The sequence below is a fragment of the Brachyistius frenatus genome, unplaced genomic scaffold (genome assembly GCF_029030835.1).
Source record: "Brachyistius frenatus isolate BFR_SWC_R1_liver_20210118 unplaced genomic scaffold, ASM2903083v1 Contig_56, whole genome shotgun sequence".
Lineage (NCBI taxonomy): Eukaryota > Metazoa > Chordata > Actinopteri > Embiotocidae > Brachyistius > Brachyistius frenatus.
Genome location: NW_027210655.1, coordinates 1,507,715 through 1,651,893, shown reverse-complemented (window position 1 = coordinate 1,651,893; position 144,179 = coordinate 1,507,715). Strand labels below are relative to the sequence as shown.

General features: G+C 42.3%; 3 protein-coding genes across 4 annotated transcripts; all 3 read left to right on the top strand.

Annotated features, from left to right (window-relative positions):
- The first annotated feature begins 47,807 nt into the window (after nt 1-47,807).
- Nucleotides 47,808-49,338, top strand: LOC138624888 (guanylyl cyclase-activating protein 2-like). The gene is made up of 4 exons (XM_069705462.1): nt 47,808-48,005; nt 48,097-48,246; nt 48,973-49,081; nt 49,211-49,338. Exons 1-4 carry the CDS (start codon nt 47,808-47,810, stop codon nt 49,336-49,338), a joined length of 585 nt encoding a protein of 194 aa, XP_069561563.1.
- A 7,178-nt stretch (nt 49,339-56,516) lies between these two features.
- Nucleotides 56,517-104,268, top strand: mapk8ip1b (mitogen-activated protein kinase 8 interacting protein 1b). 2 transcript variants are annotated; one of them, XM_069705432.1, is made up of 12 exons: nt 56,517-56,647; nt 72,927-73,038; nt 84,423-84,680; nt 89,768-89,849; nt 91,793-92,929; nt 95,794-95,869; nt 97,588-97,760; nt 98,579-98,682; nt 98,920-99,036; nt 99,721-99,791; nt 100,074-100,172; nt 100,726-104,268. In XM_069705432.1, exons 1-12 carry the CDS (start codon nt 56,565-56,567, stop codon nt 100,796-100,798), a joined length of 2,385 nt encoding a protein of 794 aa, XP_069561533.1. In that variant the 5' UTR covers nt 56,517-56,564; the 3' UTR covers nt 100,799-104,268. The 2 variants fall into 2 exon arrangements, with proteins under 2 accessions (XP_069561533.1, XP_069561534.1); XM_069705433.1 differs by lacking the exon at nt 56,517-56,647 and adding an exon at nt 63,490-63,836.
- Nucleotides 104,269-111,695: 7,427 nt separating this feature from the next.
- On the top strand, nt 111,696-117,417 carry LOC138624885 (N-acetyllactosaminide alpha-1,3-galactosyltransferase-like). Its single transcript, XM_069705458.1, has 3 exons — nt 111,696-111,796; nt 115,481-115,618; nt 116,232-117,417. Exons 1-3 carry the CDS (start codon nt 111,711-111,713, stop codon nt 116,917-116,919), a joined length of 912 nt encoding a protein of 303 aa, XP_069561559.1. The 5' UTR covers nt 111,696-111,710; the 3' UTR covers nt 116,920-117,417.
- The last annotated feature ends 26,762 nt before the right edge of the window (nt 117,418-144,179 follow it).

The following is a 144,179-nucleotide window of genomic DNA, read 5'->3' as shown; positions in this document are numbered from 1 at the left end:
CAAAGAAAAACAACATCCTCTTGTATAACGTGTCAGCTTTGGCAAGCTGAAAGAAAATCCGAGGACATCAACATATCATGCAACCTGAGCCTGTCCGGACGGACATATAGTGCCACATGCTGCTGCCAACACACCCACCTGCTGTTGTCGATGGCTGCAGAAAAAGCTTTGGGCATTAAGAAGTGCACAAAATGTTTTGTCAATACTCACCATCTTCCATCTTCAATGTCACTTTTAGGGATTCAGTGTGAAGAACACGTAACTAAAATGTAAAATCAAGCGCTTTGTGCTTCTTGTACACATTTCCGAGTGTAACAGATAGAAGTCAGAATGTAATTGCCAAGGCTTCCTTCCCCTCACAGATTTGACTGATGTTGCACAGTCAGACTTGGTACTCTGCTATTTCCATCTTCCAAGACACCACAGCAGAGATATTTTTAAAGAAAAGAGGGTGTTACTCTTGCCGTCTGGAAATGAACTATTATTTTATTTATATACTTTGGGGACCATCAAAATTCATAGTATAAAAGCAGAAGAGGCAAGTTGAGGTAAAGTAAAACATAAAAGGCCTTTTGTCGGACACCTGGGATGCGCGTATCGTGCATACTGACAACAAATCAGTTTAAGCATTTGAAGATGTGTTCTAACAGCTAAGCAAATGTACTCATTTGGTTAGAATTAGATTCATCCTCACTATTAATAGTGACAGCAGTGTGGTCTTTTTGCTGGCAACCTTTTTCCCTTTTCTCCTTGTCTCTCGCAAGTGGCAGCCAGCAGCGACGTCACCCGTTGGTTTGTGACCTCGAGTTTGGATTTTTCCCGGCGTCATCTCGCTCGATCGGAGCGGTTTGGAGCAGGAAGTGACCATATTTGGGCGAGCGGGGAGGGGGGGGGGGGGGCGGGTGGATCTGACTGGAAACTCCACGATACCACGTCCCGCCCACCGATAGCCGTAACCTGACTGCACCACAGGCCTGTCAGTCAAACAGACACACCCCCAAAAACACGTCCAGAAAACGAATAAGAGGGAGCGACTTTCGCCAGCAAGACCGCAAAGAACTCGTGGAAAAAAATGTATTGACTTCCGCGCGAGAAATTGAATGGGAGTCTATAGAGACAAACTCTAGTGGCACTCGGCGGTATTGCACCTTAAGACACTTCCGCATCGGCCTAATTTTTTCAGAGCCAGAAGCTACGTCCGCTTTTATAAACACTCTGCGGTCGCTCATCGGGGCTGCTGTTGTTTTTCTCTCTGGGTTGGAGCAGAAAACTGACCAATGACTCATTGAGCTGAGAGGCAGAGTGCATGCCAGACCTCAGTCCATCACAAATATCTGCTGTTTGCTCAGGGAAAAAAAAGACAATAATGCAACAAACAAACTGCAAATAGTGACAGTATTATTCCTAAGAAACGGCGTTGTATTGGCAGACACTGATAAAAAAAAAAAATGCGATGCTTTGTGATTTGAATTCTTTGCGGCTCGGTTCTTCAATGTACTTGACCTAATTGCATATTGTACGTTACGCATTTTCCTTTTCCATACACTCACTAAATGTTTGTTTTTCACATTAAATAATTTACATAGAAGGCATTTCATCTTTTACGGAGTATCCGCTTTGATGTTGTAGTTCCCATGAATAACTGAACCAAATCACACTGTCATATACACCCCCCCCACACACACACACACACACACACACACACACCCTCTCAGCTTCATATTGTACCTCCTTTCAGAATCACTCGGGAGAAGATGAAGGGAGAGAAAAAGAAGAGAGACCATTATGGTCTGGGTAACATTATAAGGTTGTCCTCTGTGTGTGTGTGTGTGTGTGTGTGTGTGTGTGTGTGTGTGTGTGTGTGTGTGTGTGTGTGTGTGTGTGTGTGCGTGTGTGTGAGACACAGTTGAGGAGGCTAGGGGTTTGGACATAGCGTATTTATGCCTGGGAAAAGGCTGCATGAAAGATAGAAAATGAAAATGGCTCCTCAATAAGTGCATCCAAGCCCGAGTCTGTCTGACTGGGCTGCTTATTCATACGCAGAACTATCTTAACCCCCTCATATGAACCTTGAAATAAATTGCTCCCCCAAGTGTAACCAATGTGCTCTCAACTTTCAGAGCGGTTATGACTGCTGTGGAAAGAAAAAAAAAAAAAAAAGGGCACAGCCGAAAGAGTTGAAGCTTGTTCGTCTCTGCAGACGAGCAACTTTGGTTTAATATAAAAGCTTAAAAGGCAACATATTCTCAGAGGATTATGTAGCCGTATGTACAGTGGGTACGCACTTCGGGCTAAAGTAACTGACCTTGTGCTCGGCTGTGCTCTGCTGCCTTTGACAATTTTAAAGCGATAACGTGGTTCGGGATTTTAGGACGGCGACTATCTGTGGCCGTTGGGTATCCTTTCAATGTAATTGGTAGTGCTTAGATTATATAACGCATTACAATTGGTAGCACTGCTATTGGGTGACATTGCGATTGCTGAGAGAGTGAAACCTAACGGCAGTTTCAAAAGTACAAACACATTGATGCGGAATAACACCGCAAGGGTCAACTGAGTCAATGCTACTACCCCGTCTTCACCTATCAAACGCCTCACTAATTTATAGGACGCCACGCTAACACTGCGCAAGACACGACACAACGAGGTCGTCAAGCGGGCACCTCCCGTCACCGGTGTTTCACAGCGAGATCCACGACACCTCGGGAACGCTCGCCCCCCCCCCGCTCGACCTGCTTTCGATCTAAACGAGTATGACTTGCGCCTTTACCTTGACATTATCTTCGCTCAAAGCCAAAGGTTGGTACCTGCCACGGTACACGTGACCGTCACTAACAACCTCTCAGAAAAAAAAAGCACTGCTGGTGCGACTGGTGCCTTTTCTTTGGCAACGTATTCTTTGCTCAAAGCCACAAGATCACACATGCTATGTCAAAATAACTGTTAAAAATCATGCAATCATTTTTTTTGTTTTTTTTCAAACTTTTCCACATCCCAGTGTAGCACTGTTTCTATAACGCGATAAATCCTCTGAAAGAAATAAACAGTTTACGAGGAAGAGGGATTTGACAGATCCTCTCTGTTGATTGGTTGTCACGTCATGTTTCATATCCACGAGCATCCAGCGGCTCCTGTTCATTTTCTGGCTACATAGTTAACTGGTGCTATGATGGATGAAGGCATGGTGAGAAAAAAAACAACAACAACCATAATAGGAGCATATGCAGGCCTACCTGATCATAATACATTTTAAGTGCTCATTATCTGGGACATTGTGTTTGGTTCTGCGCGAGCACCTTCAACATCGGTGAAACGCTTGGAACGGTGGCGGATGGAGGAATGAAGGTGGGGTAAACCGCACCTTGTTGTCAAGTGACTCAATGTACTTCGAACATGAAAAAGGTTGCTACTACTACTACTCCACCTCGACTCACAACCGCTGGTTTGTTTGGTGTAACTGTCCACGTTAACGGATGATAACTGTGATAACTGATTATTATTCCATTTTTTTTTTTACAACGGGTCAAATACCTTTAGGGTGTCGACTATATGTTAGAAAGACAACTATCTCGTTTAATGATTAAATGAGTTTTATTTTAAAATGAATAAGCTGTTTTTAAATGTGCCTGTATGGGTGAAAAGCTAAAACACTACAATATCTGTACTCTGCTATTGAGAAATGACATCTTTTAGAAAGCTAAAATGAACAGATGATAACATTGTTTTGCAATGCTGCTGGTGAATACGCGTCTACTTTGTTACTGATACAACTGACATATTTTTCACGTTAAAAAAAACATTGTCTTTCAAACAGAACAAACGCTACACGCTTTTATACCCACAAAGCACAAAGCCATTGGACAAAGAAACGCCCCGTTGCCATCAATAATTGATGTGCCATGATCCAGACATGAAGAATGTATTTACTGAGAGAGTCATTTGAGCTGAAATTTCACGTTTTTCTTCTTGATGGATCACAGAGACTCTGGCCATATCTGGCAAACAGCTCAGTGCTGAGCAACTATTTCCAACAAACGCCTTCCTATCAAACACACGTTTCATCATGTCTTCAACAAGCCTCTTTTCTGCCACTCTTTTTAAAACAATATTTTGCTCCATTTTAGTCTTTGTGCTTCTAATCCTACGCTTTGTTCACACTCTTATGAGGACTCACTTACTCTTCTGATCAGTCCTCCCTCCTTTCTCTTCCCCTCTCCCTCTCCGTTCACTAAGCTTTTAGAATGAGGGGGCGAGAAACCCCAAAGCATGAATCATTAAAAGATGGGAAGAGAAAAATAGATCACTGCAGATGCACCTGAAAAAAATAACAGTGTGCGATGAAGGGGGAGGGAGATGGGCACAGGAGAAGAGGTGGGGGGGGGGAGGGGAGCTCTTCCCCCGTCATAAGACAAAGGATCTGGTTTTGATCATTAAATTAACAGTTTAAGAGGCATTTGAACAGTGTTTATTTAATTGTATTTCTGTAAAAAAAAAATTAAGCCATCTAGACCGAAGCATGTGCTACAATAGTTTAGAGGTTTAGAGCACAAATGCTACAAGTTAATCAATAACAGAAGTATTCAGTGATCCTGCATGCTCTTCTGCCTTTTCCGTCTTATACATAGTAACTAAGAGGACTCTGCTACCATCTTATGTTTTAAAAGAATAGCTGTAATTTAAACCACAGAGGTGCCAATTAGAAATGGGTCATGATTTCCAAATAGTCATTCAAAAAAAACAACCAAAACTCTAATCTAATCTAATAGTTTATGCGACTATGGTCTTTTCCTGTTTCCCTTGTGTTACCCGGCACCTGGTAGTAATACGTCACTACTGCCAGAAGGTGGCGGTAATGCACCTCAAAGCTGTTGACCAACCGCCATTAAACAACATAAAAAGAAGAAAAACACATTTGTAGTGAACTCGAGTCGCCTTTTATATTATACAGCCCGCGTTTTGTCGTTATACAGGTTTTAGTGACCAAAACACAGCTGATTTTGTGTCAAACTAGTGAAATTGGCAACGGAGACCCTTGAAATTGCTTCAGAAAAACAACGAAAACGACGCAATAAGGCTAAAAGAAGCAAAATATGCACGTACTCATAGAACTGGAGTTACTTACAGTAACTACTTATTTACTTAGTTGTCGACGATCTATCCCGCCTTCTCAGGGCTGTGTGCCGAGGGGAAACAGTGCACGTTAATATTCAAACTTGTCAATCCCTGAAGGCTCCTCACAGGGCTAATTAAAAAGAAAACATGCAGGTTATTAATCATTGCATAAGAGCCAAAAGGTATGAAAACCTCGTCATGAGTTTTATATCCCTCTCAGGATTTCTGTCGTTCTTTCTGCCTCCACAGTTTCACCTTTTCTCTGGGCATTTTCAAAAAGTCACTTTAAAATCAAAGCAGGTAAGAGATGAAAAGGCGGACTGAGGAAAAAGCTGCAGATACAAATACGCCATCAGAAATAACTCCTAATGATATAAAATATAATTTGCCAGTTTAATTTAATGCTTATACACGAAGCCCACATTCACAATGTTTTCATTATTTTTTTAATTTTTTTATTATAGCAGGGCAGTTTTAAGGCTTTCGGATTTCAGAGAAACAGGTTAAATCACCTGCCATTAAACCACCTCTACTTCCAACTGCGAAGGAGTGACCTCTGGGTAATTATTCTCTCGGTTCCCGCGGCGCATCAGACAGTCGTTTTATAGCTTCATGTGGATGGTCTACCTCTGGGCATGCCATCATTAGATTTCGGTGCAATTAGACCTGCAGACCAACTGATGGGACTTTGTTAAGAACAGATTTGGAATAAATTATAATTTGTAATAAAGTTGAAGGAACTTTTTCTCTCCGCCGTTGTATCTTTTATAGCCACAATTTCAGTTGTCAAACAATTTTAGAACAAATTCGAAATAGACTTCCGTCACAGTTTTTCAGGTGGTACCGACACTCATCGATTGTAATTTTTACTTATAGACAGATTACTAGATCTATTACCATAGATTACCCAATGATTTCCTGACTATAATGCATCCGAATGGACATTTAAGGCTGATGAAATTTGAGTTAAAACAGCAAATTGGGCAACTTATTTTGCCTGTGGTGCAATCAGGTTATAGGTGGGCGGTCAAAGTGTGTCAGGTTCTCAGTCTGATCCTCCCCTGTCTTCTCCCCAGCTCGTTAAAATACGGTAACCTCTGGCTCCAGGGAAAAAAAGAAAAAAACAGCCAAAATGCCAGACTCCAGGCTTCAAAACAGCAGTTCACGAACGTCAGGGTGGGTTGCCGCTTATAGGGTGACCGAAACGGATCATCCATCTCCATCACTTCCTGTCCTCTGGACCTTCCTCTGTCACACAAATTGCCTGCATGTCCTCCCACCTCACATCCTCGCCTCTGGTCTTCATGCCATATAGCTCAACCGCAGCATAACCATCATTTCTCCCCCGCACATATACAAACAATCTCAATCCCGCCTCTCGAACTTTTCAATCTTGCCTTTAAACAAATCGAGTTGATACCTTTCAAGGTCACGTTCATTTTCAGGATAAAAAAAATTCTTTTGACACCTTGAAAGATGCTGATTTAATTTTGAATGCATTTTTTGCACAGTAAGGGGTTGCGAGTTTTATCCACATTTAACCTGCTTTAAGTAGTGATCTCTTTCTAGAAAGCATGAAAAATCAAAGCAGCCGATGGTGATTAAAATATAGACATTTACTGGTTGTTTGTTTATTCATTATGTTGCGGCAGTTATCTATTTATGTAACAAAATGGTGAAAATGTTTCGTCACATGGTGCTTTGTAGTTTACTGAAATTTATACCATTAACAATGAATGAGGAATAATACATTTATTTATTTTTTTACATGTATTCCTTAACTGTCGTGTTGAATTGGAAGAAAAATGGATTTTTGAAGTGCGACATATTTACACTCAGACATGGCGGTCGTATATGCTCTAATTTCTAACTTTGAACTATCACTGCCCATCCAAGATTGGTAAAAAAAAAAAAAAAAAAAAAGTGTTATGAAAGACTCATAAATGTCATTCTCATTAGGCTACTTTATAAAATACAGACATTCAATCTCATTTAAAATAAATTCCTCCTCTATCACACATCTCGGCCTTGTTGACTCTGAACGATTGCAGATATGTCCATAAGCGAGGCCGTCCGCTGCCGTCCGCTGCCCCCGCAGCTCGACGAGGCAGAACGATCCTCCCCCTCAGAATTAAAAACATTACAGCAATTGGCCCGCTTCATGTAATTAAAAGCCAAAGAAGGCCTGCCTTGAGACGAAAATACTCGGCGAAAAAGTAATTAAAAGTAAGGCCGTTTGTTTGAAGTTCCGCGACTCGAGAGAACCCGAGCGGCAAAAAAAAAAAAAAAAAAAACACACACACACACAAAAAAAAAAAAACGCCTCAGTTGATAAAGATCAGCACAATTATTGAAAAGGGATTTTGAATCATGAATATACATCACGCAGCCTGGACTCTCTTCTGTACAAGTAGGTGACAAGAGTGTTTTAGCACTCACAAACTTCAAAGCGCTTCTGTTCCGCATGCGCTCCGTCTATTTCCTGCGTGTTTCATCAGATAAAGTCTTCAGGTTTCTCTTCATCAAGTTTTTGGGGCCTGCTGTTTTTTTTTTTTTTTGCCGCACACTGTACGTCAGCATCTTTCAGGCGCTCTTCAGACTGTCTCCTTTGAACCGGGCACAAAAACACGCTCATCACATTTAGCTCGCGTGGGCTACAAAACACTGCTGGCTGGCTGGCTGGCTGCGTTATCCCGCCGTTGCATCACCTTGACTCCCCCCACTTTAGACTGCTTAATTGCTGCTCGTGCCTCGACTGTGAATAAGTGGGGTGGGCATCCATCATTGCTCTACCATTTTACTCTTGAGTACCGCTGAACGCTGGCATGTTCGTGCATTACTGTCAGAAAGAGATGAAGGCTCTCAGGCTTATTCTGTGGAGTGTATATATAAATTTAACTTCTGGAGGCTTCAATGATAACGGCAAATATTTCTGACAAGTGCTTGATCTTCTGGGGGCCGGTAAGCCGTTGCAGCAAACATCCCGAGGTAAAGTTGAAAGAGCGTCTACTTTTGGATCATCTCCCCCGTCGCCCCGGCAGTGCTTGTGCACTTGCGTTGCCGTCCTGCGCGTGCCGTCGCGGCTATCGACTGCAGTGAAATGGCCTTTGACTAGAAGGTGCCGCTGAACCAGCAGCGCATCGGTACTCCGTATCGATCGCCGTCCCTTGCTCTACAGAACCTTTCCAACGCTTGTTTATTTGAGGGCCTCTGGTGTGTTGATAGAGGAAGGCAATAACTGGCCAAGGCACACAGTAAAAGCATGTCAAGTCCAGTGGAGGGAGCCCGGAGACCCCGCGGGTGATTAAATGTGATTCGTTCACTCTTGTCAGGTATCGATTGCTCATGAGGATGGAAGGGGATAATATCATAAATAAGTAGCCGTGAGATGAATAAATAAATGATGTGAAATCGTTGAGGTGCAAGGGATCGAACCCGTTTTTTGCATTGGCGGGCATTTTCTAGGCACGCATACTTTTTAGAAAGTCTACATCTAACTAGGGCCATCTTTATATATATATATATATATATATATATATATAAAAAAAAAAGGTTGACGTAGTTTCCGGGTTTGAAAAATGAGGCAGATGCCGAAGTGCCTTAAGCTGCAATACCACGAGTAAAATTCAAAATCCCCAAAATTGAAAAGGTTCTCAGCAAAAGTCGCTCCGTTTTAAAATAATCCCGTCATTAATTTGAAAATTACCTTAAAAAAAAGACGTGTTTTTGGAGGCGTGTCTGTTCGATTGACAGGCCTGTGGTGCAGTCAGGTTTCCGTGCTCGGTGGGCGGGACGTAGTATCTTTCGGTCTCTCGGTCAGCTGGTGTTTTCTTGCTCGTGAAGGGGAGCGTTGGAAATTCTTCATCAGCGGCATCTACTCAAGTCACATACTATCTCGTGTCAGGCGTTCCCTTATTAATTCATTACCTTCACTTAACAAAGCACTTTCAACCGTACTCTCAGGGCAACTGCTTTCCAGGGAGTCCTTGACACATACATTACACTGTGATGTCCATACCGACACTTTGTACGCTGAACGGCTGCACGTCTCAATCTTTACATTTGATAAATAATAGATGCTCTGACCTACTTAAGATATAACGACGTGACCGGTCCTAACAACTTGATTTAAAGTATGTTTTACTCTCCGCGCAGTTTGTTTGTTTTTCCACTTCAGAAGGTGACATCCGTGTGTTTGGACATGGATTTACCGCCTAACACCTCAACCTGACAGGGATTGTCTGACTCAACCCGAAACGCTCTGTGTGCTTTCCGTTCACTCTCGCATGTCCTCATTTCGAGACGTGTCTCACCAGCAGGTGCTTTTCCAAGTTGTCACTCGGCCTGTCAGCTTTTGTGACATTCAATTACTTCCTTCAGGGCCCGGCCGTCACGAAAGTGCCTCGACTCGGGGCGTAAGAGGTCACTCCGTCCGCTCATTGGCTAATTTGGCCTGGTCCAAGAGCGCACGTTTTGCAGCCTGAAATGAGACGTTAAGCGCATGTGACAGGGATCACGAGTCTGGTGCGACAGGACTTGGTCTTTCTGATGTTTTTTCAGGTTTGCAGTGAATTCTGTTTGTACATGTGTCCAGGTATCTGTGTGTGTGTGTGTGTGTGGTACATTGAGTATTCACAGATCCTCAAGGTTCCCAGGAGTCAGCCGTGGTCATTGTTGTGGAAGTAAACAACTCACACAAAGAGCTCTCACTACATCTTGAATATTTGAAATAGAATCTCATTTACAATCAGACTTCTGTGTCAAAGAAACATCAGTGTGTCTCCGTTGTTGACTTGACCTTCGCCTGTAGACCTTGTGCACTCAAACCTGCTGCATTTCATTCTCGCTGAAAATGGCTCTACGGTGTTTGTGGCCAACGACGTCTCGTACATTAAATATGTGCGCAAGCGTTACTGTTTCTCACAGATCTGCTGCCTTAAGACTCTTGATATAAATAGACATATTAATGTTCCTTTTCTACATATTTGTTTTATCATGTCATAACATTTCTGTACCATTCGGGGGGAAAAAATGGAAGTGTTTGCCTGGTTGAGTTGCCACCTGCTAGGGATGTAAAGATGTAAACGTTCGTTCAAACGTAATTAACATTCAAACTGCAATGTCACGTTCGAATTCAGAATTTCCAGGCTGCACGCACAGCAGACCGTTTGAAGTAGTTTACCTCGTCGTCCAGTAGAGGGCGCTCGAACAAATCACCTTCAGTTTGACCCTATATGATGAATAGTTGTTGACCAGACGAAGGTAAAATGCGAGAAAAGTCACGATACTAAAACACGCGAGAAGCAGCGCGTGTAAGTATTTTGGTTTCTACGCCGTCGATGGCAAAGTACCTGACAAAGATGTTGCTGTGACGTCGCCACCTAGAGGAGGCAGCGGAGACACGTCAAACCAGCAGAGCAACGTTGAGCGAACAGCTCCGTCAGGAGGCTTCGACCATGTCTCTGTATGGCATAAATGTGCGGTATGAAAGTGTTATTTTAATATGATAATGAAACTGTTCAAAATCGGACCGCTGAGAGAATGTCACATTGAAGTAAAATTAAAAATCAAACGTTGAAATGAATGTATTTGAGGTTTGAATTCATCCGAACGAATTACTTGTCATTCGATATTCGTTCAAATGTAATTTTGGGGGAAAAGTGACAGCCCTACTACCTGTTAATTTGTTTTTTTCTGAAAGACCAGAAAATCATACAGAAATGCAAATCAGCAGACCAGCAGCATATCATCATATCAAATTATATGGAAAGCATGTCGTCAGCAAACAAATTAAAAGCCGACATAGAATAAACTGAAGTTGTTTCGCTACACCAACAAGACCTCTGAATCCTGCTACAGAGAAATATTTATACCAAATTTAAACTCTTTTTTTTTTAGGGTAATTTCCTTTTTTTGGGGGGGCGATTTCATGAACATCAGTTTGAGGTTCAGACTTTGCTCAAATCCTCTCAGCTCTGTAATGGATCTTGACGAGGCGTGTCCTGGCCAATGCATTTTTCCTTGGGGATTTGTTTTTGTTTCTGAAATCCATTATATCTGTGACACTATCACTATCGCGTTGCCATCGATTGTGGAAAACTCAGCATTGTTTTTATAAATTCTTAAAATTACGAGTCAACAATGTTGTTTGCAGCTTCTTATTTCATAGGTTTCGGGTAAATACAATACAGTCGTGTGTGTGTGTTTGCGAGAGCCAATTTATTCATGATGGAAACGGTTTGTTCTCTCGTGGTGTTTAAAATCACAGTTCAATGTGTTTTCTTTCGTGGTGCTTTCAACATGCTAATTGTTAAAGCTGGTTTTGGTTACAAGCAGTAAAATGCCCATGTTGGGTAGCCAACAAATATTTAATGTGTGAAACTCTGGCTTTGTACTGGTGAAACTCACGGCTTTCCCAGTTTCTGACCTTTGCAAATGTCTCTCCATTGCACTGTGTTTGTGTGCTCACTAGATTAATGTGAGAGTCATGCAAAAGTGGTCCTCGGAAGTATTTCAGGGTCATCTATTAATACAAACTTGGCTGCGTGTGTGTTTGTGTATGTTTGTTACTTATGTACACATAAACATTGCCCTTACCGCATCCCTTTTTCCTGTGCATGTTTAATTATGTTTGATGCAAGTAATTCTGAACCAGTGCTGCACTAATGCACCAAAGTCATTACAAGCAAAAAAAAATGATATTTCCTTTGATGCACATACTTTCCAATAATAAAATCATGGTTATGGTCTCTTGTTTCCCTTAACACTAAAACCTTAATCTACAACATACCTGGGAATAGATGGAAGAAAGGCCCGACAACCCATAATCATAAACCAGACCTGACCTATGGTACAGCTAGTAAACAATATGCTCCCCTTATGTTATTCCCTGAGTTAGATTTGTATTATTCCTTTTGATGATTGTTGCTTAGTGCCTGTTTTGACATTTGGAGAATTTGATGTGTCCATTTTGAATTATTTTTTTTACGGTAAATTGCGTGAATTTGCAAAAATTGCAAGACGAGTGAATAAATAGTTGTTGTTTTTTTAACCACTACCTGATTAAAAAAAAAGTCATATGTTATCACTTATAATATATAAAATAAGCATGCTGCATATCACAGAAATTGCTTGAACCTTTTTTATTATTATTTTCTGCACTTAACAAACCATAAGCTCCAAGTAGCTGCATCTTTGGTAAAAAATAAATAAATAAATAAGTTCTTTAAATTCTGTTTCCATAATATTAAATTAAGTCAATCAAACAATGTTTTCATCTCAGGGCACTTTACAAAAGTAAACTTTGTAAATATTAATATCCTTAACTTTGGCAAACTATGATTGCAACACATACTGTGTGCAGTCTCTCACAACTATAAGAGTGTATGAAATGAATGCAGTTTAACAAATATTCTATAATTAGACTGACGCGGGGATTTCCTCTAACTCTCACAATAAGACCGAACTTCCAATGAAACCCGTCACTTTCGGTTTTGTCGGTCAATTGGAACGTGGCTTGTTTTGATGATAATGAGAGAAGTTAGGGAGCCTTTCTTTACTGGAAAGGAGAAGGTTGTTTTTTTTTGTTGATTTGCAAGTTTTGCTTAGAAAGGGTTACTTTGGGTTGTAGTTCCCTCAGCAGACCTCCTACGTTTTATTGTGACCAATTAACTGCAAAGTTTCAAGGTCCTGCAAATTTGTGGAAACTGGCTGAATTTGCATTCATTTTTGTGAACGCAAAATATTTCTTGCTCTTTTATTTGCAACATTTTAAGGGGAATATTACTGTTATCTGTGCTATATATAGTTTCTAGGATAAACTGGCCATGAAACGAACAGGTTTGGTGAGTTGTCAGGATTCCAATATTATGACACATGTCAGGGTGTTTTACTTTTTTAAATATTTATATTACCACAGTGTGAGATGCTCAATTTGTTAATGACTTAGGACTACCATTGCCAGTCGTATCCGGCTCCAGGTATCAAACCCTAGCATGACGTGGCGGCGTGACACTTTTGGTTCGATCACAAAGCACACATTTGATGCCCGAATCAGAACTAATTAGCTGGATATGCGGGCTGAGTTCTGTCACTTACTGTCTTCAATCAAACCAAAAATAGAGTTAGAGCTGTTGTCACATGGCATGCAATGCTTGTCAACGGCTGACGGATTCAGAGGGACCCCGGCTTTCTGATAACTTAGCATGAAAGGCTGCCGTTTGTCACCTCGGGCATGCAGTTGTCATTCAGTATTCACTTCTTTTTCTTTTTTTTTTTTCTCCAACTGCCTCATTGTAAAATAAGATGTCCATCTACGTGGATAAAACAAAACAAAAACAAAAAAAAATTGCTCATAAGGGGCCAGAACTCAAATCAAATCACCAGTGAGAGTTTAAAGTTTGGCTGAATTTCAGATCAGAAAAAGGATGCTCCCCCAAAGGGACGATTTCTCAACTCTGAGTTGAAAGGGTGAAGACGATGTCCTAAGTAAAGAAGATGAATGTGTGGTTTTGGGGTATTTTTATTTAATTTCCTGTCTGGCTCCCCTAACGAAAGCAGATCAAATGGCATGTCACCGCCACCTCTACCAAGTGAGTTTTTTTTTTTTTTTAAAGAACTATCAATAATTGGGTAATTGTCAGGATGTCCCAGTGGCTCTCTGAAAAGCCTCAAACTGATTCAGCAGTGCTGACTGGACCTGGCAAGAGATGAGCATATTTCTCCCATTGTAGCTTCCCAATACCTGCTAAACCAAGAATGGAATTTAATATTCTTCTTTCTAGCATACAAAGCCTTTTATAATCAAGCTCCAGCTCATATTAAAGATTTCTAAGCACTTTATTATCCTAACTGAATGCTTCGCTCTCAGAGCGCAGGCTTGCTTCAGGTTGTGAGAGGTTCCAGTTGTGTTCCCTTCAATGGAACCAGCTTTGAGTTCGGGAGGCGGACAGCATCTGAACTTTTTGATATTAGGCTTAAAACGTATAGTATAGTTAGGGCTGGCTCAGGTGACCTTGCGTCATCCCTTAGCAATGCTGTTATAGGCCTCGGCTGCTGTCGGACCTCCCACGATGCACCGAGCTCCTCTCCTCTCCTTTCACTCTCCATGCTTTTATGCGCCACCACTGTATTCCACCTTCTCTCTTCCGTAGTTATGTGTTGTTGTTGTTGTTTTTTTAGGGTATTTGTGGTTCTGCATAGTTCTGACCTGTGGTTACTGACCTTACCAACCTACCTTTTGTTTAATGTTTCTTGTATTTCTATGCCATTCTTTTCTTTCTCTGCTCTCCCCTCACCCCAACTGGTTGAGACATATTTTGTCGGAGGTTTCGTACAGATAAAAGGGAGATTTCTTTTCAGCTTTCTCTCACGTGGCAATTGTTGAATTGTTGGTTTCTGTTGGAAGGACTTTACTGCGCTGAGATAACTTGTGTTGTAATTCGTTGCTTTATAAATACGATTATAGGGGGCGGGGGGTAAATGAATAAATGTGATTTTTGTGGTAATAGGTCCTGAGGCATTTCACCTTAAACCACAAATATGAACCCAACAATGGTGTTCCTCAAGGAATCGTGAATGTCGATACAACATTTTGTGCCAATGCATCCTAAAAATGTTTAGATATTTCCCTGGATATGTGAAAAGTTTGACCTGCTGGTGGTACAAGAGGAAGTCCAATCATGAGCAATGGGGGACAAAAGGTTTTCTTTCTATTCGACTACCACAAGATTTGATTTACTACTTGCTCCCTCTTCTTCTTGCGCTAACCCAGTGATTATCCTCCCAGAGCTTCCTGGAGACTGATTTATATGTTGGATACCAAGTGAATGTTTGCCCATATTAGAAACTTGCCAGAGCACAAAACCCATCGCAGCTTTGCACAGAGACAAGGCTGCTAGCAAAAGGGTCAAGAACCACAGTTGCCAAGTGTTTGATAAAGTCCTCAGTGTTGACGCTTTGAGAAAACTGCACAGTCAAGCACTTAGCATCCTAATTATCTCCATTTTGAGATAGCTTCTTTAAAAGTTTAGCTCCAAACTTATTTCAGACTTGTGATTAGCTGTACCACATGGCCCACTGTCACAGTTTAATTTTGTCAATTTAATTGGTTTTTCTTTGGCAAGGTTACCTCTCATGTTGGAATAAAAAGATTGATTCTTTAAGCTGTTATTACAGCGATGCCTGAAAAACCATAATCCCACCCTACCCCCCGTAAAGTTGCAGACACTCTGCCACTGTTCCGCTGTATCTGTGAAACACAGACAGTCGAGCGTGAGCAAAATAAGTGCATCTATTGCAAATTTGTGCACTAAAAGTCTCTTGACATTACAAGGTTCAAAGAAGTAATTTCTACTTTAGCCCTTATAGAGACTCTCCAGCCGGCACAGGATAATAAGACAACAACTCTCATCCAAATACAATTTTTCACTCTCTCAAATGGACAGTATACGCTTCAGTCTAATTTCTGCGCGTAGGTGATGCTTATGGAGCTCTTCCACAGCACTTTTGGAGGCCGAGTGTTGCTTATTTTAGACGCGGCTGCTTTAAGCTCCACGTTACAGTGGGATGTTCCAAGAACTGAAGTTATGTTAACAACATTGTGGATGCAAAGTGAGGGAAAACATTTAGATTTGTATTCCTCTTTAACGTAGATTACCTTATAACTTTACAGGTAGGTTTGTTATCTAAAGTTTTTTGTTTGTTTGTTTGTTTTTTAAATATAGTTTTGAGGTGTTGTGGTTGTTGAATGTATTCTTTAAAGCTCTTTGGATGTCAAGCGGCAGGTGTCCTCTTTGGGATCGGTGGGTTCGGCCTGACGAATGGAGACTGCTGATTGGTGCAGTGAACGACCCCCTGCTGTTTAACGCCAACAGTCCAGCAGCAGCGGGTTGACGGCATCATCTGCTCTGTGATAGCGATTATGTAACTGTGATTTTGGTAGGACTACAGTGCTATAATGTTTACTTCAACTTAATAAATCGTGCAAATGGAATGATAATTAGCATTTTGTAATATAGCATAGAAGCTGCCGTTTTCTATTGAGCATCGTTTTCTCTTGTTTTTCTGTAGTTGGGTTTAGAGACTCTTTTGTTTCTTGGTTTCATCTCTGATTAGTCTCGCTTCCTGGGGAAATAGGTTATTTTTGTTTTTTTGTTTTGGACTTCGCTCACACCGAATTTTATTGCTTCGGTTTCTGTTCCACTTTTCACTCCGCAGAGTTGCAACACTTTGTTCCGTTTTAACAGTAAAACTGTGTGGTCAGTCTTATGGCGCCTGTGTATTGGATTTAACTAAATAAGAGCGTATCTATTTCAACGAATGCCTGAGACAGACGACTGAAAACCGCGACTGAAACTATTTCCATGTAAAAACACCTTTAATTAGCAGAAGTGACTCTTCCTTATTTTATGGCAAACTATTTGCGATTTGTATCTTGAAGAACAACTCCCATTTTTCCTGGACTAGATCTCTGATGCCTGAAATTCCCTTGTGAAAGTATATATATATTTGTTTTACAGTTGACAAAATAGCTTTTTAACTTTGCACTTCTACAGACTCAAGACCCACCAAGGGTGCTTTCCATTCTGCTAACCTATGCTTCCTTTGATTCTGACTCCCCCTTTAACCTCGAAATAATTCCCCCGCCGCATCATTGGAGTCTATCTTACGTTTTTATTTTTTACTAAAAACCCATACCCCTTTAATCATAATAGAGTTATTGATTTTTGTTGCCGAGACTTGATATATTGTCATAAAATAGCACCATTTTTATTACTCTTGGTAGAATATTTGTAGAAAATAGTACCAACATCAGGACAAAAGTCATTCATGTTGATTCATAAAATGTGAAGCGTAAAAGATTCACAAATTTGAATACTGATTGAAACTTTAAAACATTTCCATTTCAAGTTGTTGCTTTTATCATTGTTACTCTGCCAGAAGTTGGCTGACAGATGTCAGAATTATCTACCTGTGGTGTTTCACAAAATATTTCAGCTTTATATTTCATTCGGGGCATTTATTGCTCTTCCTATCGCTCCCTATTCTGTGTCACGATTCCTTCGCCAGTTGTGTTTATTCTGCCCGTTCTGCCTCTCAGTCCGCATATAACAACCCGACGCGCTTTCATCTTCGTCATCACCTGTTTTAAAGCAGTCAAGCTTAAAATATAGTTGTTCTAATTTACATCCGTGTCTGACAGAGTGAATCAAAACACAGTATCTGTGTCGTTGTGACATTTATATAAGTGACGACAGCCGCCGTTCCCCATCTGCCGAGCAGCGACCGGTCGTCTATCGGTAATCTCTGGTAACGTATGTGATATACAACATGATGGTACATACAAGACAACTGTCTGACCTCATTGGATTGGCCTACTTTATCCTCCTACACAGAAACTGTTGTGACATCTGCTGACACACCTGGATACGCGAACGTAGGTCAGATGATATTAGCCAGTCACAATTGCTTTTTAGCAATTGCTTTTTTTACGCAAAGTTAAGTCACCTTCGGGGGTTCCAAAAATTCCTAATAATTATATGATAATAATATATCTGCAATTGCTGCACACTGAAAAACAAGCAAAGAAATCAGCGTTGGAGAAACAGCTTAATTGTGTTGAAACGGTGCCTTTTTTTTTGTTGGTCACAGACAGAATAAAGCTGACAAAGTGTTTTGCACATTATTTGTCCCCTCGACACAGACAGGCAAGGCTGTTTGAGGGAACAGTACAATCCAGCACACACCTGCGTGCAATTGAAGGATGCCTCGGGAAATTTCAGAGGGGGTGTGAAAAACATTACAGAAAATGTTACACAGACAGGAAATCGCCTTTAGCTTTTATACAGTGAAGAGAGAAGTTGTGAACCTGTTGGGGTCAGAAAGCACAAATAGATGTATTGAAGGTGTTATTTAAACCCTATCTGTTATATCAGTCCTAGTAAATAACAATGCCGATGACCTTGTGAGGTAAAACTCAAGAGCGACTGAGCTGGAATCAAAACAATTCAATGGCATACGTGACACATCAGGATATTGCTTTCTTTTCTTTCGAACCGAGCAGGCTACTGGAAACATTGATGTTGATATAAATGATGTATATCTCCGCTCAAAGGACAAAGAAAAAATGACTTTCAAAGCTCTGAGCTGCGTTTTGTGTTTCGCTACTTTTCTGTATCACTACAACATGGGAAGTCGCGTACAGCGTATGCTCGGCGTTCGAGTGGTTAAGTTGTAAAATCACCGGTGATAGGCGGCGGCAACGTGGGCGGCGTCTAGAAGCCACAGAGGCTAACACTTATTGCGTAATGCAGGAAATGCAAAGGCACAGAGGGAAAAGACGAGGCCGTTGGGGAGATCAACGTTTTCCGCAGACGTGGGCTATGATTTTAGTTATGAAGACAAACTCTACATGACTAAAATTACAATAACGGACAATGATCTGCCACGGCCTCTGATGTTTCCGTAAACGTCAGCAAACACGTCACAACTCGTGAACTCGTGGCTCATAGAAAATTTCGAGTTCCAACATGGTGAATAGCACAAGAGGGCGCCGTTGACATGGACTCCTCTAGTGTGCACGATAAATACCATCCCATTTGAACGCAGCATTTGTTTCGCTCCTGTACACACGGTTGATCTCGATTCTTGAAATCCCGGTTCCTGTTACCCGCATGTTTGTCTACCAACCTGACAACCAGCTTGTAGGACTATTTTTACATTTCAAAATAAAGCACCATGCCCGTTCCCTGCCTGCCTTTTTTGTCTGAATGTCACAAAAGTCGCGGGGGGAAAAAAAGAAAAATGTCCGTTCCTCAGAAATGCCATTCAGCGTTGTTTCCAGGCGGCAGACTGCTGACTCAGCGCCCTCCTCCTCCTTCTCCTTGGCTTTGCGTCAATGACACTGGCATCTTAGGCATAGAGAACTTGGCTAAATTAGACCTTTAATCATATTTAAGCTTAAATGTTGGCTCATGAGTAATTCATGCCTTCTCAGGCTTGCAAATGTCATAAATGCCCATCTGAAGGGTTCCTTACTGGCTTCTATATACATTTCATGTCACTTTAACCACAATGGTCTGCGTGACATGAATCACATCACATTGCCCGTGACTGCGAAGGTCTGCGTGCCCGTGTGTGAACACATCCATGTATGCAGGGTAGCGGGCACCCTATAATAGTTCAGTGTGCTTCAAAGACAGTAATGGTTTGGGTGAATAATGTCTCCCTCCATAATTCCAATGTCAACTCTCCGTAGTGTTCCTAACAAACACAACAGCGCGTCCACGACAGTATACCGTGCGCAGAGACTGGCCAGGCGTGCAGAGTCGGGCAAATATGAAGGATTTGTAATTTTCAACCTAAGCTTTTGTTATGTTTCACATAACAGTCGCCTATAGCTTGTACAATCAAAAGCAGCATTATGAAGGCCTATCGGCTCTCACCATGCACTGAATGTGTGCTCGTCTTTAATGACAGCAGGATTTCCAACTCACTTTTGACTTTGGCCATTCAGGTAAGGTAAATGTTTTTTTTTTCCTCAAGGCCACAATTCATTCAAATTGGTTCGTTTGAATCCTTTACGGTTTGAAGTGGCCGATCTGATGTTAACATACACTTGTTTATATATGACAAGAGATATGTGGGTAAACTAAGACTCAAGCATACTTAAGCAAAGTTTTTTTTTTTTTTTTTTTTTTATATAAGTTACTGTGACAACTACTGTTGTCCTCCAAGTGAGGTAATAAAATGTTCACGGTTCTCTTGATCCTTGATTTACTTAAGTTCTTGAAAAATCCAATCATCTTTCAAACATATATCATGCAAGAGAGCAAATAAGATCAACTGAATGGTCAAAGTTGTCATTTACATTTAAGGTGTCTTGAGTGATTCACTCAACGCAAAGCCTCGTTTTGATCCGCTACCGTTTTCTCTGTTAAAGTTACTGCGTTGCACCTTAATGAAAACACTTCCTGTATCTGTTTCAAACTAAAATACTTCTAGTGTTTTCAGGATACAGGAACCCTTCATTTCTTCACCAGGCTTTTATTGTGAAACATTTGCAGGAATCTTCTATGATTAAAATGGGACAACATATTAACATAGATATTTCCCATATCTCATACGTATTTGTAAATTTGTTCTTATTGTGTGCACCTTTTTGTCTTTTCTATGCTGCTATGACAACAAAATTTCCACACTGCGGGATTAACGTCAAATCAATCTAATCTAAATTTATCTCACAAAACCGTAGTTGATTATTCCAAAGCAACCGTTGAAAATAGCAGGATTAGACTAAATTAAAGCTGTAGAAATATACATTGTTGATATTATAGATATGTAACCTTGCTTGCAGAGTGGTGACACAACCTTAGAAACGCACCCGCACGAGTGCGCTCGAGCACTTGAACAAATAGCACCACAGCCCTGCTTCTAAGTGACGGGAAATCCACGCTAAAACTTCTCTTACCAGCAGAAAAGAAAAATGTAATGACCACCTTTTATTGTGTACAAGGGATCAGCAAAAGGAGCATTACTACAAGGGTTGTAATTTTTGGTCTGTTTTCACTGCTGAAGTGCACATTACCACAATTTTTGGGTAAAACTTACTCTACCTTTACATCTGACATTGGTGTTCACTGTGTGAAGTTTGCACACACACACACACACACACACACACACACAAAAAAGCAGGTGTACAGAAGTTACAACTTGTTTGGAGAGTTGTAATTAGAGGCTCATGAAATATGGATCATCTGGATTGTAAATGTGGAACAAGCTACGCCAGGTGCCATTAATTTGTCCTGACGAAACGATCAACAGCAACAGCAGCTGCAGCAACGACTCCCCTCAGCTTTCCATAGTATCCCCGTTATCTAAAATGCAGAACATGGAACATGGAGAAATGATTGGAAATGATGTTGACATCATGAGAGATATTGCCATGTCACGTATTGTATATTTCAGGAGTATAACAAAAAATAAATACTTGTAGAAATATTACTTATTAAAAAAAAATATATATATATATATATTTTTTTTTTTTTTTTTTTTAAAGAGTTTTGTTGGAGCCTGCTTTGGAAAAGTTTTTTTTTTTTACCCTTTTTTTTTTTTTTTTTTGCTCATATAAAAAAAAATTTAATCTTTTACATGACTGCTGCTTCTTCGCCTTCCCGGTCATGTAATTAATAATTGATGTAAACCCTCATTTTTATCTGTCCGCCAACATCTGCTGCCATTTCAGCCCTTGCTATTCCTCTCCTGCAGACCAGTTGTCCACAGTGTGTCCCCAGCATTGTAAATCACCTGAATACCAGTTAAAAAAAAATAAACAATATACTTCGGCTATTTTCTAGCACATATTGATGAATCCACCGAGACACTCTAATCAAAAGTCCAGCTTTGCTACACACCCAGTTATTACTCTGCCGCTTTAGATATACAACAGCATGTGTAATTAAAAGATAAGTGTGAGGCTCTGTTCCTAATAAATCAAATTCATCAATTTCCATATTGGTCTCCCTTAGTTTAATGCCCCATCATTGGCACACCCATAAATGTATGCACATTACTGTAACATGGGTGCAGTATGCAATCGAGCCACTCGAAACAACACACACCGTTTACTGTAGATTAATACGGCCAGAATTACAGAAAATAACAAAGGAACACGGGGTTCATAAACATTCATTATATCTGCTGTTGACACACGCATTAATAGAAAGGGGGCTATTTTTCTCACTTAAAAATTAATGTCGAAAGCATGACATCATTCTTCTGCTGGTGTCATTAACACCTTCACGGACATGCATTTCCCAGAATTCACTGGGAGCAGCAGAGTGCAGCTTGCATGAGGGTTCATCAGGTTTATGCCTTATTTAAGCCATCTACTATCTCGCCATGGCTTCTTATGAATTTTGCAACAGTCACATATTGTCTCCGTAGGTGCACACACTCCAACACAATCCGTCTTCCTGCTTCTGTCACGCCGACGAGGTTGAAACAGGCTCGTTTTAAATTATAATTTATCCTCCACTCCCTCTGCTTGGCACAAATCTATACAATTTCGTGAAAGACTCTTGGAGATGCCTGACGCTGTACACAACGACATTTAGTTCCAATATCAAAAGGTAATCTGTATAAAGTGAAGTGAGATGGGTGAAAGCTTGACACCGAACATCTTTGTAATAATAACAAACTGAACAATAAAATCAGATGGCTTTTCTGCCAAAAACGTTGTCATGTTATCAGGGTGTCCCGCAAAGCAACCCTGTATCACGGCAAAGCGTGAAATAGACACGCTGGTCCACCGCAGCAAAACGTGAGATAAGCGTGAATTTACACGCACTTAATCCAGGAGTTGACAACATAGTTCTTTGGTTGTTGTGTTTTTTCCTAACCCCAAACATGTTTTTTTTGTCCTGAATGCAAAACGTGTTTTTTGGGGGGGGTTTCTTTGCAAACATTCTCTTTTTCCTGTAAATCGCATGGTTCAAAGCATGTAGTAGATTTCCTTTTCGTCCGCTACGGGAAAACGTGCCACTGTCACGTCTAGACATCGCCACGCGCCGAATTGGCAGATGCTGGCAGTACATTCATCCTCTTTTCTTTATTGTTTGAAATCAAAGTTTGGATTCGTAGACGGGAAGATGTTTGTTTGCGAGTGAGGCGTGGCCCTGCTCAGCAGGCGCTAGAGGGTGAGGGAGATTACATTGCAGGTGGAAATCAAAACCAATTACATCTTTTGGGTATTGGGTTTTTAGGTTGTTTGTTTTTTTTACAGGTGGCAGCAGCAAGTGGGGGGGAAAAAAAAGAGGGAGCTGGTGATGATATAGATGACAGAGGAGGGAGTGAGCTCCTAGAAACGCCTGTGAAAATCAGCAGCCCCCTGGGAGACCAGCTGAGCTCAATTACCAGGAGAATACAGTTGCAAGGGGAAGCCGAAAGGATACAGCATCGATCTGTCACACACTGACAGCGGGGAAGAGAGTGCAGGCGGAGTGGGAGGGGTGGGCGGCAGACTAGAAACAGAGTGAGAAAAATAAATGAAATTGGAAAAGGGAACGAGGCAGAATAAATAGTGAGGTAAAGGAAGGCATGAGGAAGTGTAAGACAAACATATTCTGCAGTTTAAAGGCGGATTGTACCTCGAGTATGTATTTACGCCAAATTTATGAAGTAAGACAACAGTTCACTGTGAAAAAAACAAAAACCTGAATCTTCTGAAAAAGGAAAAAAAAATATGCATCTGTTTAATGTGTTATGCCAAAAAAAAAAAGAAGAAAAAAAGGCAGCATTCTTTATTTCAAGCAACAGATTGTTGTTCAGAAATTACACACCAATTAGCATCTGTCACAGCTTTCGGTTGATTTTAAGCCTTTTGGACACCTCTAAGGACAGACTTGAAAAAACACTCTTGATTGAATGTCCAAATGGGTCGGGACGCTGCAGAGCAAATGAGCGATCGTGTGAATGAAAGTGCACGCGAGAGCAGGTGCATTAAGCGAACAATAAAAAGAAAATCAAATTAAACTCAGATGCATTGCATCAAAAAACACAATATGTGGATCAAGTGTTCAAAATAACATTTTATTGCCCTTACAAAAAAAAAAAGAAAGAATAAGCCTAAAGCGAAACAATCTTGATTGCGGGCGGATGAAAAACAATTTCTTCTCGAGGTCGTCTCTCCACACACCTGTGTCTCTTCCAATTTATAATGTTAATGGATGCCAGGGTGATTGTGTCACTTTACTCCAACTGCAGCACCGTGTAGTTTTTAATGAAACAAACAAAAAAATGACACCTACGCTATCCATCAGAAAAATGTACCAGACCCGGTACCAGATAAATTGCACACGAGGCGTTTAGGGGACATCTGTTAATTTTAGCTGAAAAATGTCGCTGGGGAGAAGGAGGTCTGGGCTAACTTCCATTTTCTTAATAAATGGAAGAAAATGGACGGATGGATGTTGTAATGTGGCTACAGTAAAGGTCAAGGTATCAGTACTGGTATCAAAAACTTTTGGGTTAAGGGTGTAACTGTAGGCCAACCCACTTCTTTAAACCGCAAGTTTAAAAAAAACAACAAAAAAAAACAGGCATTAATACCAAATTATAGACTTCAATGTAAAAAAAAAAAAAAATCATTAAAAATGAGAACACTGGCATTTCTTAAGTTTTTAAGGGTTTCACTGTTAAAGCAAAATAACTTTGATCCTGTCTACTAAAATTGATTCATAATTTCCACTGATGTAAAGAAATCTTAAAAAAAAAAAAAAAGTGTACCACAGCACAGCAATAACATACTTCAAAGCGGAAAGCTCGGGGTATTTCCCTTTGCAGATCTTATATGAATTATTAAAGCCTAACACTTAATCATGAAATGTACAGTTTATTTTCCTATTTACCTTCAAATTTAATCTTCCCATCTAATTAGCCGCTTCTCGCTCGCAGCTCTGCTCCTTCATTAATCCCACGGCACCAATCAACTCAAGACCACGTCTTTTTAAATTAAAAAAAAAAAAACAGCCCAAAAGAGAGCGTTCTGTTTCATGAACTTATAACTTTGCACCTGTCTATGCAGATGTCTCATATGTACTAACGAGGCCGTGAAGACTTCAGTTTTCTGGGACTCATTCACCCTTGAAACTTCAAAGACGAAACATTCCTGATAATTGAACCAATCATCTGAATAGAACACGCAGCAGGTTTTTGCCATATTGAGAGTAAAATGAAACAATGGGGTGTTGCAGAAAACACAAGACACATAACAGTCTTCTCTTTTCTTTTTTTATTCAAACGTTTACCTCGTCTGTTACTGACTTTCTGTCGCTCTTAAGGTCGAAAACCTGATGTACACAACTCGGCGTGAGAGTGTCAGGCAAATAAAACACATTTAAGGTAATAAACCCGGCTGGAGTGCGTGTTATTGTGTGTGGGGGGGGGGGGATAGTTTGGCAAGATGGAGCTCTGCTGGAAGCTGGCTCGGGTACAATAAATGGATATAAACAAAGACATCGAGTACATTTAGTTAGATTTACTTTAGAAGCTAGGAATTTTATAACCAGATCGTGAGCTGATAATTTGGGACATCTGATCTGCAAAACATTTAAAAAAAAAAAAATTAAAAATTAAAGGGGGGAGGAAATTGGTGGAGATAATTGTCAAGTGGGAAGTGGAGGACAAAATATATGAAACGGGGATTTTCATGGATGATGTAAGAAGACGTTAAAGCACGCCCGATGCAGAAACTACGAGACTGCAAAGAGAAGGCACGAGGATACCACGAGCAACAGTTCTGCAAACACAAATGCATTGATTAGGAAGAGCAAGTCATGTTGGAATCCACACAATTACATTTAGTCCAAAAAAAAAAGTTTTATTCGAACAAGCCGTTTAGTCGCAGGAAGAAAAAGAAACCTCAAACTGGTGATTTAAAAATAACATTTGATCAACTTTGGGGCTTCTTTTTTTTTTTTTTTTAGAAAGGTGGCCTTGTGGGTAACCTGGAGGTCATGTAGGTCCTCGTTGTGGGAAGTGAGCGACACCAGCGTGGGCGAAGTAACGTTAGCAGGACATAGCCGCAGCCGTCGTTTAATCGCATGCCGAGATGGGTGATCATGTTCCTGCCATCAGACATAATGCGTCCAGATGAACCCGAGTTTAAGTATTTAAGCTTTCCAATTGTTGTGCACTGCTTCTACTCATCACTGCAGAGTTGTTTCAAAACCGCGAAAGGCTAATTACTAAACACACACACACAAAATCAGTAATCTGTTGGTAGCTGATACCCTGACAGTATTAAGATGAAAAAAAAATACTGTATTTGTATTTGTGTTTCATGTAGCACAGTGTTTGTAATGTTGCTCATCCCATTCTTTGTCAGCTTTAAACCTGATGCTCCAACTAAATATACATTTAAATCATTTCCTTTCATAAACGACCAGTATTCTGTTCACTTATATTAAAAGCTGTTAGTCAGGGATGAGACCCTCGAGCCGAGGACGTGGAGATCCATTTAAATCCGCGTAGCACCGAGCAGAAACGAGACCCAGCTCAGCCAAACAGGTATTTTGTCTCCAGTCAGCAATACTAAAACAAAAGACGAGGGACCTTTTCTTTTCTTTTTTTTTTTGTCCCCCGCAGGCGCGGTGACGAGTGCAAAGCGGTTATTCTCGGATGCGCAGACCGTGTGGGCGTCTCCAGGCGCACCTGCTATTTTGGTTTCCTGTAAGAACGTACAAGAGGTTTGGCTGAAGTTGGATACGGTGGTGATCAATTAATGTCATCGCTGTGAAGTGTGATTATTTACCTGCGTCAAGCTGGCCGATTTCAGTTTTATTTCCACTCTGCGACATAAATGACGACATCATCAAATTTGACCGCAGCGTTTTAAGAATAACGAATAGTGAAATGCAATTTTCTTTTTCTTTTTTGACGAAAAATAAAAAAAGTTGGAAAGGAGACAGTGGCACACAGGACTGACAATCCACTGCAATCCTCCATCCCTGAATCCCGAGTCTTAACGGACCCAACTAGAACATATTGAACAAATCAATCAACATACAATCATATATATATATACATGCATATATATCATTCTTAATGGGACATGAATGTGTGCACCACGTGTCATGGCCGTCCATCCTGTAGTTAGTTTAGTGCTGGGCGATGTGGTCCTTCAATAATTTCACGCTATATCTAGGTGTTTTTTGCGATAACGATATTCTCTACGATACGGCAAAATGTAGAAAAATATTTGATTGTTCATTTTGATAACATCCATTTTCGACGAAGTGTTGAAGTCGCTCCTTCGTTTTCTGGCCGTCCATCTGAAAATAATCTCGTCATTAATTAGAAAATAAGCTTCGACAAGCCGTGTTTTTGGGGGCGTGTCTGTTTGACTGACAGGCCCGTGGTGCAGTCACGTTACGGCTATCGGTGGGCGGCACGCAGTGTCGCCGGGTTTCCAATCAGATCGAGTCAGATCCCCCCGCTCGCCCAAATATGGTCACTTCCTGCGCCGGACCGCTCCGAACTTGCAAAGATGGCGCCGGCCAAAATCCGAACCGGAGGCTTCATAGCGGCCGTTCAACAAACCCGACGGCTGACGTCACTGCTGGTTGCCGCTTGGTCATAATATTAGCTTCATCGTATGAAAAACTATACCGGCATTATCGTGAAAGATATGACACGGCACATCTCTACTGTAGATGCTGAAACATTTCACAGAACAAGATGTCAGAAGATCATCACAGACACAAAATTTCTCAACCAATAATATCTGAATTTGTATAAAAGATGCTTCGAAGCAATCCATCCAATATTTGTCTAAAACAGAGCATCGCCAAACGCCCTGAGACTCATTATATGGGTTTAATGACGATCTACAAAATCCCATTGCAGTCCCAACTGTTACTAATATATTTAATTTGGACCAAAGTGGCGAACACATCAGCATCTCCATCCAGAGAACCGTGCAGCCGGCGTGGCCAAACATATTAACAATATTATATTAACATATAAACACAAGAAGTGTTTGTCGTCCATGCTGGAGAATTCATAAAGCGAACCATCTCCAACTGCAAACAAATCAGTGACTTTTATACAGATTTTATGAAAACATTATGCAGCTCTCTGGTTCAGCCTTCGCTCCATTGCTGGGATCGGTGTTTATGAACCAGAGCGTCGTGACTTTTCCTGTCGGCCCCGAGGCGAGGGAACCGCTGCTCGCCAAGGACGATGCCCGGCCATCTATGCGTCTGCTCGGTGGCCTCCAACAACTACGGGACGCCTCCGTTCAACCGGTGTGAACGTTCCCTTTCGAAGCCTTCACTCAAGCGGTTTCCGGGAGACGTGCGAGTCACCGCGTCTCGGCTGCTTCGCCTGTCCTTTTCACTCACGGGGATTAGAGCGGACGTCGACATTCTATAGAAATTAATTTCGCTCCTATCTTTCTTTTTTATTTTTTTTAACAAACGAATGGAAGTGTTACAGCCACGTGTCTCATTTTCAGATGCAATTATTAGATTGGATCAGGAAGGTTCGTGAGTAATCATTTGTGGATAATCTGATTTCACAGGGGTGTTGACGGCACCCACCGTCTCAGCGGGCTAAAGCAGCACATATTCAAATGTTGACTGGTGTGTTCGAGGAGGAGACAGTCACACTTGATTGGTGACTGATCCCCCTGCAGCACGTTTTTTTTCTGGCTCTTAATGAGGTTGTCTTTTATGCAGGAAATTGTCAAAACTGTCTCTATTTTTCAAGGTTTTTAAAGTTATAGAAATACACGCCTCCAGTCAAAGGATCAGCAATAAAATACATTATTGAAAACAGGAGAGGAAATTGCCCACGCTGCTCTCCTTGCCTAGAAATTTAGAAACAAAAACACAGAGGAAAAACCACCACTTACTACCGGCGTTGGGGCCGATCTAATCCGTAGGCTGATTATTTAAGGGGTTTTCCTTCCGTGATGGACGCGGTGGTGATTTTACACTTTGAGGCATGTTGAGACTAAGAATCGACACTATGCGATCACCCCTTGTTTTCCCCGGATATCTACAACAGAGGTAGAGAGTGCAAAGTCATCCTCACCCACGGCGCCACAGTGGCCACAGCAATCGGAAATATGACAGGTTACAATAAATCTGAGATTATCGTGTAAGGGTTTGGCTATAATTCGCAGGTGGCAGTTGGTAGTCACTCGCAAATTGTTAGAGTGCTTATTTTGGCCATTTTGTTTTGTGTAGGCAGCGTTTCCCCTGGCATTGTCTCGGGAGAAAGACAGAAATAAAATACGAACGTACTCGTAGAACTCCAGTTGTGTCCAGTAACTACTGTTTACTTACTTTGTTCCTTTGCACCCGTTGCATTTCAAGTAAGTATCGCTCAAAGTCGCAAAAAAATGTTTTTGATTAAATGAAATTACAGCCGCTATTACTGGTATGCTATCAATTCAGGTCACATTCTATAGTAACAAAGCACTCCATCCATCATCTAAACCCACTTTATCCTGAGCAAGGTCACAGGGGGGGGGGGGGGCTATCCCAGCTGACTTTGAGCGGTACATCCTGGAGTCCATCACAGGGCCAAAAATAATCTACAAAAATGATATATGGAAATAGCATTTTTCCTGTTTTACCCATGTTTTTACCAGCGCCTGGTTGTAAATATTTGAATATTTGATTAAAAATGTAATATTTTTGAGCGAATGTCGAATAGTACAACCTACAATTAACCTAACGTGGACATTTTTGGATGGCGGGAGGAAGCCGTCGTACCCGCAGAGAACCCATAGGGAGAACTTGCGGACTCCAAGGCCCTCGCCCCAGTTAAGGTTTGAACCAAGCCCCAGCCGAGGCTCGACAGTGCTAACCACTGCACCACCATGCAAGTGTCCAGTAACAAAGCACTTATTGTTCAAAAAAAACATAGTGACCAAGTCCTCTTCAGTATACCCCCGGACTAAGAGGCCAAATTGTCCCACCTGGGAAGCCACGCAGACAGCAGAAACACTCACGATCAACAGTGTGGACAGAATGGAAGGTTTACGTTGTTGATTCATGGCAGGGTTGAATTTGCTCACGATTAATAAAACTGGCACTTCTTATGAGATTTTTTTTTTTTTTTTGTTTTTTAATTTTAAGCTTTTGGAAGACTTACTTGAATTTGGCCTTTTAAATCTTTAGACCTAGTTCAGCTGCAAAAATGTGTAATTTCTGTTATAGACGAGTATCACTTCTTACTGCATAACTTCCCTCCAGCCAACTCCTCGAATGTTTTTCATGTAGTAACCAGAACGATGGGCTGTTGTAATTTTTATGAGGTATAATCAAAAAGCACTTGAATCCAAATGTGTTTGATTAAGAGTGCAATTTCTCTTTCCGACTTGCTTTTTGATGTCGAATATAATAAAATAACTTTTAATATACACCACCTTCGCGAAGATAATGATCAGCGTGACTATTTTCAGACTTCACATACAATCTTCTCTGCATGCTCAAAGCTCGTCCTGGATATCTTTACTTTCTTCGAGATCAAAAAAAGAAATCGAAGTCCATCAAAATTGCCTTTTGTGATTGGAGAACAGTCGTACCATCCATGCGGGGCAGGTTGCTCCCGGGTGTGTACATTTATCAGCTCCCGTTACGAGTGTTTTTTTTAAAGTGCTCTGCGGCCTTCTTCGGCGACTCCTCGGCATCCTGCAGTGAAGTCGGATTAAACGTCGTGCGGGGAAGCGATGTGGCACTATGGTATTCATTTTTCTTTTGAGAGCTGTTAAAGTCTCGAGTGTTAAATATTGTGAAGGTGTTCCCTACGATGATATGCCTCAAAGGCAGCTCTGAATGTGTGGACATCACATTTGTTACCGGCTCTGTATGCTAGCCGGCACCTTGTTAGGACTGGGATGTGCTTGTTTTTCCTGCTGCCGACTTCTCAGACTTTGACAATGATCCTGATTGCCCATGAAAACAGGCAGGTCTGTTTCAAAGACGTCGAGATTCGTTTTCCTTACGATTTGTTTCGATGTGACAACTTTGACATCCTTTCTCACTCCACCGTATCGCTGGAGAAAATCCTCCACGCTTGTTATTTTCCGAAACCTCTGCCGAGGCAACTCCGGGCCCTCTTCGAGCACTTGTGTTTCTTGACATGGTAATTTTTATAAGGCATATGTATTGTCATGACCAATTATTTTAACGTGGACAAATATAGTCAAAGGTTATTTTGGACTAGTCCAACAGCAGCTGAGCACTAATTGCAAGGACAAATGGAGCTTTTAACTTAATTGCTCATTAAAGGGCTACTCCCTGTTGCATATTAAAATTACATTGCACTTGTATAACTTCTTTGTGCCGAGATAGGGGGAGCTGTCAGAGCACCGAGGCGCAGTCACACACAGCCACACACACTACAATAGATCTTCCCACAAGCAGACGGAGCTGAATACCTCATCTTGAAATGCAAATTACATCGAATTTGGCCTTCAACCTTTAAAATCCGACATCGTGACACACCCATCTCCCAGCCCAGGACTGCTTCAATGGCTCGGATCATCTACAAGCCTAATGCGACATTAAGCAGCAACTCGCAGTGACAAACCAGTCTGCCTTTCATTATAGTGTCCTCGGGACAGAAGAGATTATGCATGGAAGTAATATGACATCTTCAAAAAAATAAAAAGGGGGCTGCAAGACTTTGAAGAACGGCGTGTGGTTACGCATGAATGGAATAAATGAACTTTAGATGTTACAAAAGAACCCAAGCTTATGCTGACAACAAAGCCAGCAGTAAATGGGAGGGAGGTACATCATATCAGTGTAATTTAAAAGAAAAAAAAAAAAAAAAAAGCAGCCTATCCAGGTTTATGTAAACAGAATTTGTCATTAACCATCACAATACCTGAATATCCTGAATCCTGCCGCAGGATTCTCCAAAGGGGATGTTTACCCGATCGGTCTGTCTGTGCACCGCGAGAGGCGTGACGCCGCGAGTGCACGTGAACATCCAGGGCCGGCGCGCCTCCTCAGACCGAGTGTGCACATATACAGTACATCCATGTGTGCAATGCTTAGTCACCGAGTGTGTCCGAGCTCGTCACATTGCAGAGGGGCCCAGACATCAGGTGGTGTTTTGGTTGAATAGAGTGCCGGATAGAAAATGTCAGGGATGGCAGAGCACTGCACATCACCCACAGAGGAGAAATAACCCTGACCAGGGACACTTTTGACTTTGGATTGTAGACTACTTCAAAAAAAAAAAAAAAAAAAAAAAAAAGTACTATTTGATGCATGTGGGGCTTCAAACAGATTTAAAGAAAGAGGGGGGGGGGGGATGGACAGAAACATTCATAGCCGATTAGAAAACACAGGACGATGGTAAATGGAATCAAAAAGGATGTAATGATCATATTTCATCGGTAGCCATGTAAGCGTCAAGGATTATACGGACCGTTTGATCAGTGTCAGCGATTTCCCTGCGGACCTGAAAACGTTACCGGCGAGCGCACGTCATATTTTAGTGTGAAACGCCGGAGAAATACTTCAGGAAGCCTCCGAAAATGAAGCGATGAAGCAAGCTGAGGTGTTTCGAGTCACCGCCAAAGATCGAGGAAGGTGCGTCAGTTTCAGGGGCGCAACTGAGAGCCCGCAGGCGGGTTTTCTTTGAGATAACACCAACATTCGATGCAAACGACCAGAACTGTGGCACCACGGCACTTTGGTTTTCCATCACGACAACGCGCGTTAAAAACGTACGAGTTGTGTCCTATTCGACAGATTTGCTTTTTTTCCAACCGCTTTCTGTTCCCAAAAAAGAAAGTTTAACATGAAAAGTTGCAGTTTTGACACTGCGGAGAAAATCCGGCGCCATTTCGAATATGTGGTGCTTGACGTGCTTCGGGGATCCCGAGAGGCGTTCCAGTCGTGCAAGGGACGCTGAATCGCTGCACAAGGGACACTACTTTGAAGGGGAAGGTGGCCAGATTTAAATTAGGTACGTTTTTTGATATATTTTTTTTTTTCTGAACTTTTTGATTGAGTGAGTTTTAAACTGAAGTTCACACTGGTAATGAGGGAATACAGTGGAAACAAAGTGAAGTTTGAAGCAGCACGGCACAACGGATGCATAAATTGCCGTGAAGTTTTGTGCAGACATTCATCATTAGGGGATCAGTCCTACTAACCTCGGTGATCCGTTGACCTTTCTTACAACATCACCGGGAGGTCGTGAAGCATTTTGACAACACCGGTAATTGGACTCAAATCTGAGTTTCTTAGACAAAGGCAGGTAAAAGTCAAAAGGCTCTTTGCTTAATTCAGGCAGGTTCTCTTGAAGGCGGGCAATCAACAACGGCAGACTAAGCTGACACGGAGCAGGCAGGAAAATGAGGTTAAGTGGGGGGGGGTCACTATTAGGCAGGAGTGCAAAGACAATCTGCCAAATGGCTACTGTAAAAGGTCATTCACTAAGGAAGTGATGAGTCCTAATGACTTCAGAGAACTTCTCGACTTCTCTTCCAGTGCCACCGACACGTCGAGGTTTTCATTTATCTTCATCCTTTGGGAATCCGTCGAGTTTTTCTCGTTTCGTTTTGAGCAAAGTATCTCAACAACTATTGAACGGACGGCCGTGAAAATTTGGTAAAAAAAAAAAAAATCCTCAAGAACTATAATGACGTTTGTGATCCCTTACTTCCCCTGCACACATCATCTAGCTAAAAAAAAAGTTTGGTTCAATGCTATGATTACCAAATACCCTCCGAGCCGATGCTGTTTCGACCTCAGCTGTCCCTTGCGTTTAGGTCTGACGAGCAAATTTAGGCACGCGAACTTACACGTGCTAAACATCGGCATGTCGGCACGTGTCATGGTGTCCCCGTTAGCACGGTGCTGGTACCATTTCGCTCGAAGCGACACCGTGCACAGTGAAGCCGTCGACTCTTTTCCGCCCGGGAATTTCTCTCAAGATGTGAACTAAAGCCAATTTTTCCACTCTTGCAGCCAACAGAAGAAGAACAAATCTGGAAATCCAAAGTAAAATGCAGTTGTCGACCTTATTTTCAGCTATGAACGGGGGCAGTAGTGCAAGTGAAACTTACTCGATGCATTTGTGATACGCTCCCTGTAGTTCGTACAAAGGTCACGTGTGCATTGTAATAACCTATCATTTAATACAGGTCTTTTCTGATGTCTCTGTTGCGAGAGAACAGAGGACATGTTTGTTTTTTTCCCCTTCTTACAGGCTCAGGCAAACAAAAGAAAAAGGAAATTTGAAGTCAGTGTGAGTTCTTCCCATTTTGATTCACTTTCTTAATCCCTCCTCCACACAAATAAAATCTGCCATTGTTTGGTATTCTGTTTTGTAAAGAGAAAAGTTGGTGCAATGAAAGAGCCATTTTCATCTCTGGATGTGATAACACCAGCCCTCTAGCCTCTCTGCTCTTTGTTACTTTTTTTTATTATGTTTTTATTATTTTTTTTATCCTACTCTCCTCAGCTATTTCACATGGCTGCAATTACAAAACATAATGTTTTTGTAGCCACTAAGCTTCTGGACAGCTGCTGATAACAGACTGCATAATGGTCAGGATTAACCTCCCGAATACCCCGACTTTTCCACCAAAAAAAAAAAGCAGGGTAACTGGCAGGAATATAGTGACTTCCATTAACACTACACCACAAATACCATTCAGACTCAATATTAAATCATAAAAATGGTCTTCCTTGAAGCCTAAATATCATCAAGTCAGACACCTGGACATTTATGCTGCTTCATAAATCAAATTTATGAACCGTAAACTGCAGTTGGCAAAAAGAGGCCAACAAAGTTAATGTATATGATTATTAAGTCTCACCGAATCAGAGACAGTTTCTGTTTGAGTGATGGGCAAAGAGTTTGTGGAAAGCTTTGCGAAAAACTATTACAAATACGAAATTAAGTGAAAAATTTAAAGAAAATCACGCAAAACATTTGCAATGTCAATGTCATATTATTCAATTCAAGTTAAAAACAAATGAATGTAAAATTCTAAATGATTCTGCAAAATTTGAAAACAATTCATAAGATATTTGAAAAAATAACCCAACCAATATGGGCAAAATATTCAAAAACTGTGTAGGTTATACAATAAATAACATATTAACACAATTTTCTGAACAAAAACAGTTTTTTTACAAACACACAAAGTGCCATAATAATGCGCAATAACACCGCAAACGTCGACTGACTCAAGAAAATGATTTCTGGTGATGGTAGTTATTTCTTGATATTAGTTCATGTTCTTGTATGACACCACAATCCCTTGACATTCACAAAAGCACCAAAACTACTCGGCGTGTCCCGCACAACGAGAAAACATGTGACCCAAGTGGAAACCGCCGAGACAAGCGTTAAATCAATCTAACGAATGTTCATACGTGCACAGAAGTTACCTCTGTTAATAACAGTGCTCAGACACTGTGACCGTTCAACCCCGTTTCCCCTCGGGTTTTGTTTTTAAGGGCAAATTTCACTGTGGAGTTGAACGGTCACAATTTCCAGGAAACAGAAACAGGACTGTCTGTGACCTTGATCGTTGACCCAGACGCTGTTTCTAGAGACAAAGAACATGATTTACAGATAACCACCATGTGCACACGCGCGCACACACACACACACACACACAGAAACATACTGCCCTCCCTAGCTGCTTAGCCATGTGGTCGATATTCACCGGTGCATGTCACTGTGTCTGGGGAAGGAAGACAAAGGTTAATGATGGGGTAAAAGGGCAAAACCTCCCTCCCCCGCCGGCCGTTTGTGCCCATTACGACCGGAGCAAAAAAAAAAACAGGCGACACGCCGCAGACGGCTAAACAAGGGACAATAATTGATGTGTACACAGCGTGTGTGTGGATTTTCCTACAACGCGCTGTAATAAAGCGCAGCTCGGGCCATCTCATTTCTAAACAGGCACGCGGTGTCTGGGGTGTTTCGCTTCGATTGTCCTCCGTCTTGTCTGAAACGCGGACGCATGACGCAAAAATCTGTTCGGGCCCACAATGATGTTCCTCGACCCTAAAGAGTTTGTGTTGTTCTTTAAAAAAAAAAAAAATTGATATCAGAAATGTAAACACGCCAATCACGAATATATATTCTCTGAAAAGTCAGAGTTGATAAGATCAGATGAGATCAGATAAGATAACGGACCATAAAATAAGGAATACAAAATGAAGCATGTGGGCTATTTATGTACAGAAAGTTCAACTTCAGCCAACTTTTTTCCGGTTGCTAAGCACAAGCAGAAATTGCAAGTTTCTAATCATCTTTATTAGCTGTGTAAGTGCTGAAAAGGTGCTAAATAGTTATACATTTTCTAAAAAAAACATCTACGTATGGTTTTCTGACATATCTTCCTACGTTTACGACTTCAGGACGACAGGGAAAGGAAGCCTCGATTCCTCAAATCCTCTTTAACTGCACCCTGCCTCGCTCACCGGAGAGAAACCAGCAGTAGGAAATCGTTTTTTCTCCTCTGTAGCCCATCCACAAAGGCTTACATTTGGCTCAGGGCTTTTGCACCGTTTTCTCATGGAGGGGCGTGAATTACCGAAATAGTGTCAGAGGAGTGAAAATAACATCAACAGCTGGATTAAAAAAAAAAAAAAATCTTCCATCCTATGCGAGTCTGTTTTTCAATTGGCGGTTTATTTGCTGATCTTAAGATCTTTTGAGTGCGACTTGATGAAAAAAGTAATTGTGTCCGTTTTCTGAACTCCCAACTGCGAGAGATATCTTAAGATTGAAGTAAAAGGTTATTTCAATAGAAATTCATCTGACCTTTTTTTAAGAGGTTTTTTTTTTTTTTTAAATAACTTGTCTACCAAAAATACCCATCTTCTACACATTTTATCCTTCATTGGCAAAGACAGGCTCATTGTTCTTCCAGGGCAACCCTGCATTTTTACACTGAGAATTTAGCCCGCTGCATGAACACAGAGGCTTCATTGAAACAAATGAGTGAACGCAGTCTAAGGGAGTTCAGCCTGCAGTGTTCGGAAGTGAAGGGATCCCTATTAGGGTTGAGGAATTTCCCATGATTTTTACAAGAATGAGTGCCCGGGAAACAAATCCCTCTTTTTTTCCAAGGTTTCTCAGAATTCCTCACCATTATTTAAATGGTGTTTTGTGGATCACCAATTACAGTTCAATAAAAACCACAGTACTATATCTTTGAGCAGGAAACATACACTGCCAGGCTACTCTGACATTTGAGATTGACAGAATCGAGTTATCAGTGGTTCATCCTGTTACATTCAGGGAAAAATATGATAATTATTAGTGAGACCTAAAACTCGCATTGTACATTTTGATAGATGGAAAAGGAATGAATCTAAGCTCAACATACTTGGAGCATTTTGCTTTTATGCTTCTGTAAAAGCATTATGTACGGACAACAATCACACTTTAACTTTTTTTACAACTTTACGATTTTCTCATTGGTTTCTGAGTGAAGTTTTAAACTTCCAGAGGATTGTTTTATCACAATCCTACAATATCAGAGCTAAGATTTACTTCACGTAAGGAAGTTATGCCGCTACCAATTTAACTAGTCGATATAATATCTCCAAAACACATTTTATCTTGTTGTGATTGATGTTAATCTGGTAGTTCTGACATTTTACCAAAAAAAAAAAACATATTTACAACTATGGGTGACGAACACAGATCAATATATGATTCTAAATCCTGAAAGGTGCATTTCAGGAGATCAAATCAATTTAACTCAATTGCAGCAGCATGTCGGGATGCCGTGTGGCACTGGCCAGTGTTTCTGCTGCAGTGTGTCTTAGTAGGATTTGTCTCCCTGTAGCTTTTTCCACATACCTATGGGTGTTGCTGTTGTTGTTTTTTTCCATCTTTAGCTCGGCAGTGCTGCTGGGATCAAACTGTATAAATGATTCAGGATTTCCTATAGCTCTCAACCCAAACCATATTCCCTCAGCACCCCTTTGCACACACACACACACACAAACAAAAACCAGCCAGATAAAAAAAAAAACAACAACACACAAAAACACACTCTCGGGCACTCGTGAGAACACTACACCACCCCAAAAATAACTGCATTCACTATTTAGAGGGTATCAAATGTGCTTGAAGGCCAGAAGCACTGTGTCAAAATGGGAAGTAGCTGTAAAGTAAGAATGCGCAGTAAACTTTATTATTTCAATCTTTTTTATTGTTGTTGTTGTTCTTGACTCCTATTGTGGTCAGCACATCATTTTGTCATGTGGAGAATCGAAAAGCTTGACAAAGTCTGCCATGCCTGGGTACTGCTGCTAGATTATGATTGTATGATCACTGACTGGGAGCGACTATCTTTTACCTAAACTCAGGGGTGTTTTTCTTTTTGTATGTGGACATGCAACAAAGCGCACTTTTAAGTTGTGGTTCTTTTCTAAGGCTGTGTAGCTGCTATGGAGACGAGTTTAAATAGAATACTCAAAAATGTATATTTCCGTCGCTTTCATTTAATAAATTCAACAGTATAATCCTAGTATTTACGACAATTGTTCTGCATTACTTATTCCTCTAAATGTTTCACAATAAAAGCCTGGCTAGTAAATGAGGGGTTTCTATCTGCTGAAACACTATCATTAATTTGAAATGGATACAGGAAGTGTTGAGTTTGTATTAAAGGCTAATGCAGTAACTTCAACAGGGCAAACGGTAGCGGATCAAAACGAGCCTTTGAGTTGACATTGTGAATCAATCACTACAGCTTAAATATCAAAACATCTCTTTTTGTATGATCTCAAACCACTTAAAATAATATGTAACTGAATTCCAATCGGATGAAGTGAGCTGTGAACACTTTCTCTCTCTATAGGAGAGAAACAAAACTGGCAGAACGTCGATCTGATGCTCCACAACAGCACTACACTTCGCCCTAAACGCAATGCTTTTTAACCAAAATCTATGATGACCTTATGTTTTCGCCCACCAACTGTTTTCCAATGAAAATCTCCCGGCTCCATTACTCATAAAGACACAAACCATTCTGTGCACATTCATTCTCCCTTTCGAAAGAAACCCTTTCAACTATCACACCGCAATTTGACTCTCTTTGTATAACTGTTCTGTTACATGCCACCTTTGACACACACACACACACACACACACACACACACACACACACACACACACACACACACAGTGAACCTATCATTTTTGGTTTTGGTAGCCAATTACCCAAACTATCTCCATAACGTGTGGAGTTTTTGAAGTATATTTTTCATTTGAACTACTTTTCATTGCACCTGAGAAATCGTGAAGAACCAAAGGACTTCTGTTGCGAAACGAGTGAGACACCTGCCCTGTCCTTGGGATACTTTCCATTGGTGTGTGTGTGTGTGTGTACCACTGAAAAAGAAGTAAAAAGAAGGAAAGGAAGGAAGCGTTAGGACCGTATGTTGACAGAGAGTTGTGCAGAGAGAAATTAAAAATCAATGTGTTCTCCTATCATCCGAGATATTCTTCTTTTTCCATCACAAGCCGCGGTGACCGTCGACCTCCACCGATTGTTCATCACGAGACGTCAGAAAAAAAAAAAAAAAAAAAAGTCTCGAAAAAACGCGGCTTCGACCTTGATTCTTTTTCATTAGACGATTGATGGAACTGGCCATTAACTGAGAAGTCAACATTAATCTCTATTGAAACCCAACCATAAAAATCAACAGTCCACCCCTCTCAAGTTTGAAGCGGGGAGATTTAAACACCTGTTCATTGTCATTTCAGGATGTCCGTTTTCAAGGACGGTTATTAGAAAAGGGATTATAGCTCTCTTCTATGCAGTTACATAATACAGAGGAGGGTCTGGGTTGTCCTTTTCCCACAGTGGGAAGAAAAAAATGTAAACTCTCTGACAATACTGCGTGATAATGGAGCCCCGCAGATGAACTCCACAATAGACCAACAGTGATAAAAGATAACAAATTTCATTCTTTAGCATGAACAGAAGCAATGCAACAATGACGGGTCTCGTTCAGTCGGTGTTCCTTTATGGGAACCAAGATAATGGCAGACTATCAGCATCGAGCAATCGATGTTGTCCAGCTCTCCACGTAACTAGGACAGTCCATTTTACATATATATCAGCTTACATTCAAACCAATGCAATCAATTGAACACATCTAGTGGAACAACAATGGTGGTATTCATTGCATCTACTGTTTGCAATGTGATGGTGCCAGATGGAAAGTGTTACACTAAAGTATAACTTTAACCAGAATCTGCTTCTTTACCAGCAAAGTATTGTGTCTTTCCCTTTTACATTAGATTGCATGCATTTTGATTTTATTCTAAGAAGTAAAATCTTTCCTGAGTCAATATGTCCATAAACCTGGATTTGAAGTCACTTGGGATCTACTTTCAATGTTAAATGAGTTCCTCAGGTGACAAAATATGTTAAAACTGTTGTATTTACTGTTTATGCAACTCGTAGCTTGTGAGTGGGCTGGACTGAGAGACTTGACAGAGATGTTAGGGCAAGGTTGGACTATTGGTCATCCTGGGCAAAGACCAACATCTTCGCAAAGCATTTGAACACTTTTAAGTCTCCAAATTCTTCTCTTAAGACAGTATTTGCCAATTCAGAAAACAAGGCATTCATCGATTTTGCGTTCTGCTTATGTAGTTCCACAGAAAAGTTTGCCTCATTTTTTATCTTTCATCTCTGTTTTGACATGCTCATCTTTGAGTTACATGCTGTTTACCTGCTGTTTGTTGTTGACTACGGTGCTTAAAGAAATTTTTGAAAGTTTTCTTGCACTGTGCAAAATGTAAAAAGCCTTATGAACTCAACAAATAAACCTCCCAAAAACAGCGGTGACCCTGACAATTTTACAACCTTCCGAGCACTGCTAGTTGAAATGAGAAAAATTGAACAGATATATAAATAATTGTCCTGCTCCCAGGCAGACAAGATCCTTTCTCAGAGGGTTCAGAGGTGAATGTGTGCTGACGTTTGCTGCTAGACTTTTCACTGATAATTGGTAGAGTATCATCTTATTTCTTCAACTCCACAAAGACATATCTTAGTCATCTTTTTCAACCCAAAAGTTGCAACAAAATACCCCAGGCAATACCATGATATGCAATATTAAGCTGAATGTACCGCAAAGAGACAACAAATTAAACTCAGGAAGTTTATAGCGTGTGTGCTGTACTCAGATTGAAGTCATATATTTTTAGGATTTTACAGGATGCAAAGTGAATCTGTCTCTATAACATATTGAAGGCTTACTTGAATAAGAATTAAGCCCGCTATTCGTCATCTGAACCTCTGGGAAGTCAAAAAGAAAAGAGCTTCACCCTATATTGGCAGATGGTAACAGATGGAGGAAGTAAGCAAACACAGAAAGCTCCTATACGATATGAGTGATGAATTTTAAAAAAAAATAAAAAAATTAAAAGTGTGATTTATTGCACTTTGGTGCTGCCTTTGATGTGATCCTTTGTTGCCACCCAATGGACATTCAGGTGCAGGCAACGTGAAACTGTAGGAAACTATTGACCAGCACTGTGATTTCGTTTTGTGGTCCCGGTCTGGAATTTACCAAACGCATTATGTAAGAAACCATTCACATGTTACAGCTATGTCCAACTCATAAGTAAGTCTGCATTTTGATTTGGTCTTTTGAATTACTTCTTTCATAGGTCTGTCAAATATCATTAATATCATAGGATTGAAGTTACATAGGATGGAAACTGAGCAATCGCTATACGGGCTGAAAAGCTTCAGTTCAAGCTGCCAAGTTAGTTAACAGAAAGGTATCATTTTAGTATATATTTCAAAACGATTCATACTTTATGGTTGATACAGTAACACATATAGTGTCATAAAAATGTAGTATGATCAGCACTTAACACAAATCTCATTTGTGCAAATAGAAGGACATAAATAATACACTATTGTTTTTACACTCCTTGATACCATAGACAAAAGGGCATCTGCATTTTTCTTTTTCAAAAACAGCATCACAATGTATATATCCATTTGGGATTGTGATAATGTTATTATACTAAATTATATGTAAATATGTCAAGAAACAAGTTCACGACAACATGCTGCAATATGTCCTATGAGCATGTTGATCTCCTCCCTCGTCTGAGAGTCATCCAGTTCTTTAGAAACAATTACATTTAAGTTGAATTTTATACACCCTTACATTATTAATGAAAAATTATATCTTTAAAGTTGTTAAGTCTTGGGATTCTTGTATTATTGATATTGTATTGATGGGTGGTCGTGATTTATTAATGTGTTTTTTTTATATATATATATATTTTACCAGTAGTTGGTATCATGTCAATCAAACTGCACCAACAGTGTGCAGCCCAATACATCCAACAGTGAACCAATGTCACCATCTGGTGGACAAAGATGAACAAGGTCAATATACTGGCCCAACAAAAATCACCATTTCTTCAAGAATACGATTTTTGGGGAAAGAAAACGCAGTGAGGACATGAGAAATAAGAATTAAAAAGACAAACGAATCTCAAGCCCTGTGATTGACTGCGAACGTGGACCCAATGTCCGTTGAGACAGGCTCTATTTTCTAGTAACGTAAAAATGTTCTATTTCTTAATTTATGTCTTTACATTTTCTCGTTTATTTTGCATCAATCACTGTAAGGCATGCAACCCACAATTATAAAACATTCAGATAAACGTCTTATAATATGTAAAGGTGAAATTGCATCATGAATGAATGGACAGATAGAAGTGTTCAACGAACCGAGGAGGAAGTAGCGGTAAAACTCTTGAGAGGGGAATCCTTTCGCTAAGAGCCTAATCTCATTACAGACTTGTTTGACTTTGTTGACTTAAATATAATTTTGGTGTACCGACAAAAAAATAGACGTACACACAGATCTAACTGACCTTAACAAGCTTGAACAAATCTTCTATTCTTTTTTGTTTCTTTTGACAGTAACACTTATTTCATTAATAATACATTTACTTTTGTCCAGGACAAAGTTCATTTCCATATTTACACCTTGTTTGTTGAATTTAGCACAGAAGGACGGATTTCAGGTCGTACCTGATGTACACAAATCACAGTTTGTCTGATCGAATAAATGAAATCCTGTCGTTTGAGTGCATTTTGAATTTTAGAAGTGTGAAGTAACGGCATTACACAAGTCTATACAAGCCTGTATATGAATGTTGCAAAGTAGCTTAGGTTGTAAATGTTGTTATGTTACACACACATGCAATGTACTTGAATTAGAATTGCCTGCCCGATAACATTAAGCTACAGAGTGATGCATTATAATATTATACAACATTATAATCAACTAATCTAATGTCAAATGTTTCTTATTTTTGGCAACTTCAAGACATGAATAGAATATCCCACGAAGCCCGACATAAAATCCTCTTAGAGACACACCGACTATAACCTTCTCTATACCTCAGCCAATACAGGATAAACGTTGACGTTTTTGGTGAAAGACTGCGGAGACTGCGGGGTTGTTGGTTAAATAATTTGAATGAGGATTGTGAGTGACTTTATTTAATGTCAGACTTATATCAGGTTTTAAAGTTTAAAACTCAGCGGGACAAGGAGTGCATGTTTTAAATGGTTTTAATTTGTTCAAGTAGGAAAAGCTACAAAAACCTTAATTCACAGGCAATACAATGCAGACGACAACATGTACACATACAGCACAGTAGTTACACATTAAGAGGAACTATTAAGAGAATCTCCAAACAACTGAGAGACTTTAAATGTTTTTGTAACTCGATGCTTTTGTATAGTCTTTACAACCAATCTTTCCAAGTTATTGGATAAAGTTAAAAATGCCAAATGTCCTCGAATGTCCTAACCTTAAAACGAATCTAATTAGATGCGATAGCCGTAAAAATAGCATCAAAAATAGTTTCTGTTGGACAAACTTTTTTGTCACGTAATTAGCACTCGAGCACTCGCCAGATTAAGAGAAGTGATAACTACATGTAAGATTGTATTAGTAGAACTGGCAAGTTCGACACTGGAATGAAAAATGTGGCACACAAAATTTGTTGCCACATGGTTTAACAACTCTGTCTGTTTTTCTACGACTAGCTGAGCCACCCGTCAGCCTGTCTCATCAATAACTAGTTATGTATGTTATGTTAAATAACAATATAAATGTAACTGTATTTTGCTACTAAGTGGAAAATATGTAATTACAAAAGTACTATTCAATATTTTGGTTATCAAAGTGTATTGTATATTTGGGAATCTGTATCAATAAAAATAAAACAATATTATTATTATTTTTTTATGAATCCACATGTCCCTTTAATAGCACAGGTATAATGCTCTTAAACCAGAGTCTGTTTCTGCTGCACTTTGAGAGGGACACTAATCTCCGTGCAAAAAAAGGTTGACACATCAAGCCTGACGGAGCCACATAAACAGATCAACAACAAAAAAAAGGTTGCATGGTTTCAGCATCGAAAAGTTGTTAGCTGAATATATAATGTATAAAAGGAAGAGGATGTTAAATTGTAAAGGGTTAGCTACCCCCCTTTTAACCTTCTGAATGAACATTCTGCCAAAAAGACAAAAGCAACTAAATGTTTTTCCTTAATTACAAGATACAGGATATATAAATATCAAATATATGCATGGGAAAAATTGAAATTCCCTAACGAGAGACTGGAAATTCAATTATAGGTAGTTTGAATGCATGGTACAGCATGGTACACGCATCCCTCTTAGGGGCCTCCTGTTGTGTGACTACCTAGAGTAACCTCCAATCACCTCTCGGGGATTTAAGGATGGATCACACTGTTAATACAGAACCCACTAACCAATGAGACATCAGCAGGAAAGGAGTCCTAAACAATACATCTGGGATTATTTGAACACTTCAGATTTTCAGATTTGTGTCGCAGCAGCTCATCCTAATTAAATCACAGGTTGGAAACATTGCTTACCAATGCGATAGGTCGAAGACCACTTTACACTTTGCAACTATACAGAAAACAAAAATACAGAAAGTTTCTTGTGTAAAATGGAGGGTCATTGGCTTTTAACGTGCTGGACCATAGTATCATCATTGATAAATCGAGATATGTTGGGTTGGTATCTCCGCAGCAGCTCTACAGCGGCTCTCGACATTTTCAAACAGCAAACCAGTGGTGTCTGCTGATGGCTTTACTTCCCCTCAAGTGCTGTCTACATATGGGGTACCGCAGGGCTCCATTCTAGGACCAATTTTATTTATTCTGTATCTGCTCTCCTTTGGTCAAATCATGATACAGCAAGATATTTGCCTTCATTTCCACGCTGACAATACTCGGCTTTACTTGTAGCGTAAACCGTCTGACTAAAGCCAAGTTCACACTGTCCAGATTGTATCAAGATTGTTTTTTTAAAGTCCGGAAAGGAAAAAAAAAAAACACTGAAAATGCAATTTTAGTAAACCGGATCCAAATCACATTTGGAAGAGATTAGAAATGCAGTTTGAATCAGATTCCTACAGATCCAGATGCTCTCGTGACAAATTCTGTGTTGGAGAGCCGCATCATCAGCAAATCCGCGCGTATCGTTACCACGGCAACCCACGCAGATAGGTTGCTGATGTGTGGACGCAACAAATCTGATCTGCTTACTGGCAAATAACAGTGTGGACACAGTCTGTCCTAAAGAACTGATTTGAGAAACAAATACGATTCAGCCGCAGTCTGAACAACGCAGAGAATATGTTTCCTGCCTAACCGCCTCGCTGTGGTTAAGGATTGGACGGCAGAAACTTCTCTTCAGCGAAACCCCTCCAAAACGCAAATCCTTGTTTTTGCCGGTGACACACTTCTGGCCATCTTTTGCCTCAGCTCAGCATTCGGTGCCCACTTTCACACAATCTCACTCTCGTGTTCAATTTTAAAAAGTCAGCTTGATGGTATTTTTTTCCTCTGCAGGAATATTTCCAGATTTAGGTTTTGTATGACTTTTAATGTTCTCCAAAGAGTTATTTATGCTTTTATTTAATCTCGTCTGGATTATTGTAATTCTGTGTTTACTTATAGCCAAAAAAATCAACGCAAGGATTCACAGTGTTCACAATGGCAGCCGCCAGATGTCTAACCAAATCACAAACGCAAGCTCACACCACTCCTTGTTTGGCTTCATCAGCTCACAGTCTCTTAAGACTTACTTTTAAAGTGTAGCATTTTCTTAATTATTACTTATTTTTTTTAGTTCCTTTATGTGTTTATATTTCATTGTCTTACCTTGACTTATAACTTTGAGTTTGTATTGGATTGTTTTCAAGTTCTCTTTCATTGTCTTTGTTGGCGAATGATTTTGTAACAATAGTGCTGAAAAAGGTTTTATTATCATTAAATTATTTTCATTTATTTCCATTATCATCATCAGTATGAGTCTTAGTTGTCAAACAAAAAATACACACTAAGCAGTTAGTGAGATCCCTCAGCATTACGTTTCATCGAATCGTCAGAAAGTGATGTATAATGTAAAGCTGGCTCTTTATTTGAAAGACCACAGCTGACAGTGAGCTGCTGTTCTTCTGTTCTGCAGCTTAAGCTGACTGACAGGCTGCAAACTCATCAACCGGGTGCTTAACAAGAGATCTTTATATTGTCCGGGCCTACTTTAAGGTTTGGAACGTCACTTCTTCCCGCTAAAATCAAGTGAACAACATAAATTGCAAAATGTTTTAAAATCTCAGATACACACACACAAAAAAAAAAATCTACTTAAAACCTTAGTAACATACAGAGAATGAGTATAAATTACTAACTAGGATGCTGAGTAGTTATCTAATTAGTAAAATGGTGAAGCATCAAACAAGCAACTATAAATTATTCTTAAAACATTGTTGGACACGGTTTGAATGCATTCAGAGATCCTCTCCCTCCAAAGCACTTGTCTCTGTAGCATAACAACAGCACTAATCTCAAGTGCAATCTAATTAAAAGAGACTGATACACCAAGTCCGTGTTAGCACGGCCTCAAGCATGTAAGTGTCTTAGCTTCTTTTTTTCTAAATAGGAAAATAACACGGAGCCTGATTAACGACAGCAACGGATTTGGACAGCGGCCATCCAGAGCATGTCGATTCACGGAGCCACGTGTCTCCATAGGAGCTCTGAAAACTCAACTCAGGATTCTGGTAGCCAAGGCTTCAGGGACTGTTATTCATTTTCCAGGTGTTTCATCATAAACCCCAAAAATGGGTTAACAAGTTCACGAACAGCTCATCTTGACAGGGACATGTTTTTTGACAAGCCTTACTGAAAACCATGAATGTTACACTGCCTCTGGCACAAGAGAAAAAGGGTGTCACAACTCATGCCACATCAAACCCAACTCTGTCGCTCATGCAGCTTTTTAGACTCTTTTATCTCTTTGTTTTGTTGTTTCGCTAAATCAAAGTGAAGAAGTGCTCGAGCTGTACACTTACCGGACCAAATCCAAACAACGGACGGTCACATTTTGCAAACAGTGGGTTAAGAAAGAGGAACATAAAGAGACAGACATTTATTTAAGTATAGTGTGCAAAAGTTCTGGGCACTAAAAGTAAAGTAAATATGCTTTCAAAAAAATAATAGCGTTACGACTACCTTTTCTTGTCAGTTAATTTTACACAAAGTGCAGGAAAGACAAAACGGGTATATAACCAGTGTTTTCATTCTCAGGAGGGACGTTGTTCCAGGCATCGTGGTCAACTCGCCACAGTTTGGAGAATTTAGACTTGTCTCCATTGATTTAGCGTCGGCAGCTAATCCCAGACTGAATGGCGTCCGTTCTCTTACATACTGTATGTTTATATTGCCTTACTTAAATGTATTGTATGGCATCAATGGAAATGCCAACACCGTTGATTTATTTTTTTTTCAAGTTAGAATGATTCATATACATGTTCTATTTCAACCACTCGAGACTTTGGCCGCGACCCAGATTTAGACGCACAACCTAATTAAGGTGGCGAGAGGAAAAACCCTCCCGTAATCCCACAGTAATCCCGAGGCCACTCTAATCACCTCGCTCCTACGAGCTCTGGGGATCCCGCGGGGCTTTATAACAAACACCTACGTCTGAGAGAGATCTAATCCAGGTGTGGCTGCTCCGTCGCCGAGACTAAACCCCGAAAGGCTGCAGGACGATGGACGGCTGAATTACACTTTCAGCTATGGGGCAGTCGCAGCAAACAGAGAGCTGCGAGAAGATTGATGTCAAAGCCCTCCAGGACATGTATAAAAAGTTCGTCGTGGAGTGTCCGAGTGGATTACTCTTCCTGCACGAGTTCAAGCGCTTCTTCGGCGTGGACCCGACGGGAGAGGCGTCTGAATACGCGGAGAACATGTTTCGGGCTTTTGACAAAAATGGGGTGAGATGAGTGAAAGCGGTTGCAGCCTGACTTCCCGTGCGTCGTCCAGTACGGTCAAAATGTAACCCCGACTTTTTTTCTCATCTTTTAGGACAATACGATTGATTTCCTCGAGTTTGTGGCGGCGCTGAATCTCGTTTTCCGGGGAGAGCTGGAGCATAAACTGCGCTGGTCGTTCAAGGTGTACGACAAAGACAACAACGGCTACATAGACAGGGATGAACTACGGTCAATAATTGATGTGAGTCCTACGAAGTCGACGAAATGTCTTGCGGGTGTTGGACGCGAGTAAAATATTGAGCTTTATTAAGAAGAGAGATTAGCAGTTATTTTTTAAAAGCCAAGGAGCAAATATCGCAGCTCAGCGTTTCTGAGATGACGTCAATCTCCAAAGTAGTGAAAGTAAGAATTAGGGGAGTATACTGGCGAGAGTTTGAGTATATAAAGTGATTATTTTATCACATATAAATAAACCGGTCCAGAAAGCACGAAGGACTTCTCGTCATCATGCTGCAGTGAATGTAAATGCATCTTCTGGTGTTTCTGTTGTTTATTAATGACCACAATATCTCTAATTAAAGTCTGAATAGAATATTTTTTTTCTGCTGAATTCCAAATCTTTACTTCACTTAAAAAAAACTAAACAATGCTATTGTGGTTTTTTTTGTGTTTTTTTTTTTTTAAATCAATTCCCCAAAACCAAATTATGATTGTGAATTTGAACTATTAATCTGTATCTTTCCCCTTTTTCATTTTTAGAGAAGTGGTCATATTTAAAAAAAAAAAAAAAAAAAAAGTGTTCAAGATATATTCTGGATTCATGCTCAAAGAAAAAGTCAACATTGATGCTGGGGTATAAAAATGCTGAGTTATCTCTCAATGTATTTCAATCCTGGGCAGTTATTGAGTGCATCATTACTACGGCAGCAGTGTTATTAAAATAAAATCTCCCCCCTCCCCCATCTAGAGTATCTACCGGGTTAAGAAAAGCTCAAAGCCCAACTCGGGGGAATCACAGATGTCAGTAAACGAGGTCGTGGAACGAATATTACAGGCCGTCGACACCGATGGAGACGGTAAGCATTTAGTCACATTTAGAGTGCAGTCATTGAAGCACGGTGGGACGAGGAGATGTCCTATATTACCAGTAAAAATAATTATCCTGGAATGCCTTTTCTTTTTTCTTTTTTTTTTTGGTTCTTCAGGTAATATCACAATGGAGGAGTTCATTCGAGGTGCGCAGCAGGACCCCTGGGTGCTCAACATGTTGAAGCTGGAAATGAACCCGGCCGGGTGGGTGCTGGAGCAGAGGAGGAAGAGTGCGCACTTCTGAAGTGTCGAATGCACTTTTGGGCATTTAAAAGGAAGAACAATCACGGATAAGATCACGGCTTTTAATCATATCTGTGAAGTGTATTAAACCGACACAACACGTGCAGTATAACGTTCACAGGCTGTGAATGAAGTTGTCTACTTTGCCATTTAGATTTTAGTTAAGGGACAATAGTACTTGCAAATGAGTTTGAATATACTGAAAAATGTATCATTTTTTATAACACTTATCATTATTTTGTGCTTTTGTTATTACATATACAATAACAGCTCGAGTTTATCTTCATGTACTCTTCAAACACCAATGTCCCGTCATTTTTAAACAAGTACATACACAGTGTATTAAACGCTCACTCAAGTTACAGCCTTATTTTTAAGTGTCATTGTGTAAATGATGATTCATTTTAATGCTTCTTTTTTTTTATTATTGTTTATGTGCTTTTTCACTTGTTATTTTTTTGCTTTATTTTTAAGCAAAAGGTAAATTTACTGGGACACTATTATATTATTACTATGCAAACTAAATGAAAGTACTGTAAAGTAATATTGTTTCGCTTTACTGCTTAATAAAAAAAAATTTAAAAAAACTTGTCAACACCATTGTCATGTTCTGCATCCCAGATATACAAATACAACATAAGGGCTACTGTCAAAATTTATAATGAAGAGCTGAGCATGCATTTTAGGTCTATGTCAGTAGAAATAGACTTAAAATGCATGCTCAGCTCTTTATTAGAATTTATTTTCCATCTCCCCATCAACAACATGACTAATGGAGACCTCAACCTCTGGGACTTATTGTAGTTCTACTTCAGTCAGTCGCTATAGATTTTGTGGTAAAGCTCATTGTAACCTCATCTAAAGGCAAACTGCTCTATAATGCAGGCCGTACTATGCAGAGTAATTCTGTATTGATGAAACAGGGACCAACAACACTTATAAAAGATGAATTCTTCTTCCATTTTTACTCTTCCATTACACAGTAATGACAACATTAATTGTAATACAAACTTAAACCTGTAGGGGTCAGGGTTGCAATGAGTGATTACAAAGGATGGACATTTCAAGCAAAAATACTATTTGAAATTCCCTCTGAACTATTTGATTATTTGTCGACTATTTGCATTACCCGTGAAGCTCTGGAGTAGGACAGCAACATATTCTTATTCTTTTAATGTTGTTTGATGGTAGAGGGCAAACAGCTTTTAGGCGCATTACTGTCACGTTTTGACGGGATCAACGATGGGATTTACAACCAGGTGTGTAATTGCTACTTTTAGACCTGACATTTAATTTATAAAGCATCTGACAAAAAAAAGGTCAAGAAAATGAAAGATTTTAAGGTGTAGAAGTAAATTAAATCGAATCTACACAAGTAAATTGACAACCTGAACAGCTACAGAACCATTTACTCTCAGATATTTAATAATAGTACACATAATAATTGTGCATTTTGCTTCCAAGTGTCTTTCTAGGCACTCAAGGACACCATACAAATATGCAGTAAAAATATAAGCAAACAGCAAAGTATTAGGACATAAATAAATAAAACAAAACAGCACTATATACAATAATAAGTTAACATAAAATATATATATATATATATATATAGGTTTAAAACTCCAAATCAAAAAGGAAAACTTAATTTGAGTGTAGTCAGGATGAGATGGAAAAGGTTTGTTTCGGGGCAGGATTTTAAGTGAGGAGGATGACGGTGGAGGATTAGAGAGTACGGGAGGGTGAGTAGGTGTGAAGGAGGTTTGAAAAATACGGAGGTGCTCGGGTATGAAGACCCTTGAAGGTGGGATTCAAAATCTTGAAATCGATACGTTATTTAACAAAAAGCCAGTGAAGCTGATGGAGGACAGGGGTGATGTGTTCTTTGGAAGCGTTTCGGGTAAAAAAAATACAAGCAGCTGAATTTAAGACCAGTTGAAGTTTATGGAGAAGCTTGAGAGTACGACCGGAGCGGGTAGAGTTATAATAATCGATATGAGATTTGAGCATGTGTGAGAATGGCAGCGTTGCTGGTTGAGTGATATTACTGACGTGTGCTTCAAAAGATAATGTGCCGTCAGGGATTGCACTCTTAACCTGGGGGGAAAGGAGGAACTATGGGATTGTCAATACTTAGCTAATACTGAGCTAAAGTCAAATCCTTTCTCTCCGCGAAAGACCTGGAGAAAGTTATTTATGCTTTTATCTCCTCTACGTTGGACTATTGTAATTCTTTGTATGCTGGAATCGGCAAAAATCTTTTCTCACGCCATCAGTTGGTGGAGAGCGCTGCAGCGAGAATATTAACTGGTACACGCAGGCGTGAACACATTTCACAGATCTTAAAATCCATTCATTGGCCACCAGTCCAGTACAGAATTGATTTTAAAATTTGAATGTTTCTATTTAAGTGTCTAAATGGATCCGCCACTACCTATCTGTCCGACCTGCTGCAGCCCAAACCCCACCTAGCTCACTCATGTCTCTCGAACAACAGTTTTTAGTTGTTCCTAAAACAAAAATGACGACCCGTGCCGACGGTGCCTTCTCTGCTGCAGCCCCCTAAGATCTGGAACAACCTTCCCCTTCAAATTAGGTTGTCGTCCACCTTACCAAAGTTTAAAAGCCGTTCAAAAACCTATTTATTTTCCACTGGCCTATCCGCTTTGATCTTAACTTAGCACTTTTGTGTGATATGTTAGTTTGTCTTGATTTTAACGTTACTTATTTTTATTAATCCAGTCTTTTCGAATGTATGACTGTTTGTTTATGTGCAGCACTTTGGGAAACCTTTGTTGTGTTTTAAAATGTGCTATACAAATACATTTTGATTGATTGATTGATTGATTGATTGATTGATTGATTGATTGATTGATTGATTGATTGATTGATTGATTGATTGATTGATTGATTGAACGAATATTAGCAAATAAAAAACTGTCAAGTCTGGCCAACGTGGATTTCGTGTCTGAGGAAAACCTCTGTTTTATCGCGACAAAGTTTGGGAATGTTATGAGAAAACTAGACTTGAATTTCCAGCAGGCAGTTGGAAATAAAAGAGAGTCATCTTGATAGAAAGGTAGAGCTGGGTGTCATCTGCATGGTGGTGAAACTGAATATCGAGTTTCCTCAAAGTATTGCCATTGGGAAGAAGTTCAAAAACATATGAGGGGGGCCCAAGACAAAGCTCTGGGGAACACCTCTGACCATTGAGGAGACTGATCAGAATTTGTTTCACGTAAATAAATAAATAAACAAATAATATCGGTTGGTACTGCAGGTCAGATTACGCTGGAAGAGTTCATTCAGGGAGCTCAGAGGGTCCAGAACTTTCTCCGTCTTGACCTCAATCCCTGTGGATGGGTCCAGAGGTACTTGTGTGATCGGAGACTCGTGAGTGCCAAAGATTCCTGATGGAGTTCAACGTATTGAGACCAGCCTGCCAAATGAAAAGGAACCTTAACCGTACCTACGAACAGCTTACTGTAATTATTTCTTATTTGTCAATTTCTTTGTTTTAAGCGCTCTGAACTGTACTGAAGTGCACACATTTGTATTTTAACACCATGACTGTATAGGGTGTGTGATTTTAGCTGCAGTTGTATTATTTCAAAAGAATACTGCATAATTTATGGTCTCATTACCGTTACAAAATACATGTTCATATATTTGTAAAATGAATGGAACTGACTGTTGGTAGCATTCATTTGTTGTATTTTCCTCAGGCTGGGATGGTAACAAAATCATGTTGATATATATATATATATATATATATATATCATTTTTTTATTTTTTTATATATATATTTGTTTCATATGGAAGCAAAACCAAGAAACAGAAGCTTAGGAGGGTTGAAAGAGAAAGATGTAAGAGAAGATCAGAACTGACAAGAACAATTCTGATTTCAGTCCGATGTACGGGTAAAGCTTAAAAAAACGCTTGATGAAAATTAATCACATTAACTGCCCCTGCGTGACGGTGCGTTCACTGCCCGGCCGGTTACCAGACACGAACGGAAAAGTGGTTCAGAAAGAATTGGTAGACGTCCTGGAGACGGGAGGTCTACTCCAACAGTGTGTGGCGTAATGGGGTCAAGAAGGACGGGTCCGGTCTATACGGTTCTGTGCGAACTACCGCCGGGTGAATAATGCGTCACGGTTTATCTGGTTGACGGGGCTCCTGAACGCAACGGGCACTGCTCGTTTTTTCCCAGCGCTGGATTTGACCAGGTGTAGCACCTGAGAGCAGATTATCTTATCTCCGGAGTGAAAAGGAAAAAAAACGGCCTCCTCCACTCCGTAAGGGTTGATCATCTCTCTTCGTTTTGGGCGGTTTGATTTCCCAGCCACCTTCTAACATGTCATGGACCGGGCCCATGCGTGTACTGCCTCCCTTCAACCACCACTTAAACCCAGTTGACCTGGATTCAAGACAGTGAAAAAGCAATGTAGATTTCTTTAAAAAACAAAAAATCCTAACCCGAACCACGAGACATTTTTTTTTTTCTAAACTTGACCAAATCGTGTTTGAGCCCAATCCTGATTTCCGAAATCTCACCGCGTGGTTTGTCACGTCCTGGTGAGGTAAAACGTGACGCTGACACAGCATGCTGACGTGGACTGACGGGTGTTTGACACACTTTGCCGGGATACCGGGTTTAATTAGAGCAGGTGATGCTCGTTTGCTAATGACGGTCTCTTCCCCGCTTAAGACACGGGAGTGCCAGGACTCAAGAGGCACGCCAAGAGGGAGTCACGGATCAGTGTGACGCTTGTTCTCAAAAGGAAACCTTCTTGGGCAATGCGCCTAAAGTCAGGCGTTGACCCATTGTGTACCCATTCCTTGTGTGTGTGTGTGTGTGTGTGTGTGTGTGTGTGTGTGTGTGTGTGTGTGTGTGTGTGTGTGTGTGTGTGTGCAAAGTCTACAATAAATTGTGTTGTGTCCTATCATGTGTTGTACTTGGTTTGTAAAATAAATTAAGAAAATCGAACTCATTTTGTTTTTAAACTCACTGTAATCACTTGTCAGTGACTCGGGGTCAATAAATAGTGTTTGGATGTACCATGTCGCCCTCTGCTGGATGTTAAGGAACACAACATGTTGCATCTCATGAGATGCCTTTAGTTAGTTTTATTCTGTATGAAAAATCAACCAGCTTTCATTCTCACGTCTTTAAAGTATTTGGTTTCTTAATGAATTACTGTAAGTTTAAATTTGTTACATGCAAATCGGTTCAAGATATCTGACAAATATTTTGCAACCAGATACTTCTGGCTAGTTCAACTGATGCTGACTGTTGATGTCCAACTGTAGTTGGTACCCATCCCTGTATTTTCTCTGAGTTTTGCATGCAGCTCCCAGTCCTCCCATCTCTGTGGGGAGCTGGTGATGCCTTCATGGTCTCATTGTAAATACCAGCATGCAATGCATTATGTGTTGCTTGTGTTCAGAAAATATGGCATGTTTACACACAATAACAAAACCATTTCCATGGTGGAGGATGGAGGAGTGTATTTTGCAAATTGTTGCTCTCCTATAACTGCAAAAGAAATTGTATATCCAAAATGTTAAATTGTAATCCAAAATGTTAAATTTACTGTCAACAAAGAAGAACGGCCTTCTTTAAATGAGACATTCCACAGATGGGTTTTCACATATTTTATGAGGCTGTATGAATATTCAATCCTTTCTTTCAGATTTAACTTAAAAATCCACAACTATGGTTTTTACTGGTCTTTTCAGACTGTCTTCAAACTCCAAAATCAGATCTGAAGTGTAACTAAATAAGTGGAAAGCTATTGCTATTTAACTTAAATAAATTTTTTTTTAAAAAAAGCCATAACTTCTCCCTTGATCTAATATCCGACACTCTGCTTTCCGTGACATTTAACAGTGCAAGTTATTTGCTGGGTTTTATTTGCACAACATATCCAATACCAGCATTAAATAGGCTTAACGCATCAGTAAAACTCTTTAATTAAGCTGAAAACCAGGTCAAGTATGGTTAAGTATGGGCGCCCTGTTCAGGCACTTAAAAAGACAGCCTGGTTCTGCGTTCTAAATCCTTAACATGAAAAATAAAATAAAGTAGAAAGGGTAATAAAATAAAGTAGAAAGGGTAAGAAATAGCAGACAGAAAATAGCTTTTACAAGCAGATTAAGAGCTGATCGGAGCAACTTCAATGGTACATGCAGCTAATGAAGAGGAAAACAGGGCAATTGTTTCTGGTTTACAGAGATCAGGACCAGCGCAGGGTTAAAGGACTGCTTGAGTGTAGGGACAAGATGGAGGGGGAGGACATTTATTTGGATTTTTGAAAGCAACGGAACTAATTTGAAGTCGAACAGGATCAGCCAATTAAAACCCAGGAGGAGGCAGCAATGCAACTAAAAGGATGCCAACAGGTGTAAAACCCCAAAGAATAAAAATAAGAAGTTCTCAGGTCTGTTTTTGCCAAACAAAATGACAGTGAACCACAGAAAGAAGTGACATTCCTGCAGTATTTATTCAATCTACATGGTGGTTGGAAAACAACGCAGGAAATGGCTCGATGTCAAATTGTCAAAGCGAGCTTTGACTCAAAATTTTTTTAATTTGTATGTAAGTATTCATTCAGCTTCATACAAACACGCAAATTGAACATTTAATGCCATTGAAATTGAGCAAAGCTGCACTTCCTCATTCAGATTTGACTGCGGTTTCTTAATGATTAATAATACAGATAAAATTGCAGGTCCCGTCAAATCTGTTTTTACCTCCCAAAAAATATTGTCTACAGCTTTTTTGAATTGTCTTCACCAATCATGTTTTGAACTATAAACTATTCTGATGGTTGTGGTTTATTGTTACTGTATACAACAAAAAGTTGGCAAAAAAAAAGAAGTATCATAACCAATAGTATTTATGGAAAACTATTAAAATGAAAGTTTAAGAATAGTGTAAGTTGCTGTGGACAAAAAAATAATCTGTCAACCAAGCACTTCAAGGCAACCCACTTTTCTTTTTTTTTCTTAAACATAATCCCAATATGTCACGGTAAGTATGAAATTATGCTATTAGGTCCTTCCTGCACAACAGTATTTTGTCATTCTTGCAAGAGTTAAGCCAAGTTGCCGTTTTCCCCACCGTCCCCGAACGCAGCACCCTTATCGCGGCATCGCCGGACCGCTCAGGTGTCTCTCTTCTGCCGGGGCTTGGCTGCACAGTGGGGACATGAGAACGGGGGCGGCATGGCGGACAGAGAGAAGAGGAAAGCCTCCACCCCCCCGCCGTCTGGCCACAACGTCCAGGTGAAGTCCCCGGCCAGCTTCAGGTAAGAGCCCCCCCCCTCCCCCCCCACCACCACCACCTGCGGGGGGAGGGAGGGAGGGAGAGGCGGGTAGCAGAGTGGAGTCTTGCCTTTGCTTCGGCCGCCGGCGGGGCTGCGGGGCTGCGAGCGCGCGTCGAGCCGCCGCGGCTCTGCAGATTTCGGGGTGCTGATGCTGCAGCTGTTGGGTTCTTTTTTTTTTTTTTTTTTTTCCTCTCTCCCCGAGTCGCAGTGTGTTGTTGAGTCGCACCGCTCGGTGGTTTGGGCGTGTCTGCTCCCGGAGGACCGAGACAACGATGTTTTTGTTGGTGTTGTTGTTGTTGTTGTTTTTTTCAAAACATGTCGCACACTTTTTGTTGCTCTGCTCCAACCATAAAAAAAAAAAACCGCCTGTAACAGTGGATACGAAGGGCTTAACGAGTTCCAGCATCGAATAATGACATTAAACCTCGTACAGCAGCATTATTCACTGCTATTTTTTTTTTTTTATTATTATTTATTTTTCTTAGCTCCCTTTGCAATATCATCACCGAGATGGATTCGTCACGAAAATACTGTTTATATTGTTGTGGTGTACTTTAACCTGTCAGTAGTGTTACACGTGTTTTAACGACATACAATAACAGTAAGTACATACTATCAGTATAATGAGTTTTTAGAGGATTTTGATGTTGTTGGTAAGTTTATTGCCATTTTTTTTTTATTATTTTATTTTTTTTTATCAGAGCTCCTGTGCCTCATCATTTTTTTTTCTTAACATTTTTTTTTTTTTTTTTTTTTTACAGTTTGAGAATATTTCCAGTGAACTTTGAAGTTTGTCCGAATTTTTTTTTTGGGGGGGAGGGGGGGAAAATATTTTTGAAATGCTAACTTAAACGTGGAGGTGTGTAAACAAAACAAAACAAGTTGTATGTTTGTATCAATAACCGAACGTGGTTTTGAATGCGTAATTTAAGGGGCGCTAGCTCAAAATCAGCCGCAGAATGAATTCGCGCGTGGCCATTTTCACAATCGCTTATTTGAAATAACGTCAAAAAAAAAAATAGAAATTGTACAGTTTCAATACTTTTTTTTGCTTTTGTTTTTTCAGACTCAATCGGTCTGCAGAATCTCTTTGTGCTCTTGGTGGAGTTGTCTTGGGCGTTTTATGGCGTAGAATGAATTAATAATCGAGTTGTTTTGAAATCCCAACTTCATGGCCGACCGCGTAAACGGTGCTGCAGAGCGGATGCACCTGCGGTAGAGCTCGACGTGTCAGAGAGCGGCGCACGCTAAGAGATTATCTGCACCGTGTTGTCGTGCTCAGACACGCGCACGCGCACACACACACACACACACACACACACACACACAGTGAATCTCCAGTGTAGCCTGAAGAGAATCTGTGATTCCTCTGTGTTATGACTGAGTGGATGGAGGCCTGTGATCAATATTCCCCTGTGAGACAGCAACAGCAACACCAAAACACACACACACACACACACACACACACACACACACACACACACACACACACACACACACACACACACACACACACACACACCGAGGCCCAGCGTGTGACCCATCTCATTAGCAGAGCTGCGACCAGGCGGCTCTCCAACCATCTCGCTTCATGTTGTTATTACAGCGGCGTCTCAGTCGCTCCGGCAGCGTTTGATTTTTCTTCTGACAGGAAAATATATAAATACTTTTTTTTTTTTTTTTTTTATGCGCCTCAATATAACGCGGAAAACAACTCGAGCCGTCGGGAGGGAGAAACAAGGAATGCACGCCGCTGGTAGCTGTTTCAGTTACGCACCAAATTGAAGGGATGATAGTGGAAAGGTAAACCAAAGTACCTTCACCGGAACTCAAACAGGAGATACTCAACAAATCTACGTCATCAGTGATTCATGTTCTGTATATTAAAAGTTAGATGGTAAAAAAAAAAAAAAAAAAAAACCAGACAGCAGTTTGGGCCCCTAAAGTACTCTTTAGTGTATCATACAATACAAAAATCAGACAATAAATAAAGATTTCTGGCTTTTAAGACAACAATCGGTTCTCCCCTTTTATTAAATCAGGAGTTACGCGCTTTTATTTCTTTTTTTTTTTTTTAAACCTAAGCATGTTTTTTTCCTTCATGATGTGTTATTGGTGATTTTGAACTGATTGATATTTGTGTGTTGCGGGTTGGCTGGAGAGAGAGAGAGAAAAAAAAAAAAAGGACGCAGGATAATCTAGGACCTCGGGGTTTTGGCTCGGTCCCAGAGCGGCCATATGCTGCCATGTTCTTTTTTTTTTTTTTTTTCTCCCGTCACCTCCGCACGCCGCTGCCGGTCGATCTGCCGCCGTCTGTGCAGCACTTTGTGCGGAGATATTCAACGTGCGAGATACGAGAGAGAGCGGATCTCCGTTCAGTCGCCGGTTTTCTTTCGCTTTTTTGTTTTTTTTTATATATATATATATATACGTGACCTCATTTTGGGGCGACTGAAATATTTAGGATGTGTCAGCAGAGAGTTGTGGAGTTGTTGTGCGAGTTCTGGCGGAGCGTATTCATTATGCATCGGAGATAGCGAAACGCTTTCACCGGGAGGAACGATAGATTTACTGAAATTTGAAGCAAAAGGCATCATCTCGTGTTTCGTGCAGACAAAAAAAAAAAAAAAAAAAAAAGAAATAGCAATATTTCAGCCGGACGAACCTGCGGCAGTCTGCTTATCCAGTACTTCCTGGTGATTTGTCCACAGCTGGTAACACTGAATGACTTATTATCTCCTCACCAGTTAAATCATTTATACATATTAGTGTCAGCAAATATATATGTAGGGCTCTGTGAAGGATGTTTAGGAAGGAGCGCGGACAAATCTGGTATTTTACTCTCTGCCACGAAACACCATGAAATATCTTCTGCGTATGAAATATCTGCGATAATCAGTCGAGCAGGTGATTAAACATTATATTGTGCTGCTTAAATATGAGTTTTCTTGATTTCTTCAGACATTTAAGGCAACATGCAACGCAAAAACCCCCAAAAATTCAGATTTGACAGTTAGGTTTTTATAAAAGGTCAATTTATCTTCTTAGAATTTTAATCCAGAAACTATTTACATTTTTACTGTACTGAAGAACGTACGGTTCCTACTTCACTGGAAAGTTAGTCTGATATTTAATGTTTCCACATCACACTTGTGTAGGTTTGAATCCTAATTTTCAGATTTAAAAAAAAAAAAAAAAAATTGCAGCGCCTAGTAGTAACACATCACCGCCAGACGGTGGCAGTGATGCACCTGAAAGCAGTTTTCTAACCGCTTTCACGCCTCAAAAGTCGGTAGAGACGTGTGGTTGCCGTGAGATTAGATGCTACGGTACGAACAGGGAAAATAAACAAAGATTACTACAGATGTTTTGTAAAAAAAAAAAAAAAAAAAGCTACGACAGCAGAGTTAAAAATAGTCTGAAGCGGTGCTGCGGGCTGCAAACTGCATTTTAATATCAGTCCCGTGTTCACTGCTGGAGGTAACCAGAGACTGTCGCAAATCTTTCGGCAAAAAAAATAAAGAAAACAGATCCACGCTGGCAATCATTTCCTCCCCGATATTAAAGAAAAACTCTTAAAGGATGTCGCAAAATTAGAGAACACAAAATCGTGAAAGGAAAAAGTGTGACGCGGGGTGTATTTTCATAGAAATATCCAGTCGGCTTCAGCAGTCTTAACTAAACGGGGTGTGTACTCGGCAGATACGCTGTATAATGTAACACCGGATCAAGAATCCGCACCGGCAGACGCTCGGCGGGAGTCAGATCAGGATTTGGAGAAGAAGAAGAAGAAGAAGAAAAAAAAAGAACTTCAATGAGGAAAGACGCTGCAGTGATTTTCTTCTTAACGAGCTTGAAGGATGAAAGCTGACTTTTTGTAGTTCGTATAATTCTGTGAGCTGTTCCTTTAAACGCTCTCAGGCTGCACCGATCATTTACAACACCAGAGGGCGCAGCAGGGAATTTGTGTGTGTGTGTGTGTGTGTGTGTGTGTGTGTGTGTGTGTGTGTGTGTGTGTGTGTGTGTGTGTGTGTGTGTGCGTGCGCAGTGCAGCATGTATAGAGCAACAGCACAGTGGACGATTGCAGTCAATTCTGTAGTGCATTATGGGAGAAAAAAAAAACAGTGAAACATGATCAGCAACATGAAACTAGAAATCCCTCTTGAGGCAAAACTAATCTCTCACATTTCTCTCTCTCTCTCTATATATATATGTGTATATATATATATATATATATATATTTTTTTTAAGATGACAGCTGTGGTAATACTAATATTAATAATACATTTCTGTTAAAATAAGATTTTTTGTTTTTTTGTTACTCGTTTGTTTCTGTCCACGTTTAAAACTCAGCTTGATATCACAGTTGTTGTTGTAGGTGAGCATCAACTGGAGCTGAAATTTAATAGTTGACCGGAAATTAATCGGCAACTATTTTGATGAAATACTTCTCTAGGGCGTTGTTGTTGTTGTTGTTGTTTTTTTTTTAGTTAATACTCTACATTTGATGTTTGCAGTCTTACCTTTTTAGCACCTTGACGCCCCTCATTTCAGATTTTCAATATAATACCAAATCACGCCGTAAAATGCCCGTTTTGCAGTTTTCTGGAATACATTCTCCGGTTTGTTTGCTTTTTCACGATCCGCGTGAATCAGACCCGCGAGGCCAAACAAACACATTACTGAATAATCAAAAGGAAGCGGGGAGTTGTCTGCCGTCTCCCTCTAATTCATCGGTGCACCTTCTTCCTGTTCTTTCATCTTCCACCCCGACGCCACTCTGCTGACAAAGACGGGCTGAGGCAGATGGATTCACAGGGTGTGGGATGTGAAAGGGATGTGTGAGAGCGAGAGGGGGGGGAGGTTGGGGGAGGGGAGGAGAGTGGGGGTGGGGTGGGGGGGGTGAGAAGGGGTTTAGCAGATTCTGAAGTGTCAGTTTTCCCCTGATTCACTGCATCCGTCTTTCGTTGGCTTTGTTGAAATCCCTAAAAAATTTTTTTAAAAAAAGTACAATTTCAGTTGTTGTTTTTTTTCAGCAGGATTTCTGTGTAGTTTTCCAGCTTTTTTTTTTTTTGTATCTTCGGAGAGAGAACGAATTTAAATTGGGGCTGATTTGAATTTCACCCACAGAAGAAGAGAAGCTGACACAGTGGACAGTTAATTGCTCCGGTTGATGGTTTTCCCTTCTGCTGATTATTTACTGCTGTCTCTCAATTCTGCTGACAAGGCACGTTTCACCTGACGGCGCCTCCCCCTCCCTGCATATACAGTGTCATGTCCCTGCGTCTCTTTTACTCTTTCCGTCTTTGTCTCTTTGCGCAAAAATAATACAACATTTTTTTAATTTTTTTTTTTTTAAAAAAGGTGAAACTTAAAACCTGATAATGGAGATTTTGAATCCAAATTTTTCAGTATATATTTATAAAAATAAAAAATAATAAATGCATTGGTGGAATTCAAATCGTTTTTTCTGAGCAGGATGTGGAATTTCAAACGGGAGGAAGTTTTGAGTCTGCACGAACGGCGATGATTTGAACGTAATCCTGCTCTGTTGGTTTGGAACCAAATGACCATTTCCATCGTGTGTTGAAGTCAAATATGAATCGGTTAAAACAGAAATGACAGACAAGACGCTCGCGGCCCTTTTGTTTCCGCGACGGATCAACTCTCTCCGGGACTTTTGAAACGAGCTGAGCCGGCCGCACGTCGACCCTCGTGGAGTTTACACGGTTAAGTGTCGCCTCTGCTGACAAGCTGCACAAGGATTAAACATCTCACACAGACAATAGTGGGAGGCCGCTCTCTCGCCCTCTCTCTCTCTCCCTCCCTCTGAAGCCAGGCATTCATATTTCTGCTTCTCAGTGTAAAAATATCGAGCCATTTAAAAAAAAAAAAAAAAAAATGTTGCAGAGTACAAAATGGCCATCGTGCCGAGGTCACTCTAAGGCAGAGTTTAGAAAAAAAAAAAAAAAAAAGGATTTAGTGTCTTAATAAAGTGAAATCTAAAGTTTGCCTGCAGCGACTGAGACTGAGACTGGACCCCAATAGGTCACGTTTTTAAAGTTAGGCGACCTCTAGTGGTCGTATGTGGAATGACAATCTGGTAGATCCCGTGGATGATGGCAGTTCAGATGGTGACTCGCCAGGTGGAGCCTCGCGGCGTACCAACCGTGGTACACGTACCAGAGCTTCGTGGATTATAATTCTGGATTACTACCAACGATTTGGCCGGATTTTAGAGTTTTACTTCAAAAAGTCGGGCGGTTTAGATTTAATGCGAATTAACCGGCGAGCTCGTTTTCCGACCGGTCCGGTCGTACTCGTCCCGCTTCTCGTTATCGATGTCGCCGTCTCGCCGGACGAAACCCTGGAGGTTGCAGGACTTCGCTGATAGACCGCGACGAGCCAGAGCATTTCTTTTCAGGGAGATGAATGGAGAGAAAGAAGGGAGACGAGGGGAAATTAGGAGCCTTCTGTGATCAATGGACCTCGTGAATTATTGAGTATGACAGTGTTTTAGAGAGAGAGAGAGGGAGGGGGGGGAGAGAGAGAGAGAGAGAGAGAGAGAGAGAGAGAGAGAGGAGTGTCCTCTTGTGCTGATGTTCTTCCTGTTCCAGCTTCCTGTAGCGTTGGATGTTCTGCTAACAGCAGCAGTTTCCTGCAGTGGCGTAGTAAATGTGATGCACACAGGACAGAGTAAAAATCAGAGACGGAGAGAGAGAGAGGGAAGTAGATTATATAACACTACTCCTCTCTGGCAGCTCTAGAGCTCCTCTGCTTCAAATACTCCCCCCCCCCCCCCCCCCCCTCAACCCTCCTCCTCCCCATCTTTCCCTCTTCGCTCTCCGGATGAGCGGCGGCAGCAGGGACGCCTCCGTCGGACGCCTCTCTCTCCTCATCGACCCGGACGAGCTGGTACCCCTCCTCCCCTCTCCTTCCTCCTCCTCCTCCTCCTCCGGCTCCCTTCCTGCTCGCTCCTCCTCCTCCTCCTCCTCCTTCTTCTTCTTCTTCTTCTTCTTCTCTCCCTCCCTCCTTCACTTTCTAACCCTCTTTGCTCCTTCTCCTCCTCCTCCTCCTCTCCTCTTTCCCTGTGGATGCCCTGCTCACTTACAGTATGGACTCGGGAGGGGAAGGAGAAGAGGGTTGGATGGAGGACCAGTGGGAGAAATGGTAGGAGCATCTCTCTCTTTATCTCTGTGGGTTTTTTTTTTTCCTCTTTACTGGCGTGCAGCAGCAACACGGCTCTGTGTGTGTGTGCGTGTGCGTGTGCGTGTGCGTGTGCGTGACCTTGTAATTGTTCCTGTTTCTTGCTATATGTCAATCTGCTGGCATCTTAAGAGCTCGTGCCCTTGAAAGAGAGCGGATGCATACGGCTGTGTAGATGTTTGAGAGGCGCAGCAGAGGTACTGCTGATTGATGGTGACCAAAAATAGGACTTAGAGAAGCCACATCACACTTTATGTCGGGTGTGTGTGTGTGTGTGTGTGTGTGTGTGTGTGTGTGTGTGTGTGTGTGTGTGTGTGTGTGTGTGTGTGTGTGTGTGTGTGTTATCGCAACATTGGCGGTGTGTGTGGATGAATTTGTGTCATCAGAGTTTGTTTTCACACGGTGGATCATGGACGAGGAGGAGGGGAGGAGGTGGCGGTGATTTTTTTTTTTTTTTTTTTTACCTGGATGTGTTGAATGGGAACCGGACGGGATGGATTCCGATTCCTCGTCCCGCTTCCCGTCTTTGCATGAGGGCAAAGCTGATGACTGACCGACAGCATGCCGTCTCGTGATCTCTTAGCGGGGGCATAAACGTGCGAATTATCGGGGTTAAAAAAAAAAAAAAAAACATTTAAAAAAAAAAAAAGGACCGGAGTCTGCCGTGACGCCTAAATGCGAGGTGTGTGGGGTGGGATCATAACAGCACCACAAGAGATGCCGGCCTCACGAGGCTGTAACACGGTCCACAATTGTGTGATTCTCCCGTTTCCATTTAGGCATTAGCAGTAAGTAAGAGAAATATTTAGGCAGAAGACTGAGTCAATTTTGCACATTTTTTCGCTCCATAAGAAGCAGCTCTTCTCCATGTTTTACTCTTCTTATACCCATCATGACCTTTTTCCACCGTAAACAGCAAAAACAGCCTTTTTCCGGGGTAAAACGTGGGGCTGCTGGGGCGTGGGATGTGTTGGGACATAAAAACAAGCAGATGCTTTTCTATATTTGACCTTGCGCGCTACTGGTGTGCATAAACTCATGATTTGCTGGTGATAAATATAGTTCTGTCGGTGTCATAAGGGGTCACGCCTGGATTCGGATTCGGACTAATGAGCTGGCCCGGGCCTATGGTGGCCCGAGCGTGAGGTCACGCCGTCCTTCATTAACACAAGCAGAGAGGCGGGCCGAGGAGACACACACATGCCAGCAGGCTGCCCTGTCACCTCCCGCCGTCAGAGTAATGCCGCAGTTTACCCCAAATCCTCGGCGATACAAGCCGAAAAACATCCTCCCCGCAGTGCCGGATGCCTCCCGAAGTCTTTCTTTTTTTCTTTTTTTTTTTAAAACAACATAAACCGTCGACACAGGATCTCATGTCACAGTTCTGCTGGGACATTTTTGAAACCTGAGCTTCAGCCGAGAAAGGACCGAGCCGTAATGAGTTAAGATTAAGTCAGACAAGAAGAAATGATTAACTATGAAACATGACCCTCTTTCTGTCATAGTTATCTGTTGTAGACAGGAAACAGGAAGTCACAGATACACCTTTTTAGAAACAAACAATGGTGTCTACCTGAAAAGACGTTCACGCGATCAAAGAGTCCAAACAAACATCATATTTACTTTAAAATTACACAGAGGTAGTGGGACAATCACAGAATAGCACATGAGATATTCAAATACATCTTGGTGAAGTGAAGGTTGCTTTGACATCTTGTGGTAAACAATTCATCTTTGAAGACGTAGCTGGCGTCTCGTTTGCTGACTTTGATTCCCCGGAGCTGTCATTCAGTGTCTTTCAGAGACCTATATCCTAAGTTGCATCTGCAGTGGCTTCAGTATTGAGTTATGATTCTGACATGCTACATATGGAGTTTTACTTTGGATGGAAACCTTTGCCAAAACAATGTAAAACTGCCAGCTGTGGTTGTTTATGCTGGTTACGTGTTCTAAAGTCAAAGTTGATTATAGCCCAATATCGCAAAACATGTCTCAAACGGCTGTATGTAATAAACGAACAATGACTAGCCTTGATATTTCATAAATCTTTGAACTATAATTGATATGTTTTCAAACAGACGTTAGGATCAAATAAGACACATGCTTTCAGAAATTGCAGAACTATCTACATTCAGATCGAGATCACTGAGTTAGTTTCTGCTTTGAACTGAAGTAGCATTTCTAATTTCTCAGTGTTTCAAAAGGATGTTTGACGACATCACCAGATTTCTAATTGCCATTCATCCAGCTCCGCTAACCGACGACAGGATGTCAGGCTTTAGTAGAGATGGAAAGCTGAGTATCATCTGCGTATAGGCATGGAGCCCCGTAGAGTCATGTACCAAGGAGCAGCATGGAAATGGAGAAAAGAAAAGGACCCAGCACGGATCCCTGTGGCACACACACACACCATAGCTGACCTTAATGTGGTCGGATTGTTTTTTTTCTGTCTAACAAAGTGAGATCTGTCAGATAAGTATGATTTAAGACCAAAGAGCAGCGTCAGTAAGACCCAAATAACTGGCAGGTGATCAATCGTGTCAGATACTGCAATGAGGTGCATGTACGTAGAAAACTTTGTTTTTATTTTGATTTTAACCAAACCTTTTCCCAGTTTAAACGCAATGCACACCTCAAATTACGACTTGTGCCGTCTCATAATGTCTCATAATAAACAAATTGGAAGAAAAAAGGTTGACTGAGTATAATCTTAGCAATAACTAGGTTTTCTTATCTTATTTTTCAGAACACGTTACCGGTATAAAGATGTATTTTGGAAAAAGAACGAGTCCAACAGACGTCACGGTTCTCGACATCTTTTAATAACCACGAGGCTTTAAAAAAAAAAAAAACAGCAAAAAAACCCTGCTTCCACTTGTCTGGCTAAAACTAAACCAAGATGCTGATATGATAACTATCATATCAGGGGGGTAACAGTGTCACAGCGATGATGTCGGTGTCGGCCGGTTGGTACGACATCCCGACCTGATGCGCCGCGCCTCGCTTTCGCCGATGATGACGATGACACAGTAGATGTGTCAGAGCGATCTCTGACCCGGACCGCCCGGTCAGTCTGCTGAGGCAGCTTGCATTGATCTCTGTGGGTGTTGTGAGTGTGCGTGAGAAAAGATGACGGGTATATGTAGTACAGGAATACAAGCCCAGCGGAAACAAATGAGGATGTTTAGGGAAATGGATTGTCTAGATTATCGACGGGCCGATCTGGAGTTCATTAAGGAGAATGATGTTTTCCTTGGAACCTTTTTGTGCCGAGTGTTTCCGGAAGTATTTGTAGTTTGACAGATTTGGGATTTGTCTGTCCTACGGCTCATGTCCGTGCCACATTTTATGTCCATCATTTTGCTTTAATATAAAGGCAAAAATTCCCCGAAACTAATCATGAAAGCACCCGAGACAAAACTTTGAATCTTTAAACACTGGACATTTCCGTACTTGAGGCCTGTTTTCCACGAGAGTCTGTAACTTTTGAGGAGCTACAGACACTTTTGTTGAGTTCATGTTTAAACCGGAAAAAAAAACGTCCACTTCCACCATCTTAAACCGTTATTCTGGTATTCTCCAACAAGCTGTGTCTCTACATAACCATCATTTTTGTTCAGGATTTGTCTACTGAGTACTTTCTCAATTACTGATATCTTAAATGTCAGAAAAAAAAAAGTAAAAATTCCCATCACTTGACATCTTCCAATGTTTTTTGTTTGTTTTTTTGGGTTTTTTTTTTTTGCATACTCAGCGATCCAAAAAAGGGCAAGCATTTAAAAAGCTGGAAGTTTCAGGGTTTTTGTCAATGAATTTGAATTTTACTAAACAGTTAGCTGTTGATGCATTTCACAGATTTGACTAAGATGGCGCACAGCGTTGATCCACAACCGCTGGATGCTTTAGAGATATAATATCGCATTTTACTGGCAAGTGTTCTATTATTTTGTCCACACCATTTATATCAATGAGGGTAGGCTGAAGAGCAAAAGCATCCCTCTGGAGAATAATAATAATAATAATAATAATAATAATAATATGATGTAGTAAATAATACACGATCATAAAGTTGAAGGCACATTTCAATAAACAATTTCAACAAAAACTGAACATCCGAACCTTAATGAAGGTTTGATTTACAATGAATTTACAAAGTATTAGTTTAAGCTAGGTGTGCTTAATAAATTGGCAACTGAGTGTAAATATATAGGATCTTTCCTTCTGTCTTTCCTTCCTACTTCTTTACTTCATTTCCATTTACCGTCCTATCCGGGTGCTATCAGGAATTTCATTTGTTCCCTATTGTGAACTAAAAAAGAATAAAATAATAATTTATAATGTATAATATACATGATTATATGTATAATAAGAAGAAGATTCTTGTTGCCGTCGCAGACCGAAAGTTTCTGACCGGTTTCACGCTGCGGCTGTGACGATGTGAGCGCGCCTCCGTGATGTCCGAGCCTTGACGTGTGACAGTGTAATTTGCTCAGTATTATACACTGGTGTCTGCATTCGCCCTTACCCACAATTCACTGCGGCAGTAACGGGGGTGGGGGTTGTCGCACCGTCCTGTCCAGGTGGTTTATCTCCTAGCTCTTTCATTTTTCTCCGCCCCTTTCCTTCCCGACTCTCTCCGACCTCTCACCGTCCGCTGACTCCTTTTGCAATTTCCTCGGGGGGGAGGGGGAGGTTTGATCTACAGTTACGACATCAGTCTCAGTCCCCCCCCTCTTCCTCCCCCACACCTTCTTTTTGTCCTTGTAAAGTCTAAATTACCTGTCAAACCCTTCAGGGTCAAAACCACCTCAACGTACTCGTGTCTGACTGGCAGACGAGCGTTCCTTTTTGCCGTCCTCTCCTTTTCTTTTTCCTCCCCCCCTTCTTCTTCCTCCTCCTTCCTGTGATGTTAACAGGAGAGTATCGATCGTGTACCTTTCCCCGGCATCTGTCTGCGCAGTAGTAGAATACATTAGTCGTGGGACTGATAAGTTTACAGTTTGGGACAGGAGAATGTCCCCACCCCCCTCCCCAGAACGAGAAAGCCTGTCGGTGCAAATTCGGTCGGGGACAAGAAAAGAGCCCGGACGGCGCCTGGAGCCACATCGCGGCTCGGGCGGCGGTCGGAGCTGGAGACACAACAGCAGAACTGATTTAGGTGAATAATTATCGTGCCGTCATAAAGTGAGGCATTTGTTCGTCGCTGGAATTGTTGCGTTCTTCTACTCTAATTCACTCGTGATGTAGAATTTGCTCCAAAAAAAAAGGTCTAATCTTCTAAGTGGAATAATAAGATGCCTGCCAACACTACAGCATGTATTTATAGAGAGAAGCATTTCATGTCATTATAAAGCAATCTACGTTGAAAAAGCAAAACAAAACCTTAAATCACTTTTTTTTTTTAATTAAGTAAACTATTACACAAAATGTTTGACATCGATGTCTCACTGACAGTTTATATTGAATCAAAATTAAAAAAATAAAAAATAAAAAAGGTTCAACCATAAACATAAATTTTAAATGAACAAACTCGTAAATTTGAGCTTTTGGAGCGAGGAACAAAAATATGTTGAATGAATTGTATTCTCTTGCGTTCATTAGTTTAATCTACTTAAATCAGACACTAAGAGGCTTTTTCACCGATGTGAAGTGATTTCGATCGGAGAATTTACACCGACTCGGCGCACCTTTTGGCCTTTTGTGGCTAATTGTTTTGGTTTCTGCGGCTGCTTGCGAACCGTTTGCTCGACCCCTCCGCCTTTCAACAACTCAACAAGGAATCGGAGAGCTAGAAGGGAAATTACCAGACTTCGCATCGATCTGTTGGACAGGAACACTACTTCAAGGGAGGTGATGCCGTTACTAAACGTTTGAATCTGGCAAGATGGTGAGCTTTGCTTAAACGTTAACCAGAACCACTTGGCAAGCTAAACCGCAAAGTGTGTTTTTGTCGAGTCACCAAAGCTTGAAATCGAAACAAAAATGAAAGCATTAGGTGTAAGGCGTGGTTGTCTTTCTCTATTTCCTGTCAAAGGATGCGGGGGGGAAAAAAAAGGAATGAAACCAATAATTCTTCTTGAAGACGGATGGCGAAAGAAGTTCAAACAGATCCATGTTTATGAAGCGCCTAGTTTTTTTACTGGCATGTAAATGTCGGCGAACCATTTGGTGCTGTAGTGAGTATATTTACAGTACAAGTTACCGTAGCTTTATTCTGGGTACAAAAGTGCGACTCGAGTACGAACACATATTTTCATACTTTCTCCCATTTTTAATTTTTTTTTAATTTTTTTTTAATTTTTTATCCTCTTTCCTTTCCTTTCTCTCTCCATCCTCTCCGCCCGCCTCCTTCAGGGCCTCATTACAGCGGGGAGTAGACGCCTCTGCCCGGGCTACTTAACTCCCGTACCCGTCCGCCGACACGTGATGGCTCCAGACGGTCGCGGCTGTTTGCAGGAGGAGACGACTGCAAGCGTGGCGGTAGCCAGATATGACATTAACGTCGTGCATCTGCAGCCGCGGTGGGGGGTGTGTGTGCGTGTGTGTGTGTGTGTGTGTGTGTGTGTGTGTGTGTGTGTGTGTGTGTGCGTGTGTGTGTGTGTGTGTGTGTGTGTGTGGGTCAAAGAATGCAGGTTCACCAGGTTTCTCTGACAGCTCGCTCCTGATGCTCCCGGCCCGCAGGGTAAAGAGATAGCAGGCGGACGTAATTTCAGATGCCGGGGGGGGGGGGGGGCAGCTGAAGCATTGTTTACTGGAAGTTAATTGAATCCTGCCCCAGACAGCAGGACGGTACGTTACCCCGCCCGACACCGGAGGGATGTCAAGGGGTTCGCCGCTGCGAGAGCAACCGAGACCCTACCGTTCTTCCCTTTTGTCCTAATCCTCATTATTTATTTTTTTTATTTTTTATTTTTTTTATCTCGACAGGTACTGCGATGCGAAGAGGGAAGGAAACGGTAAAGTACGTCAAAGTACAAGAAAGGCTTTCGTCTCTCGGTGCATTACGCGGCTCTCGACTCTCGCCCGAGGCCGGCGCTGCGCAACAAGAGGGTTGTTCAGCTTCGACAGAAGCCGCTGCGCTGCAGCGTTCCCTGCAGCCGGCACGAGAGTCGCTGCGGTTCTGGTCAGCAAAATGACGAATCCAAATTGGTTTCTGGTCACCGCGGCCCGTTGTCCAGCACTACCGTCCGCGCTGACAGTCAAACGCGGTATCTCAGGAACACCTCGAGGGAATCTCTTCAGATGTGGCACACACGTCCAATTAGATTAAAGGATGAACTGATTTGATTTTGGTGGCAAAAGGTCACTGTGACCTCACGAAACACCAGAATTGGTACGCTAATAAAGACAAAAGTTCACAAGAAATATATGACGGGATAACATTTTGAAGTGGACTTCACTGTAATAACATAGTGTTCTGCGAAGACACTTTTCCAGCCATTATTTTAACACCACAGCTCGAAACTGGTAGTCTGACTCGATGGATCGTCGGTGGGATGAAGCCCGCCATCAGTCAGCTGTTTTCCGTCTACGTTTTCCTCCCCTTCTGCTATCCGCGAGTCATTGCGTCGAGAAACAACAGCGACCTCAAAAATGCTTAAAACGGCCAAGTTTTGACAAAGACGCGGACCAAGCCAAAAGGCAAACCTGCTCGGGTCTTCAGGCGTCCCGAGTGCTCCGTCTCCACGTGCACCAAAACAAGTTCCCTTCTGACACCATTTTTCAAAAGACGCCGTCTCTGCATCCTGGATTTAGCGCTTCCCGAGGAGACTGTGATTAGAAATCCAAAAAAGCCAAAGCGTTTTGGATGATTTAAATAGTTGGAGCGAGACCAGAATTCGCGGCTTCTTTGCAGCAACATCTACATTTGAAGCGTTTTCTTTTGTCGTGGCTAAAACTTCACATATATTGCGCAAGTTGTTGGTGGCGACGTACAATCGTGAGGCTGTAATTGTAGTTATGCTTTTTTTTTTACATTTATGCAGCATCCATTTTCAAAGAGATGATTATTTCATAACTATAAATCTGTTAAAGTAACTCCAACTTTTTTCATTTCTGTCATTGAGCCCGTTATGATTTTTTTTTTATTTTTGTCACCGCCATCGCCGCGGCGACCGTCTGAGCTGGATGGTGTTTTCCCTTCCGCTCCCCTCCAACTCCGACGTCTCATCGCTGGATTAAAGATACACAACGTATCTTTAATCCCGACTGCTAATAACGCTTAAACCAGCAGCCTGTCTGTTGACTGGCGAGCGGAGGATCTGAAGAGTTGCGCAACATGTTTTTAATTTAGGTCCTACTTGGGATGAATGAAGTGAAGTTGCTGCCAGTTGGGAAAAAAAAAAAAAAAAAATCTGAAATGCCTTTCACAAACAGCAGATGGAGATATTCAGAGAACCGGCCAATAATTTAAAAAAAAAACCTAAAAAAAAAATACTCTGAGCCGGGTGATTGTTTTTGGTGAATAAAAGCAGACGTTATGCATCAAAGAAGAAAGCTTTAGTGAAGCAGTGAACAGCAAATATCTGAGACACTCTGGTGTCAGAATGAAACAAATAACACTTTAATGTTTGCTTCTTATAAGCAGTTTTAAGGAAGTGGTTATGAATGTACAGCATTAATAATTACAGTTTCTACACGAATCCTTTATTGAACATTAATGTCTGTTTCAAACTACACTGTCGATGTAATAAATATTAATGTGCCGTCAAGTTAAATATTTATGTTTCACCAGAACGATCGGTGGCATGACTAACGCTACGTTGTGAATGGATTTCCATTTTGATCTCATCTTACAAATGCTTACGCGGTTACAAAACTATGAGCTTAATATTAACAGTACATTTGGTAAATATTCATCTATTAAATAATACAAGTGTTAATATATATATATTTTTCTATATATATATATATATATTCAAGTTTTTGGTGACTCATGTTCGAACGTTTGAAGCGTCACCGTACAGAAATAATTGGGTCAGCACGACGTTCTGAGACGAGCGAAAGAAGGATGAACAACTTTCTTTCTTCCTCCTAATCCTCCCTTTCGACCAGGTTGACCCACGACATCAGCCTGGATGAATTTGAAGATGACGACCTGTCGGAGATTACGGAGATCACCGATGAGTGCGGGATGAGCCTCAACTGCAACGGCCCCGACATTAAGGTAAGATAACTCGAGCGCCGGATTCTCAAAGCTCTTTTATTTACATTGAAATCAGCGTAAAGCGAAGAACTGCGGCAGGATTTCAAGGTGGCGGTTATGAGAACGTTTAGAGTCGGGTGACGTCGTAGACTACGGTCTCATTTGTCGCGCCCGTAAAGGCCGCTGACAAGGAGATCAAACGTTATCGGGATTGAAGACTTGAGTAGAGGAACGAGGTGTGAAACCCACGAGGCACGGCGAGCTGCAGCATCTTCAGCCTTTCAATGGAAAACAATTCACTGCTGCAGGATGGGCGATAGAGAAAAAAATTTGAAAAAAAAAATCAAATGCCACGACATCTTTGACCAAATATCTCCATTTTGATATTGTTACAGTATTGTAAGGATGAATTGGTGCTTTCACAGAATGTTTACACGATGAGATTCATGATAAATAATCATCAGTAGTGTGCTTTAAGGGACTAAGTGCGTTAAGGCAAATACTAGAACAGCTACGACAATCTGTCCATGTCCTGACTTTAGTGTAATGCAGCCTTTAAAACCAACCAACCAACCAACCAGCCTGGTCGTAATGCCTCACTCCCGTCAGAAGGTGGCAGTAAAGCGCCTAAAAGCTTTCTGCGAACCGCCATTAAACAACATCCGGCAAAAGAAAAAAAAGCCTTAAGCCGAAATACCAACGAGGACCACTAGAGGGCCGGCTCCGAAAAGCCTTTCGGCTCCACAGACTCCCATTCAACTAGTCCCATAACATTTCTCAGCTCGCCCAAATATGGTCACTTCCTGCTCCAAACCGCTCCGAACTAGCAAAGATGGCGCCGGCCAAACGTCCGAACTCCGGGCTTCGTAACGGCCGTTTCACAAACCGACGGGCGACGTCGCCGCCGGTCAGAGCTTCAGAGCGGTTATGGAATAGCACGCTTGCACAAAATTCTCATCCTTAATATCTCGTCTCATTTCACATTTGTCGATATATCGTCAATACATTGGCAATTCTTCAATCTTAGTCAACTTCGTCATATATCCCCACATACAGTAGTTGTTTATGTCCAGAGGACAGCGTCCCCCTACTGGTAGAACCAATGAGGACCGAGAGATGACGTTTCCGCGCCAACGTCCCTCCGAGTACAGTTACAAAATAATAACCAGCTCCTTCAGTCCAACACATTATCTCCACTCTCGGCGCTTATGGTTATTGTAGTAACTTTTAGGAGACCGCTCTGCACTTGTCGGCGGCGCTCCGTCGGCTGTTTGAGGAGCTTCCGTCTCCGTAGTGTTTTGCCCCGAACAGCTGCTGCATTCAGCTTCCTGCCGGCAGAAGGAAATAAAGAGGCCAGAGGCAGACGAGGCCTGACAGACCGCGACAGAGATGCTCTGTCAAAAAAAAAAAAAAGACAAGAAGAAAGACCTTGAGTCTGATCGCATGCGATTGCCCCGGCTCCGTCCTGGGTGTCTAAATAATTCACTCTGAGCTGTTTACTGTTGTCCTACAAGATATTTTTCATATTTATTATTTGAGCTCAACAGAAGCCTGTTTTTTTTCTCAAGTATTCTCAGCATAGATACGAGTGGGTCATCATGAAAACTGGAGCGGTGGGAGAGAGAGAGATGTGGAGTGGTACAGAGAGGTGGGGGAGGTGGGGTGGAGGGGGGGGGGTAAATTTATTATTCTGTCAGATCTCTCCTGCTCTGTTCCCACTGAAACCATCATCACCTCCTCCTCCTCCTCCTCCTCCTCCATTCAGCTCTCCTGGCGTAACCTAGGCAACAGGAGGGTTGAAGGAGCTTCATTATGTGTCGTTTATACAAGCAGACGAGTGATTTCCTTTTATGTGTTTTTTTTTGTGTTTTTTTTTGGGTGACTCTTATTTGATCGTTTCACCGAGGCAGCGACCTGACTGACGAGGAGAATCGCTCCGATGTCGCCGGGGGTGCCGGGAATATTTTTAGGTTTAAAAAGCCGGGTTCGCTTTCACTGCTTTTTTTTTTTTTTTTTTTTTTTTCTTTTCTATCCAGGGAGCTAATTATAGCTCAGATTACTGAATGTGCAGCATTTCTACGCTAGAGGTGTGAGTGTGTGTGTGCGTTTGCGTTTGCGTGTGTGCGTGAACACTGATGACTCATCCCCTTGCATGGGGGGGGGGGGCCTCGCCGAGATCAGAAACCGAAAACGCTTCTCCCGACCGCCAAACAGAAGACAGTTGTGACAGCAGCGGCAGCAACAAACCTCACGTGTCATTGAGTTTCGTCACTCTCAGGACACCAAGCTCGCCGTGTGCGGAGAGACTGAAGGCATTTCAGTGAAAGGGGGGGTGGGGGGGGCTTTTTTTTTTTTTTTTTTTTTTTTTACTGGGAAAGAGCAGGCTCTGCTGGTTGCAATGTTGTTTTCTTATTTGTTGATTGTGGTTTGTTTACTTCTGTTTGTTTTGTTGCCCATCAGTTGTTGTTGTTGTTTTTTTTTTAACGAGGCGGCTCGGGACGCTAACAGAGACGAGCATCGGGTGTCGAAGCAGATATCAAACCGAGAGAGGACCGAAGGTTGAAGGTTTTTAAAAGCTTCATTTAGACTGGGAGTGGATGAACGTCGGTAGAATCCAGGCGGCAAACCTCTCAAATTGGTTCGCGACGTGACATTTTGATGACGCCTCGAGTCGCCATCTTGGTTCCATATTTGGACGAGCTGAGGAGAAGCAATAGGATAACTAAGCCTGCCCAACTATACCAGCAACCTCGCTGTACTCCAGGCCTGTCAATCAAACAATGGACGATTCTCCCTTTGGAGCCTAATTTCCATTTAATAATGGAATAATTTTCAGAAGAATGACCAGAACACTAATCGGGAGTGAATTTAGCTAAGGACTTGTGGAAGAAGAAAAAAATGTCGTGACTTGGTATTTGATGAGCAGCTGACACTTTTTAAATGGGAGTCTATTGGAGCCAGCCCCTACTGGCCCTCAGCGGTATTGCACTTCAAAGGCACTTTCGCGTCGGCTCCACTTTTTCTAACCCCGAGGCTATGTCCATTTTTATATACGGTCCATACGCCCAAGATCCGTTTCTTTTTAAAAGTAATTATGTCCGATAACTATTTGTGCCGATCGGTAACGAGGTGAATCAGCTATAAATGACATCCGTGTCACAAAAAAAAACATTCACCAAGTCCTGCTTGCAGCTTCTTTTTTTTTCTTTTAGCTCATAGTTTTGCTTCTCTAGTCGCACATAGTTGGTTCGGTCTTGAAACTGAAGCTCTGAGAATTCAGACAAGCAAAGTTAGCGACTCGCGACAGCAACAAATATTTTTCGCAGCAGTTGGTGGAGACCAAAGCATGAGACAATCAAAGACTGAATCGACTTGATCACGCAGACTGACAAGACTTCTCTGTCATATTTAATCGCAGACATTAGAGACACTGCTTTTGCTTTGTCTTTCCATTTTAAAGCGCGCAGCGTTGTGATGGAGGCCCACGTCCGCTTCAAAAAAAAAAAATGTATGAGCGGGGCGGCTGCAAAGCAACGAAGAGGGGAGCCCTCGGCGTCGCTACGCGCAACGAGCGGTGACCTCACCGGTGAGCTCATCATCCCTGGGGGGGGTGTTTCAGGACCTATCTCGTCTCATCAATAATGGACGGTCACATGGAGGGGAGCATCACACACTCCAGACGGGCGTGGCGTCTCCCTCACAGCGGGGAGGGGCGGAGGGGGAGGGGTCAGAAGGGGGTTGTAAATATGTGTTTATGGGTTATAAGTGAGGGTCGGAGGGGGAGGGAGGGGGGCAAACCGAAGCACAGACATTTGAAATGCGCCGTTACGGGTCAAAGTGGGTTCAGGTCACATTTTCAGATATGAAGGCCAGTTTAAATTTCTTAATTTTGCCGACTCCAATTTTGTTACTGAAAGTCGACTTAAGCCCAAAAATGTTTAAAAAAAAAAAAGAAGTCCTATTTAAACCCCCGGGTTTAGTTTACTGCTCCACACGGGGGGGCAAACAATAAAGAGAAAATGAACGTACGCTGTCCGAGGCTGATTAACCAAACCAGCTTTAGAACAGCATCTCTTCCTCATAACTTTCCTATTGTTCCTCTTTTGACACACCTGATCCCACAAGACTGTAAAACCCCTGCATAGACACGCTGGTCTGTTTTTCTTCTTCTTTTTTTAAATTTTTTGTATCTGCAGAAACTGAAGGGCCTTTGTAGGTCACGAAGAAATCAATCTGCATCACTAATGAAGGAATCTGCTCTGGATGCAGGACCATGTTGAGTTACTGGTGCCCGACTTCATTTTGCTGGTTGAACACAAAACGCAGCGGCTTCACACGACGGGATATATCCATAAAATTAAACAATTGTTTGGATTATTAAATGTAATCCAAGAAAAATAAGCAGCGAGCTCTCGGAAAAATAAAATTGACACTTCTTCTCAGACAGTTCTGGGATTTCAGCATCTCCTTTCTGACATTGATTTAATCACCTGGAATCACATTAATAGGCAGAATAATATTCTGTGTTTTCATCTTGCTTTTCAAACAAAGCTGCGTCTTTTTTTTTTTTTGTCTGTTCTCAGCGTTATTTACCAAAAATCTCCGTCGGATGTGTTGAAAACACAAACACATATTCACGAAAGTGACTCGTAGTCCCTCATAAAAAACGAACAGCTGTTTTTGTGGCCAGAAGCCGAAAACAAACCGGATTTTAATCCGAATTAACGCGCAAATGCGTGTGGTCACCAAAAGGTTAATGCGGAGCAGCTCGGGTGCAGAATGAAGCATAAATGGACGTGATGTCCTGCGGCGACGTGAAATGACAACATGAATTATCGGAGACGGTGAGGAGAGGAGAGCGTTTCCATGCATGGGAGGCTGAATGGATTAGATTAGATTAGATCAGATCAGATTAGATTAGATTAGCAGTCATTTGTCGTGTGTGGAGGGTCGAAGAAGTCATATGTCTGGGTGAGGTCAGAGAGAGTGGGAGATCACATGTAAGTGACTGCAGGAGCACGCACACACACACACACACACACACACACACACACACACACACACACGCGCGGACACACACACGCACGCACGCACGCACCGATTTAATACACGAGAGGGACGCTCGTTCTGCAGTTCGGTTTTTCTCTAATGCAACAGACACTAAAAGGAAACATAAAAACAAGCTTTGTTCTCAGTGTTAACGAAAATGATCAAATCCAGAAAAGCCATTAGTGACATCACACAACTCCTCTCCGACACGTCGTACCTTATCTCATGAACGTTTTCTTTGGTCATCGTCTTTTGTTGTATTTCCATTCCAACATTGAGTCACATGTGATCTATAACTCTTATTAATTCAATCTAATTATAGATTATAAATTATAATCAGTCAGAAATTTGTTGAGGATTGAACACATTTTGTGAAGGGTTTCCCAGAATATGCACGTACGTATATAAAATATGGATTTAAAAAAAAAAAAAAAACATTTGAAAAAATTCGTTTGTTTTGTTATTTTCTGAGAAAAGGCTCAGAAACTATTTAATGTATTCATATTTCTGATGTACAACACAGCGTCAGCAGTATTGTTTTAAAGCCTCCCGAGCCCATAACGATGCTTTTTTTTTTTTTAAATTAACGCTTTAAAATATCAGTACGAAACTGTATCAATTAAACATCAGTAAAAACGCATCGTATTGACCCAGAAACGGAGAGTGAGTGAGCGAGTTAAAGAGAGAGGAGGCAAAATAAAAAAAATAAAAAACTAGAAAAGAGAAGAGCGACGCAGTGAGAGGTTAGAGGAGGCGAGAGACGGTCCAGCACAACACTTCCAGGAGGAGAGGCAGCCTTATTTCCATGGCAACAGTGTTTCTCTCACTCAGTGCATGTGTCAAAGCTGAAATGCAGGGTTGGCGCGCACACACACACACACACACACACACACACACACACACACACACACACACACACGGCCCCCATAGATACTGCTCACGTCACCTCCACATGGTAACAGCGGAGAGGAAGCGGCTCCTTCAACACAAACAAACAGGAGAAACCCCGTTCGTCTTCATCACTGACCTGCTGTCACATCGGTTGCCGATTACCGACATGTAGTCGTTTGCTGATATTTATGCGTCGCCGTGGACACCAGCTATAAGTTTACCGAGGCTGATCAGTTTGAATGGCAGCAATATTTTTGCAGCTTTTACATTACCGTGCTTTTGCATTAGTTAAAGTGGAAGGCTTTTGCTCTCTCGCTCTCCTGGGATTCATTTAAAAGCTAAAAAATAATGAACACACTGACGGCAAACTCTATTTCACACATTTAACAGACACAGAACAACACCGGCGTTCATTCTGAGGTCCTGTTCTCGGGTTTGGTCTCCACTAAACACCTGGGAGAAAAAAAAAAACATCTGGCAGCTCGATGTTCTTCATCTCCACCAGCTGGTGTACTTTTGGTTAGAGAGGAGTAGAACTAGTTGAGCAAACATGTTTCAGTGCTACCAGCTGCTGCTGTAAATGAGATTGATGCAATGAGCTGAAATAAGATAAAACAGTCGGGAGAGCAGAGAAGCAACTGCAGCAAGCGGTCCATCTTACGTAGAGCTGCAACGAAATCGTTGATTAGCTGATCAACAGAAAATCAATCCCTACCTGTTTTGATAGTTGATTAATTGAGTCTTTTTTTTTTTTTGAATGCAAATTCTCTGATTGTAACTTCGTAAATGTGAATATTTTCTGGGTTTTTTTTTAGTCCTCTGTGACAATAAGATGTTTTTTTTTTTGGGGGGTGGGGGTTGTGCACCGTTGATCAAGACATTTTAAGTGTCATTTTCAGATTATGGAAACACAGATTGACATTTTTCACCACTTTCGGACATTGTAAAGGCCAAACAACGAATTTAACGATCAAAAACAAATATTCTACCGATTCATTTATAATGAAAAAAGTTTTAAGAGTCATTCTAAATGTGTTGGGGCACCGTGTTGTCTGCTCGATACAGATTTAAACAAATAACTTCAACTAAATATGAAGCTGTATATATGTGCATAGGTTGTATTGATTTTTTTTTTAATTGTGTCTATTCATGTCTGTTTCTGTGCATGTTCATTGAGAGTCAAATTCTTTGTATGTGTAAACATACCCGGCCGATTAAGCTGATTCTGATTCTTAATTGGACTTTAAATTATCAAATTTACATCAAGGTCAAGTACAAATTTCCATTAATTGTCAGATATATTTTATGTATTTAATATGATTATATATTTAATATATCTAACAATATGCCTTTAAATCCTTTCAAAGTTTGTATGTGCTGTGTGGTTCGGATATTTGATGGTCGGATGTTTATCCCTAAGTGTAATCGACTGCACCGGTTCTCCAGCTCAGCTGCAGGTTTCAGGGGGCGATTTTGTATTTTCAGCCTCGTCATGTCTCGTTGTGTCTGACCTGTCGGCTGCGTGACGCCGCTGCCGCTCGGGCTTCTCTGATTGGACGAGAGCCGAGCGTCACGGCATCTTCAGGGCAGCAGCATCTCCTCAGCCACTGAGCCCCCTTGTCTCCTAGCAACAGGGGGGGGGGGGGGGCTCTCTTAAAGGGGCCAGTCATAATTTGAGGTCATAAAAACGCTAAGCGAGGACTGGCACGGTTGACGACCAGGGTGTCGATTTTTCGAAAGGTGGGAAGGTGAATGGAAGGAGGGGAGGGAGAGAAGGGGGGATGGGGGGGGACAAAAGGGAGACAAATAATGACATGAAGACATTAGAGACAGCGAGACATCGGTATGGTGTGACCGAATTAAAAAAATATACAAGAGGAGAAGAGGAGGGTCGCAGGATCATCTTCTTCCAGCTCATCACAGAAGGGGGTTGTTAATACGTACTTATAGGATGGATGAGATGGATGGATGAACATGGACAGACTCACTGGTAGATTAGATGGATTGATGGATGTGGACAGACTTCGTGAAACATGCTGGATGAGTAATTGATGATGGGAAGGAAAGCGATCACTGCAAATTCAATAGCGGTTGAAATATAATCTAACTCCCCCAAAACAGACAATTGATTTTGGATTATTGCGCAAAAGGAAAACATATTGGGCAATATCTCCTTTTTCTTTTCAATGTATTTTTCCTCCATGACCTAATATTGACCTTTGGTGGTGGAATCAGCGACGTGATATTGATCTTTTTTAGTGTGACACTAAATGCTTTCAGATTGGGGCGGTAAGCTTTAAAAAAAAAAAAAAAAAAACGCACTCTATGAACCCATCATCTCTGACATTTATTGTATTTTTGGAAGAGCTCTTCTCTGATGGCTTTCGTTTTGTTTCATCGAAGACATTAATTTGTGTAAAAATCATAGCCCTCATCATCGTCACCCGGCAGCGGCGTTTCAAACGATGCGTTTACGTGCGATCGACGGTAAAATACTATTTCGAACATGTGGCATCTTCACACGCGGCTGCATCTTTGAAGTAAAATACAGCTCTTCAGGCTATATATTTTAGAAAAGCATTTATAATGTTCTTTCTTTTTTTTTTTTTTTATTACGTCTTAAAAATGGGAACTTTGAAAGCAATAAGAATACAGCTGCACAAATAATACTCCAAATTAATAACAATAATTAAAAAAAAAAAAAAAGGTTTCTGGCTTTATTAACCAAACGCAGCTGCGGCGGTACCGGCGCTGCGGATAATGACGGCGTCGTCCGCGGTAACGGAGGTTTAAACGCTCGGCGCGTAACTTACGGTTACGGGCCCCGGATATGAGCCGCTTACAGACTGAACGTGAAATGTGGGTCGACATTGAAAGGGCTTTTTGTTTGTTTGTTTACCTCACAGCTCTGCTGTCAGCTGATTTCCTCCTGTAGAAACGGTCCAAGCTTTTGGTGAATGTGATTTTTTTTTTTTTTTTTTTTTTAATGGCGGCTGAGTTTTCACACAACTGTTAATCTTACGATCTCTGGATCGGGTCTAGTTCAACTCCTAAAGATTTTCTTTTGAGCTTTTTTTTTTTAATTATTTTATTTTTACCTTAATCCGAATTAGATACAACAAAACATTTGATTACATTCTGTAAATACACTAAAAAAAACGAATTTGACAAGACTTCTATGTGACGAGTTCAGAATGTATAGATATGAGATTAGTGCTCTAATAATTAGGTTTTATTAGTTCAGTCTGGGACGATCCTGCTGGGTTTTGGTTAACAGTCATATATTTGGACTTTCCTTAATCGTGACTTGATTTTTTTTTTTTTTTTTTTTTATGCAGAATTGCAGAAAACATGATTAATATTTCCCCCCCAGAATATAATCCCCCATCGCCCAGTGGAAGCCCTCTCAAATCTTAATAAGCTGCCGTGTGACACTAAAACTATTTTAGGTTTTGAGGCGTGTTAAGTTAAAGTGACTCAAACCTCCCGACTTCCTTTTTTATTATTATTATTTTAATTTCTGCGTGTGTTGAAGTTATTAAGGGGACAGATTAAGATGTTTTTTTGTTTTAGTTTTGTTTTTGTACATGCACACGTTGTTTTGCATTTGTTCTGCGCATCTTTTGGGTTTTTGTGTTCGTTTAGAGATTTGAAGCAAAATGGAAGCTTAAGAATATAATAGGCTTAACAGTGACTTCGGTGTCAAAGCGTGTACATCGGCGTGTGTGTGTGTGTGTGTGTGTGTGTGTGTGTGTGTGTGTAATAGTGATAGTAAGTGAAGCCGACTACTGGCCCGGTGCCCTCTGACTTACTGTCTCTGAAGCAACACTCATCGTGTCACTTGTTTTGGTTTCAGCGGGAGCGTCAAAGTGAATCTCGGCACAAAATTCAATGCGATTTATTTTTTTATTTTTTTTAAACTATCGAAACCCTGATCGGTATACGTCTTAACAAATAACTGTAGCACTTTATCGTTATGATGGTGTGTGACTAGCGTTATCCCAGACCGGAGAAAATAAGAGCATGTAGTAGCTGACGTGTGTTAAATGCGCTGACTCGTCTAAATCTGCATGTATAGTTTACTTAATTGGTTGTTTAGCTTGTTGGCATGCTAACTTTTGCTAATTAGCGTGCCGTGTCATTCATTTTTTTTTGGGGGGGGGGGTATTAAAGGGAAATATAAATTTTGACCCGATGACAGACTGACAATTCATCCTTTTGAGACGCTACATGTGTGAAGCTAACTTCTTGGCGGGGCATTTAAGTAGTTTACAATAAAAAAAAAAAGATAAATAATACATTTAAATAAAAAAAAGAATCTCTGTCACAAAAATAACTCCTTCCCAAACTTTAAACTGCGCATCATTAGGCATCTGCGGGATAATATCTCGATTGTCTTCACTCATCGTCCAACCGGTGCGGTCGAAATAAGTCCCGCAGTCCCGGTCGCTTCGCGACGTACCGGACATCCCAAAATAACAACGGCACGCGATGAAACCCGTCGTTTCTCTGCGCGACAAAACGTTTTCAAGTCTTTTGGTTTTGAAACCGAAGCTGACTCCGGCGTCGTCTCCGACACGGCGTTGACGTCACGTCCCGCCTGAGATGAAAAATAACCCGACAGCCGAGTTGTGAGCGCACGTCCTGTCGAATCTCAAATGTCGCCGTCAAACGAAAAGGCCCATGAGTGCCCTCAAAAATAATGTATAAAAAGATAAATAATGTATTCCAAAGCAGTGAGACAAAAGGTTTGGTAAAAAAAATAAAAAGACTTAACCGAGCACAACGGTGATATTTCCGTCGGGCACCGAGCGCATGTTGTTGTTAAATCGTAAGAGCGTCCCGCAAACACGGTTTAGATGCTGCCGCGATCTTCACGCGCTCCTCTACGCCGACTCAAGAACTCAAACGCGATGAAATTCACCAGCGGTCGTTATCAAAAGGACGGAGACTAAACTGACAAAACAACAACAACAACAACAACAACAAAAAGGTGTGAAAGTGCCTGCTGAGGAGCAGAGCAGAGCCGGGGGGGTGATGGTGGTGGTGGTGGTGGTGGTGGGGGGTCGTCTCTCTCGCTTCATTCCGGCAGGTTGAACGTCGGTGTGTGTGTGTGTGTGTGTGTGTGTGTGTGTGTGTGTGTGTGTGTGTGTGTGTGTGTGTGTGTGTGTGTGTGTGTGTGTGTGTGTGTGTGTGTGTGTGTGTGTGTGTGTGTGTGTGCGCGCGCGCGCTAGAAATAGTCTCCGTCTCTGCTTTAAGCAGCACCGGCGTTGGCAGCGAGAGTGTTACAGGCTGAAGACAGCGAAGCCTCTAATTGGTCGGCTCAGTCTCCTCATCCCGTCCACACACAGTCTCTCTCTCTCTCTCTCTCTTTCTCTCTGTCCGTCTCTATCTCTCTCTCTCTCTCTCTCTCTCCTGCTTTCTCTGACTTCGACTGACGGCCGCTCTCCTCCAATCGCCCGCAGGGCCGTGTGAGGCGGGGAACCAATAGCATGTTGGGGAGGGCGGAGCTGGGAGCCGTCGGCCACCTCCAGGCGGAGATGCTGCATTTGGACCTCATCGACGGCGCTGACGATTACCTCGGCGACACAGAGTCCTCGAAGGCGTCCGCCATCGCACCGCTGCCGGTCACCAAGGACCCCGGAGCACCTGTGACCATGGATACCTACCGGCCCAAGAGACCCACGACCCTTAACCTCTTCCCAATCGTGCCACGCACACAGGTAGGTGTCTGAATCACACACACACACACACACACACACACACACACACACACACACAGTTTCTGACAGATGGCTGCACATTGATAATAAAAAAGCATGAAGACAAGAGAAAACGTTGCTTCGGCGGAAGAGATTTCTTCCGTCTGTGTGTGCGTCCGCCTGTCTGCTTTCCATATTACGTTTAAAAATGGAGGGCTGAGTGACCGACCTGCTTGTCATCAACACACGATTCACTACAATTGTTTGTTTCTCTGACAGGATGTGTTTTCTGGACCGAACAATAGCCTCAATTGTCAAGTCACAGATTTTTTTTTTTTTTTCCCCCCTTGGTGCCCATCTCTGTTTGTGGTTCAAGGCTGCTGGAGCTCGTGACTGTGTGTGTGTGTGTGTGTGTGTGTGTGTGTGTGTGTGTGTGTGTGTGTGTGTGTGTGTGTGTGTGTGTCCACATATGTCAATCTCAAGAAACAAGAACCAATCTCAAGAGGGAGGACATTTTGTCTTCAAAGTTGATGTTTGAGGGTCACTCTTGGTTGTTGTTTTTTTTTAGCTCAGGGTTACAGTTTGGACAGTTTCAGCGAAGGTCCTCAGAAGTATAGCGACGCAAACATGAGTGTGTGTGTTTATGGGAGAGGCTGTGTGTGTGTGTGTGTGTGTGTGTGTGTGTGTGTGTGTGTGTGTGTGTGCGTGTGTGTGTGTGTGACAATGTCAGTATGCATAAGAAATTGTTGGTATCTGTATGTAGCAAAACAAGTATTTTCTGATCTGGACGAGGACATCATTTGTCCTTTGTCTGTAAGCGTTACGTAGAATTATTCAATTAAGATCAAATAATCCGTTTGTGATGTCACAATGTTGTGATTAAGATTCAGTTTGGGTTAAAATAAGTGCTTTATTAAGATTGGAGACATTGTGATTTCGGCCATAGCCACTACATGTTTAAAAGCATGGGGGGGGGGGCGGGGTTGCTTTGTTGTCATGGTAACAATAATTGAACATATGTCACTCAAACGCACTTGCTGACGATGTTGGTCCACTTGGGAGGACAGCGTCCAACGTTCATGTAAAACACAACGTATGTGCACAAAGTGACAGAAGGAAATCTTTCCAAAATATCTTACTTATTATTATTATTATTATTATTATTATTATTATTACAGCATCATTTCTATTGGTTATGAAATCCTTAAATTAGCATCTCCAGGTCCAAAGGGCAGCCTTACTGCCGAGAGGAAAAGAGTAAACTTTGCAGCAAATGTTGCGGTGTCACCAAAACTAATAGTGACGGTTCATCACTTTCCACTGCGAGAATCCAAACAATATGAAGACAAAGCATTCAGTCACTTTAACAGCGACGCTGAACCCAAAACGAAGCCTCTAGCCGGCCGCCGACGCCTCGACGCTCGAGGGAATTAAAACCATTTGAGGAACGAGGTTCGGTGAGAATTAACAGATGGGAACGGACGAGGCGCGCGTTTACATTTCCGCATCATCATTATTTGGAGACCTGACGGTTTTGCAACGGAAACGCAAAACGCCTGTATGGGTGGTACTCTGGTTACGCAACACGGACAGTAACGTACATGTCGGTGAGTTTGCCCGTGACTCTAAAACACGCACACGCACACACACACACACACACACACACACACGCACACTGTCAACACGATCAACCGAGCGGCTTTATATTTGCAAGCGCTTTGTTCTTTTCACAGTTTCCGCGAGGTGGAAACAAGCCGACTTTACTCGCTTCCCTGCTTTTGTTCTTCTGTGTGTGTGTGTGTGTGTGTGTGTGTGTGTGTGTGTGTGTGTGTGTGTGTGTGTGTGTGTGTGTGTGTGTGTGTGTGTGTGTGTGTGTGTGTGTGTGTGTGCGTGTGTGCGTTGTTCGAGCTGTCAGAACTGGAAAGTATAAAATAAATAATTGCTCTCGACTGTTTTCCTTCTTGAGAGCTCTTCCTGTCTCCTGGGATGTTTGTTGACGCGCTTCATGCAGCAATTTGAAAAAAAAAAAAAAAAAAGTGAAGCGATGTTTTGAAATATTCCGACGTCAAAAAGCGCGACGACCTCTTGTGTGAACTCTTTTGACTCGGTAGCAACAGAGCCACATTTGTAATATCAGCTTCTCGCATCCGTGTAACGACGTCATCTAGTCAGTAAATTATTTGCTCGAAGTTTTCACTCTGGGGGAGGGGGGCTAAAAAAAAAAAAAAAAAAAAAAAAGCTTAAACCGAACTACCCGCTGGTCGGAAAAAGCTTCTTTTTTTTTGCCGTTTTATTCCACAGACGGTCTCAGCTGGGAAAAGAGATTCGGCCGAGAGTGAGACAGATGTCCGTCTCGGCATCTCAGACGGGACTCCTCCGTTTTAATCCGCGTCCTCCGTTTTAATCTGCGTCCGACTTTAAATCGCCGATCTGACCGCGGCGCAGTCCTTATGGCGAAGTGCATGTGGGGGTGAATGAGTGTTTGATCTGGAAGCTCTACTTACAGGACTGAGTACCGAATTTTAATACTAATTAGTATAAACAAAAACAAAAAAGGCTTCATGATTTTACCAGAACATTTCTATAGCTGGGCTGCATTCACGGTGATCAACGTTTTTGTTTTAAAACATCATTTTTGTGACGTTAGAGCAGAATTAAATCTAACATTTAGGCCACGTCTGTAAATTGTAGTGTTCAACGTGACTTGTTTAAGGAACATCTGTAAATTGTTGCGTCCAGTCACATCTTACAGGCGAGACGTTTAAAAGGAACAATCTACTAATTAGTAGCTGCAGAAAACAACCTGGGTTACGCTCTCCCCCTTCTAAACTGCATGAACATTCAAAGAGTGTAGTTTAATTCTTATTTTAAAATGTATTTCAAAAATCGGTATCAAAAAAGGAATTGTTGAAAGTTAATGCACTGGTATCGGATATCTCTGAACAATTTCTATTCCCATAAATAAGTAACAATTAGTTTATATTTCTTCAAAATAATTCTGAGAATACTTTTTTTTTTTTAAAAAGCTCTTTCTGCTATTCATATCAGTAGATTTGCCTTTTTCTCATTATTTGTTCGGCATTTAGCCTTTTTTTTTTTTTAAATACAGGACAGACGAGTGAGGTGAGTCAGTCCGGATTCATTATTCATCTCCATTTTCCACTTGCTGCGAAATTCAAATACGTTCAAAGTTTTGGGACGGCTGAATGGGACGGGCTGAGACAACTGTCAATCAAAGCAACCCCTCCCACAAAAGAACTCTTGTTTATTACCAGATATAATAACACTGATTCGAGGTAATAGCCGAGATCTGGGAACGCGTACTTGTTGACGAGGTCACGTATGATCAGAGTCACGTCCGTGTGCATCTTCAGTCCTGAATAAACGCAGTCACGCCGCATCGGCATCAGACCGAGTCATCGCCCCGAGCGACGCTCTACCTGTCACTACGGTAAAAAAAAAAAAAACTTTGCTCCCACAGATCGACGCTGCCCAACCTGCTGATTCACCCGTCGCCACGGCAACAGCTCGGTAGACGGGGGAAGTGAGTCACCGCGGTGCGGCGGGCGGACAGAGGACTCAGGATAAGATCGTACCTCCGACGCGTTGTCGTCGTCGTCGCCGGAGTTTCCAGTTCTTCTTCTGTCCGCTCAGCTCCGTCTGCTCCGTCTGCTCCACCCCCCCCCCCACCACCCCCCACCCACCCCGGATGTCGAGCCTCAATTTAAAATGTCACAAACCGTGACGGATACTTCAAAGGGCTCGTGTCTCGAATCGCCTTCAGATGCGTCATTCTGTTCCCGAAACATTTGCATGACGTTTCAAGTAGAAACGGCAAAACATCCGCGACTGCAGCTTGCTCGTTCAGAGTCGTGATCGCGTCCACCGGGTCAACGAAGCTCTCTTTAACTTCGCGTTAAGTAACAGTTACTTAGTAGTACATGACTGTAGTTTATAAGAGACCAGGTCGGCAGTGTTACATAACACCTGTTGCATGTGGATGCTGCTGACATTCATGAGCTCATATTTGCCCCACGTTGTCTGTTTTATAGGGTTTTTTTTGTTGTTGTTGTGGTTGCATATTTATTTTTTTTGTTGTCTTGTCTATTAATTCTGCACAGCGGGACGGTGAGAAACCGTTTTTTTTTCCCCACCTCGTCTGCACGTCCTCATGTCGTACGGCGGATCGACGTGAAAGAAGTTGAAGTTAAACCATTCAGTCAACGCTTATTCGTCGCAAACAAGATCAAATTCGAATTGAATGGCGGCTGACAGGAAGTGTTTCACTGCCCTCCGTCGCACCTCCGATCGGCCGCGGCGGGTTTGTGGTCACGTGTGCGCCGAGTCGACACTAACAGCGCTGAACAGTGACCGACCGCACCCTGCCTCAGCTCTCGTACATCAGCCGAAGTAGCTCTTTAAATGAGATTACTCAGATCCTCTCCTTTCATTAGTAACGCTATATCAGCCAGATCTTTCCCTGGAAAAAAAACACAACAACAACATTTTCAATTAAGTTTCTTATCTGTAACTTTTGAATCCGACTGTTCTGTCGCACATAGTATTCGTTTTAAAATGATTTTGTTGTTGTTGTTGTTGTTGTTGTCAGCGATTTGGATGAATTGACGCATGTAAGAATTTGAAAGAAGTGAAAAGTAACTAAGAAGTAAGAAACGAAGAAGAAAGTGTCAGGGACTCACTACAGTGTGTGTGTGTGTGTGTGTGTGTGTGTGTGTGTGTGTGTGTGTGTGTGTGTGTGTGTGTGTGTGTGTGTGTGTGTGTGTGTGTGTGTGTGTGTGTGTGTGTGTGTGTGTGTTCCTCGTAGCTTTGGGTAAAAAGGTCTGGTCCCTTTAAATGCACAACACGGAGCACGGACAAAAGACTCCCTGCTCATTCAACAGAATAAAAGGTTTGTGTGTGTGTGTGTGTGTGTGTGTGCGCGTGTGCGCGCGTGCGTGTGTGTGTGTGTGTGTGCGCGCGCCTACGAAACGAGAGAGAGCGCCAGAGAGAGCGAGGGAGGGAGACAAAAGTTGTGTCCATTGTGAAGGGGGTCCACTTAGTTTTCAGTCCATGTGTCTTTCTCACCACTTCCTTCCTTTTCCCTTCAGGACACGTTAAACAACAACTCCTTCGGGAAGAAATACAGTTGGCAGGAAAAGGTTTCGGGCTCGTCGTCGCCTCTTAAAACAGGTGAGGCTTTTGTTTTGCATTTTCACCAACATCGAACTCCTCGAACGCTCTCTGGATTTCCCCGTTCAGCCAACGATAACTTTGACTGCGCAGACCGCCGCGCCGTCTCCGGTCACGTTCACCCTCCTGCTGCGCTTAAATCGTGTGTGATTTGCATCGAGTCCGGCGGGGCTGCGCGTTCCCCCCCCCCCCACACCCCACTGATCGTCGGTGACAACGTTAAGGCTCGGATTAGCTGCCGAGCTGCTTTAGGAGGAGCCGAGCTGGTGCGCGTTGGCCGGCTCGGGCTTACAGCTCGCCGGGAGCCGTCACAGGTCGTCGCTGCAAGCTTTTGTTTGAGTCAGCCGTGCGAGGCGAGACTCGTCTGACTCGCTGCCAACTAATGAAGAAAAGGGAGATCGTTACTCCTTTTTAAAACACACATTTAAAAATCAGGTTCAATAAAAAAAAAAATTAAAAAAAATTGCCTTTTCAAATTGAATCAAGCCACGGAGCAGAATAGGTGAATCCACACGTTATACTAGGGTGGATAACCCCTTTTGCTCGCCTCGTGTTACCAAATAAATTGAAATAATTAGCGATTGTAAGCAAACGCTGAGCTAAGTTGAGCTATTTTCAGTGTTTGTTTAGGTTTCACGAGGGGACTGCAGCTCGCAGCTAAATCTGGCGCAGAGCATCTCCCCTCTTCTTTTGAGATGAATGTATTCGGTACACGGTCCCTGCTGTAAATAAACGTAAAAACATTGCAGCCAATTTGCCGTTTAATATCTCCGATTCAGAATTATTGAAAAGCCAGAAGGCTCATGACAAAAGTCCCCAGCAAAGGAATAGAAAAAAAAAAAAAACTATGCTGGGAAACGTTTCAACAAGGGGTCATTTCAGGGGTCGTATATATTTGGACTCCAGCCCAGATCAGGGGTGCCTCAGGGTACCTGCTTTCCCCTCATTCATTTTCACTGTCACAAATTCTGTTATTTAATTTTTTTCTCTCGCACTAAATAATTCTCCGGCTTATTGTGATAAAAAAAAAAAAAAAAAAAAAAAAAAACTGCAAGATTTGTTAATGAATACAAATGCTGCTACTACACAAATTTGAATTATACACACACACACACACGAGATCACATGACCCTAACGTCGATGAGTCATCGGAGAAAACACACCTCAATTTGAGTTGCAAATCAAAGGGATTCGGGGCAAAGAGTGAGTGTGTGTGTGTGTGTGTGTGTGTGTGTGTGTGTGTGTGTGTGTGTGTGTGTGTGTGTGTGTGTGTGTGTGTGTGTGTGTGTGTGTGTGTGTGCGTGCGTGCGTGTGTGTGTGCGCATCCCGACGAGGACTTAATGAATTTCTCGTGTTTTCTCTTGGTATTATGATAAGAGGATTAATTGTTGAACATTTGCATCAAATACCGTCTGCGATGATGCGTTGCTAAGTAACAAGTTCTTTTGAGGAAATACAAAACCTGCGTCGGCCATCCCGGCTCCGTAAATGCCGGAGTCACCCGTCCGCCGTCGCCACCTCCCCCCCCCCCGCAGCTTCGGTCATCGGTGCTGCGTCGCTCGCCGGCGAAAGTATCAAGCCCGGATTTTGTCGGCGATGGATTATGACATAACGCATCAACCACCTTCTCCCGGCTCTGAATTTGAAGAGCGACGGAGGGTTTAACGGCGTAATCCCGACCCCCGTTACCTAACCGTTCCTACGCGTTCCCCCTCTCGTCCCGTTTTGTGCTTCACTTTATCCGACTGCGCGTTCGCTGCCATGTCCGCCTTCACGTCCGGCGGCGCGTTCGCTTGCCGGCCGGCGTCTGCGCTCTCGCGTCATGTACGTTTACTCCGTGTGCGTGTCTGGCCTCTGTTCCTGCCTGTGCGTGTGCGTGTGCGTGTGCGTGTGCGCGTGCGTGGCTGTCGGCGTGTTTCTGCTTGGCTCCGCCCTCCCCCCAGGTGACCTCACCCCTCCGCGCGAGCACAGCTGCCTGAGCGACGAGGACAAGGTGCAGGGCGGCGCGCAGACCAAAGACCGCGGCACCTCCACCGACGCGCCCTGCAGACACAGCCGCGCCTCGGGACACTCGCACGGCCCGTCGACGGCGGCCGCGACGCGCTCCAAGCTCCAGGAGAAGCCGCCCGCCCCGCCGCCGCCGCCGCAGAACTACACGCCGGCTCCGCTGTACCCGACGGGGAAGACGGATGGCGGCGGGCACCACCGCGAGAGGATTCGGTACCACACGGACGTTCGCCTGGAGCCCACGGAGGAGATTTATCTGACGCCCGTGCTGCGTTCCGCCGACGCGCTGGAACAGCCCGGCGCGCAGGACCGGCCTTTCCTCTCGCAGCAGACCGAGCAGGGTCGCATGTCCATCGGCTCCGACACGGAGGGTCCGCCCCCTTACCAGCCCCTCCCCGACCGGACCAACCCCTCCATCTACGAGGAGGACGAGGTCTACGTCCCGCCGCCTTCGTACGCCTCCTGCGTGGAGTCGCTCGTCACGCCGCCCGACGTGGCCGTCGCCGCTCGCTCCTCCCTCGCGCTGGACCTCAGCCTGAAGGGGGCGGGGACGGCGGCCGGGGTCATGCTGAGGGCCGGCTCGTCCGTGGAGTACGTCGACGCCACGGACGAAAGCTACTGCGGGGAGGACGAGGACGTGGACAGGGTAATAATGGACGGGCGGATGAGGAAGGCGGGAGGAAAGGGAGGCGGCGGCGGCGGAGGAGGCGCCCCGCCGAGGACTTCGATGAGCTCCGAGGCCAGCGGCCTGTCGTACGACTCGGTCAAATACACGCTGGTGGTGGACGAGCACGCTCAGCTGGAGCTCGTCAGCCTGCGGCAGTGTTACCAGGGCTACAGCGACGACAGCGACTCGGCCACCGTCTACGACAACTGCGTCTCCCCCCCCTACGAGTCGGCCATCGGGGAGGAGTACGAGGAGGAGGACGAGGAGGAGGAGCACGACGGGCGGGTGGGAGGGGTGCGGAGAGAGGCCACGGCCTGCCTCTCCGAAGACTCCACTCCCGAAGCCGACCTGAGCTTCTCCAAGAAGTTCCTCAACGTCTTCATGAACGGTCGCTCTCGCTCCTCCAGTAAGTCGCTGCCACGGCAACACATTATACCTAGACAACGTGAGAAACGTCATCCCTGAAGTTTTATGAGTGTGCCTGCAGGGTTGAGAGAATAATCAAAAGCTAAGTGATGGGAGGGGGGGGAAGGGTTTATACTCATAATGTTACGTGACATCATTTATTTTTTATGTATTTTCCCTTTTCATTCGTTCACCAGATTCCCGAGACTGGTTTTTTTTGTTGTTGTTTTTTTTTTTTTTACAATCTAAAAATACATTTCTTAATCCAGAACTTTAAATCCCCCCCCCCCCCTTTAAAATCGGGTGTGCCGCCAGACGGGAAGCACATCGGACCACTGCAGGACAGTTTTTCTGTGCGATTTCCCCTTTAAACGTACAATAACAAATGCTGTCTGGCCAAATTGGCAGCGGGGCGTCCGGGGGCTTACAGCGATGCGGCTGATGAAGCGGAGCCACAGAGATATTCAGGAGTTGGAATTTTCTCGTGCAGCGCGGATAATCACCCACGTGACGGCATTAACTCTTGACAACGCGGATTTATACTCGACTTCATGACAATGCAAAAAAAAAAAAAAAAAAATGGAAGGAGGACGGAGGGCGACTGGAGGTTTTCGAAAAATAGCGCGGAGAGATATTGTGCCGTTTTCTTTGATGTAGGCGGAGAGCAGCAGTCCTGTTATTTTGTATTGATGCGGGTAACGTCACGTCAGCTCAGCTGTCAAGTCTGGCTGCTTCGTTCGTATCGTCACCGGCTTTCCGACCTGCTGGGTGAAAGGACGCCGAGCCAAACGCAGCTTGCGGTTTCTTGGATCTGCCTCCTCGTCCTCTTTTTCTTCTGCCGTCCAAACCAAAAGACAAAAAAAAAAACCAAAAAACAAGTGGAGTCTTTTTCTAGGCATTTTGCGGTTTTAGAGATGGTGTTACAAAGTACTGAAGAGAAAAGAAGCAACGATAAAGACAGCGAGAAGCTTTATAGATTCTGATTTTTCCGCATTTTCTCCTGTCTGGACAAATACTTTATCATTTCCATACGTATTTTATTTGCTCAGTTATAATTTCTCAGTAAACCAGAGCCAAATTTGTTGACAAACGCTGTTGAGCAATCATCTGTAGCGATCTGTAGTAAAAAAATTAAACATCTAAAGCTTCCACGTAAACAGACACATTCGATTTTTTTTTTTGAGTAGCAGCTCGGGGTGTTTTAACAGGACTCTGGAAACCGTAGTATTAAAAAAAAAAAAAAAAAAAGGATCTAATGCAGTAGAACCAGAGTTCACCTTCTTTAATCTATCCAATTGCTAAACGTGAACCTACGATACCCACAATGCAACTCAACCACCCACAGTTTGCTGGGTGATTCGGGTTTGTTGTGCCAGTAGCGGCTGATGCGAGCACAGAAAGGACATTTTAGTTGACGATTTCATGTTCGTCTTCTGTTTATTTTTTGCCTGCCATTCCAGTAAAAGCGCAATCACAGTTTAACAGAGACCTCGCAAAGAAAAAGAGCCATTTATGGGCATTGAAAATTGGAACATATACATAAAATTTTTTTAAAAAACTACATTTCTGTTTGTTTTTAAGGCTTTGTAAAGAAAAAAAAAATACACAGGACAGATACGACACTAATAAACATACAAGCTCAAAGCAGCAGGAACGGCACAGAAACAGCTTCATACAGACGAAGGGAAACGATTCGAACTATGATGCAAAATGATTCCAGTCAGCTCAAATAATCATGATTATAGGCGATTACGTAACAATTGTGTAAGGCCAAAGTACAGACAAGGACCGAGCTACAGAGGCCTAATAACCAAAGTACTATACTTCCAAATATCCCTAATATCCCTTAAACTTGTGGCCTTAACCCCCAACCGAGGCAAAAGGCATAACAAAAAGCAGTTTATCGGATTTGGTGCCATTCCCTCTGCAGCCATTAAAGGCTTTATATTCTTGCTTTCTTTTTTCAATTTACAGTAGCAGCAGTCTTTAACATCTGTAAAATAACAGTGTAAAATCAGTAGACTTCCCCTTTAACACGCAGCGAGTTTGAGCTGATTTTACAGTCTTTAGGGTTTGACGGATGAGAAGAGTTTGGACTGATGTTGGCGCTCCAGGAAAAGATCAGCGACCCATCAAAGTCAGAGATCCTCCGTGGACCTTGACTATCCCACCGACGGCGTTCACACAAGTAGTGCAGCGCCTTCTTTTCTGGTTTCGCAGACTGTATTGTTCGTGCTTTATCAGCGGGGTAAGACGGAGCAAAAAAAAAAGGAGTTTTTCTTTTCCGATGGAGGATTGTAGGATTTACTTTAATTAGAGCTCATTTGCAGCTTTGAAAAAAAACAAAAAAAACAATGGGAAATATCACCAACCACGCATTGACCCAAATCATGGCGGCTTAAATTGCCCCCCCACACCCTCCCCCCCCAAAAAAGGGAGAATTTACACGAAAGAGGCAAATATTTGTGCACTACTTCCTCTAATCGTCCTGGCTGTGCTCTCTTGGATGCCGTCCATGTATTTTACAGTCTCATTAGAAACGCCGCGGCAATTTATCTTTGTGGTGCGGGGAGGGGGGGGGTCACGGATGTCTTCCCGGGGGAATGGAGGTAGAAATACACAACGCTCATCTGTTCCACGCCTAATTACAGTGTGATTTATAGCTCCCTGAAAAGATCGCCGTTGTGCTTTTAAAGCAAAACTCAGCGCGTCCCAATTGCGTTTCCTGTTTGGGGACGACGGACTTTTGTTCCGGGTTGAAAGCCGGATGTTATTAATCCGTTTTAATCGGCCTGAGACGCCACAATGTTTGCCGTCTCTTCTCATTTTTACTTTTCTCTCGTCTTTACATCGTTTTATGAAAAGGTGCAGAGTCCTTTGGATTATATACCTGCGTCATAAACGGAGAGGAGAGGGATCAGAGCCACAGAGCGGTTTACAGGTGAGGAAGAACTACACCGGCGCCACCGTCGTCATCATCATCATCATCATCACAAACATCATCAGTCCTATATCCAGGCTAAAGCCGTGAAAGCATGCATATCAGTCCGACACAATACGATGTTAATCAATGTGAAAACTATTGAGTACAAAAAGAGATTTTGGATTCTGGTTTGTTTCAATAACAAACTGGTGTCAAGACAGAGTTTCTTGGGTGGATGAAACATCCCAGAATACTTGCTATTAGGCATTTCAAGCCAAACCAATATTCGAAATTCGCTCCGAACCTTTCGGTTTGTAATCTTCATCTTGTAATGTACTGAATAATCAAATAAGAATGAATGAATTCTTATTATATAATAATATGTGTGGAGTTATAAAAGGCTTGTCTCCGATTTCTACGTCGCTACGGCGGCAGATCGCAGCAATTGTGCCGACCGCCATTCCTTCGTCTTAAAAGTCCACACGCCCAAAACAAGCCGCCGTTATTTCCCATCATTCAGATCAAAGTCTGGATCTGTATGTGTAATTAAACGCACTCCTAAAACATTGTTGAACAGCCAAAATCATTTGAAAAGCTGACACACTTTTCAGCAACTTTAAGATTTCTTTCAAAAAAAAAAAAAACACCAAAAAAACCGCTAAAACTTGAACTTTTGTCAAAGATGTTTTTCTTAGCTTGACTCGTGATGTTACACGCAGAACTGATTGTTAACTACCAAAATACCAGAGAGATCGCAGCTCTGCTTCAAAGCTCAGTAAAAAAAAAAAAAAAAAAAAAAAATTTAAAACGCAGCTGAAAAAAATTTCTGGTTTTGTTTTATTTGTGAACTTTAAGAAAAGTGGCTTTTAACATGTCTGACGATCCGACAGCTGTCACTGAATAAAGCCGACAGCAGTGATTTCCAAAAGGAGGTGTAATGATATAATTATGACAGCAACGTGTCCAAAAAGTAGAATTTGTTTTTAACACCCTCATCTCCATCGGTCGCTTTGTTTTTATTTTTTTTTTTTTTTGTAGTTGCCGGAGCAGAAACGGCTTCATTCCCGCATGTTTCTTTAGTAGCCGTCACACTCCAGCTGGCAGCGAGGACTCGCAGCTGCTGTCGAAGACCTCCGGCCGATACATACGTCGGGGGTGGGAGACAAAAACAAAACAACAACAACAACAACAACAACAAAAAGAGCACAGCAATGCAGTCATGTGAACGGGAGCATCTCCAGTGCACCAACAGATCATGCGATGGATATTATCTATGCGTAGCTGAAAGCTTGGAGGGGATTCTCGCTTGGGTGTAATATTTTATATTTCTGCGGTATCTATAGCCACGAGCAACAAATCTGACCAATGAGGGGCCAATCAGCTGGGTGATGTGATTATTGGATATTTGATCTTACTTGGCTATAACTGTTGGATTTCTGCGAGATGTAGATTAACTTAAGAATGCACGCCAGCCAACCTGAAAACAAAGGCATCTTATTATTAATATTATTATTATTAATATTATTATTAAAAGAGGATACTGGAAAAAAAAATGCTAAAACGGGTTGCAAATGTACTCGGGAGGCCGCGAGTGTACCCCGGGCCGCCCGAGCGAAGCCCGAGCGCGGGAAACGCCACGCAGAATCGATTCGGGGGAATAGTTGCTTGAAACGTGAGACGGCGTCAGCGACCCGGGATGTCGGTGAAAAGTCCTGAGAAGCTCCGCGTCTCGACAGGTTCGTGCCCCGACACGGCGACGAGCTGGAGCTGGAGGTGGACGACCCGCTGCTGGTGGAGGTCCAGGCGGAGGACTACTGGTACGAGGGCTACAACATGCGAACCGGCGCCCGCGGAATCTTCCCCGCCTACTACGCCATCGAGGTGACCAAGGACGCCGAGAGCTACAAAGGTAACGGCCGCTGCGGAGACTCGCGGGGACGGCCGTCCATATTCTGAGACGAGCGCGAGTGCCGGTACTGCCGAGCAAATTCGAACACAGCATTTCCACAAGTTGTAGCGATTCTTTGCCTTGGGTGGGTTTTCTATTAAGCGTTTTGCCCAAGCGTTTGCTTAAGGTGATCTAAATTTAGAAGTTATTCATAGTCAAAAGAAAAGGGAGACAAACATCGAACAGGAAAGCAGAGAGCGTAAAGGGAGGTTCTAGTGTTCATCCTATTTGGCTTTAAGAAATTGAGCTTGTTGATATTATATTATTATCGTATTGCTTCCTGTATGCTGCTGGAGTGAAAAAAAAAAAAAGGCCCCTTGGGGATTAATAAAGTAACTACCTAACCTAACCTAACATACATGCAGGATATTTCAAAGAACTTTTCAGTTATTTAACACCCAATTTTTTTTTTTTTTTAAATCAGCGGATGAATTGATAAGTTTAGAAACGGAGAACGCCGCTGGCTGCGCTGCGCTCCGCGGTTTTAGCGAGCCTGACCGTACGCGTGCTCGAGGAAGCTCCGGTCAGGTTTTAGTAGACGGCGAAAAAGGGGGTCAAAATATGACATTAGTGAGAAAAAAAACAAACAAAAAACACCAAATACATCAGAGCTACAACAGATTTGTTTTTATTCCCCCCCCCTCCATCACTACTGATCGACAAACCAGCAACTTAAAAATGATCAACTGCACTCTTCACCTGAACAAATTACCGCCACATGTCATCGCTGGCCTTATTGGTGCATCGGCTCTTACTCCATGTTTCTTCTCTCCGTGCAGTGAAGAGCAGCGAATGGATGGACAGGTACCGGCTGAAGTTCCTGGGCTCGGTTCAGGTGCCGTACCACAAAGGAACCGACGTCCTGTGTGCAGCTATGCAGAAGGTAAGCAGAAACCGTGCAGACAGAAAAAAAAAAAAAAAAAAGATTTTCCATAACAGGGTAAAATACTAGCTTTGTATTTAAAGTGTTTAACCTTCCGATTAAAAGTTGTCCGTCCGTTTCCAATTTCCAACAGAGGGCACTTTAGTTTTTACCTCCGTATTATCAGATAGTGTAGAAACGGGTCCCAGATTAAAAGCGCCTCCCGGGGAGTTCATCTTTGTGCGTTTGTCTTCCAAGATCGCCACCAACAGAAGGATGACAGTCAAGTACAACCCGCCTTCTTCCTGCATCCTGGAGATCAGCGTGAAAGGCGTCAAGCTGGAAGTTCAGGAGGATTACTACGCCTGTGACAGAGTGAGGCTCTCGCCGTGCGGGGAAATAAATGAACTGCAGCTTTGCGGGCTTTCGTCAAACGCCACCACACATTTACGCTCCAATCTCGTTGGAGATTTGGGGCATGTCTCCCCCTTGTGGCCGCCAACAGAGGCTGCAAGCAGAGATGTCGGGAGACGTTTTTTTTTTTTTTTTAAAGAAGGATCTATTTCAATGTCGAGCCTCTTTAAGCTTCTATTCCTGAGAGACAGTGTATAGTGTCTCTGCTATATTCATTTGACAACTGTATTCATTCATGTTTTTCAAAGGAAGGTTTTATGTTATAAGTATATAAAGCTTCAGAGCTACAGTTTGTAAAATAAATTGTTTCTAATTTAGATTTTCCAAGTGAGCCGATGTTCAGATAATACAGTGATGCATTCACATTAACCATAACATAGGCAAAATTATAATTACATTGTAGTTAATTGTAGTCACACAAAAAAAATTGCACGATTGCAGAGTTAAAGGCGACGTCTTTAAATTGTTTTGTTTTGTCTGAACAAAAAACCAAAAGATTGTTTTTAAACAGAAAAGCAGAACATCTGAGAATATTTGGCGTTTTGTTTTTTGGTTGTTTTTTTTTGCAAAGACTAAATGAGATCAACTCAGCGTTCCAGATGTTAATCTCAGACATTTTCTTATTTTCCCACGTGCCGTCGACAGAGCAACGAGTGCAGTCACTTCTTCCAGCTGAAGAACGTCTCGTTCTGCGGCTACCACCCCAAAAACAGCAAGTAAGTAAAAGCCCAAAAACACCGAGCGCCGCTTTTCAGCAAAGAGTCAAATGTTGGTTACTTCCCGACAAGAATCGGAGGAGCTGCCGAAACCCATCAGGGTTTTTTTTCTCCACTTTGCTGTTATTCGCGCAGAGACCGAAGGTGCCACGCGGTGTCAGCAGAAATCAACAACTGTGTTTAGAGATCGCCTGGAGATCTTGACAAAAAAAAAAAAATGCAGCGTTGCGGCTTGTGATTATGCCAAAAGCGCTCTCTGAAGTGCTTCGCGTGTCTCCGCAGGTATTTCGGTTTCATTACGAAGCACCCGGCGGATCAGAGATTTGCCTGCCACGTGTTCGTGTCCGAAAACTCCACCAAACCTCTGGCGGAGTCAGTCGGGTGAGTTGGACCCCCCCCCCCCCCCCGTGTGTATTTAGCTCTTGGATTTAAATTCCCTGCATGTGAGGACGTTTGCGCGTTTACTTTTGTCTCCGCCGACGCAACGGGAGAAGATTTCTCCGGAACAAAGGTCCCGCCAAAAGAAAACCCACGACCAAATGCAGAAACCAGCTTCTGTTTGTTTTTAACGGTTCGCTTTAATGAGTAAAAACTATTGGAACTGCAAGCGCGTCCGACGGTTTTTAGTGTCCCTGGAAACGTTTCCATTGCAGCCTGTGCTTTTTGAAGCCTTTTTTTTTTTTCCCCCCCCACTAAATCTTGTCCTTGTTGAAGATGATTTCTTAATTCGTCGGTGTTTTCTTTTCTGTTTCAATGTTGGTTTTCTCATTGGAATTTGAAAATTTACATTAAAAAAAAAACAAAAAAAACAGCTTCTGTTTAAAACAAAAGTCAAATTGAACCCATCCATCTGTTAAAATACTACGGTGTGTGCTTAGAAATCAGATAATAAGAAATGACCGCGTTATGTTTTGGTTGTTTTTGTTTTTTTCAGGAAAGCCTTCCAGTTGTACTATAAGGAGTTTGTGGAGTTCTCGTGCCCGACAGAGGACATCTACCTGGAATAGCCCTGCCTTTAAACCACAACCCTTGTACAGTACACTGTATCATAACATAACGTTGCATGAAGGACAGAAATATCTCAATTTAAAAAGGAAAAAAAAAAAAAAATTAACACATCTGACAAAACGAGCAGGAAAATAAGGACCGAGCACGGGAGCTGCGGTGTAAACCCGCGAGATGAAAACCAGCCGAAGGAGGGGCGTTGTTGAGGGGGGAAAAGAAAAAAGAAAAAAAATATGCAAAATGACACGGGTGGGGCGAGGTGGTGGCCGGCGGGGCCGTCGGCGGGGGGGGGGAGCACAAACGTCCTTACGTCTGCAGCCAGGGCGGCGCTAGTGAGCTTGTAGCATCATCTCAGCGGGTGTTAAAAAAAAAAAAAAAAAGCCCGGGAGACGTACCCGGCGGCGGAGATTTGGGAGGAGAAAGAAAAAAAAAACAAATGAACGAGCGACGGGGAGTTTGCTTCGACTTTGAATATCTTTGAGCCGGAGCATGACGGAGGTGTATATTCACCCAATAACATCCTCACACTGAAAACGTACACTTAAGCGAAATAAAAAAAAAAAAAATCCATGCAGGAACAAGGGAGCTTTACCCGTCTGGCACGCCTGTTACCGAGGTGATATCCACATGTTTCAAGTGACAACAACAACAACAACAAAAGAATCCACCCGAAAAACAAAACAAAAAAACACAGTTATAAAAAGCAGCTGCAGGTGATGCTCTCTGCATTTTGGGGTGCTTTTTATTTATTTTATTGTTATTTTTTTGTAAACGAGAGGCAGCAGATTAGCGCGGCTTTGTGTCGTCATTCACCAAGTAGCAGGAAAGGCAGTTTAACACGAAGACGAATTGATAACTCATTATTATTAATCGAGTTTTTAATGTAAAAAAAAAAAAAAAAAGAAATGTAAAAGATTAAAAGCGTACGCACCAGTTTTTAACATCCAAACTAGCCGGCGGTAAACTCTTTGACGCCAACTTTCCGTGCCGGCAGGGTAACAGCGACCTAAAGCACGTGTGAAACACTAAAATTGTTTAAAAACCCCTCAAAATGCACCGTGCATCGCTTGGACATGCAAAGTAAACAACAACAACAACAACAACAACAACAAGCAGAAAAAAAAGGAAAAAAAAAACAGTGTGCGGGTGTACGAGTGTGGATTTTTCCTTCTTTTTTTTTGTTTTTTTTTTTTCGCGGCTTCTGTTGGTACTGTTAGAGCTCAGCTAAGCGCCCCCCCCCCCCCCCTTCCACCATTTCACCCAGAAAACGAGGCTGGGTTCGGTTCCGCCCGGCGGACGGAGGACGAGGTCCGACTCGCCGCGTCTCCCTCGAGCGGCGTTTTAGAAACCCGCTCCCTCGTCGTCTCCGCATCAGAAATATTTCACGCTCTCGGCGTAGCGGCCGGGAGACAAACGAGGCCGATGGTTCGGTACGGTGAGGTACGGGTGCTAAACAAGGAAGCTAAAAAAAAAAAAAAAAAACACACACAAAAAAAAAAAACAACAACACAAAAAACTCTGGTGTCTTCAGATCTTCACTAGTAGTGCCTCTTTTTCATCGCATCGCCGTGAACCTTCTCTTCAGTGAACATTGTCGCCGCATTTCAAGGAGTTTGCCGTCGAGCGCGCGCGTTGAGTTTGAAGGGTTTGAATGCAAATTGAGACGTAGGAGTGTTTTGCTGTGACTTGCTCTTTATTCCAGTGCGCTACATGTGCTGTGCTGTACCCTGCGCTGTGCCGGGCGGGTTGTTTTTTTTCACTGTTTTTCGTTTCAGAAAAAAAAAAAAAATTTAAAAACGCAGAGTCCAGCAGAATTTTACCGAGAGCGGTGCCTCGAGGAAGTTTTCATCCCCGTTTTACGGCATTGCAATTTGATATTAAAATTGATTTTGTGTTTGGAATTTTATGTAACGGAGAGAGCAAAAATAATCCAGATTGCTGAAGTGGAACGAAAAGAAAAAAAAAAAAAGATATTTTAAACTGTAAAAGTATTGAGTGCATGGGTATTCACCCCCTTTGCTTTAAAAACTCTGAATGAGATTTGGTCTGCTTGAAAAGTCCCATAATTTGTTGATGAAGGTCAACCTGTGAGCTGGTAAAGTGTCACATGACCAGTGACTTTTATGTCTGTTTGTTACCCGAGACGAGGTCAAAAAGTTCAACCGAATCAGAGAAAATCACGCGTGATCTTTGGGGTAAAACAAACAAACAAACAAGCAAAGGCCCAAAAGACATACAATAAATTGAATTCTCTTAATACATCCAATATATTCATTGGAGTGTAAACGACACTGAGGAAATGATGCATGTTTAGTAGGCTGGAAATTAAGCTTTGGCTCATAAACCGGGGGTTAATTGTAACCAAGCTAGTCTTGTTCATGAGACAGTACCAGATCTGGACATTTTAGACTTGAGTCAGCAACAATTTAAAACATGGACTTGAGGGCTCTGAGCCTTGACTTACTGGAGATTTGAAAGCAGAACCATTAAAGTCCCCCATTTTAGAGATGGGCTTCGCAAAACCATGTACCATGAGGGTGATTGTTCAGCCGAGGCATTGGGACTATGTCTCAAGTTATGTCCAATACTATTAGCACAACCCCGAAAAGCAAATGTTATAAATCCCATTAAAAAGCCATTTTAAATGGTCAACTTCAAAGACTTCAAATTCAAAGTCTATTGAAAATCAATTATTCACATCGTATTTCAAGTCAAGTCTTTTTGTTGCAGTGGGTGACTTTATCTGACCTGCCTTGAGCCCCAAAAGATGCAGCGAATAGCCAAATCTGGAACACTGCTGCCCCCTAGTGGAGACACAAATGAACTCTGAACAGATATTTGGACTTTGCGTCATCCAAATGACCCAGCAGTCGCTAAATGTTTTGAGCGAGGGCCTCTGATGGTCAGGAAACCAAAAGGATTTTAGTTTTAGAGATGCTCCCAGGTCCATCACGGGTACAGCACAGTTATTCTGCAGTGAAAAACAAAAGTGTTCTTCCTCCATCATTTATCACTAACACTGATTTGTAACAGATTATTTGATGTGATCTATATTTTAACAGAAGCTGAAATGTCTGAAGAAGAAAGATTAATTCAAGAAGGATATGGACATTTTCTATTCAGCCATCTCACTAAGTCCCATAGTTTGTCCCTTTTCAAAACAAACAAACAAACAAACAAACGAGTCGTCTGCTGTTGTTGATGAAAGCCATTATGTTCGCGTCGAGAGATCAACACTCACTTTTATATGAATTCCCTTCTCAAGAGCCGATCAGGCTGACGGGAGAAAATGTACTGTCGTCGGGGCTATACAAAGGGTGTACAGACATGCCATATATAAATAAATTATTTAATATCTGTAATTATAAATATGACATTGTATGGATTCAATATGTAGTATGTGAAATTTCTCTTTATTTTGGATTTTTTTTTTAGCTGTGAATTATTCTTGATTTAAAAATTTTAATGCAGATCTGATGTCCTGTCATTTGTATGATCATCACTTACACGCACACGCACTCATTTCTATACTCAAACTCTAGATTTTGCTGCATCCCAAAATTTGAACTGGGCAATTCAAATTGGTGAGTAATATGCAGAAATGTACAAAACCCGAATATAGATCTCATAATTCGATCAAAAATGAGGGATTTTTTTTCAGTTCAGTTTCTCAAAAGGATGAAAGTTCATAAAAAAATTTTTAAAAAAAACATGCAAAACAAGATTTTTGTTTTTGTTTTTTTGTTTGTTTGCCTGGTTTTAATTTCAACATGCTTTTGATTTTGATGAGGTGATCCTCTACACGTCAGCTGGAATTCACCGACGCTGGATCTGCCGGGTCTCGGTCAGTAGTATTCATTCTCCAAATTAGGTCGGTATGGATTTTTGGCGTCGGATAGCAGAGGAAGATGGACGGTCCTCTTGCGATAATCTGCAGCTACACAATAGAGCAATTAGATGGATGGAAAGAATCCAATACGTGTTTCTGCGCTGCTCTAAAAGACATTCTTCTAATCGCGAGGAACTTTTTCATTGTTCTACGAACTTGGAAGTTTGCACCTGAGGACCGAACTGACAGAAACTGAGGACCGCCGTACCTCGCGCTCCACCATGTTCTGTTAGTTCGGACTTTAACTGACGCGTTACAACGCCACCAAAAGTCACACAACAACAACAACGAACCAGCTGACGGAGGCAGCGGACAGACCAGCAACTCCCAGGAACTGTTTTTGTCAAGGGAGTCTGGCGGCTTCGAAAAGAAAGATGTAATAGAAAATATATTCTTAATATAGCTGTTAGGTTCAGAACTATAACATAGCGCTGATAGAATAAGAATCAAACCCACAGTCAGACAAAAACCAGGCTTGGACCCAAATCTGAGTTTTACTTGCAGCAAGGGAAGTCCGTCCAGGGTCTTAGAGTTGTAAGCTCTTCACCTGGCATCAGCCAACTCCAACACTCTTTGCTCCTTTTATTGTATACATGGGGTTATAAAACAGCATGTGATTACATTCCTATAGATAAGGTCACATGTTGTGTAACATGTGTGAATAGGGGTTTTAGTGCTCTTTGCATCCTATGTTTGCTTTGAACCTATGCGTGTGCTAAACTAGATAAACGAGTTCCTCCTCCCCCGAGGGGCCGTATACTGCAAGAGAGGAACTCGTGGAACGTGCATGCAGTACGAGACATTTCATCTAAAGTTTTATGCATAGACTGACGGAAACTTTACACACATAACAGTAACTTAATTTACACACTGACAATGAGTTACTATTTTTCCTAACAATAGCGTACGTTTAAATTGATATATTGATATCGTTTACGTGGCTAAAACGCGTTTTGTCGGGCGTGCCTATCCCCGTCCGCTGCAGGGAATGCAGTGACTGTTAAAAAGTACCGAATACAACCCCAGTTCAAACAATCCAAACTATCCTGATATCGTTTGCCTTAAACAAAATGGCGGGCTGCAAAACACGGACAAATAAACGTCTTTTCAGAGTTCCTGTTGGCGATGCTGATAGAGGCTGGGGGAAAAAAAAAAAAAAAAAAAGCCCTTCGGGGTATTTAGTTCTCGGCGGAACTTCCCAGGGGAAGGGTTCCTTACAAGGGTTCCCAGAACTAGTTCTTCCAAAAGTGCCTGGCGCCGCCTCCGTTCGGTGTTTGCCTTCGATGATTTCAAAACAAAATTTTAAAAAAATGATGAGTCGCTAAGTGGCATCAAACAACAACAAAATGCGTCTTTCTTACCATCGGCAAAGATGGCTTGCTGCCTGACGAGGTCAGAGTCATGTCGCAGATCTGACGCCTCCGCACCTTCAGCAGATCTACTGGAGGGCGGCGGAGGGGGAGGAAGGGGCCTCTGGCCATAATCTGCAGCAACACATTAGATCAGGGGTCTTCAACGGGTTTTTTCAGGCCAAGAACCCCCAAACTGATAGAGAGATGGAGCAGGGACCCCCTACTATACATATATATATATATATATATATATATATATATATATATGATATGAAATAGTGTTTTATATGAAACTGGAGGAGTGCGGGAAGCTTGGAGGGACAGATCCAGGCTAGTCTGGCGCTGTGAACTTGAGAGAGCTCCTGTGCGTCGCTGAAATGTGTGCATTCCTGACTGAACGATAACATCTTCTGCCTCCGGGTATCCGTTCGCTACAATATGTTGGATTCATGTTAACGTGTATTTAAAGACATTTAAATTTGTGGACACATTTTTTTTTTTTTTTTTAAAACGGGGGAACAAAAAGAAAAATGGACTAATCAACGCGTCCCCGTCTTACCGTCCGTAAGGCCGACTTTGACGAGGTCGGGGTCAAACAGCAGCTCCAACTCCTCCGTGTCTTCGTCAGATCTGGGAATCAGAAGACACAACGCGGCGTGGGAAAAAAAAAAAATGAAGCGACGTTATCAAACTTCGGAGTCAGCGAACTACTTACTACGAGCAAAACTAACGTCCCGGACTTATGTCGTGTTGCGGACGCGATGACGGGACTCATCTGAGGAAATGAACTCCGACAGAAAAATGGAGGGAAAAGCAAAGAGAACTACTGGAATTTTGATTGCTTACAAGTGTTGGAAAAATGACTCCGAGGGTGGATTCAAAATCAAACATATCGGACGTTTATTCTTGCAAGAAGGAGCAAATACGTGCACACTCAAAGAGAGGTGTCCAGCGTTGCTCGACGTCACTCCTCCGTAGGGCAGCTTTTATACAGCTTTTTATACACCGTGACAAACAGCTGACAGTCACCCCCCATTTCCTTTTCTGTCTGCTTCCATATGGTAATACTGAGTTGGTTGTAGGTCACAACATAAGGACAAGGCGGAGTCGTCAACTACGTGCCGAAAGTAAAACAAAAGAATCTTTCAGGAGCCACTCGCAAATAAGATGAATGATTTACTTTCCATCAACAAGAGGGTTGTTATGCAGGAGAAAATCCAACCTGTTTGCAATTTAAATGAAAGTCCAGCCGGGGAAATACACCAGCCTGGCTTCTGATGCCGAGTGTCGTTCCTTGACATGTCGGATATTTAAACGGACAGGAAACAGCTGGCGCAAGCTGCTCCCAGAAATCCACAATAATTGTGAACCGTGTTGCGCCGCGTGACGATCTCGAAATGAAAGTGGAACTTCTGGGTTCTGTTGAAGGAGTATTTCAACGGTGTCATTGTTTTTTTTTTAGTAAATATTAACCATCCGGCTTTCACTAGAAAATATCACTCCGCCTCCTCAATGGCAAATATGCAAGTGGAATTGAATTTCATACAAGATGCAATATAGTGTTGCATTTACTTGTTGTAGGGTTATTAAATGTGACCCACTTGGTTTTATCACACGACACGGTGCTAAATTCGTAATAATACACGAGTCCGTCGATATCTTTTTTTTCCGGCGGCTACCTTAGTGACAAACAAGACTGAGTTAGCTGAGCAGTTTAGTGTTTCTATGTGCCGTTTTTATTCAGTTTGAGAAGCCACCTCTGGAAAGCATTCATTACATTCGCTTCCACTGGCCCCGTCCCCGTAGCTGGTTGTTTCCCAGCTGTTAATCATACCCCGTGTGTTGCCATGGAAACGGAGATCACACGAACAAAAAGTTATATATTTTGAGAGCAGATTATCCCACAATATGAATGCATTTAGATGACACAACCTCTGATACAATATTGATTCTTTGATTCTTTAATAATTGAAACCTATAAAGTTGGTTTCAGGAAGCAAAGCTGCTGCTTAGCAACGGACGTTTCCTCTTCCGAATAAAAACAAAACGAGCCCTGATCTCGGCATCTCTGCAACATTAACTGTTTTTTTAATGTAACCGCCCTCTCAAATAAAAAAAACAAACATCTTCAGAATAGGCACATTGATTATTTTTCTGGAAAATAAATCGCACAAATATTCCATTGTGGCTGCCAAACGCGTGACGCATGACAGAATGTGCTGGCAGGAATAATAATAATAATTAACAAAAGACCTACCTGAACATTACAGGTGCAGACAGACCACCACCAATCAGGAGAAGGATAAAAATGCAGAAAGCTGGCATGCTTGTTTTGTTGTTTTCACTGATCCTGTCTGGCCACATGAGCAACAGAAGATCTGCAGCAAACTACAAGAACAAATCACAACAAAAGTCATCTGATTGTAGAATGGATTACTTTGAAGATTCCGTGACACATTCACAAATCACACATTAAAAAGGAGCCCGTGGGCAGAATAAATTATAAACCGGTTAGGTTGAAAGTGCAACCTTCACAAACCAATGAACACATAGAAAGTCAGAAAAAAACATTTAACCATAAAGAGAGAAACCAGCGTGCTGATGAGAAGGAAATTCATTTCTTTTTTACTGTGGAAAAAAAACCAAAAAAAACAGGTTATCTCCTGAGAGGATGGGCGGGTCTGCTCATGCAAAAAAAAAAAAAAAAAAAAAAAAAAAAGAATTGTCTGCTTGAGAACAAAGTCGAGTTTCATTCCTGTTGATTCGTCGTTGTGTTGTGGATTTATATGTTGTGAAAAGCCACCCAGACACAGGTAAGTCATCAGTATTCGCTGTGTCAGGGAAAGTTGAGGCTCGTCAGTAATTAATATTAAATATTTTCTAAATGAAAAATAACAGAAGGAAACTGTGAAATTGTATTACCCGTGTTTGAGGGTAAATCTGTCCGTACATGCATAAATTCCCACAACGTAAATCACTTGTCAGCCAAGTAGAGTTTATGATTATGGCATATATTCTCTCTGTCATGTCCTCTCATGCAGAAGGGCAAAACAGCAATGTCTATGAACAACAAAGTAAATGTGTCCCTTACGTAAACGCTATCAAATAAATAATAAAAGAAGTTTACCTTTACGAAGACTGTTTATATTATTACTTGAGGTTTGATTCATATTTTATTCCGCTCCCCGAGATGATTAGAAATGGACAATAAATAGCTTGTAATCTTCATGGTGAATAATATAAGTAACATTAACTTCCTCCTCTCACTTTTAAGGCATTAAGGTGTACAACTGATTTTTAGGGCCATTAACTCCTTGAATTACAGAATTTGTGACCGTTTCAGTCTCGATCTGTGGTCGGTAAATGTTTATTTTTAGGAAACTACGCAGTCCGTGCGTGAAGTTATGTTGGCATTGTCGGTTACTGTGCAACTGCTTCTGCTACTTGATGCTGCTGTGTTTAAACAATGTTTTTGTTTTGCGTATTAAAGGTGGACGTTTTCCCACCGACTGACGTATACTCTCATTGTGCTCGAGAGGTTGTGCACCTGGAGAATGAAATCGAGCTGTTTCACGGCAATGAGGTATCTTGTCTACACATCTAAAACAGGTTTCCCATTAGTTTCAGTCAAGTTTGTAGGGGAAAACAAAAAACTTGTTCAGTTTGCTCTAAGGGAAAATATAAACAGGTTTTGCCCTCCAGGTCCCAAGCAGCCACAGGATCACCTGAATTTTGGTTTTCAAACGATTAACAGTTTATTTGTACACTTTTTTTACAAACAAATGAAGAGTTGGAACTTAAAATGCCTTCGGGGTGAGCCGAGGCCAAAACAACAATCAAAACAATACTATCTTAGGAATGTCCTATTTTCGAACCGACCCAAATCAATGAAACACTGCCTGCACTTGAACTAACTTAATTCAATTTAAATTCAATTCACGAGCTAGGACCCCGCCTCGGCTGGGGGCGAACCTTCATCGATTGGGGGAGATTAAGCCAGGGTCAGAGTTTCGCGGTTTGGGGGAAGGCTTAGTCGAGGATCCACTGCGGCTCCCGGGCCTTGCAGATCCCCAAAAGAAGCCATCCTAAGAAAGCAAGGCTGCCTGCCCTTTGCGCAGGTCGTCGAAGCCGTGGCGGGTGTAAAGTTGGTAGGCTTGGGAAGACCAGCGGCCCATGACCTTGATGAGGTGGTCTGGGACTCCTCTGCTTGACGCGGTGGTGGCTGCCCCTATGCGAAAGGAGTGGCCGGAGAAGGAGTCGGGATTAATCCCGGAGGTGATTAGAACTGCTCTGAAGTGTAAAAGGAACCAGGATCGATTGGCAACTTGGCCTGTTTCGGTGATGAACAGCGGTTCAGGGGAAGAAGTTTGCTGCGTTTTCCTGAGCTGAAGATAGTATATGAGGGGTTCGTAGGGGCTCAGATATGAATTTAGTTTAAAGTAAAATATGGGAACTGGGTTGCTGACATGGTTTGTTTTGCTCCGTTTGAGCGAATAGCCTAAGAAATCTTTGGAGATGGGATAAAAGGTCTGATACGCAAGGGTGGAGACCAGGGTTAAACTTGGCTGAAGAAGAAGCGAATTCTGAGCATCGCAAGAAACCGAAGAAAGCAAGTAGAAACATGGATTCCAGAGTGCGCGCCATGTGGGCAGAAAAGTGGTTGGAGCGAAGGGTGGCAATGCAGCGAGAAATAAGATCGGTGGTTAGCGGGAGACGGCGAGGAGTCGGTGTAGGTATTTGGCGCTGAAGGCCTTTAATAAGTAAAGGCGACTGGGAGAGCGTTGCAGGGGAGCCAGTGAGTAATTTTGCAAAGAAGTTGATACCGCTAAGGTAAACCTTAATGGTGGGTATCTCGATGTGGAGAATTGAGTGGACATGGGAGATGAAGCTGCATACAGAGGCCACGTCGAAGGAAGGGAACGGAAGGTTAAACGTGGCGTGAAGGAGCGGAAAGAGTTCCAGGCCATCTGGTGATGTTGGCTCGTTGAGACAAAGAGATTAGTTCTGCGATGGTTTGTTTCAAATGAGGAATGTCGTGTCTGAAAATGGCAGGACGGGTTGGATTCTCCTCCGTGTCTGGAGCTAAGGTTCTGAAGATCTGGAAGGAGAAGCGAGACAAAGAGTCAGCGATGGAGTTATGGTGGCCAGGAACATGTTTAGCTCGGAGAATAAATTGATGAATGACCGACAGACTGAATTGACGTCAAACGCACACTATCTACTTACCGAACATGTCAAGTGTAGATAAAGTCCTTTCCAGCCGATCATCGGCGCCGATATTTAGCATTTTTCCGGTTATCGGTATCTGATTGGTTACACCTCATAGATCTGAATCACGTTGCTCATCTACATCTACATTACTCTTTCCTTCAGTAGGACATCAAATATTTTGTACCAAAATTTATACCAAATATTATATGAATTATACTGAAGTTTCCTTCTTTCTTTTTTTTTCCTTTTGTCTGCTTCCATATTCTTTTAACAGGAACAATAAAGTGGCGAAGCTTGCTAGACCAGTCTGCTGTTTTGTGTTGGTCATGTGAGTACCGAAGGCCTCATTATTGTGTCAACAGACCAGCAGCAGCACGTAAAAGCCAAAATGAGTAATTTACAAGAATCTCTTCCAAATAATTTGATTTCAGCCTCCTGATGGTCATTTCTTCATATTTAATAATGATGAACACCGTGTGGACTCTGCTGGGCAACCCTTTTGCAGCAGCAACACAGACCTTTAATTTGGACCACACGCTTAACTTTGGGTAAGAGATCTCCAAAAACCATTGGAACCTCTGTCTTGTCATCATCACGTCCTTTTTCTTTTGTTTTACTTATTAGGGCCCGAGCACCGAGCATCGGTGTGAAAGGCCCGTTGTTTCTGAAGGAATTGTCGTTAGGGCCGAGCACCAAGCATCGGTGTGAAAGCCCTATTGTATTTCGTAAAAATGTTCTTCTCTTTCTTCTTCTTCTTACGTAAAGTGATTTGCCTTTTTGGAGGTTTTATCATATTCAAAAACTCATGAAAGTGAACACGCATATGTCTCCCGGCGAAAAATTTCGTACTCTAGTGGAGTTACGAGTGGGCGCGGCCAAATGGCTCAAGAGCGCCCCCTAAAGAGATGCCCCGGCGGCCACATTTACCTAAATTCACGAAATCCGGTGGACACTTGTATCACACCTAGACGCACAAAAAAGTAACATTGCACCATTACGTCAACTCGACAGCAAGTCAACCATTTTGAATTTAGTCGCCATTTTGGGCAATTCTGATACGTTGTACTTTGTCGAACTCCTCTTCGGGATTTTGTCGCACCAACTTGAATTTAGGTTTGATGGATAGATAACATGTTTGGGATTAAAAGTTATTAAAATAATTTGTTTTCATCGATGTGTGTGCCCGTAAGAGGCGGCCATTTTGAGCGTCTCGCCATGAAACTACGAGTTGCTTTAAATCTTATGTACATGGACCGACCTTCTCCAAACATCACAGGTATGATAACAGCCCCGCCCTGAAGACCCCTGTGTGGTAATATTTGCTCATAGTCATAGCGCCCCCTGTTGGCCACTGGAAATGACACTTTTCATACTTTCACATTCTACGTCGAGCTGGTTGATCCCATGAATGTAAAGTCGGGTCACAATAACCTAAACATGTAGTTGATGATATATTGAGACGTTCGTTCGATTTTGTCAATGGGCGTCGCCATGACAATGCGGCAAAGTTGGATGTCTCGCCGTGACACAGGAAGTTGATATTTAAGGTCAACAGATGCTTGAAACCTCACGAAACGTGTGACATACAGTGTTGTGAAAAAGTGTTTGCCCCCTTCCTGATTTCCAATTTTTTTGCATGTCTGTCACACTTAAATGTTTAAGATCATCAAAAAAAAATTAAATATTAGTCAAAGATAACACAAGTAAACACAAAATGCAGTTTTTAAATGAAGGTTTTTATTATTAAGGTAGAAAAAAAATCCAAACCCACATGTCCCTGTGTGAAAAAGTGTTTGCCGCCTCCTGTTAAAACATAACTTAACTGTGGTTTATCACACCTGAGTTCAATTTCTCTAGCCACACCTAGGCGTGATTACTGCCACACCTGTTCTCAATCAACAAATCATTTAAATAGGACCTGCCTGACAAAGTGAAGTCGACCAAAAAAATCCTCAAAAGCTAGACATCATGCCGAGATCCAAAGAAATTCAGGAACAAATGAGAAAGAAAGTAATTGAGATCTATCAGTCTGGAAAAGGTTACAAGGCCATTTCTAAAGCTTTGGGACTCCAGCGAACCACAGTGAGAGCCATTATCCACAAATGGAGAAAACATAGAACAGTGGTGAACCTTCCCAGGAGCGGCCGGCTGACTAAAATTACCCCAAGAGCGCAGCGACGACTCATCCGAGAGGTCACAAAAGACCCCACAACAACATCCGAAGAACTGCAGGCCTCACTTGCCTCAGTTCAGGTCAGTGTTCATGACTCCACCATAAGAAAGAGACTCGGCAAAAATGGCTGCATGGCAGAGTTCCAAGACCAAAACCACCGCTGAGCAAAAAGAACATTAAGGCTCGTCTCATTTTTGCCAGAAAACATCTTGATGATCCCCAAGACTTTTGGGAAAATACTCTGTGGACCGACGAGACAAAAGTTGAACTTTTTGGAAGGTGTGTGTCCCGTTACATCTGGCGTAAAAGTAACACAGCATTTCAGAACAAGAACATCATACCAACAGTAAAATGTGGCGGTGGTAGTGTGATGGTCTGGGGCTGTTTTGTTGCTTCAGGACCTGGAAGACTTGCTGTGATAAATTGTTGTTGTTGTTGCTGCTGCTAAGGGTGGCCCAACCAGTTTTTAGGTTTAGGGGACAAACACTTTTTCACACAGGGTCATGTGGGTTTGGATTGTTGTTCTCCCTTAATAATAAAAACCTTCATTTAAAAACTGCATTTTGCGTTTACTTGTTATCTTTGACTAATATTTAAATTTGTTTGATGATCTGAAACATTTAAGTGTGACAAACATGCAAAAAAATAAGAAATCAGGAAGGGGGCAAACACTTTTTCACACCACTGTACATCCAGCGTGGTGAGACGATACATCTGATAAGTGCTTTGCGAGTGTGCGTGGCCAAACGGCTCGAATGTCTCAATATATCATCAACTACATGTTTAGGTTATTGTGACCCGACTTTAGGTTCATGTGATCAACCAGCTCGACGTAGAATGTGAAAGTATGATGAGGAGGAAGAGGTGCTGCTGCGACACATCCTGATCGTAAACTGACACGATGCCCTTAAAAGGGAAATAGTTTCCTCTTTCACCACCTCTTTCTTTCCGCTTCCCTCAAAGACAACACCTGCTGAACTTCACCTCTGTGACATGTTCACATTCATGAGATAAAACGGGAAGCAGCGGGCCTGTCACAAAGGAACGTGGTCTGAAAGGCCAGTCTGGTTTTTAGGGTATGAAAGCCATATTGTTTTTCAAGGAATTATTAGGGCCCAAGCACCGATGGTGCGAAGCCCTATTGTTTTTCGTAAAAATGTTATTCTTGGTCGTTAGACGTTCTTATTCTTGCGTAAAGTGATTTGCCTTTTTGGAGGCTTTATCATATTCTTCCACTCCGAAAGGGATCATGGGAGAAATTGTGTTTATTTAAAGACACAGTTAGATCGATTTCAAATAACTTTATGGACCAAAATCATCACAGAATCATTGTTATCAGTTGTTGTTATTATTATTATTATTGTTGTTGTTGTTAACCAAGTGAAGTCAGTTTATTTATAAAGCACATTTATATCCAACATAAATTTGCCAAATCGCTGCACAGCATCAGAGTTAAAACAGACTCAATAGATTATAAACAACAAAGTGATTAAAGACAAATTCAGCAAGAAATTAAAACAAATAAAAAATGTTGCGCAAAAGCAAAAAATGAGAATAGCAGTAATAAATATTGTTGTTTATTATTAGTAGTAGTACTATTGTTGTTTAATCCATGCAATGATGATCCACTATGAGTAATCAATAATTGAGAGGTCCTTCTGGTATTTGCCCAATTTCCAGATGGCCAACCTATCACTAGGTGTACATCGGAGATCATTTTATTTAGCCTTTTTATTATTATTATTTCAAGTTAAATTATGAAGTATGATATAATGATGAACAATGGTGCAGAACTGTTATGAATACATGAACTTATCTGTATAGCTTTAAGTCAAGTTTTTGAGTCTTCAAATGTCTCCGGTTAAATTGTACAAGTACGAGACATTACAAGTTCATAAACTGCGTTGGAACTGAAACTCCTGCAATGTAAACATCAGTTTGACATTTTGTTAGATTGCAAAACAGGTCGATAAAACAAATATAAAATGATCTCTTCACCGAGCAAAGTGGTTTGTCAGGTTTGAGGACATCTTTCTGTCGTGAATATTTCATCTTTCAGGAGCAGGATGTTGGTTGAGAACAGGACGTCCTGGAAAGCTCCCATAATCTGGGAGGGGATGTTTGACCCCGACATGTACGACCGAAGGCACCTCCAAGGACAGTCATCCGTGGCTCTCACAGTGTTTGCTGTGGGAAGGTTCGTTTTCTCTGTAAACACTGCGACTGTGACGCGGTGTTTGATGTACAGTACAAACAGATATAAAGGAACATTTAAAAAAAAAACATAGAAGAGAAATGAGACGCATAAGAAACAGATAAAATGCATCAAATTAAACACAGAGCTAAAATATAAAATAAGCAATATACATTTTAAATATAGAGTGTGTGAGGAGGAGGGGGAAAAGGGGGGGGGGCAATTAACTGTATTTGCTTCTCTGGTGTCAGTTTTTGTCTTTTATAAAAGGAAAAAAACACTCCAGAGGAGCTGAACATACTTTTAACATAAATTATTTGCTGTTTCGATGTGTATTCAATTTGTTATTATTGACATTTCCCTATGAATAAACAAATTGGGCTTTTGTTTTTGCTTTAATTGTACCAAAAGGACGTGGCCACGGGAGGTGACAGGAGGACACGGGAGGAGAGGGGGTCGGGGGGTAGAACAGAGGAAAGGACAGGAATCCTGACAAAAACAAAAATCTCATCAAATGTGAATAAATATGTCTGTTTTATGAATGCGTTTTTTTCTCATTCTCATAATGACGTATTTCCAGCAGCTTCATTGTTCTTCCTCTGTGCGTCTACTTCAGGTACTTGGACGCCTACCTCAAGACCTTCCTCACCTCCGCAGAACAACATTTCATGTTGGGATTACCGGTGACGTATTATGTGTTCACAGACTTGCCAGAAAAGGTACCAAACATCACGCTCGCTCCTCGGCGAAGCCTGAAGGTCATGCGGGTTGAAAAGCACTCGAGGTGGCAGGACATCTCCATGATGCGAATGAAGACGATATCGGAGGCGATCCAGTCGGAGATCCGCCACGGCTTCCGTTACGTCTTCTGCTTCGACGTGGATCAGGAGTTCGTGGGGCGGTTCGGCTCGGAGGCTTTGGGGGATTCGGTGGCTCTGCTCCACGCCCACTTCTACAAGCTGCCGAAGAACCGGTTCACCTACGACAAGAACCCCAAATCCGAAGCCTTCATGGAAACCGGAGACTTCTACTACCACGCCGCCATCTTCGGAGGCCTGTGGGGGAACGTCAAGCGCCTGGCGGACGCCTGCCATCGGGGCATCGCGGCGGACCGGCTCAACGGCGTGGAGGCTCTGTGGCACGACGAGAGTCACCTGAACAAGTACTTCTGGGTCCACAAGCCGAGCAGGCTGCTGTCGCCCGAGTACTGCTGGGACCGGAGCATCGGCGACCGCTCGGACATACGCGTCACCCGTCTCGTGTGGGCGACGAAAGATTACAACAATCTTCGTCCCGGGTCCTGACCGCGAAAATGCCAACGTGAGTCCTTCGTAGAAGACCCGATCTTTTTATTCACGGTGCGTATCCTTGGATTTAGATCGTTAAACTCGATGGGCTTCGCCAGCTTCACGTGTAGTTTACACAAAGCAGAACCTGCTTTTTTTTTTTGCTTTTTTTTGTATTTACTTATTTTTATTCATCGGGTTTTGAGCCAAACTTCCTCTTTCATGGTACTTTCTCGTTTGTCTCACGTTTTTAACGGTACATGAAGTCACCGTGTCTGTTGCTCTGCGGTTTGCAAAATATATCTCAGTCTGTCAAAACCTTTTTGTTGGGGTCACGATTTACTGACTTTGAAGACAAATGTGGGTCCTGAGGTAAAACTAGTTCGAATCAATATATCAGAGGTATTAAGTTCAAATTAAGAACTATATTTTATTATCATACGTTAACATAAATATTTATACTTTTGAAGACGGGTCAGAAATAAAGAAAGACGATGGAGATGACCCACACACACACACCATAAGCTTTAAAAACCTTTTTTTTTTTTTATTTTTTTTTTTTTTTTAAAAGAAACATGTTTTTGTTCCGTTTCTGTCTTTTTCTTTTTTTTTCTTCAGAGAATTGGAAACCATTGATTTTAAGCTTCGCAGCATTAAACCGAGGGTTTTTGTAGATGGTTGAAATTGTAATTTGAAAATCCTGCTCACACGTAACTCGGAGAGACAGAAAGAACCCAGAAAACAGCTGTAAACAATAAAATCTTGGGGGGGGGAACCTTGATTACATTCAGTGAAAAGAAGAGACATTATTGGTGAATATGGTCGGCCGATATGGCCTTGAAATATTATCGCAAGTTATTTCTGCAACGATGATATTCTTGACGACGACAAAATATCTCCTTATTTTGTTGCGATTGTGTATTCTTGATGTTAATGAGTGCTTTGTTGTATTCGTCAGCGTTAAATTATAACTAAAAACGAACATATTAAAGTGCTTTATTGAACATCTGATCCTTCATAACCAAACCTGAAGACACTAACTGGTTCTGTGTCTAAGTTGCGAAAGTTATCGTATCAGCGGATCAAACTATTTCCATTGTCGTGACTTGTTTTTTCAAAATTGCAGCAATATTTTTGTGAACGACGCAATTCGGCACACGCTGCAGAGGTCGGCTTTATTGATACGACTTTCTAATCGAACAGACTGTCAAAATGTGTCCTCTGTGTTGCGTATCATGGACTAATATTGACGCTGAACGTGAACCGGGTGCAATTTTTCGTCGGGTGTGCAGCCAAATCCTGTTTAATCTTTTCATCGAGCAGTGGACAGGTTCCCTTTTTATGTATTTCAGCGTAGGCAAATGTCTGAAGCAGATTTTCCGTTTGATAGTGCTGCTGCCGGCGTCTTCCTCGTCTCACGCGGATTCAAACTCGCACGTACCAGTCTTAAAAAGTTCTCCACCACCGCCGCCACCGCCCACCCGGCCGGCCTCCCCCAACCCGCTCAGCGTGAACCGCCCCCGTGTCATTCCGCTGACCTCGGATCAGCCCGGACCTGTCTGGCTGAAGGTCGACGATGCATTATTCATGGCCCGCCGCCATCTGGCGCGTCGGCAGGATGATTCCGTCGCTCCGTCGAAGACGTGCGGGCGAGAAAAGGGCATAACATTATCCAGACTCGAGACTTTTATTTGACACGCGCGGCTCGGGCGCGCTGCGGCGACGTCATTTGCCTTGGTTTGCATCCAGCTGTGCTAAAACAGAAAAAGGGAAAACAAAACAAAAACAACCTTGGAGCAATTCGACGCTGAAAAGCTGCGAAGGGTAAAAAAAAAAAATACAAAAATAAAAGATGCAAACGGGGGTATGTTTGGAACAAATAGCTGGCTCACGTGCGCGAGTTTCCTCGCTTTTATTCTGTATTGTCGAGTACTTTTTCTCTTCGGTCTGGTTAAAATACATCTCGCTTGTCGTCACTTATGAATTCAACTTATCGCCGTGGTGCCTTCGCGAAGAACATGTTGAACTGTAATTCGCAGAAACCGCGTGACCCGGAAGTTTGTCTTCGAAACGCAGAAAGCGCGAGCTCGGCGGGCAAAACGGCATATTTCTATGATCCCCCCCCCCCCCCGTAAAGTACCGTTATACTTATCTTAACAGGAAAATTGTTAATTCATAAAATGCATAATTCTATGATCCAAAAAAAAAAAAAAGGACTCCCAATGCTGGGAAATATAAAAGGCAATCTATAGTTTGAACACAATGTGCGGCACAGCCTTTAAAGTTTGAAGAGCAAAGAAGGGAAAGAATGATAAATTCAAGTGTAGTTCAGCTACGAACCACTGGGGGGCACTAGAGTCGACTCTTTGATACAAAACTGTACTTTCACAGCACAGCCTCCAGCCTTGCACGTATGAGTGGGTGTAACAATGCAGTTTGTTTGTTTGTTTGTATGTAAATTATTTGAAAAAAGAAAACAAGTAATCAAGAATGGGATGCAAACTAAGGAAGCTACTTCCTCGACTGTAGTGGCTGCCAGCAGTGCTTTGGAAAAGAAAAGTCTGTTTTCATTTGTTGTTCCTCTTTTGTTTGCATTCTTGGCTTTATGTCAACATATTTGGTTGTACATCATTTTAGTTATGTGCAAATTGTGGGAGGAATCTATGTACTGTACACTGTAATTTTCTTTCTTGTTTATATTCAAAAGAAACTTGACCAGCAAATAGCTTACTCATATTTGTCAGATTTGACAAAATGGCATGAAATATTCAGATTATTACGGCTCTTTTTTTTTTTTTTTTTATCTCACTTTATTTATAATTAACACTTTAGATTCTCTTTTCTGTCCAGTCTCGTCATGTTTTGAAATAAAATCCACTATCAATGGTTGAGTTTGACAACACAGCAAATAAATCTGTCTCATCATTTCTGTCCATTATTGAGCATTGAAAGCTTTGTTGTCATAAATCTGCTCGTGTTTTGAACTAACTTGATTCAGGGTTTTTTTTTTTTATTGGAGCTTTTTCAGCTCTGATATAATTTATTTTGTTCCTCATTTCTTAAACCCTTTGAACAGATTGACATTTAGGATGATGAAAAGATTTATACAGAACCGAGAATTATGTTTTACATAATGTATCTCAAAGGAAAAGATTTTTGTTCCCTGCTGAGATCTGGTGTTTTATTATGTTCTGTTCACACAAGATGCTCCTTTTTTAGTCCTTTCTGTTGGAGACTGAGCAAAGCTTTGTTTAGTAAGATAAAAAAGAACAAAAGCAGACTGACTTTTTAAATATAGACAATGCACAAAGACTGTTCAGTTCAGTTTGTGTTCATTCCAGTTAAAAAGGAAAACTATGCACATGAATTAACATAAGTACTAAATGTGCCAGATTTACCCAAATAGGCAAATTTGTATCTGCAGGCCCTGGAAGGTTGATAGATTTTTTTTTTTTTATTTTTTTTAATACAATATACAAAAGGCCAGAGACTACATGACTTCAGCAAATAGAAATAGTAAAACAGTTATATAACTAAAAAACATAAAACACATATATTAGCACCTGGAGAAAGTCTGGAAGAAGAGAACAATATCAGTGTAGATGTGTAGACTTCTATTCTGTTTATCGTTCATTAGGAACTTTTTGGGGGGTTTTTTTTGGTTGTTTTTGCATCTATTACCAGTTTGTTTTCTTAAAATCTCACATCTTATAATACAATCCAGGATGAGCCAGATGATACAGAACTAAAAAAAAGATTAAATAAACTGAAATAACTTGATCAAATCTACCGTCACAAACTCATTTTTACCACAAGGTGGCGATCAAAGCACACAAAGTCAGCGAGAACAGTGACACAATTACTCAGAAAGAGATCTGGTTTTGGGGGGTAATAATGAAACAGCAAAAATTTTGCAGACAACGGCTCAAATTAGCTCTACTTTTGTCAGATGTATTTATAAAATGTATTTTTTTATTTTCTCATCCAGTGAGAATTAGTCATACGTGTTCAACTAACAAGTCAGTCGGTATGAAATTACTGAAAGGTTTGAGTGGCTCTGGTGGCAAACCGAGCTTCATGACGTGGACAAAATCATCAACCTGTAAAATGATTCGTGACCGCGGGGCGACGGCACGTGCCCGTCTCCGTCGCCGGCTGACCGTACGCGACTGTGGACAAAACAGAGGCCGAGGAAGAAGAAGAAGCAGCAGCAGTTCCCGACACAAAACTGTCCGCCTCCTCATTTGTGCTGACAACGCGTGTTCAATTTGTCGTCAAGAGTGAGAAATAAAAGCCTCCTGAAAAAAAAGGTCAAGTTAAGATATCACGCCGTGGGCAGGTAGGAGTGGTGTCGGATGTTTGTTTTTGTGTTTTTTTTCTAGGACGACCGAGGTGATGCGGCGAGGACGGGTACGTGAAATGAGTCAACTGGTACTTAAGCACTTACAATCAATCAGACGTTTATGTTCAAAGCAAATAGTGGACCGGAAAAAGACAAATGGCTAAAATACCCGACGGCACTTTTGACAGAGCGAGTAATTGTTTCAGGCACGAATCCCCAAAAAACAAAACAAACGCAGTCTCGCGTGCAAACTTAAACTTTTGAGGATTTTGTTATTCCGTCTTGTTTTATATCAATATTAATAAACTTTAGCCTGAGATTTTGTTTTGTTTTGTTTCCCCCGTCTATGTAACTCAAACCGTGTTGACTGGAATGACTGCTCGCAGTGACGGCAACCCGACCAGGAAACGTCCGCGAAGTTCAAAACTCCAACCCAGAAAAGCAGCATTTAAATCCGCCGGTGGACTTATTGAACCTCGGTGCTACACAATGTCCCTCGCTTTCACTTTCACAGAAACGCCCCCCTTTGTGGGCAAAATATCACAACTGAACTGCGACAAAGAAATATCACGTTCATTAGAAGCCACAAACTTTACACTAGTTATCCTCCCAGAAGCCTTAAATTGGACTTTAAGCAATGCCAAAACTATATACTCATCTGTATTTAATATCTACATAGATTATTTAACCCTTGTGTTGTCCTCGGGTCAAAATAAACCCGCAGCTGTGTTCAACCAAGTTCTATTTTATTTTCATATTTTTTGGGATCATTGGTGACGAGGAGGCTGTGAGGGTTTCTTTAAAGAATGATCACCAATGATCCCCAAAAGTTATAAAAATATAGAAATAAAATAGAACTTGGTTGAACACAGCTGCGGGTCATTTTGACCCGAGGACAACACGAGGGTTAAGAAAGTAGATTGTTTGTCACTGATCTACAGACTTGAAATGAAGAAGATGATGGTGCTCTTCAGTTTAAAAAAAAAAAAAAAAAGGGTAATATAAACATCTTTCGACTTGGACAGTAACTCTGTTTTCTGGCGCGTCCTTAAGAATCCGCGGATCACCGAGCTGACACCGTTTTCTTATAAATTCTTCCAACCGCTCCAACATAGTAAATCCTCAGCTTAAATCCAACGTGAGGACTGTGTGTGTTCCAAGTATTTTGTGAGAGAGAGACGCAGTTCAAACGGGGAGACACTGAACTGTTCCACAGGTGGCTTATATAAATCAAAGCTGCTCGAGTAAGACGCAGTCGTAGACGGGGTTTGTGTCGCATTAATGAACCTTTCGGTTCCGTTCACACTGGATTTACTTTGTCGTTGTTTTGGCACGAAGGGTCACGACGAGGCGGTAAGTCGAAGCAAAGTGAGCTTTACTCACAGAAAAGGCCTGGTTCGACAGAAATAAGGCAGTCGAATGAAAAAAAAAAAACGTAAGATGCGGGCTGGAAGAGAAGCTCAAAATTGCAGACGTCCAAAAACCACAAATGGAAATAACCAAGCAGATAAAGAATTCAGGTAGGTTCAGGCGCTGCGAACACAATGAAGCGTAACGATCTGGCAAATGGGAAGAGAGCAAAACTGGCCTCTGTATAAAAAAAACAAGACACAAGTGGCTGCAGAAATGAGAAAACTAAAATAGCGGCAATACAGCACACGTGGACATAAAAGATAGGCGATTCCAAAATAAAACAGGAAGTGATTACACTAAGTCCAAACGGCGTGTGAAATTTGGGCCGCCACAGACTCCAATGCTTTGCATGTAAAGACATATTCATTTGAATTTCTAAAATGTATTTTCTCTGACATTGTCAAAACCCAGTGTAGAAAAACTAACCCCATAATTCATCATTGTTGCAGGCAATTTTGTATGTTAATAATGCTCAGAGAAATCCTAACTGACTCATTTAGGTACGTCCAGATCTCAGTTCTGCATTTGACACCAATGACCACCACCTTTTTTTTTTTTTTTGGGGGGGGGGTGGCGATTTTATAAAGGAAATGCACCAGGTTGGCTCAAATCATATCACGTCAACAAGGATTCTACCGCTTGCTCAAAAGTGAGTTGTGGAGTTCCACAAGGTTCGGCGCTGGGCCCAATATTTTTCATCTTATTCATGCTTCCCTTCGGCCACATTTGTAAGGAAACACTGCAGTAATGTCCTCCTTTATGCAGATGACGCTCATTTTAGCCTCTTCCTTCATTCGTTTCCTGTAAAATCGAGAAAAGAATTTAAAACGATGCTCCTAACATACAAAGTCGTCAATAATCAGGTTCCACCTTATATCAAAGATCTCCAAGTGCCGGATCCTCCCGAGTTTTAAAGTGATTGCGTATTATTCTAGTCCCTGCAATTGAACTTAGTCCCTGAGTTCTCTATTTTGCTCTCCATAAATTTGTATCCCACTAATACACATTGTTGTTATTTCAATTTGCTCGTGTTTGTATCTTTGTAAAGCAAACGAGAAGCCATGATCCACATTACTAAGGACTTGGGAACGTCGCTGTGTTAAAAAGGTACTTTTTTTTTTTTTTTTTAACACCAATCATAGATGGAGAGTTTAACAGCTGACTCCAAACAGAATGAACGCAGCGACACTCCAGAACCACCCAAACAAAAATCGGACTATTACGGGATACCAGGGATGCACGACAGAGAAGCAACTCCCAACAACGAGGAAGATAAATGTTGGAAAAACGCTGAAGGGAAAAAAAAAAAATCTTTTGTAAAAGATCGACCGGCTTTTGCAGGGTCACGTGTGTTCGAAGGTGTAAAAAATTAAAAAAAAAAAAAAAATTAAAAACATCTGCGCCTTAATGAGCAGAAAAACAGCCACCTGACGGAAAGGTCACCGAAAGGTAAAAGAAAGCTGTCACCTGTTTTGTTTAAGCTGCGCAGTAATGAAACTCCTCCGACGAATCAATGGCGTGAAGTGTTCCCGACCAGAGAACAGGCCGCGTCTCTCCGAGCGGCCGTCTATATATATATATATATATTTTTTTTTTTTTTTTTTTTTTCAGGTCGGGACGCGCTGACATCATTTTGCGCTCCGGTTTTTACGAGAGGTGACATCTATGCTGAAACCCAGCTATGAAAATACAGAGGTGAACTGGAATCACACAGCCCCGCCGGCACATAAACATCACGGCGACCATGAAGTCAGAAGTGTGCGTCCCCGGGTACTTTTGGCAACGCGTCGTACTTAACGCTCGCAGATCCGCCGGGCCTCCCTGTGACGTTCCTCCCTGTAAAAAAAAAAAACAACAACTTCTGGGCAGCTTACTCAAACAAAAATACACGAATGAACAAATAAACAAGAGCACGAATACAGGTCGAGTACTTTAAGCGTTGCTCTTTCTCTTTCCAAAGTCTGAGAAAGTTGGCTGAATGAGGTGAGTGTTACAGTACGGGTCTTAAATTGAATCTGGAATAGAAAACGTATCTTTTTGTTGTTGTTGTTGTTTTTGGTCTTTCAGGGCCGTTTCAAACCAAAGATTTGACACAAAGTGATTCGAAACACGCAACTACTTGCAATTCACTCAGAGAACCGAGGTTACAGCGTAACCACAATGCAACTGGTTCCAGCCTCCGCGCTCGCAGGTTAAAGGCTGCCTTTCCTCGGCTCCTTTTCCAACCGGCCCGCCAACCAACGAGGCCCCCCCCCCCACCCCCACCCCTCCGTGAAATGTTGTAAATAGATGTAACCGCCCGGGTTCGGTAGGGGTGGATAGTGTTTTGGTTTGATCTCCCCCCCCCCCCCAAGGCCGGGTCAGAACAGCGACTAAGAACAAGGAGGCCCGCAACAGATGGCGCGGCCCCGACGGAGCCCCGATCTCCAAACATCACGGGAGTCAGTCGGGGATTACACGAAGAGACAGATGCAAGCGAGACCAGCCTTCGCAGAGAGAAGAAACGCGGCTTGGAACAGCCTACTTACTGAAGGCAAAGAAAAGGGTCACAGAAAACAACTTTGACGGATGCTTTTTTTTTTTTTTTTTTTTTTTTGTAGTCCTGCTTCAGAGCAGCGATAACATGAAAATGACATGTTGGATTATCTGTTAAATTCTTTTATTATGGATTCTGTGTGACCCATCAATCAAACTTTAGTTCTACGGCATCTTTCAGAAGTGACTGACAAAATGCAGTGTGTTAAAAATTGGATTGAAGCCGGGGCCTCCAACCTTTTTTTTTTTTTCCTCTGAGAGCGACTTTGACAAAATGTGTCCGCGAGCTGCTCGCGTTTAGAAGCTTTTATTCATGTGGCTGAACTCCACCCAAAACAGCTGAATAAGCTCCTTTCATGCGAGCAATCTCAACATTGATTTTCAACACATACTTTGGATCACAACAGCTTAAATTAAAACACGCGTGCTTTTTTTTTTTTTTCCCCCGTCTGCATTTCTTTACGTTTTCAATTGATGGAGCTCACACCACTCTCATCTGTCACAGAAAACAAAACGATGTCTATTATTTACTCGTCCTAATTTTTCATATACACACACATCACCGTATCACGCCACTTCCCTTCACGTTCAATCTGCATCCAGTCCTTTCTTTTAATTTGAAAAGCATTTCGCTGACTCGCGGCGTAACTTTAAATCTCTCACTCGGTCCTGCCGCTGCCTGCCGAAAATGCCGGCGTTCATGTTATTTGCCGAATTTTATGAGCACCCGTTTCTTTCCGGCTCGCGGGCGAGAGCCTCTGCTGCGTTCCTGTCCTCTGATCTCTGCGTGTCACTCGGGGGTCGCGGAGCAGACACCAGTGAAGGACAACCGACGCCTGGATTAGAGACGAATGAGCACCAGCACAACCAAAACTGGACTTCGATTAGATTCCAGACAACTTCATTTATGAGGTTTCCGTGGTTGCGCTCCTCCTGGATGAGCACTCGACTGATTCCGACTGTAAAACTCTACGCTTGATCCAATTTATTCGTTCCATCGATTCTGCCGCGTGCATGATTTCCACATGAACGCGATGGCCTTACCGATTAAAGTGAATCCCAGCGAGCTCCGATACACCTCCACACACTCAACGGGCACCTGACACGTAAAGTAAGAACATTTGAAGCCTCTCAGAGCGCCACAGAAATCCAAAACAAACCTAAAATGAAATTCCTGTGGATAATGCTCCCCATTTTTTTTTTTTTTCCTTTTTAAACTTCAATAAGACGTAAGAATAAAAAGAGTAAAGAGCTTTGTTTGGCGGAACGAAGGGCAGATATTTTCAGAGGTTTTACCCCCCCTCGACTCTCACACCGATCTCTGACTTTGATGAAAGTTTGCTTTCACGGAGCCCTTAAACACAAAAGCACCCCCTCCACCCCCCTCCACCCTCCACCCTTGCGTGCCCTTGTGAGGGGATGTCAATGCTGTAACATCATACTCCAAAGTATCACTTCAACCCCTTTTCCACAGGTCACATTCCTTCCTGATGGTGGAGGACATGTGAATGGATACGAAGGGGAGAGGGGAGGGGGGGAGAGAGAATGGAAATGAGAGGAGTTAAAGACAAGGGAAGGGGGGGAAGAAGAAGAAGAAGAAGAAGAAAGGTGTAGACATTTGCAAGGAAAAAAAAGACAAGAAAAGACAAGAAAGAGGCAAAACGGAGTTGGAAGAGCAAAGTTCACCGACACGGAGCAGCTCCTGGCGTGGCTCATCCTTCCCATCACACACATTCCTGTCTGACACGCTCACAAAGCACCATTGTACTGATCTGGATCCGACTCGTATCCTCACTGCTACCTGCCTTGTGAGCTACAAACACACACACACACACACACACACACACACACACACACACACACACACACACACACACACACACACACACACACACACACACACACACACACACACACACGTTTGGCCTTGAGCCACCTCCATTGTGCAGAGTTATGGGCTGACAGTTTTAATACCGCCTGTAAATGATTCTCTACTGTACAGCGAGGAGGTGTGAACTTCAAAAGATGAGGAGAGAAGGGGAAAGGGGTGGAGGGGTGGGGCAGGGAGGAGGGGAGGGGGAGGGGGGTAGGGCGGAGGAGACGTGATATGGTTTAGCTGTACTGTCATGTGACCTGTGGTTGAAGAGGGGTCACAACATGAACCGGAGAGCTCTGTGTGTGTGTGTGTGTGTGTGTGTGTGTGTGTGTGTGTGTGTGTGTGTGTGTGTGTGTGTGTGTGTGTGTGTGTGTGTGTATCATATCAGCCCGGCGCATCGCAACGAAGCACGTTAACACACCCGTCGGCCCACCCGAGGGCACCGTGTCAGCGCGACGTTTCGCCCCGTCGCGGCGTGAAAAGTACGCGCGGGGCGGGGTCAAAAAAAAAAAAAAAAAAAAAAGGAGGTCATTGGACGAAGAGCAAAAACAGTAAAGTCAAAAATCAAGGAGGTGGAATGAGGCTGGTTGTTTGGGTCAAAGACAGGACTTGTAACCAAAACACCAGGGTTTGCGTCTGTGATTAAAAAAAAACTTCATGTTTTTTTTTTTTTTGGTGGCTAAACCTAAGGCCCCTTTAATTTCACGCCTGAGGCAAAGCGTGACACTGACAGGGTCCGTCCTGCAGTGAACCTCTGGCTACGTTACACACGTTGGCGTAACGCAGGGCTGAATATGCGTTCGTCAAAAAAAAAAAAAATGTACTCAGTTAAACAAAATCACATCACTAGTTTCTGGAAGGAGAAAAAAGAAGACGTTGCGGTATTGCTCGTTCGGCCCGCCTTTTTGTTTCCCCCCCTCCAGGTTTGAATTGTTGGCTCCTCCCACTCCGTCGAGGTACGGCTTTGATCTGCCGAAGGAGTCTATAAAAGCCGGTTCCCTCCCGAGATGGCTCCCCTCTTCCACTTAAGCCTTTATTTATCCTTCGCTTACGGCACCGTCAGTTCTAATTTAGCCCTCGTCTTGATCGTTTCGGTTTATTTTAAGCAACACTTAACGACTCCTCGGTTTGGTTTGGATCTCCTTTCTTCGTCGGCGAACAGTAACAAAGGAAAGGTGACGGGAGAAAGAAAGGAGGGAGAAAGAATTTTTTTTTTTTAAAATGGACGAATCGGAAGAGTTGCTTCTCAATTTCTGTCCCGTCGTCGTGGCGAAGGAGATGCGGCTCGGCGCCGCAGTCGCCGTTAGATAACGCGGCGAACGCATGGAACGTGTCCGGCGGAGAGACATCCAGTTTGAACAAACAGGAATGTGGATTGCGTTTAACTGAAATATTCAAATCACGTCGAGTTGCATCAAATGGAATCGCAGACGTCTCTCTTACGAACTCCATCAAAGATCGAGGCCGACGTATTTTGTATCTTTTGAAAAACATTGCGGTCTTCCAGAGACGATTCGTAAATCCCGGGTTTGAATAAAGTTTTTCACGCCGAGCGAATGGAGAAATAAACTTACAGGCGCTGACTGCAAAGTGTAAAAAAAAAATTATTATTATTATTATTTTTTTTTTTTAAAGTCAGTTGTTTGTGTTGCATCACCGCGCGTCGCGTCGGCCGAACTTCAAAGCCGAACGACGGATACGGTTGTTCTTCTCGTCTCGGTGCGTTAACAGCGAGCGTTTGCCCCACGGCCGCGGTGAAAAGCGCGGGACAGGTGCAACCCGTGGGGGGGGGGAGGGGGAGAGGAGGTGTAAGTCCACTGAACGGGACGAGAGAGAAAAAAAATCCCCAAATTCCCTCCGTGAATGGCAACGAGTAATTAATCTGAAGCAGGGGTTTGCCCTCGTCTCTGACATAATGAGTGACATGCAGGCTCCGTGTGCGTGTGTGCGTGTGTGCGTGTGCGAGACGTGTTTGATTGCCTCTCCCCCGGGCCTGCTCCATCATGTCTGCTTCTTCTTTTGATGTTCTTCCCCTTTCTTTCTTTTTCTTTCCTCTCCTCTTCCTCTTTTCCTCTCCGCCGCCACGCTGTGCTCCGAGTCCTCTTATCCTTCTGGGCTTTTTTTTTTTTTTTGGGAGGGGGGGGGCCCTTTCTTCTTCCGTTTTTTTTTTGGTTTTTTTTTTTTTTTTGGGGGGGGGGGGCCCTTTCTTCTTCCGTTTTTTTTTTCTGCACTGTAAACCGGATCGTACAGTGAGCGTGTGCACGACGAGCCGGAGCTGACGGTAAGCTGACATGTATAGGTGAGGCGCAAGCACGTCGCTGAAGGGGCCTGTGATCTTTCTCTTCTTTTAAAGATCGCTGCTCCCTTTTATAGAACATCGTAAAGTGGACTTAAAAAGCTCCGAACGATCAATCGTTTTTTTCATATTGACAATACATCAAAATGCTTATGGGTAATGTCAGAGGTCGCTCGTACCGACGAGCCCAAAAGAGATTAATCATGTGACTGCAATCGCCCCGCAGGTGCGTAAAGCTTTGTTTGGGTTTGTTACAGTTCAGTCTAACGGCAGTTGTTGTTTTTTTTCTCTCTCCGCGGCGAGCTTGGCTCCGCCCACCTACTGCATGATACGTGTCTGGAAATCCCGTTGGCGTTGAAGGTTCGCTCAGCCCACTCTGAAGGCCGGACCAATCAGAGAGCAGTGAGAGGGCGGCAGAGCGCGATGATGCTGAAGTCCAGCGTTTTTTTTTTAATGTTTTTAAAAACATTTTAATGGGGAGGGGCTCCGTTGTTGACTTTTAGGCGAGTTTTGGCGCACAGCGTACATCACGTGGTGGTCAATGCTGATTGGTTAAAGGCTGATCCGCAATTAATTAATAATACAAAATTAAAATAAAAAAAATGTTTTAAATTCAGTTAATCCAGTGTTGTCAACAATTTCCACTAAACTGGGTTGTGTTAGACGTAATACTATTATCAAGATTACCCATATGAAAGTATTTCATTGCGGTCATTTAATTTGCTTAACTTCATTGTTGGACCTCCATTACTGAAGTGTATTCAGTACGTGTAATTAAACTATCCCTCTTCGTTCCAACTCTAATTATTCAAATAAGTTTCCTTTACTTTAATAGTTTAAAGTGGACTTTTTTTTTTTTTTAACCACAATCATGTCAACAATTTGTGTACTTCAGTAATATTAAGTCACACCACTTTGGTTCTGTGAAAAAGTTGTGTTTACTACCAGCAAAACATGCGAAAGCACCAATAGCTTCGAGATGAACTGGAGGTCTTCGCTCGTTAAGGATGCAACGACTGGAAACAATCTTGAATGGAGCGCGGCCAGACCCGTATTTTCACAGAGCGAATTCGGGTCTGATAATAACAGGCAAACCCATAATGCGCCGCTCGTCATGTTCCAAACAGCGGAGAGACACAGTTTGCAACAAACATGGCAAACATAGTGGAACTTTCAGTGGTGCCAAATGTTTTTCTCGGGACTTGTACGAGATTAAAATCAAAACTAAAAAGGAGTCGCGAGCTAAATGGGCCAAACGGACACATAACTGATCGTTTTTCTCATTAAACCTCCATCGGGAGTTGTTTTTCTGATATGTTTGACATATATCGGTGTTTCGTTTACAGGCATCAAGTTGCCACAAAAAAACATTTCCCGCAAATTGAACGCATTTAAATTTCAGCTCTAGGGATGTTTATGCAGTAGAGAAGACTGAGGTTGTCGCGTATTACACACAGAAACGGTTTATGAACTGGGTCGAGGAAAACGAAACTCGGCCCACGGCTTTTGATTTTTTTTTTTTCTTTTTTTTTTCCGTTGCTCAAAGTACAGTGTAGATCTGGTACACCATCATTATTTCTTATTTTCAGAGGAGGCTTCAGTGAAGATACACCAAACCCTCATCCGTTGTGCAAAATACAATCTCCACGGTAACAAAGTCACCACAGAGCAGTTGAGGCTGACAGGTGATCCAGCTGTTCCTATACTGAGGGCCACACATGCAGTGATAATGATTCAGACCAGGAATCTTAACAAAGAGCCAATCTGCACATTCACAGCAGACATGTACAGTAATTATTTAGTTTGAGAAAAAAAAAATGTAACTTCTGTTGAAGCCAGTGACATATCTTTTAGATTTATTACTACTTAAAAAGTCCTGTGGTTAGTACAATACTTAGTAAAATGCAGTTAAGGATACAGGAACAAATATTTTCAGCCATAATTTCTGTGCACCACTGGAGTGTTTTTTATTATTTATTTATTTGGCATTTTCTGAGTTCTGACTTTGTTTAAGGTATTTTCACCCGACAAAAATGTGTATGGATTGCATATATTATTTCCATACATCTCATGCTTTCCTAACTAGCATAATGAAATGTATTTTTTTTTTTTTAAACGGTATCAACTCAAGAAGGGTAGATGTACTCTGACATGCTGAGGAGATGCATTTCTACTTGTATGTAAAAGAAATACACAAGTTTTATCTTTTCTTTTTTTATTAGAGATCAAATCAAAACCAATTCCAGCTCTTAATACATTCCCTGGAGTTTGAGTGAATGTGCCCGTAAAACCAGTTTTTTTTTTTTTTTTTTTTAAATGTAGCATCTCCATCGCCGTCACACGTGTCTGTCTTTACCATCTGTAAACGCTGGAACATTTTATGCCCCATAATTGGGCATCTTTAAATAAAAACAAAACAAAACCTACAGCTGAGAAGCAGCGACGGTCGATCGGGCCGAAACCTGAGACGTTACTATTTGTGAGGAACACTAAGTGTGTGTTACTGCTGCAGTAGAGGAAGGGAGGAAAAGCCTGCCACATTAATGACAACCACACTTATGTAAAGCTCCACGCTGTATTTATAGAATCAGCTGGGCTTCACGAGGCCGCAGTCGGAAAGTCCGCAAACCACAGCCATGACACACGCACAAGAGCTACACATGCGTCCACTCAGCCACTACATATTTTAAATGGTGTGAAGTACACAACAAAGGATTGAGTGGTTTGTTTCATGAAATTTACCAAAATATACATGAGGTACAGAGAGAAGTCATAAATGTGTGTCTCCACCAAGACAGCAGGAGTAAGGGGTGGAAGCCAAGTGGAAATCAACCATGATGTCACCCACTGGTTTGTAATCTGCCGTTTTGAAGCCTCAAATTCGGTGTTTCGGCCGTCGCCGTCTTGCTATCTTGTGGGCAGAAGTGACCGTGATTAGAAAAGCTGGGGCGGAGCGAGAAGCCAATCTGAGTGGATCTCTGAGGACACTATGCCCCGCCCACAAATAGACGTCCCCCCCCAAACATTCCGCTTTTTGAGTCCTGATATCTAATTAATGTTGGGATTATTTCCAGATGGACCAACAGTAAACTAATAATAAGAAGTGACTTTAGTGAATGAAGCCATTACCATCTGTGGGAAAAGGTGTATTGGCTTTGTTTTTCGTGAGAAAAGTTGAATGGAAGTCTATGGAGCCGGAGCCTTTTTGGAGCCAACCCCCAGTGGCCCTGTTTGGTATTGCACTTCCAAGGCACGTCCACACCGGCCTGTGGAGAGCCATGGTTGGGTTGTTGTGGATGATAAACTTGAGCGAGCATGTCGGTCATGTCAGAGAAGTGCCACTGCGCCACCTTTCGGGTCGTTTTCCTCAGATGCCTCAGAACATCCGTTAAACTCGGTGTTGACAGTTTGACCCTGGGGGACGAATTCACGGTGCAAAAGCCTGCGAATGTCAAAAAAGCCCCACCTCTTGCAATCAACCAACCTGAGGAGCCTTCCTTTGTCTTGGATAGGAGCGTTCTGCCCGTCTTGACACGCGAACGGCACTCAAAACCCCTCACCTGGCTCATTGTTTGATCGCCGTAGAATTTCTGAAGCATTTCGAGGGACTTTTTTGGCCATTTTCCAACGTTGGCAGAACGTTTGAGCCCTCTGCTTCAAATTCAAATTCAAATTCAGCACTCTGCTGAAGTCCAAGATGCAAAAGTGAAAGTGCCAGCAGTCACAAAAACATTTGTAACTCAGGCAACTGATGTTGATTAAGATACGCAACTTGGAGTACTTATGAAGGTTATAGCTTCCCCCTGCTACAAGTATGTCACCGTGCTGCGCTCCATTCGCTCGCAACAAGAACAGTTTTCAAACTTTTTGATCCACCGTTATATGGGAAAATGGCACGTAATAGAACAACATGCAAACTAAAACCATTAACTGTTGAGTGTGGTAGCTGATGTCGGAATTATATTTGTACTTGACGGTGCTGTGATAATTCCATACAATTTTCGTTTTCTGGAGACCATTTTCAAACTTTTTGAGAATGAAGTAAAATGTCTTAAAATGAAAGTGAGGCACATTTTTTGCTGTGTTTTTAAAAAAAAAAATACTTTGACTATATTGTGAACATTTTACACGCAAAAACAGACACTCTAATGCTTTGTTGTCTCTTTCTGACGTACTAGTCCTCGTGTCATTAGTACGAAGTGCATTTTTGTGTCAGTAAACAGTGTCGGACGCGGCGTGTTGCTGTGAATCCGAGCGCTGGATGACAGAACCGGCCGGGCTGGGTGTCTCTGACCCGACGCTGACCTCACTATGGGTTCAAACTTTCGCTGCCATATTTACCAGAGCTACATCTGTGTTTACAGAGCTGCCCGGGAAACCGCACACACAAACACACACATCATCAGCACGGGCACATCTGTATCTGTATACATCACCGTGAACATGGAAATACACGTTTAGGAGGAAGGAGAGTGTGAGACATTTAAAAAACGGGCCTTCATCCCGTCTCTATTCGCTCCCAACGTGCGCTATATAACTTTTCCGGTAATATTCTTTCTTTCGCTGCAACACCAGCTTACTTCTGATCCCCGATCGGCTGAAGCTTAAAGCTTAAAAGAAACATTCGGTTTTTATTTATCTTTTTTTTGCGTTTCACGTTTTGGCGGAAAGTTCCTCCAAAGAGTTTCCCAAACAGAAAAGTGGAAGAAACGAAACAATCTCACATCTCCATACTTCCCACACGGGGACGAGGATGATTTCATTTCTGTCAGTTCTGACACGTCGTCAGAGGGATAAACAGAGGCTGCCGCAGTGGGGGGTCCCCATAATTGGCCCGAACCGAGAGACGGTGGACGGGAGAGGATTATGGAGCGAGGTTGTATGCCCCGCTCTGGAGAACCCAAAGTTACCAGTAAAATGTTACAAACTTCGCAACATACATGCAACCGGTGACCGGCCTGTCATCCGTGTTCGTGAAAGCTTTTTGTATGTTTGCGGATCGGTCCGTTTGTTGTGGTTTCCACCTACTCCCTACTACTAGGGAGATATCTGCCTCTCCGGCTGCTACATGTCACCGTCTTCACTGACTAAATTGGCCTATCAGGTGATCGGTGGTGGGAAACGCTGCCTTCGGAGTGGTGAATCTGGTGGAATCACAGGTATTGTCTGAGGAAGCCACGATAAGCCACAGAACGCAACACTAGTCCAGTCTTTAGCTCCATGCAAAAAAAAAAAAAAAACCACAAAGAAAAATGGGAGTAGATATACTCCGTGGGGTGATTGCAGAGTGGCAGCAGGTGGGGCAGATTGGGGAACTGGGATCAGGTGAGGTGGGCGTGGCCAGCAAGGAAATCAGGTATTAAGAGAGGGAAATGCTCAAATGGAGCTCGTGAGCTCGGGGTTACAATGTGGGAAGTCGTGTGCTCGGCGGTTAAGAGGTGCTCGGCAATGAGCCCGGCGTCTAGAAGCTAAGCTCACGATTTACCTATTTATCTAACTTGCACAGACAGACTCTACATGACTGAAATTACAATATATTTAGCTCAACATCAGACGAAAAATGAACTTTCCCGGCCTCGGACGTTTCTGTGAACGTCAGCGAACACGTCACGACTCAAAAATGTCAAGAACATTTCAAGTTCTGACGTCAAGAAAAAAAAACACGAGGGCACCGTTCATTTGAGCTCTTCTTGTGTACGCGGCAAAGGCGACCCCGTTTGAACGCAGCGAAATATTGGTCGTAGCAGCTGTAGCTTGTTTGTTTGGCTGCATTGCATGCCGGTATTTTGAGTCCCGTAGGCGTGGAAACTCATTTGTCAGTCTTCTCGGCTGGATCTCCCCCCCCCCCCCCCCACTCCCACCCCCGAACGCACGGTCGCTGTCAGAATCAATGAGTGCAACAGATCAGTATAAACCAAACCGGGACGTTATCGCGCCGAGTCTGGGAGCCAAGTACCGTTCTCAGTCATTTAACAGACACACTTGAGCTGCATAAACTGTAACGCTACACTGCCATAAATGGGTTTCACAGTACACTGCTGACAATTTAGACTCCACCAAAACCCCTGACAACATGGTTGTTGTTCTTTTTTTTTTTTTAAGGTTCCCGGGTGACCAGCAGCAGGATGTGAAACACAGAAAGAAGTCCACTCGAGACCCATTTTCTGTCCCTCCAGAGGACGAATAAGCCCTCGATTCAGCCGTCCGTAATCGTGTTCCGTAGAGTCTGAGACGTGTCCGCGGGCCTTTTCCACGACATAAATCTGCTTTTACAGCTGGAAGATTCATTCGTACCTCTGCATGGTTTTTAACAATTTTACAGTTTGTTGCATAAGCAAAGGATCAAAAAAAAAAAATAAATAAATAAAAAAAACATACCCTCTGAGGTTTACGCCTCGTTCGAGGCCTTTTTGAAGTCTTTCGCCGGGTTTATGTTGTTGCTCGTGGAAACTGGAAACAGTCGTGGAGACTGACATAAAAAAAATCAGAAGCGCTGCACGTTTTGTACAAGACACCTTGAAGGAGACTTGAAATAAAATAAAATCACAGCATTGGCCACTGAAAAGGCTTAAGCCCCAAGGACACTCAGAGCCAATAAAGCACAGCATGTTTTCTTTACAAAAAAAAAAAAAGCAAAATGGAAACATGAAATGAAAGCAGCTGCCTCATGACAACCGCAAGGACAAACCAAAGAAATAAAAAATAAAGGTGTGTTGGCAACATTTCTGTTTTCTACCTTACTTTTCTTCTCAGTTTTATGACTTTTTTTTTTTTGTGTACTTTCTTCTCAGCTCAGCTCAGCGGGTTGCTGTGCCGCAGCATGAAGATGGCTGGTTTTGTCCTGCAGCTCGACACCTGGGAGGCAGATCCCAACTGTCGGAAGTTCAAACAATTCAGACAGAGACAACGTGCCCTCCCCCCCTCCTCCCCGAGTCACCAGGACAAACACAAAGACTCTGCAAAGACAAACCTTTTTCTCTCTCTCTCTCTCTCTCTTGCTCACACTTTCTTTTTCTCTCTCTGCTGACTTTCAAGGCCAGAGGTGTCTCTGTGGTCCAACCACTTCTATTATGATTCCTGTGCTCAACCTTCCCCTTTTCTACCCCCCTTTCTTTAAAGAAGAGCTCCCTGTTGTTGTTATTGTTGTGCCAACCACAGCCCCCCACCCCGAATCCCCAATTTTGCACCCGGCTCACGGGGATAAAAGATGGATATAAATGGTATAAATCAAAATGAAAACGGGGAAAAACAGCATATATGTTAGCAATAATATTTGTATGTTTATTTTACATTTGTGGATGCTAAAATGCAAAAAAAAAAAAAAAAAAAACATTTTTAATAATGATGGAGCTCATGTACAAATGGATTTGGAAATGGCATGATTGCACACAAAAAACTCTTGACTCGTGTTGTAAGTTGCAAAAATGTGCAAAATATTCAGTTTTTTGTGGCGTCATAAGCCTCTTATTATTTTCATTGGCTGGCTGACTGCTGCAATAAGCAGTCTGTTTGGGGAATAACGTTAAAGCGAAATGAGGTTATCCCGAGTACAGTTCTCGTTTGGAGCAGTTTGAGATCTCCAACGCTGCCTTCACAACCGGAAAGAAAGAACTAAGAATGAAATCTGAAACATAATCACCTGTTTATTATTAAAATGTAGTTAAAAGTCAGACGGTTGATGCTGCGGTTTCATAACTCACACTCTGACATATCTTTTGGACGCTTTGTTTAACTTCCTGTTTTATTTTGAAAGTCGTCTACCTCTAATGTCATTTGCGCTTTTACTTCCTGCCATTGTTGTTTTCCCGCCAATTTCCGTACACACCTGTCCCGTGTTATCCGCTCAGTCAAATGTTTATATGCAGCTCAGCTTTTCCACCTCCCCGTTGCCAGATTGTCTTCCTGCAGTCAAACTTTTTGGCACTTCCTTGTAACTTCTTTGTTACTGGTGTAACATTTCTTTGCCTTTTTCCTAGATTTTTGTCTTTTGCCTCCTCAGTGCTTCTTTTGTTCGCGCTGACAGATTTACGGTGTCTGACCCCTGGACGGGAAGTAAATATTTGAATGGTGCATTGTTATACTTTTACACGCTGCCCTTGATGACTGATCATTTAATGGTTTATTGTAACCTCGCCCGCAAAATGTTGCAATAATTTGGGTCACAGTATAAAAACAAGTTGTAAATAGTGTAAATTCAATTGTATCCCAAGTAACCAACAAGTTATGGGAATCTGTCATGTAAAAAAAACAAAAAACAATGAAACCCCCGGAATAAATGAAATACTACACGACACATGGTGAGAGGACTCATGAGTATTAAAATTATAATTGTATTGTATAGCCAAGCAGTTTCAACAAAGTTTCATCTAAATCCATCAAGATCTTTTCGATGAATGTGGTTTATTTCTCCACTTTAAATATTTCACTGACTCAGAGATTGTGTGTGTGTGTGTGTGTGTGTGTGTGTGTGTGTGTGTGTTGTTTTCAAAGACATCACCAGATCTTTTATCAGTATCAGCTTTGGAGGGCATCCATCTATCACTATCAATGAGCTGCTGGCCTCCTCGCTGACAGATACACACTCGGATACACACCAACACCGCGTGCAGGTAAAAGCCTGCAAACACCTTCAGATGTGCTGATTCACAGTGTTGACAAACTGTCCTCGAGAGTTCTGTTTTTTTGTTTTGTAATGCTTTTAGAGCAGGATTATTTTGTCAAATCATTCCTAAAATATCAATTTAATGATCGCTTTATAGTAAAAGATGAGATCAGAGGAAGCAGCAACATCCACAAATCCACAATTTAAAAGGGGAAAGAAAAAAAAAACACTTTCGAAATGACCTGGAACCTTTTTTTTTTTTTTATTTTTTTTTTTGCAGCATATTGCAAAGTAGAGTCACCACCTCGCGGTTGTGTGACTCCGCCCACAAGTCGAGCTGCAGATTACATCCAGGTCTGTCCAGAGTCATATAAAAATACGCCGCGAATGCTTTGAATGAATTTGTCCAATGAAGCTGATTAGATAGGACGCAAAGTTGTTGCCACGGCAGCAGGTGATGCTGCAAAGAAAGCTACGCATTCTAATGCGCGGAGGCTTCCCGACACAGAAGATCTACACAATCAGCACGCGTTTGAAGGTGGACGTCCACAATTCATTTCACCAGTTTTGTGGGGTCACGGTGACCTTTGACCTTTCGACCAGTTGAGTCAGTTCACTCTTTGAGTTCGAGTGAATTTTTTTTTTTTTTTTTACAACATTTGAATTTAGCTCTCCCTCCTCCTCCTCTGCTCTCCCACTTTCAAATCCAAGCCGAGACGTTCGAGCTCATTTTGAAGAGTCAAAGGCCGAAAATAACGTCAGATTTAACGGTTACTTCATGACATATATATTTTTGTGTTTTGGGAGTGACTGATCGAGTGAAACCATCCGAGCAAGCGCAACATTTTAACAAACGAGCACAACATGAACATCACTTTTGTCATGTGTGACGTGAGGGAGACGAGTTACAGATCTGCAGCAGGCAGATGCGGCGCAGCGGCAAGCAGAATAAATGAGCGCCTGCCTCGTTTATGAAGTGTGCTAATTGGGCGGGGACAGACTGAAGTCATGAATGATTGGACAAAAAAAAAAAAAAGGCCTTGTGGCTACAACTTGTGCCAGCCTGCACGGCCATAAAATGACATCATATGCCAACAAAAATCTATGAGGCCAAAAATGAACAAAATAAATCCAAGTGTGTGTGTGTGTGTGTGTGTGTGTGTGTGTGTGTGTGTGGTTCCTCTTGAAACCAGTTCTCCAAACCACCTCTTTTGAGAGTGATGATGTGGGTGAAGGTCAAGTTATCCCCAAAACAATCCTGCCAGCAGCCGCGGCCTGCAGTTTGACCCAGCGTGTAAAACGTAGTGGCACTCACAGGATTTTTTTTTTTTTTGCTCTTTAAATAGAATTTTTACTGGCAGAACATCGGCTTCTTTCGCTGTTTTTCTTCCAAAGAATTTGACTCGTATCACAATATGTGACTAAAGAGGACCGGCTCGCAATGTTACAATGATTGTGTGACTGAAGGCTGCTCATTCAAGTAGACTCTTTCTTAGCAATACTTCACGTCCACAAATTTCTACAATTTATTAAAATGTCATCATCACAGCTGATCAGAAAACCCCGCTATCACGGCAGAGCGTGAAATACACACGCCGGTCCACTGCAGCAGAGCGTGAGATAGCCACGCTTTGGGCGGTTTAAGCGTGACAGTTACACATTTTCCTGTAGTGGATGAAAATGAAACCTACTGCGTGCTTAGAGCCACGTGATTTAAAGGGAAATTAAACTTTAAGCAAAAACACGTGGTTAGGTTTGCTGGATAAGTACGTGATTGGGGTTCAGAAAAAAAACACAACTCTAGTTAAGCGTTGTCACCTCCCGGATTGAAACCTCATTGTCCCGTAATGGCAGTCTGACTAATTCCACCACTTCATCCTGCTAGTGCTGCCAAAAAAAAAGTCCTTTTGTACTTGGTCTAAAAACCTCCGTTGTGGGACAACATGTCACGTGATCCCACGTCACATGGCATTTACGTGTATGTAAGTTTCCCCGCTTACAAAACGTGTAACTTTCACGCCTGGACAACCCAAAGCGTGGCTATCTCACGTTTTGCTGTAGTCGACCGGCGTGTCTATTTCACGCTTTGACGTAGCACTTGAGATGAGAATGGACAAAAATGGAGACACAGCCTATGGAACATAACAGATTTACTAGTTAAGACTGAAAGCTGTTGCTGGTTCATTATGACACACTTCCTGTTTTTTGGTTGGGTTTTTTTTAATATAAAAAGTGGCTTTCAGTGGATATTTCTGATATCTCCTCTGGATACCACTCGGCCCCCCACCTCACACCACACAACCACCACGCTGTGAAGACAAAAGCTTTTCTCCCATCTGAATGGCTCTGGCTGTGCGGCGGCTCTATATTCAGCAGTGTTCGAGGCGTCTGAGTAATTCATCAACAGTCACAATAACAGATCACTGATGAGATTACACTCCGGAAGTGTGTGTGTGTGTGTGTGTGTGTGTGTGTGTGTGTGTGTGTGTGTGTGTGTGTGTGTGTGCGATGACTAGGAACAGGCAGTCTCTGCCAACCAAGTCCTTTTTTTTTTTTTTTTTTCTGTGGGAACTCATAGTTCAATAGTAATTGACAGGATGTTCAAGAGAGAAATTAAATCTGAGATTCTGCAGTTGTTACACTGTTGCTTGGAAACAAGGTGTCGTGACACCAGTGCAAACCGTACACGGCTACGTTATCTATTCATCCATCCGCTAATCGTTCTTTTTCAACACCCATCTTTCTTCTTATTTGCTGTTTTCTTTTCTTTTTGGAAATGATCTATTGAAGCAGACCTACAGAGTCTGAGTTGTAACGAACTGTGCGGAAAATGTTAACGATGTGGAACTCAGAAGCTCATCCAAATTTGATTTAATGATGAATCTAAATTATTGAACAGTTAAAAAAAAAAAGAAAAAAAGACGAGAAAGAAATCCAGATGTCTTGAAGTGTACCAAAAGCTTTGGTAAACGATAAGTCACACTCACAAACAAACAAAAAAAGACAATAGGTGACCCATTTAAAGGAGATAGAAATGCTTCTTTAACGCGACGTGGTAAAGAAGTTTCTTATCAAAATAATATGCTTTGAAATCACCCAGTTTGCTTATCTGGGGGTGAAAGAGATGCTGTTTCTTAACGTTTACACCAAAATATAGCTCATTGTGTTTTAAGCTTGCATTTCCAGTTACGGAAGAGTTTAAAAAAAAAAAAAAAAAAAAAATTGCCATAAAACTATATCAACTACCACTGTGGCTTCAGTTATGCACATTTTAGACTTAGTGACTTTGTTCAAGTCATTTACATTTACTTGTTTCTTCATAATACCATTGTCCACATCAGCCGTGTTTGTCTTTTGAAATCCAAATCTTCCAGTGTCAAACAGTGTGAAAAATGGATTGGAAAAATTAAATGAAGTACATAATAGAAATTTAATGTGCAAAATCTTTCCATAGCAAATAAGGGAAAACCTTTAAATCTGGATGAATTAATGAATTAATGAATTAATGCTTCATAACTGTGTGTGTGTGTATGCTGTAGCCCCCGCGTGATGCACACTGCTAATGACATTCTTCTCCACGTCCTTGGCGATGGTGGCCCCCTGAGCACAGTTTGTGTACTAAAAGCCCCCCCCCCCCAGTCATTCCCATGATGCTGGTCGCCTTTAGTCCCCGTTGCTTCTCGTCTGTCTGCGACCATCCAGCTCCTTCATTGTGATGTTCTCGCAGCAGATGGGGGAGGGGGTGTAGGGGGGTGGGGGGCCCATTCAGCGACATCAGCTGGGGCTTCGGCCCACCAAGACATTAGTCATGCCTCCGGGGCTACCGGGCGACACAAGAGGGCTAATTGGAAACAGATCACACACACTCACACTTGTGATCACATTTAGACACACACACACACACACACACACACACACACACACACACACACACACACACACACACACACACACACACACACACGGCGAACCCACACACACACTATCACACTTAATTACTCAGACCCTCACGCTAATACACTCACACAATGCCTCACACACACTTGCACTCTGTGTCTTTCAGAAGCCCCCCCCCCCATCCCAAAGGAAGCACCTCAGGGTGAGAGGAAGGGGGTCAGTTTATTGTTTTTTTTGTGAAGAGCATGTGAAACAAACGAGGGGGTCCACAGACGGGTAACGAGCGAGCGATGGAGGCATTGAAGGACGCGGAGAATGTGAATCCTCCACCTCCATTAACATGGCTTTCTCCTCTCGCCGTATAAAGGACAGGGCTCCGCCACCACCACCACCACCACCACCACCCCACCCCTACCCCGTACACATTGTGTGAAGTCAGCCCAGCGTGAACCTCTTAATGGCTAATAGCAAAGAACACACACTCAACACACACACACACACACACACACGCGCACACACACACACACACACACCCCAATCTGGCTTCACATCAACTCCGCCGCTCCCACAACCAACTAACTGCCTCTTAATTAGCTCATCAAGGCATGACAGGTGGTTACACTTCAGCCATGCGAGATTTCAGGTTGTGTCCAGGCACGTCTGAGACGGAGGAAATCTGAAAGTCGGCCAGTTGTGGCACTGTTTTCAAGTGGTTAATAGCTCACCTTCATTCGTTTGTTTTTTTTTCTCCTTTCCACTTTCCACTGACGTTCGGGAAGACAGTTCAATCGGGAGAGACTCGATTTGAGCGAATAGGTTGAAAAATTGTATTGACGAGATAAAGACCGGACAGAAGCGCGTGGGATGTGAGAGTCTTGTCAGACCGCAGGACGGTTTTCCACTTCGCCTCAGTCCGTCGTAAATGAGCTCGGGCCCAGAGAAGGCGGCGTTGTTTCTGTATCATCTTTTATATCTGGTTTCTTCTTCGCATGGTAGAGTTTTAACCAGCATTTGCGGATGCAGTGATGAAATGTGTTCATAGATAATGGCTTTCAGAAGTGTTCCTGAGCCCATGCGGTGATTTCCACTCCAGAATTGTGTCCAATTTAATTCAGTTTTCTTCCTTGTCCCTGGTGAGTTGTCTCCAGAGTCTCAGAATCTTTTAATGATATTATGAACAGTAGATGATGAAATCCCCAAATGCTGTGCAAATTTAGGTTGAGCAACATTATTTTTTAATTGTTGCACTATTTTCCCACGCAGTCTTTTAGAGTGGTGAATTTCTCACCAGAGACTCTGCCTCTCTAAAATGCTTTTTTATACCCAATCATGTTACTGATCTGTTGCCAATTAACCTAATTAGTTGTGAGATGTTCCACCAGGTGTTTTCTTTTAGCATTACACAACTTTGTCCCCCCATGTGCCAACTTTTTTGAGATGTGTTGCTGCCATCAAATTCAAAATAATCACATATTTTTCATAAAACAGTACAATTTTTACCGTTTCAACATTTGTTATGCTGTCTTGGGTTCATGTGATGGGTTTACCCGACACGGCCACAGTCAGGTGATCGGAAGAAGAGAATGAAACATTAATCTTCCTGATTGAACTTTCAGCTCCATTTTGACATCGTCTGGAGTCGTTCCACATTGTAGTGCTCGTGTAAAAAGAAAGGTGGTTCCTTCATTGACAAGACACAATTCAGCTAAAATAGTTGTGAATTTTTTTTTTTTTTTTTTTTTAAATAAATCATGTCTTCAACAAAGGTTCAATTTCAGAGGATGTCCTGAGCACCGTGCACCGCTCCAGGCGGCTGAGACATGAACACACCCAAAGCAGCACAAGACTCACAGTCAGGTCACTGCCTGTAAACAAGCATCACTCTGTTACGTTTGGAGGCTGTACTCTCCGTGCACTCTGGGTCGAGCTGGGAGGACCTAACGAGATAATAACCGTTTCTGCATTGACATGTTCAAAACCTCAACTGTAGTCCTTGTTGTCCTGCAGTCGAAACACATTTCACGACACATGACGCTTCACCAACAAACAAAGGATTTCCTCGGGTTGTTTGTGCTGCGCTCCCCGATTCCATCGACCCACAAGAAGGTGCTCTGACCGAGTCGAGGTGACGAAATCGTCATCCCGAGCTTCCAGGCTTCCAACTCGCGCGCGCAGACGACCGCATTAACAGAAGAGCGCGAACCAAATCAGTCGGCACCACCACCGGGAACATTGGATTCGCGGTCGTGGGCCATTATTTACCTCCTGTCCAACCCTCACACCATCTCATTAATCTCATTAAACTGAAACTGCGATG

What these genes read in the sequence shown, in the direction of transcription:
- LOC138624888 (XM_069705462.1), top strand. Translation starts at nt 47,808, where the DNA reads ATGGGGCAGTCGCAGCAAACAGAGAGCTGCGAGAAGATTGATGTCAAA. An exon ending in AACTACGGTCAATAATTGAT is followed by an intron (nt 48,247 to 48,972) that starts GTGAGTCCTACG and finishes TCCCCCATCTAG; the next exon opens with AGTATCTACCGGGTTAAGAA. An exon ending in CGTCGACACCGATGGAGACG is followed by an intron (nt 49,082 to 49,210) that starts GTAAGCATTTAG and finishes TTGGTTCTTCAG; the next exon opens with GTAATATCACAATGGAGGAG.
- mapk8ip1b (XM_069705432.1), top strand. Translation starts at nt 56,565, where the DNA reads ATGGCGGACAGAGAGAAGAGGAAAGCCTCCACCCCCCCGCCGTCTGGC. An exon ending in AGCCACAGAGCGGTTTACAG is followed by an intron (nt 95,870 to 97,587) that starts GTGAGGAAGAAC and finishes GCGTCTCGACAG; the next exon opens with GTTCGTGCCCCGACACGGCG. An exon ending in GGACGCCGAGAGCTACAAAG is followed by an intron (nt 97,761 to 98,578) that starts GTAACGGCCGCT and finishes CTCTCCGTGCAG; the next exon opens with TGAAGAGCAGCGAATGGATG.
- LOC138624885 (XM_069705458.1), top strand. Translation starts at nt 111,711, where the DNA reads ATGATGAACACCGTGTGGACTCTGCTGGGCAACCCTTTTGCAGCAGCA. An exon ending in GACCACACGCTTAACTTTGG is followed by an intron (nt 111,797 to 115,480) that starts GTAAGAGATCTC and finishes TTCATCTTTCAG; the next exon opens with GAGCAGGATGTTGGTTGAGA. An exon ending in ACAGTGTTTGCTGTGGGAAG is followed by an intron (nt 115,619 to 116,231) that starts GTTCGTTTTCTC and finishes CGTCTACTTCAG; the next exon opens with GTACTTGGACGCCTACCTCA.